Below are 143548 nucleotides of genomic sequence, written 5' to 3'. Positions count from 1 at the left end.
GCAAAACATGGCCCCGTCAGTGTCCAGGCTCACTCGTCCTGCTCACACTCCTCCCCAAACCAGCACCTGCCCTTTTGGCTCCCAAAATGTTTTCCTCCCCAGGACAAATCCCACCCATACGGGACAAGAGGAGATGAACTTGACTCTGCTGTAAATCCCCACTCTGAATTTCTCAGAAGCCTTCAGCTGCGCTGGAGGAAGGCATGTGCTGCTCTCAGCTCACTTGACTTCAGCACAAACCCATTGCGTCTGTGAAGCCCCAGCTACTGCAGGCAGGGGATTAGTGCTCCACATCCAGTCCATTTTCAGCCCTCCTGTCTGCAGGAGCCCACTCTTTCCTTATCCCAACTAATAGAGCTGGGAAAAGCGGGCAAGCTGTCAGGTGCACACTGCCTTCCCCAGATCTGCGTGTGCGTATGTGTGTGATAGAGATGTATGTGTGCGACACAGATGTAGAGCTATACCATGTGTATGTGCCATAGACACAGAGAGGTGCCGCTCTGGCAGGGCTGGGAAAGGCAGGACGCTCTCACCAACCCCTTGAAGAGGGACAGAGCACCCCGATACGCTGCACAAACACACCGCTGGGTCTGCAGCTCCTCTCCCTGGCCCGGCAGGTTTGGGGGCTTTGGAGAGTTTGGCACCTCACCGGCACTAAGGAAGGAGGCTGCAAAGCCTGTTTCGGGCAGTTGAGGTACAGAGAGCACCTGCAACACCTGCTCTGTGTTGCCAAACTTACAGTGAAGAGCTGTTCCTCCACCTCATCACGGACCAGGTCGATGCCCATCCTCTTCTCCCGCTGGCGCAGGCACTCCTGAGCGACCTGTTGGGGACATGCCATCAGTGCTGGCTGCAGGGGCAGGGTTCTCTCGAGGGACGCTCCCCATCACAAGTAACGGAAGAAGAAAAGACATTCTAGGTGGGCACAGAGATGGCAGCAGGGGAAAAAAAACTGCCCGGGGCAGCTGCTTTAGCTGAGAACGAGCAGCCGAGCTGCCACATCAGCATCGCATCGACACGAGGGAGCACACGCGTCCCTGGTGCAACCACAGCCGAAATCAGGGACCTGTGTCAGCCTTGATGCTGACCTCGCCAGAGCTGCGCAGTGACACACGGGGCTTTTGTCTCCCAAACCGGGATTTTGCACGGAGCGCCTCTGAAAATAGTTAACAAACGCTGCTCTGATGGGCTCAGCACGTGCTGGTAGGGGATGCAGCAGATGACAAGGGGTTGGTTTATTACTCACTTAACTCACGGGCCCTTCATAAAACCTTTCTAGACGTTACGGAGCTGCAGGGAAACTTAATTAGAGCTTTGAACGGCTGCAGATGTTTCAGCAGCGGCTGCAGCTTGCAGCCCACTGGATGGGGTCCTTACCTGGAGAGGGGCCTCCGTCTCCGCCAAGGCTCTCTCCAGCCTGTTCTTCACGTCGCTGAGCACGTTGGTCTCCCCAATCATCTTGTCTAGCTCGTGGAAGAGCTCAGACTTCCAAAACGCGATATCATTAGCCCGTACACCCAGGTCTTTGGTGCTTTCCTGTTGCGTGTTCTTGGTCTTCTGATAGTTATCCTCAACCGTCAGGGAGTTATCGACTCTCAAGCGCTCCGCATTTTGTCGGGCTGTCTCTGACTCCTTATAGTTGGTGTGGTTGGACCTGTACCAGTCTTCGGGGGTGTAGCGGTGGAAGACGGTTGTCCTGCTGGAAATAGATGGAAGCCTCTTGCTGTCGGGGATGCCCTGGGCACTCTGGGAAAAGGCAGCCAAAGTTGGTTTGAGGGCAGCTGTTCTGTAGTAGCTGTTGGGCATCCAGGGGCGGCTGAAGCTCTGGGATGACGGGCGCTCAGGAAATCCATTCTTGTAGCTGGAAGCCACGGGGCTGATGGGAGGGAGAAAGGTGGTGGGGATGGATCTTGGATGGGCAAACTTTGCCCTTAAGGGAGAGCCGACAGGCTGCATTCTGCAACAGCGCTCTTCGGTCCGTGTCCTGCACAGAGGAGGAGAGAGAAGACAACCCCGCTCAGTAAGCTCCTCGCCTTACCCCTTACAGCCACACATGCAACTTCTAACACCACCAGCGATGCACACAGCACCCACGCATCCCCAGTCGAGGCCTAAAGCTCTTGAGAGCAAATCCCCTCTGACACCATCCCAAGCATTTGTGTAGGGAAAAGGATTTGACTCTGCTGTCAGCATCGAGCATCAGGTCCCGAAATGCAGAGAAAAACAAACCCCTCTCTCGTCACTTGCATCGAATGGTCCAGTGAGGAGTCTGCGGGTGAGCTGAGCTTTTAGGACTATAGCCACATTAGAACCACCCCCCCAAACCCCCTTTCAGCCTCAGCAGAACAGCCATCTCTTGCCTTGTAAAGGAAGAAGAATGTCTGTGGCTCACCTGGTGTCAAATCACTGCGCTTCAGAAGGAGATCTCTCAGAAAAGCTTTTCGGAATCGTTTGTCAACACCAGCCTTGGAGCAGTCCTAGGAGGAACGGCCACACGTGAAGATTTGTCTCCCAAGAACTGCTTACGGCACTGCGGGTGCTATTGCTCTATTACTGCCCTTCAGCTCCTGACAGGCACACACTTAAGGAAGGGAGGAAAATCCCTCGGGAACGGACCGGGATTACTTTTCCCTGCATTTCCAGCCGAAACAAACACCCCTGCATCCCCCTCGGTAAAGCCACCCCAGGGTGACACTTTCTGCCAGCCCTCAACAGGACGCACGCCGGGAGCCCCCGATCCCCGGCTCCGGGTCCATCTGGAGGACAGAGGAGCTGTTGGGGGCAGTAGGAGAAATCCCTGCTTTTTCACTCCTCCCCTCCCAGGTAAGGTACGTACCCTGTCCCTGCAGAGGCTTGGGGGTGCCCGGGGGGGCTGCTGCTCGCTGCTGTGCCGTCCGGTCAGGTCGAAGCTCTGCCAGACACTGGAGCATCCCCAGTGCGCTCTGTGTCACAGAACCAGGGCAGCGTTGCCACTGGCGCAGGGTGCTGAGTAACCGGGTTCCATCCCGCCTACTCCCTGCAGCCACTGTGGCAACCTGATGCAGCCATTGGGCAAGCCAGGGCTCTCCGTGGGCAACGCGGGGCCACCCCTGGGCAACTCAGCGCATGTTGTGTGCTACCTCATGCCTTTGCTGGGCAACTTGAGCCTGTCCATGGACAATCCCCGGTGCCACCAATGGGCAACGCAGTACAGCCCTTGGGCAACCAAGTGCCAGCCATAGGCAAAGCAGAGCTCCTGATGGGCAAACCAGTGCCCTCATAATACTCAGGCCATTCCGTCCGTCTTCCCACAGCCTTTTTCAGTTGCCTCTCATTTTCCCCGTTATTGCAGATGAGGGCTGAGACGGTACCAAAATGGTTTACAGCTTCTCGTGAGTGCAGTGACACCCTGTCCCACCGCTCCTGCTTTCTGCGCACAGGCACGCGGAGCTGGCCTCCGTGAGAAAGCCGTGCCTCTGCTGCCAGAGGTCTGACACAAGAGAGAACTCACACTGGTTTGTGTACGCAAAGCCTCGCACACTTTGGATTCACTCTAAACACGCGTCTCGCTCCAGCCGGGTGAAGAACCAACTCCATCCAACAGAAGTAAAAAGCTGCTTGCCCATAGCTAAACCCGAGACAATCGTGCCAGTTAAAGCAAGCCGACCTCTGCCCCTCGCAGGACGCGCGCACACCCTGGGACCAGCCCTGCTCTCTGCTTAGCATTGGCACGGGCAAAACAGTCAAATTCACGAGCTCAGTGACTCTCACGCAAGAAGTTATCAACTGCACCCAGTAAGTGGTCCCCAAATCCCTCCTGCTCTGGGTACCACACCGAATTAAGTAGACTACTCACATCATCTCCATTTAATCAAGCAATTAAACTGGGGTCCTTAATTGTGACTGCATCTCCAGCAGCAGCAAAGTCACTAAAATGACTAAACTACCGCTCCCAGTTCTGGTGGGGCATATCCAGTTTTGAAAGATATCTTTGTCCCAAAGCCTCGACCGTTGTAGCTCAGAATCAAAAAACCCAACACCAAACCCAGGGTGAAAAGAGGAGGCTGATGTTACGCAGGGGTGCCCATTCTCGGCACGGCAGCCCCGGTTTGCCGAGTTGACTGAACTGGAATTTCCAGGGATCCATTCAGATACCAAAGCACAAAATCTCAGCCAAAAGCTCTCAGTCTTTCTGTCGCAGCTCTACATTCTCACTGTCTATTAATATAGCACTACGCTGGATCATAAGCTGCCCTTCTCAAAATACCCAGACCCAGATCTTTTATACCGTCCGTCGTGGGTCTACACGTACCCATAACATTGTCCAGTCGCAGTTTTACGCCTCTTTTGACTATTCCTCTCTCCTGTAAACACTGTACCTGCCTGAAAGGGATCAATTGTCTATCCAATAGCAGAATAACGCTCAAAAGTCACATTAATTGATGGAGGATGAATACAAAGTTAAACTCTGTGTGGCGCAGCCTGTGCCGTCACGCCGAAGGACAGGGATGCTCTCAGGCAGCGCACGCTCCCAACTGCCCCAGGGCACTTGAGGGATCAGGACAGGCTTCAAGATTTTATGTCCCTACGAAACCAAGGCTGGCGCCGAGGGACGAGCTGCACGAGTTACACGCAGTGCTGCAGCAGGCTCCATCTGGCCGGGAAACACAGCAGACTTCCCAGGGTTTTCCTGGGTTTCCCATCTTCCGGTGAAAATGATGAGTGGATCATAAAAGGTGGATGGCCAAGGACTCTCGGGGTGAGGCCTGGGCTGCTGTGATCTCTGCACGTGGCCAGTGGAAAAAGGTGGTTATGGCCATCTCTGAGACACTCACCGCCACGGCAGAGGCTGGGAGCGGCAGGAGGAGGAGGGCTGGAGGGTTGGACACTGACCATGGAGGAGAGGGAGAGGAGGCTGAGCAGGCTGGTGAGGAGAAAGAGCCAGCTTTGGACCTGGGCAGCCCCTGGAGATCCTCTGGGGCTCTCCCTTCCTCTGCCAACAGCCCCTCAAAGACCTTGTGTCCTTATCCCATGGTGGGAGACGCTCAAGTGTTTGCGCTGCAGGAGGTGGTGGACCCCTTCATGTCATGGCAGGTGGTGGGTAAGGTGGTGAGGCAGCTGCCGAGGAGGAGCCATGTAGCGTGGTGGTGGCATGGGGGGGGCTTGGTAGGGGTCTGCTGGGACCCACCTGGCTGGTCGTGCTGTAACGTGGGGGAGCCCCTCGCTGTCCCCCAAATCATAGAATCATAAAATTATATAGGTTGGAAAGGAACTTCAAGATGATGGAGTTCCAACCCCCCTGCCATGCGCAGGGACACCTCCCACCACACCAGGTTATTCAAGGTCCCGTCCAACCTGGCCTTCAACCCCTCCAGGGATGGGGCAGACACAGCTTCTCTGAGCAACCTGCGCCTCGGCCTAACCACCCTTAAAGTGAATAATTTCTTCCTAACATTTAATCTAAATCTCCCCTCTTCCAGTTTGAAGCCATTCCCCCTCATCCTATCACTACACGCCCTTGTCAAAAGTCCCTCCCCAGCTCTCCTGTAGGCCCTTGAGGTACTGGAAGGCCGCAAGAAGGTCTCATTGGAGCCTTCTCTTCTCCAGGCTGAACAATCCCTACTCTCTCAGCCTCTCCTCAGAGGAGAGGTGCTCCAGCCCTCGGAGCATCTTCGTGGCCCTCCTTGGTGAAATACCCCACTGAAACACCCCAAAGGCATCGAGGGGAGTTCTTCTGGGAATTAACCCCCGGGGGTGGATTTACTCTTCATTGAGGATATTTCCCGTTACTTTCAGGCACGCTGGGAAAGAGCAGCGGAAGCAAAAAAAACAAAGGAATAAAAAATCCTGGTAGACCGTCTAACACACAAAGTGATAACTTATTTAATTACTACTAAGGGTTCATCAGAAAAGGGAAGTCTAATCACGGGGTTTCAAACAACATAAGCAAAACTAGAAATCACTCGACAACACGTAAACAACTAAGAGGGACCCAGGAGCCGCGCAGTGCTGGGGAAGGTCTTGCGCATCCCCATGCATTTCTCCTGGTCGATGAATAGAGAGTTGGCTTTGATGGCCAGGTCGTGCTGCAGGAGAGCCTTGGCATGAACCAGAGTTTGCAGCGCGTCCTCGGTGTGGCTCAGGCGCTGCTGAAGGCTCTGGAGGGTCTCGTTGATGTTGTGGACCTCGTTGACAAGGCTGGAAAAGAGCAAGAAGCCCTGGTTAACGGTCCCGTGCCGGAGGTGGTTTCTAGCCCGGCATTGCAGATGGGCCCCTTGGGCACAGGCTTTCCCCCTTCAGCGTGCTCAGACTCACGCGGACCCCCACTCCGTTTCTGGCAGGAGCCGAGCACACCCGGCCGCTGGGAAGCAGGCGGGAGAGAAGATGAGGTTTCCCCAAGTGGGAAAAATCCAGCCCCTCACGGGGGGCCATCAGGCGGTACCCGGCCGCGGGGGCAGAGCTCTCCCAGCACCCAAAGGCTGGGATACCTGCTGGGTGCTTGGGAGTCTATCAGTGAACTCGTGCAAGGACTCATTAGGAAACAAACACCCCGCATTAATTTTGCCACCCAGTGATGCTCCTGGGAGCGACCACCCGGGACTCCTCAAGGACCCCGCCGGCCCCGCGCTCCCGCCGTACCGCAGCTGGGCAGTGTCCCGGCACAGCTCCACGTTTGGCCTCCGCGTGCGCGCATCCAGCCGCGTCTGAGCCACTTTTAACGGAGGCCCTTGGTCCCTGATCGCCTTTTGGATGGCTTTGATGTTCCTCTCCAGGTGGTATATTTCCCGCAGGGTCTGGCGTAAAAAAGAAACGCATGCATAAATGAAAAAAGATATTCTCAAGCGACAACGTCGTTTCCCTTTTCTCCCCTCCACCAGCAGGCTGTCAGCTGGGATGCACTGTCCCTGGGATGAAATCACAGTGCCAACTCATCCTGCTGCAAGAAGAAAGGCCCCAGCACTCTGAGTCTTTGAGTTTCAAAGAGAAAATGATACTAGAAGCAGCTCCTGGTGCTGCCCGTTCCTCTGCTTGGGCCAGGGCTGCGTGGAGGGTCCCGCTTCAGAGGTGTCACTGGGAAGTGACAGTGCCCCAGGGAAAGGGAGGGCTTCCAGCTACCTTGGCCAGGTGGGTCTGGATCCTGCCCTTGGCATCAGCCGTCTCAGCGATGCGGTTGGTGAAGGCGACGTTGGTCTTGTTGAAATGACTCCACATCTCCTCAGCCGTCACCACCAGCAGGCTCTCGGTCTCATGGCGCAGCTTGGCGGAGGCGGCCCGCACGCTCTGGGAGCGGAGGATGTTCTCATCCGTGAACTTGGCCCATGAGGCTGGCACCGAGATCCTGGGGAGGTAAGGAGAGGTCCCCGCTAAGCCCGTGCTGCTGAAGCTGGACGTGGGCAGGCACGCACCCTGCCAGGGAGCAGCGGGGATTCAATGTAGCTTCAATCTACGCTTTTAAATTGACTGTATGTCATGGCTTAAGGCCAGCCAGCAGCTAGGACCACGCAGCATCTTGAACAGAAGTGTGGCAGAAGAGGGAGAAAATAGGCGGAAAGGGGGAAAACGCCTGGGTGGAGATAAAGCCAGTTTACTAGAGCAATAAGCGCAAAGGAAGATGCACTCACGTGGCATCGACGCGCTCCACCCCTCGGTAGTAGTGGATGCCCTGGGAGTAGTTCCTCAGGTGATGGCATCTGTCATCGATGCGGTGGGCCACCTGCTTGTTGGCCAGGTCCTTCTCCAGAAGGTGCTGGGCCGCCCTGTTGGAGCTGCAAGACGCAAACAAGAGCCGTGGGGGGGGATGTAGGGGCACAGCGGCTTCCTCCCCGTTCCACGTCCCCGCAGCTCTCGCCCCCCGGGCAGCTCTGTCCCCCCATCAGCATCACTGCCCGCGTCCCATGGAGCCTGCGGGGGCGTTCCACCTGCGGGCTGTGGGGAGAGCTCGGGGTCTGCTGGGGGTTCACATCACAACTGCAAAGGCACCTCAGCCCTGGGGCAGGAGAGAAGGAGCTCCTCCTTACCCGAGCTGGGCTTTTGCCTTCTCCAGGTGCTGCTGCATCCTCTCTTGGCACGACCGGATGACATCCACTTCCTGGGCAAAGGCAAAACATGGCCCCGTCAGTGTCCAGACTCACTCGTCCTGCTCACACTCCTCCCCAAACCAGCACCTGCCCGTTTGGCTCCCAAAATGTTTTCCTCCCCGGGACAAATCCCACCCATACAGGACAAGAGGAGATGGACTTGACTCTGCTGTAAATCCCCACTCTGAATTTCTAAGAAGCGTTCAGCTGCGCTGGAGGAAGGCATGTGCTGCTCTCAGCTCACTTGACTTCAGCACAAACCCATTGCGTCTGTGAAGCCCCAGCTACTGCAGGCAGGGGATTAGTGCTCCACATCCAGTCCATTTTCAGCCCTCCTGTCTGCAGGAGCCCACTCTTTCCTTATCCCGACTAACGGAGCTGGGAAAAGCGGGCAAGGTCTCAGGCGCACACCGCCTTCCCCAGATCTGTGTGTGCGTATGTGTGTGATAGAGATGTATGTGTGCGACACAGATGTAGAGCTATACCATGTGTATGTGCCATGGACAGAGATAGGTGCCGCTCTGGCAGGGCTGGGAAAGGCAGGACGCTCTCACCAACCCCTTGAAGAGGGACAGAGCACCCCGATACGCTACACAAACACACCGCTGGGTCTGCAGCTCCTCTCCCTGGCCCGGCAGGTTTGGGGGCTTTGGAGAGTTTGGCACCTCACCGGCACTAAGGAAGGGGCTGCAAAGCCTGTTTCGGGCAGTTGAGGTACAGAGAGCACCTGCAACACCTGCTCTGTGTTGCCAAACTTACAGTGAAGAGCTGTTCCTCCACCTCATCACGGACCAGGTCGATGCCCATCCTCTTCTCCCGCTGGCGCAGGCACTCCTCAGCGACCTGTTGGGGACATGCCATCAGTGCAGGCTGCAGGGGCAGGGTTCTCTCGAGGGACGCTCCCCATCACTGGATGGGGTCCTTACCTGGAGAGGGGCCTCCGTCTCCGCCAAGGCTCTCTCCAGTCTGTTCTTCACGTCGCTGAGCGCGTTGGTCTCCCCAATCATCTTGTCTAGCTCATGGAAGAGCTCAGACTTCCAAAACTCGATATCATTAGCCCGTACACCCAGGTCTTTGGTGCTTTCCTGTTGTGTGTTCTTGGTCTTCTGATAGTTATCCTCAACCGTCAGGGAGTTAGCAACTCTCAAGCGCTCCGCGTTTTGTTGGGCTGTCTCTGACTCCTTATAGTTGGTGTGGTTGGACCTGTACCAGTCTTCGGGGGTGTAGCGGTGGAAGACGGTTGTCCTGCTGGAAATAGATGGAAGCCTCTTGCTGTCGGGGATGCCCTGGGCACTCTGGGAAAAGGCAGCCAAAGTTGGTTTGAGGGCAGCTGTTCTGTAGTAGCTGTTGGGCATCCAGGGGCGGCTGAAGCTCTGGGATGACGGGCGCTCAGGAAATCCATTCTTGTAGCTGGAAGCCACGGGGCTGATGGGAGGGAGAAAGGTGGTGGGGATGGATCTTGGATGGGCAAACTTTGCCCTTAAGGGAGAGCCGACAGGCTGCATTCTGCAACAGCGCTCTTCGGTCCGTGTCCTGCACAGAGGAGGAGAGAGAAGACAACCCCACTCAGTAAGCTCCTCGCCTTACCCCTTACAGCCACACATGCAACTTCTAACACCACCAGCGATGCACACAGCACCCACGCATCCCCAGTCGAGGCCTAAAGCTCTTGAGAGCAAATCCCCTCTGACACCATCCCAAGCATTTGTGTAGGGAAAAGGATTTGACTCTGCTGTCAGCATCGAGCGTCAGGTCCCGAAATGCAGAGACAAACAAACCCCTCTCTCGTCACTTGCATCGAATGCTCCAGTGAGGAGTGTGCGGGCGAGCTGAGCTTTTCGGACTATAGCCACATTAGAACCACCCCCCCAAACCCCCTTTCAGCCTCAGCAGAACAGCCGTCTCTTGCCTTGTAAAGGAAGAAGAATGTCTGTGGCTCACCTGATGTCAAATCACTGCGCTTCAGAAGAAGATCTCTCAGAAAAGCTTTTCGGAGTCCTTTGCAGACACCAGCCTTGGAGCAGTCCTAGGAGGAACGGCCACACGTGAAGATTTGTCTCCCAAGAACTGCTTACGGCACTGCGGGTGCTATTGCTCTATTACTGCCCTTCAGCTCCTGACAGGCACACACTTAAGGAAGGGAGGAAAATCCCTCGGGAACGGACCGGGATTACTTTTCCCTGCATTTCCAGCCGAAACAAACACCCCTGCATCCCCCTCGGTAAAGCCACCCCAGGGTGACACTTTCTGCCAGCCCTCAACAGGACACACGCCGGGAGCCCCCGATCCCCGGCTCCGGGTCCATCTGGAGGACAGAGGAGCTGTTGGGGGCAGTAGGAGAAATCCCTGCTTTTTCACTCCTCCCCTCCCAGGTAAGGTACGTACCCTGTCCCTGCAGAGGCTTGGGGGTGCCCGGGGGGGCTGCTGCTCGCTGCTGTGCCGTCCGGTCAGGTCGAAGCTCTGCCAGACACTGGAGCATCCCCAGTGCGCTCTGTGTCACAGAACCAGGGCAGCGTTGCCACTGGCGCAGGGTGCTGAGTAACCGGGTTCCGTCCCGCCTACTCCCTGCAGCCACTGTGGCAACCTGATGCAGCCATTGGGCAAGCCAGGGCTCTCCGTGGGCAACGCGGGGCCACCCCTGGGCAACTCAGCGCATGCTGTGTGCTACCTCATGCCTTTGCTGGGCAACTTGAGCCTGTCCATGGACAATCCCCGGTGCCACCAATGGGCAACGCAGTACAGCCCTTGGGCAACCAAGTGCCAGCCATAGGCAAAGCAGAGCTCCTGATGGGCAAACCAGTGCCCTCATAATACTCAGGCCATTCCGTCCGTCTTCCCACAGCCTTTTTCAGTTGCCTCTCATTTTCCCCGTTATTGCAGATGAGGGCTGAGACGGTACCAAAATGGTTTACAGCTTCTCGTGAGTGCAGTGACACCCTGTCCCACCGCTCCTGCTTTCTGCGCACAGGCACGCGGAGCTGGCCTCCGTGAGAAAGCCGTGCCTCTGCTGCCAGAGGTCTGACACAAGAGAGAACTCACACTGGTTTGTGTACGCAAAGCCTCGCACACTTTGGATTCACTCTAAACACGCGTCTCGCTCCAGCCGGGTGAAGAACCAACTCCATCCAACAGAAGTAAAAAGCTGCTTGCCCATAGCTAAACCCGAGACAATCGTGCCAGTTAAAGCAAGCCGACCTCTGCCCCTCGCAGGACGCGCGCACACCCTGGGACCAGCCCTGCTCTCTGCTTAGCATTGGCACGGGCAAAACAGTCAAATTCACGAGCTCAGTGACTCTCACGCAAGAAGTTATCAACTGCACCCAGTAAGTGGTCCCCAAATCCCTCCTGCTCTGGGTACCACACCGAATTAAGTAGACTACTCACATCATCTCCATTTAATCAAGCAATTAAACTGGGGTCCTTAATTGTGACTGCATCTCCAGCAGCAGCAAAGTCACTAAAATGACTAAACTACCGCTCCCAGTTCTGGTGGGGCATATCCAGTTTTGAAAGATATCTTTGTCCCAAAGCCTCGACCGTTGTAGCTCAGAATCAAAAAACCCAACACCAAACCCAGGGTGAAAAGAGGAGGCTGATGTTACGCAGGGGTGCCCATTCTCGGCACGGCAGCCCCGGTTTGCCGAGTTGACTGAACTGGAATTTCCAGGGATCCATTCAGATACCAAAGCACAAAATCTCAGCCAAAAGCTCTCAGTCTTTCTGTCGCAGCTCTACATTCTCACTGTCTATTAATATAGCACTACGCTGGATCATAAGCTGCCCTTCTCAAAATACCCAGACCCAGATCTTTTATACCGTCCGTTGTGGGTCTACACGTACCCATAACATTGCCCAGTCGCAGTTTTACGCCTCTTTTGACTATTCCTCTCTCCTGTAAACACTGTACCTGCCTGAAAGGGATCAATTGTCTATCCAATAGCAGAATAACGCTCAAAAGTCACATTAATTGATGGAGGATGAATACAAAGTTAAACTCTGTGTGGCACAGCCTCTGCTGTCACGCCGAAGGACAAGGATGTTCTCAGGCAGCGCACGCTCCCAACTGCCCCAGGGCACTCTAAGGATCCAAACAGGCTTCAAGATTTTATGTCCCTACGAAACCAAGGCTGGCGCCGAGGGACGAGCTGCACGAGTTACACGCAGTGCTGCAGCAGGCTCCATCTGGCCGGGAAACACAGCAGACTTCCCAGGGTTTTCCTGGGTTTCCCATCTTCCGGTGAAAATGATGAGTGGATCATAAAAGGTGGATGGCCAAGGACTCTCGGGGTGAGGCCTGGGCTGCTGTGATCTCTGCACATGGCCAGTGGAAAAAGGTGGTTATGGCCATCTCTGAGACACTCACCGCCACGGCAGAGGCTGGGAGCGGCAGGAGGAGGAGGGCTGGGGGGTTGGACACTGACCATGGAGGAGAGGGAGAGGAGGCTGAGCAGGTTGGCGAGGAGAAAGAGCCAGCTTTGGACCTGGGCAGCCCCTGGAGATCCTCTGGGGCTCTCCCTTCCTCTGCCAACAGCCCCTCAAAGACCTTGTGTCCTTATCCCATGGTAGGAGACGCTCAAGTGTTTGCGCTGCAGGAGGTGGTGGACCCCTTCATGTCATGGCAGGTGGTGGGTAAGGTGGTGAGGCAGCTGCCGAGGAGGAGCCATGTAGCGTGGTGGTGGCATGGGGGGGGCTTGGTAGGGGTCTGCTGGGACCCACCTGGCTGGTTGTGCTGTAACGTGGGGGAGCCCCTCGCTGTCCCCCAAATCATAGAATCATAAAATTATATAGGTTGGAAAGGAACTTCAAGAAGATGGAGTTCCAACCCCCCTGCCATGCGCAGGGACACCTCCCACCACACCAGGTTATTCAAGGTCCCGTCCAACCTGGCCTTCAACCCCTCCAGGGATGGGGCAGACACAGCTTCTCTGAGCAGCCTGCGCCTCGGCCTAACCACCCTTAAAGTGAATAATTTCTTCCTAACATTTAATCTAAATCTCCCCTCTTCCAGTTTGAAGCCATTCCCCCTCATCCTATCACTACACGCCCTTGTCAAAAGTCCCTCCCCAGCTCTCCTGTAGGCCCTTGAGGTACTGGAAGGCCGCAAGAAGGTCTCATTGGAGCCTTCTCTTCTCCAGGCTGAACAATCCCAACTCTCTCTGCCTCTCCTCAGAGGAGAGGTGCTCCAGCCCTCGGAGCATCTTCGTGGCCCTCCTCGGTGAAATACCCCACTGAAACACCCCAAAGGCATCGAGGGGAGTTCTTCTGGGAATTAACCCCCGGGGGTGGATTTACTCTTCATTGAGGATATTTCCCGTTACTTTCAGGCACGCTGGGAAAGAGCAGCGGAAGCAAAAAGAACAAAGGAATAAAAAATCCTTGTAGACCGTCTAACACACAAAGTGATAACTTATTTAATTACTACTAAGGGTTCATCAGAAAAGGGAAGTCTAATCACGGGGTTTCAAACAACATAAGCAAAACTAGAAATCACTCGACAACACGTAAACAACTAAGAGGGACCCAGGAGCCGCGCAGTGCTGGGGAAGGTCTTGCGCATCCCCATGCATTTCTCCTGGTCGATGAATAGAGAGTTGGCTTTGATGGCCAGGTCGTGCTGCAGGAGAGCCTTGGCATGAACCAGAGTTTGCAGCGCGTCCTCGGTGTGGCTCAGGCGCTGCTGAAGGCTCTGGAGGGTCTCGTTGATGTTGTGGACCTCGTTGACAAGGCTGGAAAAGAGCAAGAAGCCCTGGTTAACGGTCCCGTGCCGGGGGTGGTTTCTAGCCCGGCATTGCAGATGGGCCCCTTGGGCACAGGCTTTCCCCCTTCAGCGTGCTCAGACTCACGCGGACCCCCACCCCGTTTCTGGCAGGAGCTGAGCACAGCCGGCCGCCGGGAAGCAGGCGGGAGAGAAGATGAGGTTTCCCCAAGTGGGAAAAATCCAGCCCCTCACGGGGGGCCATCAGGCGGTACCCGGCCGCGGGGGCAGAGCTCTCCCAGCACCCAAAGGCTGGGATACCTGCTGGGTGCTTGGGAGTCTATCAGTGCACTCGTGCAAGGACTCATTAGGAAACAAACACCCCGCATTAATTTTGCCACCCAGTGATGCTCCTGGGAGCGACCACCCGGGACTCCTCAAGGACCCCGCCGGCCCCGCGCTCCCGCCGTACCGCAGCTGGGCAGTGTCCCGGCACAGCTCCACGTTTGGCCTCCGCGTGCGCGCATCCAGCCGCGTCTGAGCCACTTTTAACGGAGGCCCTTGGTCCCTGATCGCCTTTTGGACGGCTTCGATGTTCCTCTCCAGGTGGTATATTTCCCGCAGGGTCTGCCGTAACAAAGAAACGCATGCATAAATGAAAAAAGATATTCTCAAGCGACAACGTCATTTCCCTTTTCTCCCCTCCACCAGCAGGCTGTCAGCTGGGATGCACTGTCCCTGGGATGAAATCACAGTGCCAACTCATCCTGCTGCAAGAAGAAAGGCCCCAGCACTCTGAGTTTCAAAGACAAAACGATACTAGAAGCAGCTCCTGGGGGTGTGCGTTCCTCTGCTTGGGCCAGGGCTGCGTGGAGGGTCCCGCTTCAGAGGTGTCACTGGGAAGTGACAGTGCCCCAGGGAAAGGGAGGGCTTCCAGCTACCTTGGCCAGGTGGGTCTGGATCCTGCCCTTGGCATCAGCCGTCTCAGCGATGCGGTTGGTGAAGGCGACGTTGGTCTTGTTGAACTGCGCCCACATCTCCTCAGCCGTCACCACCAGCAGGCTCTCGGTCTCATGGCGCAGCTTGGCGGAGGCGGCCCGCACGCTCTGGGAGCGGAGGATGTTCTCATCCGTGAACTTGGCCCATGACGCTGGCACCGAGATCCTGGGGAGGTAAGGAGAGGTCCCCGCTAAGCCCGTGCTGCTGAAGCTGGACGTGGGCAGGCACGCACCCTGCCAGGGAGCAGCTGGGATTCAATGTAGCTTCAATCTACGCTTTTAAATTGACTCTATGTCATGGTTTAAGGCCAGCCAGGACCTAGGACCACGCAGCATCTTGATCAGAAGTGTGGCAGAAGAGGGAGAAAATAGGCGGAAAGGGGAAAACTCCTGGGTGGAGATAAAGCCGGTTTACTAGAGCAATGAGCGCAAAGGATGATGCACTCACGTGGCATCGACGCGCTCCACCCCTCGGTGGTAGTGGATGCCCTGGGAGTAGTTCCTCAGGTGATGGCATCTGTCATCGATGCGGTGGGCCACCTGCTTGTTGGCCAGGTCTTTCTCCAGCTGGTGCTGGGCCGCCCTGTTGGAGCTGCAAGATGCAAACAAGAGCTGTGGGTGGGGATGTAGTGCCGCAGCAGCTTCCTCCCCGTTCCACGTCCCCGCAGATCTCGCCACACGGGCAGCTCTGTCCCCCCATCAGCATCACTGTCCGCGTCCCACGGAGCCTGCGGGGGCTTTACACCTGCGGGCTGTGGGGAGAGCTCGGGGTCTGCTGGGGGTTCACATCACAACTGCAAAGGCACCTCAGCCCTGGGGCAGGAGAGAAGGAGCTCCTCCTTACCCGAGCTGGGCTTTTGCCTTCTCCAGGTGCTGCTGCATCCTCTCTTGGCACGACCGGATGACATCCACTTCCTGGGCAAAGGCAAAACATGGCCCCGTCAGTGTCCAGGCTCACTCGTCCTGCTCACACTCCTCCCCAAACCAGCACCTGCCCTTTTGGCTCCCAAAATGTTTTCCTCCCCAGGACAAATCCCACCCATACGGGACAAGAGGAGATGGACTTGACTCTGCTGTAAATCCCCACTCTGAATTTCTCAGAAGCCTTCAGCTGCGCTGGAGGAAGGCATGTGCTGCTCTCAGCTCACTTGACTTCAGCACAAACCCATTGCGTCTGTGAAGCCCCAGCTACTGCAGGCAGGGGATTAGTGCTCCACATCCAGTCCATTTTCAGCCCTCCTGTCTGCAGGAGCCCACTCTTTCCTTATCCCAACTAACGGAGCTGGGAAAAGCGGGCAAGCTCTCAGGCGCACACCGCCTTCTCCAGATCTGTGTGTGCGTATGTGTGTGACACAGATGTAGAGCTATACCATGTGTATGTGCCATAGACACAGAGAGGTGCCGCTCTGGCAGGGCTGGGAAAGGCAGGACGCTCTCACCAACCCCTTGAAGAGGGACAGAGCACCCCGATACGCTACACAAACACACCGCTGGGTCTGCAGCTCCTCTCCCTGGCCCGGCAGGTTTGGGGGCTTTGGAGAGTTTGGCACCTCACCGGCACTAAGGAAGGAGGCTGCAAAGCCTGTTTCGGGCAGTTGAGGTACAGAGAGCACCTGCAACACCTGCTCTGTGTTGCCAAACTTACAGTGAAGAGCTGTTCTTCCACCTCATCACGGACCAGGTCGATGCCCATCCTCTTCTCCCGCTGGCGCAGGCACTCCTGAGCGACCTGTTGGGGACATGCCATCAGTGCTGGCTGCAGGGGCAGGGTTCTCTCGAGGGACGCTCCCCATCACAAGTAACGGAAGAAGAAAAGACATTCTAGGTGGGCACAGAGATGGCAGCAGGGGAAAAAAACTGCCCGGGGCAGCTGCTTTAGCTGAGAACGAGCAGCCGAGCTGCCACATCAGCATCGCATCGACACGAGGGAGCACACGCGTCCCTGGTGCAACCACAGCCGAAATCAGGGACCTGTGTCAGCCTTGATGCTGACCTCGCCAGAGCCGCGCAGTGACACACGGGGCTTTTGTCTCCCAAACCGGGATTTTGCATGGAGCGCCTCTGAAAATAGGTGGTTAACAAGCGCTGCTCTGATGGGCTCAGCACGTGCTGGTAGGGGATGCAGCAGATGACAAGGGGTAGGTTTATTACTAACTTAACTCACGGGCCCTTCATAAAACCTTTCTAGACGTTACGGAGCTGCAGGGAAACTTAATTAGAGCTTTGAACGGCTGCAGATGTTTCAGGAGCGGCTGCAGCTTGCAGCCCACTGGATGGGGTCCTTACCTGGAGAGGGGCCTCCGTCTCCGCCAAGGCTCTCTCCAGCCTGTTCTTCACGTCGCTGAGCACGTTGGTCTCCCCAATCATCTTGTCTAGCTCATGGAAGAGCTCAGACTTCCAAAACTCGATATCACTAGCCCGTACACCCAGGTCTTTGGTGCTTTCCTGTTGCGTGTTCTTGGTCTTCTGATAGTTATCCTCAACCGTCAGGGAGTTATCGACTCTCAAGCGCTCCGCATTTTGTCGGGCTGTCTCTGACTCCTTATAGTTGGTGTGGTTGGACCTGTACCAGTCTTCGGGGGTGTAGCGGTGGAAGACGGTTGTCCTGCTGGAAATAGATGGAAGCCTCTTGCTGTCGGGGATGCCCTGGGCACTCTGGGAAAAGGCAGCCAAAGTTGGTTTGAGGGCAGCTGTTCTGTAGTAGCTGTTGGGCATCCAGGGGCGGCTGAAGCTCTGGGATGACGGGCGCTCAGGAAATCCATTCTTGTAGCTGGAAGCCACGGGGCTGATGGGAGGGAGAAAGGTGGTGGGGATGGATCTTGGATGGGCAAACTTTGCCCTTAAGGGAGAGCTGACAGGCTGCATTCTGCAACAGCGCTCTTCGGTCCGTGTCCTGCACAGAGGAGGAGAGAGAAGACAACCCCGCTCAATAAGCTCCTCGCCTTACCCCTTACAGCCACACATGCAACTTCTAACACCACCAGCGATGCACACAGCACCCACGCATCCCCAGTCGAGGCCTAAAGCTCTTGAGAGCAAATCCCCTCTGACACCATCCCAAGCATTTGTGTAGGGAAAAGGATTTGACTCTGCTGTCAGCATCGAGCGTCAGGTCCCGAAATGCAGAGACAAACAAACCCCTCTCTCGTCACTTGCATCGAATGGTCCAGTGAGGAGTCTGCGGGTGAGCTGAGCTTTTAGGACTATAGCCACATTAGAACCCCCCCGCCAAACCCCCTTTCAGCCTCAGCAGAACAGCCATCTCTTGCCTTGTAAAGGAAAAAGAATGTCTGTGGCTCACCTGATGTCAAATCACTGCGCTTCAGAAGGAGATCTCTCAGAAAAGCTTTTCGGAATCGTTTGTCAACACCAGCCTTGGAGCAGTCCTAGGAGGAACGGCCACACGTGAAGATTTGGCTCCCAAGAACTGCTTACAGCACTGCGGGTGCTATTGCTCTATTACTGCCCTTCAGCTCCTGACAGGCACACACTTAAGGAAGGGAGGAAAATCCCTCGGGAACGGACCGGGCTTACTTTTCCCTGCATTTCCAGCCGAAACAAACACCCCTGCATCCCCCTCGGTAAAGCCACCCCAGGGTGACACTTTCTGCCAGCCCTCAACAGGACGCACGCCGGGAGCCCCCGATCCCCGGCTCCGGGTCCATCTGGAGGACAGAGGAGCTGTTGGGGGCAGTAGGAGAAATCCCTGCTTTTTCAGTCCTCCCCTCCCAGGTAAGGTACGTACCCTCCACCTGCAGAGGTTTGGGGGTGCCCGGGGGGGCTGCTGCTCGCTGCTGTGCCGTCCGGTCAGGTCGAAGCTCTGCCAGACACTGGAGCATCCCCAGTGCGCTCTGTGTCACAGAACCAGGGCAGCGTTGCCACTGGCGCAGGGTGCTGAGTAACCGGGTTCCGTCCCGCCTACTCCCTGCAGCCACTGTGGCAACCTGATGCAGCCATTGGGCAAGCCAGGGCTCTCCATGGGCAACGCGGGGCCACCCCTGGGCAACTCAGCGCATGCTGTGTGCTACCTCATGCCTTTGCTGGGCAACTTGAGCCTGTCCATGGACAATCCCCGGTGCCACCAATGGGCAACGCAGTACAGCCCTTGGGCAACCAAGTGCCAGCCATAGGCAAAGCAGAGCTCCTGATGGGCAAACCAGTGCCCTCATAATACTCAGGCCATTCCGTCCGTCTTCCCACAGCCTTTTTCAGTTGCCTCTCATTTTCCCCGTTATTGCAGATGAGGGCTGAGACGGTACCAAAATGGTTTACAGCTTCTCGTGAGTGCAGTGACACCCTGTCCCACCGCTCCTGCTTTCTGCGCACAGGCACGCGGAGCTGGCCTCCGTGAGAAAGCCGTGCCTCTGCTGCCAGAGGTCTGACACAAGAGAGAACTCACACTGGTTTGTGTACGCAAAGCCTCGCACACTTTGGATTCACTCTAAACACGCGTCTCGCTCCAGCCGGGTGAAGAACCAACTCCATCCAACAGAAGTAAAAAGCTGCTTGCCCATAGCTAAACCCGAGACAATCGTGCCAGTTAAAGCAAGCCGACCTCTGCCCCTCGCAGGACGCGCGCACACCCTGGGACCAGCCCTGCTCTCTGCTTAGCATTGGCACGGGCAAAACAGTCAAATTCACGAGCTCAGTGACTCTCACGCAAGAAGTTATCAACTGCACCCAGTAAGTGGTCCCCAAATCCCTCCTGCTCTGGGTACCACACCGAATTAAGTAGACTACTCACATCATCTCCATTTAATCAAGCAATTAAACTGGGGTCCTTAATTGTGACTGCATCTCCAGCAGCAGCAAAGTCACTAAAATGACTAAACTACCGCTCCCAGTTCTGGTGGGGCATATCCAGTTTTGAAAGATATCTTTGTCCCAAAGCCTCGACCGTTGTAGCTCAGAATCAAAAAACCCAACACCAAACCCAGGGTGAAAAGAGGAGGCTGATGTTACGCAGGGGTGCCCATTCTCGGCACGGCAGCCCCGGTTTGCCGAGTTGACTGAACTGGAATTTCCAGGGATCCATTCAGATACCAAAGCACAAAATCTCAGCCAAAAGCTCTCAGTCTTTCTGTCGCAGCTCTACATTCTCGCTGTCTATTAATATAGCACTACGCTGGACCATAAGCTGCCCTTCTCAAAATACCCAGACCCAGATCTTTTATACCGTCCGTTGTGGGTCTACACGTACCCATAACATTGCCCAGTCGCAGTTTTACGCCTCTTTTGACTATTCCTCTCTCCTGTAAACACTGTACCTGCCTGAAAGGGATCAATTGTCTATCCAATAGCAGAATAACGCTCAAAAGTCACATTAATTGATGGAGGATGAATACAAAGTTAAACTCTGTGTGGCACAGCCTCTGCTGTCACGCCGAAGGACAAGGATGTTCTCAGGCAGCGCACGCTCCCAACTGCCCCAGGGCACTCTAAGGATCCAAACAGGCTTCAAGATTTTATGTCCCTACGAAACCAAGGCTGGCGCCGAGGGACGAGCTGCACGAGTTACACGCAGTGCTGCAGCAGGCTCCATCTGGCCGGGAAACACAGCAGGCTTTTGGGGTTTTCCTGGGTTTCCCATCTTCCGGTGAAAATGATGAGTGGATCATAAAAGGTGGATGGCCAATGACTCTCGGGGTGAGGCCTGGGCTGCTGTGATCTCTGCACATGGCCAGTGGAAAAAGGTGGTTATGGCCATCTCTGAGACACTCACCGCCACGGCAGAGGCTGGGAGCGGCAGGAGGAGGAGGGCTGGGGGGTTGGACACTGACCATGGAGGAGAGGGAGAGGAGGCTGAGCAGGTTGGCGAGGAGAAAGAGCCAGCTTTGGACCTGGGCAGCCCCTGGAGATCCTCTGGGGCTCTCCCTTCCTCTGCCAACAGCCCCTCAAAGACCTTGTGTCCTTATCCCATGGTAGGAGACGCTCAAGTGTTTGCGCTGCAGGAGGTGGTGGACCCCTTCATGTCATGGCAGGTGGTGGGTAAGGTGGTGAGGCAGCTGCCGAGGAGGAGCCATGTAGCGTGGTGGTGGCATGGGGGGGGCTTGGTAGGGGTCTGCTGGGACCCACCTGGCTGGTTGTGCTGTAACGTGGGGGAGCCCCTCGCTGTCCCCCAAATCATAGAATCATAAAATTATATAGGTTGGAAAGGAACTTCAAGAAGATGGAGTTCCAACCCCCCTGCCATGCGCAGGGACACCTCCCACCACACCAGGTTATTCAAGGTCCCGTCCAACCTGGCCTTCAACCCCTCCAGGGATGGGGCAGACACAGCTTCTCTGAGCAGCCTGCGCCTTGGCCTAACCACCCTTAAAGTGAATAATTTCTTCCTAACATTTAATCTAAATCTCCCCTCTTCCAGTTTGAAGCCATTCCCCCTCATCCTATCACTACACGCCCTTGTCAAAAGTCCCTCCCCAGCTCTCCTGTAGGCCCTTGAGGTACTGGAAGGCCGCAAGAAGGTCTCATTGGAGCCTTCTCTTCTCCAGGCTGAACAATCCCAACTCTCTCTGCCTCTCCTCAGAGGAGAGGTGCTCCAGCCCTCGGAGCATCTTCGTGGCCCTCCTCGGTGAAATACCCCACTGAAACACCCCAAAGGCATCGAGGGGAGTTCTTCTGGGAATTAACCCCCGGGGGTGGATTTACTCTTCATTGAGGATATTTCCCGTTACTTTCAGGCACGCTGGGAAAGAGCAGCGGAAGCAAAAAGAACAAAGGAATAAAAAATCCTTGTAGACCGTCTAACACACAAAGTGATAACTTATTTAATTTCTACTAAGGGTTCATCAGAAAAGGGAAGTCTAATCACGGGGTTTCAAACAACATAAGCAAAACTAGAAATCACTCAACAACACGTAAACAACTAAGAGGGACCCAGGAGCCGCGCAGTGCTGGGGAAGGTCTTGCGCATCCCCATGCATTTCTCCTGGTCGATGAATAGAGAGTTGGCTTTGATGGCCAGGTCGTGCTGCAGGAGAGCCTTGGCACGAACCAGAGTTTGCAGCGCGTCCTCGGTGTGGCTCAGGCGCTGCTGAAGGCTCTGGAGGGTCTCGTTGATGTTGTGGACCTCGTTGACAAGGCTGGAAAAGAGCAAGAAGCCCTGGTTAACGGTCCCGTGCCGGGGGTGGTTTCTAGCCCGGCATTGCAGATGGGCCCCTTGGGCACAGGCTTTCCCCCTTCAGCGTGCTCAGACTCACGCGGACCCCCACCCCGTTTCTGGCAGGAGCCGAGCACACCCGGCCGCCGGGAAGCAGGCGGGAGAGAAGATGAGGTTTCCCCAAGTGGGAAAAATCCAGCCCCTCACGGGGTGGCATCAGGCGGTACCCGGCCGCGGGGGCAGAGCTCTCCCAGCACCCAAAGGCTGGGATACCTGCTGGGTGCTTGGGAGTCTATCAGTGCACTCGTGCAAGGACTCATTAGGAAACAAACACCCCGCATTAATTTTGCCACCCAGTGATGCTCCTGGGAGCGACCACCCGGGACTCCTCAAGGACCCCGCCGGCCCCGCGCTCCCGCCGTACCGCAGCTGGGCAGTGTCCCGGCACAGCTCCACGTTTGGCCTCCGCGTGCGCGCATCCAGCCGCGTCTGAGCCACTTTTAACGGAGGCCCTTGGTCCCTGATCGCCTTTTGGACGGCTTCGATGTTCCTCTCCAGGTGGTATATTTCCCGCAGGGTCTGCCGTAACAAAGAAACGCATGCATAAATGAAAAAAGATGTTCTCAAGCGACAAAGTCATTTCCCTTTTCTCCCCTCCACCAGCAGGCTGTCAGCTGGGATGCACTGTCCCTGGGATGAAATCACAGTGCCAACTCATCCTGCTGCAAGAAGAAAGGCCCCAGCACTCTGAGTTTCAAAGACAAAACGATACTAGAAGCAGCTCCTGGGGGTGCCCGTTCCTCTGCTTGGGCCAGGGCTGTGTGGAGGGTCCCGCTTCAGAGGTGTCACTGGGAAGTGACAGTGCCCCAGGGAAAGGGAGGGCTTCCAGCTACCTTGGCCAGGTGGGTCTGGATCCTGCCCTTGGCATCAGCCGTCTCAGCGATGCGGTTGGTGAAGGCGACGTTGGTCTTGTTGAACTGCGCCCACATCTCATCAGCCGTCACCACCAGCAGGCTCTCGGTCTCATGGCGCAGCTTGGCGGAGGCGGCCCGCACGCTCTGGGAGCGGAGGATGTTCTCATCCGTGAACTTGGCCCATGACGCTGGCACCGAGATCCTGGGGAGGTAAGGAGAGGTCCCCGCTAAGCCCGTGCTGCTGAAGCTGCACGTGGGCAGGCACGCACCCTGCCAGGGAGCAGCGGGGATTCAATGTAGCTTCAATCTTTGCTTTTAAATTGACTCTATGTCATGGTTTAAGGCCAGCCAGGACCTAGGACCACGCAGCATCTTGATCAGAAGTGTGGCAGAAGAGGGAGAAAATAGGCGGAAAGGGGAAAACTCCTGGGTGGAGATAAAGCCGGTTTACTAGAGCAATGAGCGCAAAGGATGATGCACTCACGTGGCATCGACGCGCTCCACCCCTCGGTGGTAGTGGATGCCCTGGGAGTAGTTCCTCAGGTGATGGCATCTGTCATCGATGCGGTGGGCCACCTGCTTGTTGGCCAGGTCTTTCTCCAGCTGGTGCTGGGCCGCCCTGTTGGAGCTGCAAGATGCAAACAAGAGCTGTGGGTGGGGATGTAGTGCCGCAGCAGCTTCCTCCCCGTTCCACGTCCCCGCAGATCTCGCCACACGGGCAGCTCTGTCCCCCCATCAGCATCACTGCCCGCGTCCCACGGAGCCTGCGGGGGCTTTACACCTGCGGGCTGTGGGGAGAGCTCGGGGTCTGCTGGGGGTTCACATCACAACTGCAAAGGCACCTCAGCCTTGGGGCAGGAGAGAAGGAGCTCCTCCTTACCCGAGCTGGGCTTTTGCCTTCTCCAGGTGCTGCTGCATCCTCTCTTGGCATGACCGGATGACATCCACTTCCTGGGCAAAGGCAAAACATGGCCCCGTCAGTGTCCAGGCTCACTCGTCCTGCTCACACTCCTCCCCAAACCAGCACCTGCCCGTTTGGCTCCCAAAATGTTTTCCTCCCCAGGACAAATCCCACCCATACGGGACAAGAGGAGATGGACTTGACTCTGCTGTAAATCCCCACTCTGAATTTCTCAGAAGCCTTCAGCTGCGCTGGAGGAAGGCATGTGCTGCTCTCAGCTCACTTGACTTCAGCACAAACCCATTGCGTCTGTGAAGCCCCAGCTACTGCAGGCAGGGGATTAGTGCTCCACATCCAGTCCATTTTCAGCCCTCCTGTCTGCAGGAGCCCACTCTTTCCCTATCCCGACTAACGGAGCTGGGAAAAGCGGGCAAGCTCTCAGGCGCACACTGCCTTCTCCAGATCTGTGTGTGCGTATGTGTGTGACACAGATGTAGAGCTATACCATGTGTATGTGCCATAGACACAGAGAGGTGCCGCTCTGGCAGGGCTGGGAAAGGCAGGACGCTCTCACCAACCCCTTGAAGAGGGACAGAGCACCCCGATACGCTACACAAACACACCGCTGGGTCTGCAGCTCCTCTCCCTGGCCCGGCAGGTTTGGGGGCTTTGGAGAGTTTGGCACCTCACCGGCACTAAGGAAGGGGCTGCAAAGCCTCTTTCGGGCAGTTGAGGTACAGAGAGCACCTGCAACACCTGCTCTATGTTGCCAAACTTACAGTGAAGAGCTGTTCCTCCACCTCATCACGGACCAGGTCAATGCCCATCCTCTTCTCCCGCTGGCGCAGGCACTCCTCAGCGACCTGTTGGGGACATGCCATCAGTGCTGGCTGCAGGGGCAGGGTTCTCTCGAGGGACGCTCCCCATCACAAGTAACGGAAGAAGAAAAGACATTCTAGGTGGGCACAGAGATGGCAGCAGGGGAAAAAAAACTGCCCGGGGCAGCTGCTTTAGCTGAGAACGAGCAGCCGAGCTGCCACATCAGCATCGCATCGACACGAGGGAGCACACGCGTCCCTGGTGCAACCACAGCCGAAATCAGGGACCTGTGTCAGCCTTGATGCTGACCTCGCCAGAGCTGCGCAGTGACACACGGGGCTTTTGTCTCCCAAACCGGGATTTTGCACGGAGCGCCTCTGAAAATAGGTGGTTAACAAGCGCTGCTCTGATGGGCTCAGCACGTGCTGGTAGGGGATGCAGCAGATGACAAGGGGTAGGTTTATTACTAACTTAACTCACGGGCCCTTCATAAAACCTTTCTAGACGTTACGGAGCTGCAGGGAAACTTAATTAGAGCTTTGAACGGCTGCAGATGTTTCAGGAGCGGCTGCAGCTTGCAGCCCACTGGATGGGGTCCTTACCTGGAGAGGGGCCTCCGTCTCCGCCAAGGCTCTCTCCAGCCTGTTCTTCACGTCGCTGAGCACGTTGGTCTCCCCAATCATCTTGTCTAGCTCGTGGAAGAGCTCAGACTTCCAAAACGCGATATCATTAGCCCGTACACCCAGGTCTTTGGTGCTTTCCTGTTGCGTGTTCTTGGTCTTCTGATAGTTATCCTCAACCGTCAGGGAGTTATCGACTCTCAAGCGCTCCGCATTTTGTCGGGCTGTCTCTGACTCCTTATAGTTGGTGTGGTTGGACCTGTACCAGTCTTCGGGGGTGTAGCGGTGGAAGACGGTTGTCCTGCTGGAAATAGATGGAAGCCTCTTGCTGTCGGGGATGCCCTGGGCACTCTGGGAAAAGGCAGCCAAAGTTGGTTTGAGGGCAGCTGTTCTGTAGTAGCTGTTGGGCATCCAGGGGCGGCTGAAGCTCTGGGATGACGGGCGCTCAGGAAATCCATTCTTGTAGCTGGAAGCCACGGGGCTGATGGGAGGGAGAAAGGTGGTGGGGATGGATCTTGGATGGGCAAACTTTGCCCTTAAGGGAGAGCCGACAGGCTGCATTCTGCAACAGCGCTCTTCGGTCCGTGTCCTGCACAGAGGAGGAGAGAGAAGACAACCCCGCTCAATAAGCTCCTCGCCTTACCCCTTACAGCCACACATGCAACTTCTAACACCACCAGCGATGCACACAGCACCCACGCATCCCCAGTCGAGGCCTAAAGCTCTTGAGAGCAAATCCCCTCTGACACCATCCCAAGCATTTGTGTAGGGAAAAGGATTTGACTCTGCTGTCAGCATCGAGCATCAGGTCCCGAAATGCAGAGACAAACAAACCCCTCTCTCGTCACTTGCATCGAATGCTCCAGTGAGGAGTCTGCGGGTGAGCTGAGCTTTTCGGACTATAGCCACATTAGAACCACCCCCCCAAACCCCCTTTCAGCCTCAGCAGAACAGCCGTCTCTTGCCTTGTAAAGGAAGAAGAATGTCTGTGGCTCACCTGATGTCAAATCACTGCGCTTCAGAAGGAGATCTCTCAGAAAAGCTTTTCGGAGTCCTTTGCAGACACCAGCCTTGGAGCAGTCCTAGGAGGAACGGCCACACGTGAAGATTTGTCTCCCAAGAACTGCTTACGGCACTGCGGGTGCTATTGCTCTATTACTGCCCTTCAGCTCCTGACAGACACACACTTAAGGAAGGGAGGAAAATCCCTCGGGAACGGACCGGGATTACTTTTCCCTGCATTTCCAGCCGAAACAAACACCCCTGCATCCCCCTCGGTAACGCCACCCCAGGGTGACACTTTCTGCCAGCCCTCAACAGGACGCACGACGGGAGCCCCCGATCCCCGGCTCCGGGTCCATCTGGAGGACAGAGGAGCTGTTGGGGGCAGTAGGAGAAATCCCTGCTTTTTCACTCCTCCCCTCCCAGGTAAGGTACGTACCCTGTCCCTGCAGAGGCTTGGGGGTGCCCGGGGGGGCTGCTGCTCGCTGCTGTGCCGTCCGGTCAGGTCGAAGCTCTGCCAGACACTGGAGCATCCCCAGTGCGCTCTGTGTCACAGAACCAGGGCAGCGTTGCCACTGGCGCAGGGTGCTGAGTAACCGGGTTCCGTCCCGCCTACTCCCTGCAGCCACTGTGGCAACCTGATGCAGCCATTGGGCAAGCCAGGGCTCTCCATGGGCAACGCGGGGCCACCCCTGGGCAACTCAGCGCATGCTGTGTGCTACCTCATGCCTTTGCTGGGCAACTTGAGCCTGTCCATGGACAATCCCCGGTGCCACCAATGGGCAACGCAGTACAGCCCTTGGGCAACCAAGTGCTAGCCATAGGCAAAGCAGAGCTCCTGATGGGCAAACCAGTGCCCTCATAATACTCAGGCCATTCCGTCCGTCTTCCCACAGCCTTTTTCAGTTGCCTCTCATTTTCCCCGTTATTGCAGATGAGGGCTGAGACGGTACCAAAATGGTTTACAGCTTCTCGTGAGTGCAGTGACACCCTGTCCCACCGCTCCTGCTTTCTGCGCACAGGCACGCGGAGCTGGCCTCCGTGAGAAAGCCGTGCCTCTGCTGCCAGAGGTCTGACACAAGAGAGAACTCACACTGGTTTGTGTACGCAAAGCCTCGCACACTTTGGATTCACTCTAAACACGCGTCTCGCTCCAGCCGGGTGAAGAACCAACTCCATCCAACAGAAGTAAAAAGCTGCTTGCCCATAGCTAAACCCGAGACAATCGTGCCAGTTAAAGCAAGCCGACCTCTGCCCCTCGCAGGACGCGCGCACACCCTGGGACCAGCCCTGCTCTCTGCTTAGCATTGGCACGGGCAAAACAGACAAATTCACGAGCTAGGTGACCTTCACGCAAAAAGTTATCAACTGCACCCAGTAAGTGGTCCCCAAATCCCTCCTGCTCTGGGTACCACACCAAATTAAGTAGACTACTCACATCATCTCTATTTAGTCAAGCAATTAAACTGGGGTCCTTAATTGTGACTGCATCTCCAGCAGCAGCAAAGTCACTAAAATGACTAAACTACCGCTCCCAGTTCTGGTGGGGCATATCCAGTTTTGATAGATATGTTTGTTCCGAAGCCTCGACTGTTGTAGCTCAGAATCAGAAAAAACACCACCAAAACCAGGGTTAAAACAGGAGGCTGATGTTACGCGGGGGTGCCCATTCTCGGCACGGCAGCCCCGGTTTGCCGAGTTGACTGAACTGGAATTTCCAGGGATCCATTCAGATACCAAAGCACAAAATCTCAGCCAAAAGCTCTCAGTCTTTCTGTCGCAGCTCTACATTCTCGCTGTCTATTAATATAGCACTACGCTGGACCATAAGCTGCCCTTCTCAAAATACCCAGACCCAGATCTTTTATACCGTCCGTTGTGGGTCTACACGTACCCATAACATTGCCCAGTCGCAGTTTTACGCCTCTTTTGACTATTCCTCTCTCCTGTAAACACTGTACCTGCCTGAAAGGGATCAATTGTCTATCCAATAGCAGAATAACGCTCAAAAGTCACATTAATTGATGGAGGATGAATACAAAGTTAAACTCTGTGTGGCACAGCCTCTGCTGTCACGCCGAAGGACAAGGATGTTCTCAGGCAGCGCACGCTCCCAACTGCCCCAGGGCACTCTAAGGATCCAAACAGGCTTCAAGATTTTATGTCCCTACGAAACCAAGGCTGGCGCCGAGGGACGAGCTGCACGAGTTACACGCAGTGCTGCAGCAGGCTCCATCTGGCCGGGAAACACAGCAGGCTTTTGGGGTTTTCCTGGGTTTCCCATCTTCCGGTGAAAATGATGAGTGGATCATAAAAGGTGGATGGCCAAGGACTCTCGGGGTGAGGCCTGGGCTGCTGTGATCTCTGCACGTGGCCAGTGGAGAAAGGTGGTTATGGCCATCTCTGAGACACTCACCGCCACGGCAGAGGCTGGGAGCGGCAGGAGGAGGAGGGCTGGGGGGTTGGACACTGACCATGGGGGAGAGGGAGAGGAGGCTGAGCAGGCTGGTGAAGAGAAAGAGCCAGCTTTGGACCTGGGCAGCCCCTGGAGATCCTCTGGGGCTCTCCCTTCCTCTGCCAACAGCCCCTCAAAGACCTTGTATCCTTATCCCATGGTGGGAGACGCTCAAGTGTTTGCGCTGCAGGAGGTGGTGGACCCCTTCATGTCATGGCAGGTGGTGGGTAAGGTGGTGAGGCAGCTGCCGAGGAGGAGCCATGTAGCGTGGTGGTGGCATGGGGGGGGCTTGGTAGGGGTCTGCTGGGACCCACCTGGCTGGTCGTGCTGTAACGTGGGGGAGCCCCTCGCTGTCCCCCAAATCATAGAATCATAAAATTATATAGGTTGGAAAGGAACTTCAAGATGATGGAGTTCCAACCCCCCTGCCATGCGCAGGGACACCTCCCACCACACCAGGTTATTCAAGGTCCCGTCCAACCTGGCCTTCAACCCCTCCAGGGATGGGGCAGACACAGCTTCTCTGAGCAGCCTGTGCCTGGGCCTCACCACCCTTAAAGTGAATAATTTCTTCCTAACATTTAATCTAAATCTCCCCTCTTCCAGTTTGAAGCCATTCCCCCTCATCCTATCACTACACGCCCTTGTCAAAAGTCCCTCCCCAGCTCTCCTGTAGGCCCTTGAGGTACTGGAAGGCCGCAAGAAGGTCTCATCGGAGCCTTCTCTTCTCCAGGCTGAACAATCCCAACTCTCTCTGCCTCTCCTCAGAGGAGAGGTGCTCCAGCCCTCGGAGCATCTTCGTGGCCCTCCTTGGTGAAATACCCCACTGAAACACCCCAAAGGCATCGAGGGGAGTTCTTCTGGGAATTAACCCCCGGGGGTGGATTTACTCTTCATTGAGGATATTTCCCGTTACTTTCAGGCACGCTGGGAAAGAACAGCGGAAGCAAAAAAAACAAAGGAATAAAAAATCCTGGTAGACCGTCTAACACACAAAGTGATAACTTATTTAATTTCTACTAAGGGTTCATCAGAAAAGGGAAGTCTAATCACGGGGTTTCAAACAACATAAGCAAAACTAGAAATCACTCAACAACACGTAAACAACTAAGAGGGACCCAGGAGCCGCGCAGTGCTGGGGAAGGTCTTGCGCATCCCCATGCATTTCTCCTGGTCGATGAATAGAGAGTTGGCTTTGATGGCCAGGTCGTGCTGCAGGAGAGCCTTGGCACGAACCAGAGTTTGCAGCGCGTCCTCGGTGTGGCTCAGGCGCTGCTGAAGGCTCTGGAGGGTCTCGTTGATGTTGTGGACCTCGTTGACAAGGCTGGAAAAGAGCAAGAAGCCCTGGTTAACGGTCCCGTGCCGGGGGTGGTTTCTAGCCCGGCATTGCAGATGGGCCCCTTGGGCACAGGCTTTCCCCCTTCAGCGTGCTCAGACTCACGCGGACCCCCACTCTGTTTCTGGCAGGAGCCGAGCACACCCGGCCGCCGGGAAGCAGGCAGGAGAGAAGATGAGGTTTCCCCAAGTGGGAAAAATCCAGCCCCTCACGGGGGGGCATCAGGCGGTACCCGGCCGAGGGGGCAGAGCTCTCCCAGCACCCAAAGGCTGGGATACCTGCTGGGTGCTTGGGAGTCTATCAGTGCACTCGTGCAAGGACTCATTAGGAAACAAACACCCCGCATTAATTTTGCCACCCAGTGATGCTCCTGGGAGCGACCACCCGGGACTCCTCAAGGACCCCGCCGGCCCCGCGCTCCCGCCGTACCGCAGCTGGGCAGTGTCCCGGCACAGCTCCACGTTTGGCCTCCGCGTGCGCGCATCCAGCCGCGTCTGAGCCACTTTTAACGGAGGCCCTTGGTCCCTGATCGCCTTTTGGACGGCTTCGATGTTCCTCTCCAGGTGGTATATTTCCCGCAGGGTCTGCCGTAACAAAGAAACGCATGCATAAATGAAAAAAGATATTCTCAAGCGACAAAGTCATTTCCCTTTTCTCCCCTCCACCAGCAGGCTGTCAGCTGGGATGCACTGTCCCTGGGATGAAATCACAGTGCCAACTCATCCTGCTGCAAGAAGAAAGGCCCCAGCACTCTGAGTTTCAAAGACAAAATGATACTAGAAGCAGCTTCTGGGGGTGCCCGTTCCTCTGCTTGGGCCAGGGCTGCGTGGAGGGTCCCGCTTCAGAGGTGTCACTGGGAAGTGACAGTGCCCCAGCGAAAGGGAGGGCTTCCGGCTACCTTGGCCAGGTGGGTCTGGATCCTGCCCTTGGCATCAGCCGTCTCAGCGATGCGGTTGGTGAAGGCGACGTTGGTCTTGTTGAAATGACTCCACATCTCCTCAGCCGTCACCACCAGCAGGCTCTCGGTCTCATGGCGCAGCTTGGCGGAGGCGGCCCGCACGCTCTGGGAGCGGAGGATGTTCTCATCCGTGAACTTGGCCCATGAGGCTGGCACCGAGATCCTGGGGAGGTAAGGAGAGGTCCCCGCTAAGCCCGTGCTGCTGAAGCTGCACGTGGGCAGGCACGCACCCTGCCAGGGAGCAGCGGGGATTCAATGTAGCTTCAATCTACGCTTTTAAATTGACTGTATGTCATGGCTTAAGGCCAGCCAGCAGCTAGGACCACGCAGCATCTTGAACAGAAGTGTGGCAGAAGAGGGAGAAAATAGGCGGAAAGGGGGAAAACGCCTGGGTGGAGATAAAGCCGGTTTACTAGAGCAATAAGCGCAAAGGAAGATGCACTCACGTGGCATCGACGCGCTCCACCCCTCGGTAGTAGTGGATGCCCTGGGAGTAGTTCCTCAGGTGACGGCACCTGTCGTCGATGCGGTGGGCCACCTGCTTGTTGGCCAGGTCCTTCTCCAGAAGGTGCTGGGCTGCCCTGTTGGAGCTGCAAGATGCAAACAAGAGCCGTCAGTGGGGATGTAGGGGCGCAGCGGCTTCCTCCCCGTTCCACGTCCCCGCAGCTCTCGCCCCACGGGCAGCTCTGTCCCCCCATCAGCATCACTGCCCGCGTCCAATGGAGCCTGCGGGGGCGTTCCACCTGCGGGCTGTGGGGAGAGCTCGGGGTCTGCTGGGGGTTCACATCACAACTGCAAAGGCACCTCAGCCCTGGGGCAGGAGAGAAGGAGCTCCTCCTTACCCGAGCTGGGCTTTTGCCTTCTCCAGGTGCTGCTGCATCCTCTCTTGGCACGACCGGATGACATCCACTTCCTGGGCAAAGGCAAAACATGGCCCCGTCAGTGTCCAGACTCACTCGTCCTGCTCACACTCATCCCCAAACCAGCACCTGCCCGTTTGGCTCCCAAAATGTTTTCCTCCCCGGGACAAATCCCACCCATACGGGACAAGAGGAGATGGACTGGACTCTGGTGTAAATCCCCGCTCTGAATTTCTCAGAAGCCTTCAGCTGCGCTGGAGGAAGGCATGTGCTGCTCTCAGCTCACTTGACTTCAGCACAAACCCATTGCGTCTGTGAAGCCCCAGCTACTGCAGGCAGGGGATTAGTGCTCCACATCCAGTCCATTTTCAGCCCTCCTGTCTGCAGGAGCCCACTCTTTCCTTATCCCGACTAACGGAGCTGGGAAAAGCGGGCAAGCTCTCAGGCGCACACCGCCTTCTCCAGATCTGTGTGTGCGTATGTGTGTGATAGAGATGTATGTGTGTGACACAGATGTAGAGCTATACCATGTGTATGTGCCATAGACACAGAGAGGTGCCGCTCTGGCAGGGCTGGGAAAGGCAGGACGCTCTCACCAACCCCTTGAAGAGGGACAGAGCACCCCGATACGCTACACAAACACACCGCTGGGTCTGCAGCTCCTCTCCCTGGCCCGGCAGGTTTGGGGGCTTTGGAGAGTTTGGCACCTCACCGGCACTAAGGAAGGGGCTGCAAAGCCTCTTTCGGGCAGTTGAGGTACAGAGAGCACCTGCAACACCTGCTCTGTGTTGCCAAACTTACAGTGAAGAGCTGTTCCTCCACCTCATCACGGACCAGGTCGATGCCCATCCTCTTCTCCCGCTGGCGCAGGCACTCCTCAGCGACCTGTTGGGGACATGCCATCAGTGCTGGCTGCAGGGGCAGGGTTCTCTCGAGGGACGCTCCCCATCACTGGATGGGGTCCTTACCTGGAGAGGGGCCTCCGTCTCCGCCAAGGCTCTCTCCAGCCTGTTCTTCACGTCGCTGAGCGCGTTGGTCTCCCCAATCATCTTGTCTAGCTCATGGAAGAGCTCAGACTTCCAAAACTCGATATCACTAGCCCGTACACCCAGGTCTTTGGTGCTTTCCTGTTGTGTGTTCTTGGTCTTCTGATAGTTATCCTCAACCGTCAGGGAGTTATCGACTCTCAAGCGCTCCGCATTTTGTCGGGCTGTCTCTGACTCCTTATAGTTGGTGTGGTTGGACCTGTACCAGTCTTCGGGGGTGTAGCGGTGGAAGACGGTTGTCCTGCTGGAAATAGATGGAAGCCTCTTGCTGTCGGGGATGCCCTGGGCACTCTGGGAAAAGGCAGCCAAAGTTGGTTTGAGGGCAGCTGTTCTGTAGTAGCTGTTGGGCACCCAGGGGCGGCTGAAGCTCTGGGATGACGGGCGCTCAGGAAATCCATTCTTGTAGCTGGAAGCCACGGGGCTGATGGGAGGGAGAAAGGTGGTGGGGATGGATCTTGGATGGGCAAACTTTGCCCTTAAGGGAGAGCCGACAGGCTGCATTCTGCAACAGCGCTCTTCGGTCCGTGTCCTGCACAGAGGAGGAGAGAGAAGACAACCCCGCTCAGTAAGCTCCTCGCCTTACCCCTTACAGCCACACATGCAACTTCTAACACCACCAGCGATGCACACAGCACCCACGCATCCCCAGTCGAGGCCTAAAGCTCTTGAGAGCAAATCCCCTCTGACACCATCCCAAGCATTTGTGTAGGGAAAAGGATTTGACTCTGCTGTCAGCATAGAGCGTCAGGTCCCGAAATGCAGAGACAAACAAACCCCTCTCTCGTCACTTGCATCGAATGCTCCAGTGAGGAGTCTGCGGGTGAGCTGAGCTTTTCGGACTATAGCCACATTAGAACCACCCCCCCAAACCCCCTTTCAGCCTCAGCAGAACAGCCGTCTCTTGCCTTGTAAAGGAAGAAGAATGTCTGTGGCTCACCTGATGTCAAATCACTGCGCTTCAGAAGGAGATCTCTCAGAAAAGCTTTCCGGAATCGTTTGTCAACACCAGCCTTGGAGCAGTCCTAGGAGGAACGGCCACACGTGAAGATTTGTCTCCCAAGAACTGCTTACGGCACTGCGGGTGCTATTGCTCTATTACTGCCCTTCAGCTCCTGACAGGCACACACTTAAGGAAGGGAGGAAAATCCCTCGGGAATGGACCGGGCTTACTTTTCCCTGCATTTCCAGCCGAAACAAACACCCCTGCATCCCCCTCGGTAAAGCCACCCCAGGGTGACACTTTCTGCCAGCCCTCAACAGGACGCACGACGGGAGCCCCCGATCCCCGGCTCCGGGTCCATCTGGAGGACAGAGGAGCTGTTGGGGGCAGTAGGAGAAATCCCTGCTTTTTCACTCCTCCCCTCCCAGGTAAGGTACGTACCCTGTCCCTGCAGAGGCTTGGGGGTGCCGGGGGGGCTGCTGCTCGCTGCTGTGCCGTCCGGTCAGGTCGAAGCTCTGCCAGACACTGGAGCATCCCCAGTGCGCTCTGTGTCACAGAACCAGGGCAGCGTTGCCACTGGCGCAGGGTGCTGAGTAACCGGGTTCCTTCCCGCCTACTCCCTGCAGCCACTGTGGCAACCTGATGCAGCCATTGGGCAAGCCAGGGCTCTCCGTGGGCAACGCGGAGCCACCCCTGGGCAACTCAGCGCATGCTGTGTGCTACCTCATGCCTTTGCTGGGCAACTTGAGCCTGTCCATGGACAATCCCCGGTGCCACCAATGGGCAACGCAGTACAGCCCTTGGGCAACCAAGTGCCAGCCACAGGCAAAGCAGAGCTCCTGATGGGCAAACCAGTGCCCTCATAATACTCAGGCCATTCCGTCCGTCTTCCCACAGCCTTTTTCAGTTGCCTCTCATTTTCCCCGTTATTGCAGATGAGGGCTGAGACGGTACCAAAATGGTTTACAGCTTCTCGTGAGTGCAGTGACACCCTGTCCCACCGCTCCTGCTTTCTGCGCACAGGCACGCGGAGCTGGCCTCCGTGAGAAAGCCGTGCCTCTGCTGCCAGAGGTCTGACACAAGAGAGAACTCACACTGGTTTGTGTACGCAAAGCCTCACACACTTTGGATTCACTCTAAACACGCGTCTCGCTCCAGCCGGGTGAAGAACCAACTCCATCCAACAGAAGTAAAAAGCTGCTTGCCCATAGCTAAACCCGAGACAATCGTGCCAGTTAAAGCAAGCCGACCTCTGCCCCTCGCAGGACGCGCGCACACCCTGGGACCAGCCCTGCTCTCTGCTTAGCATTGGCACGGGCAAAACAGTCAAATTCACGAGCTAGGTGACCTTCACGCAAAAAGTTATCAACTGCACCCAGTAAGTGGTCCCAAATCCCTCCTGCTCTGGGTACCACACCGAATTAAGTAGACTACTCACATCATCTCTATTTAGTCAAGCAATTAAACTGGGGTCCTTAATTGTGACTGCATCTCCAGCAGCAGCAAAGTCACTAAAATGACTAAACTACCGCTCCCAGTTCTGGTGGGGCATATCCAGTTTTGATAGATATGTTTGTTCCGAAGCCTCGACTGTTGTAGCTCAGAATCAGAAAAAACACCACCAAAACCAGGGTTAAAACAGGAGGCTGATGTTAAGCGGGGGTGCCCATTCTCGGCACGGCAGCCCCGGTTTGCCGAGTTGACTGAACTGGAATTTCCAGGGATCCATTCAGATACCAAAGCACAAAATCTCAGCCAAAAGCTCTCAGTCTTTCTGTCGCAGCTCTACATTCTCACTGTCTATTAATATAGCACTACGCTGGACCATAAGCTGCCCTTCTCAAAATACCCAGATCCAGATCTTTTATACCGTCCGTCGTGGGTCTACACGTACCCATAACATTGTCCAGTCGCAGTTTTACGCCTCTTTTGACTATTCCTCTCTCCTGTAAACACTGTACCTGCCTGAAAGGGATCAATTGTCTATCCAATAGCAGAATAACGCTCAAAAGTCACATTAATTGATGGAGGATGAATACAAAGTTAAACTCTGTGTGGCACAGCCTCTGCTGTCACGCCGAAGGACAAGGATGTTCTCAGGCAGCGCACGCTCCCAACTGCCCCAGGGCACTCTAAGGATCCAAACAGGCTTCAAGATTTTATGTCCCTACGAAACCAAGGCTGGCGCCGAGGGACGAGCTGCACGAGTTACACGCAGTGCTGCAGCAGGCTCCATCTGGCCGGGAAACACAGCAGGCTTTTGGGGTTTTCCTGGGTTTCCCACGTTCCAGTGAAAATGATGAGTGGATCATAAAAGGTGGATGGCCAAGGACTCTCGGGGTGAGGCCTGGGCTGCTGTGATCTCTGCACATGGCCAGTGGAAAAAGGTGGTTATGGCCATCTCTGAGACACTCACCGCCACGGCAGAGGCTGGGAGCGGCAGGAGGAGGAGGGCTGGGGGGTTGGACACTGACCATGGAGGAGAGGGAGAGGAGGCTGAGCAGGTTGGCGAGGAGAAAGAGCCAGCTTTGGACCTGGGCAGCCCCTGGAGATCATCTGGGGCTCTCCCTTCCTCTGCCAACAGCCCCTCAAAGACCTTGTGTCCTTATCCCATGGTGGGAGACGCTCAAGTGTTTGCGCTGCAGGAGGTGGTGGACCCCTTCATGTCATGGCAGGTGGTGGGTAAGGTGGTGAGGCAGCTGCCGAGGAGGAGCCATGTAGCGTGGTGGTGGCATGGGGGGGGCTTGGTAGGGGTCTGCTGGGACCCACCTGGCTGGTTGTGCTGTAACGTGGGGGAGCCCCTCGCTGTCCCCCAAATCATAGAATCATAAAATTATATAGGTTGGAAAGGAACTTCAAGAAGATGGAGTTCCAACCCCCCTGCCATGCGCAGGGACACCTCCCACCACACCAGGTTATTCAAGGTCCCGTCCAACCTGGCCTTCAACCCCTCCAGGGATGGGGCAGACACAGCTTCTCTGAGCAACCTGCGCCTGGGCCTCACCACCCTTAAAGTGAATAATTTCTTCCTAACATTTAATCTAAATCTCCCCTCTTCCAGTTTGAAGCCATTCCCCCTCATCCTATCACTACACGCCCTTGTCAAAAGTCCCTCCCCAGCTCTCCTGTAGGCCCTTGAGGTACTGGAAGGCCGCAAGAAGGTCTCATTGGAGCCTTCTCTTCTCCAGGCTGAACAATCCCAACTCTCTCTGCCTCTCCTCAGAGGAGAGGTGCTCCAGCCCTCGGAGCATCTTCGTGGCCCTCCTCGGTGAAATACCCCACTGAAACACCCCAAAGGCATCGAGGGGAGTTCTTCTGGGAATTAACCCCCGGGGGTGGATTTACTCTTCATTGAGGATATTTCCCGTTACTTTCAGGCACGCTGGGAAAGAGCAGCGGAAGCAAAAAGAACAAAGGAATAAAAAATCCTTGTAGACCGTCTAACACACAAAGTGATAACTTATTTAATTACTACTAAGGGTTCATCAGAAAAGGGAAGTCTAATCACGGGGTTTCAAACAACCTAAGCAAAACTAGAAATCACTCCACAACACGTAAACAACTAAGAGGGACCCAGGAGCCGCGCAGTGCTGGGGAAGGTCTTGCGCATCCCCATGCATTTCTCCTGGTCGATGAATAGAGAGTTGGCTTTGATGGCCAGGTCGTGCTGCAGGAGAGCCTTGGCATGAACCAGAGTTTGCAGCGCGTCCTCGGTGTGGCTCAGGCGCTGCTGAAGGCTCTGGAGGGTCTCGTTGATGTTGTGGACCTCGTTGACAAGGCTGGAAAAGAGCAAGAAGCCCTGGTTAACGGTCCCGTGCCGGGGGTGGTTTCTAGCCCAGCATTGCAGATGGGCCCCTTGGGCACAGGCTTTCCCCCTTCAGCGTGCTCAGACTCACGCAGACCCCCACCCCGTTTCTGGCAGGAGCTGAGCACACCCGGCCGCCGGGAAGCAGGCGGGAGAGAAGATGAGGTTTCCCCAAGTGGGAAAAATCCAGCCCCTCACGGGGTGGCATCAGGCGGTACCCGGCCGCGGGGGCAGAGCTCTCCCAGCACCCAAAGGCTGGGATACCTGCTGGGTGCTTGGGAGTCTATCAGTGCACTCGTGCAAGGACTCATTAGGAAACAAACACCCCGCATTAATTTTGCCACCCAGTGATGCTCCTGGGAGCGACCACCCGGGACTCCTCAAGGACCCCGCCGGCCCCGCGCTCCCGCCGTACCGCAGCTGGGCAGTGTCCCGGCACAGCTCCACGTTTGGCCTCCGCGTGCGCGCATCCAGCCGCGTCTGAGCCACTTTTAACGGAGGCCCTTGGTCCCTGATCGCCTTTTGGACGGCTTCGATGTTCCTCTCCAGGTGGTATATTTCCCGCAGGGTCTGCCGTAACAAAGAAACGCATGCATAAATGAAAAAAGATATTCTCAAGCGACAACGTCATTTCCCTTTTCTCCCCTCCACCAGCAGGCTGTCAGCTGGGATGCACTGTCCCTGCGATGAAATCACAGTGCCAACTCATCCTGCTGCAAGAAGAAAGGCCCCAGCACTCTGAGTTTCAAAGACAAAATGATACTAGAAGCAGCTCCTGGGGGTGCCCGTTCCTCTGCTTGGGCCAGGGCTGCGTGGAGGGTCCCGCTTCAGAGGTGTCACTGGGAAGTGACAGTGCCCCAGCGAAAGGGAGGGCTTCCGGCTACCTTGGCCAGGTGGGTCTGAATCCTGCCCTTGGCATCAGCCGTCTCAGCGATGCGGTTGGTGAAGGCGACGTTGGTCTTGTTGAACTGCGCCCACATCTCCTCAGCCGTCACCACCAGCAGGCTCTCGATCTCTTGGCGCAGCTTGGCGGAGGCGGCCCGCACGCTCTGGGAGCGGAGGATGTTCTCATCCGTGAACTTGGCCCATGAGGCTGGCACCGAGATCCTGGGGAGGTAAGGAGAGGTCCCCGCTAAGCCCGTGCTGCTGAAGCTGGAGGTGGGCAGGCACGCACCCTGCCAGGGAGCAGCGGGGATTCAATGTAGCTTCAATCTACGCTTTTAAATTGACTGTATGTCATGGCTTAAGGCCAGCCAGCAGCTAGGACCACGCAGCATCTTGATCAGAAGTGTGGGAGAAGAGGGAGAAAATAGGGGGAAAGGGGGAAAACTCCTGGGTGGAGATAAAGCCGGTTTACTAGAGCAATAAGCGCAAAGGAAGATGCACTCACGTGGCATCGACGCGCTCCACCCCTCGGTAGTAGTGGATGCCCTGGGAGTAGTTCCTCAGGTGATGGCATCTGTCGTCGATGCGGTGGGCCACCTGCTTGTTGGCCAGGTCCTTCTCCAGATGGTGCTGGGCCGCCCTGTTGGAGCTGCAAGATGCAAACAAGAGCCGTCAGTGGGGATGTAGGGGCGCAGCGGCTTCCTCCCCGTTCCACGTCCCCGCAGCTCTCGCCCCACGGGCAGCTCTGTCCCCCCATCAGCATCACTGCCCGCGTCCCATGGAGCCTGCGGGGGCTTTACACCTGCGGGCTGTGGGGAGAGCTCGGGGTCTGCTGGGGGTTCACATCACAACTGCAAAGGCACCTCAGCCCTGGGGCAGGAGAGAAGGAGCTCCTCCTTACCCGAGCTGGGCTTTTGCCTTCTCCAGGTGCTGCTGCATCCTCTCTTGGCACGACCGGATGACATCCACTTCCTGGGCAAAGGCAAAACATGGCCCCGTCAGTGTCCAGGCTCACTCGTCCTGCTCACACTCATCCCCAAACCAGCACCTGCCCGTTTGGCTCCCAAAATGTTTTCCTCCCCGGGACAAATCCCACCCATACGGGACAAGAGGAGATGGACTTGACTCTGCTGTAAATCCCCGCTCTGAATTTCTCAGAAGCCTTCAGCTGCGCTGGAGGAAGGCATGTGCTGCTCTCAGCTCACTTGACTTCAGCACAAACCCATTGCGTCTGTGAAGCCCCAGCTACTGCAGGCAGGGGATTAGTGCTCCACATCCAGTCCATTTTCAGCCCTCCTGTCTGCAGGAGCCCACTCTTTCCTTATCCCAACTAATAGAGCTGGGAAAAGCGGGCAAGCTCTCAGGCGCACACCGCCTTCTCCAGATCTGTGTGTGCGTATGTGTGTGATAGAGATGTATGTGTGCGACACAGATGTAGAGCTATACCATAGGTATGTGCCATAGACACAGAGAGGTGCCGCTCTGGCAGGGCTGGGAAAGGCAGGACGCTCTCACCAACCCCTTGAAGAGGGACAGAGCACCCCGATACGCTACACAAACACACCGCTGGGTCTGCAGCTCCTCTCCCTGGCCCGGCAGGTTTGGGGGCTTTGGAGAGTTTGGCACCTCACCGGCACTAAGGAAGGGGCTGCAAAGCCTCTTTCGGGCAGTTGAGGTACAGAGAGCACCTGCAACACCTGCTCTGTGTTGCCAAACTTACAGTGAAGAGCTGTTCCTCCACCTCATCACGGACCAGGTCGATGCCCATCCTCTTCTCCCGCTGGCGCAGGCACTCCTGAGCGACCTGTTGGGGACATGCCATCAGTGCTGGCTGCAGGGGCAGGGTTCTCTCGAGGGACGCTCCCCATCACTGGATGGGGTCCTTACCTGGAGAGGGGCCTCCGTCTCCGCCAAGGCTCTCTCCAGCCTGTTCTTCACGTCGCTGAGCGCGTTGGTCTCCCCAATCATCTTGTCTAGCTCATGGAAGAGCTCAGACTTCCAAAACTCGATATCACTAGCCCGTACACCCAGGTCTTTGGTGCTTTCCTGTTGTGTGTTCTTGGTCTTCTCATAGTTATCCTCAACCGTCAGGGAGTTAGCAACTCTCAAGCGCTCCGCGTTTTGTCGGGCTGTCTCTGACTCCTTATAGTTGGTGTGGTTGGACCTGTACCAGTCTTCGGGGGTGTAGCGGTGGAAGACGGTTGTCCTGCTGGAAATAGATGGAAGCCTCTTGCTGTCAGGGATGCCCTGGGCACTCTGGGAAAAGGCAGCCAAAGTTGGTTTGAGGGCAGCTGTTCTGTAGTAGCTGTTGGGCATCCAGGGGCGGCTGAAGCTCTGGGATGACGGGCGCTCAGGAAATCCATTCTTGTACCTGGAAGCCACGGGGCTGATTGGAGGGAGAAAGGTGGTGGGGATGGATCTTGGATGGGCAAACTTTGCCCTTAAGGGAGAGCCGACAGGCTGCATTCTGCAACAGCGCTCTTCGGTCCGTGTCCTGCACAGAGGAGGAGAGAGAAGACAACCCCGCTCAGTAAGCTCCTCGCCTTACCCCTTACAGCCACACATGCAACTTCTAACACCACCAGCGATGCACACAGCACCCACGCATCCCCAGTCGAGGCCTAAAGCTCTTGAGAGCAAATCCCCTCTGACACCATCCCAAGCATTTGTGTAGGGAAAAGGATTTGACTCTGCTGTCAGCATCGAGCTTCAGGTCCCGAAACGCAGAGAAAAACAAACCCCTCTCTCGTCACTTGCATCGAATGCTCCAGTGAGGAGTCTGCGGGTGAGCTGAGCTTTTCGGACTATAGCCACATTAGAACCACCCCCCCAAACCCCCCTTTCACCCTCAGCAGAACAGCCGTCTCTTGCCTTGTAAAGGAAAAAGAATGTCTGTGGCTCACCTGATGTCAAATCACTGCGCTTCAGAAGGAGATCTCTCAGAAAAGCTTTTCGGAGTCCTTTGCAGACACCAGCCTTGGAGCAGTCCTAGGAGGAACGGCCACACGTGAAGATTTGGCTCCCAAGAACTGCTTACGGCACTGCGGGTGCTATTGCTCTATTACTGCCCTTCAGCTCCTGACAGGCACACACTTAAGGAAGGGAGGAAAATCCCTCGGGAATGGACCGGGCTTACTTTTCCCTGCATTTCCCGCCGAAACAAACACCCCTGCACCCCCCTCGGTAAAGCCACCCCAGGGTGACACTTTCTGCCAGCCCTCAACAGGACGCACGCCGGGAGCCCCCGATCCCCGGCTCCGGGTCCATCTGGAGGACAGAGGAGCTGTTGGGGGCAGTAGGAGAAATCCCTGCTTTTTCACTCCTCCCCTCCCAGGTAAGGTTCGTACCCTGTCCCTGCAGAGGCTTGGGGGTGCCCGGGGGGGCTGCTGCTCGCTGCTGTGCCGTCTGGTCAGGTCGAAGCTCTGCCAGACACTGGAGCATCCCCAGTGCGCTCTGTGTCACAGAACCAGGGCAGTGTTGCCACTGGCGCAGGGTGCTGAGTAACCGGGTTCCGTCCCGCCTACTCCCTGCAGCCACTGTGGCAACCTGATGCAGCCATTGGGCAAGCCAGGGCTCTCCATGGGCAACGCGGGGCCACCCCTGGGCAACTCAGCGCATGCTGTGTGCTACCTCATGCCTTTGCTGGGCAACTTGAGCCTGTCCATGGACAATCCCCGGTGCCACCAATGGGCAACGCAGTACAGCCCTTGGGCAACCAAGTGCCAGCCATAGGCAAAGCAGAGCTCCTGATGGGCAAACCAGTGCCCTCATAATACTCAGGCCATTCCGTCCGTCTTCCCACAGCCTTTTTCAGTTGCCTCTCATTTTCCCCATTATTGCAGATGAGGGCTGAGACGGTACCAAAATGGTTTACAGCTTCTCGTGAGTGCAGTGACACCCTGTCCCACCGCTCCTGCTTTCTGCGCACAGGCACGCGGAGCTGGCCTCCGTGAGAAAGCCGTGCCTCTGCTGCCAGAGGTCTGACACAAGAGAGAACTCACACTGGTTTGTGTACGCAAAGCCTCGCACACTTTGGATTCACTCTAAACACGCGTCTCGCTCCAGCCGGGTGAAGAACCAACTCCATCCAACAGAAGTAAAAAGCTGCTTGCCCATAGCTAAACCCGAGACAATCGTGCCAGTTAAAGCAAGCCGACCTCTGCCCCTCGCAGGACGCGCGCACACCCTGGGACCAGCCCTGCTCTCTGCTTAGCATTGGCACGGGCAAAACAGACAAATTCACGAGCTAGGTGACCTTCACGCAAAAAGTTATCAACTGCACCCAGTAAGTGGTCCCCAAATCCCTCCTGCTCTGGGTACCACACCGAATTAAGTAGACTACTCACATCATCTCTATTTAGTCAAGCAATTAAACTGGGGTCCTTAATTGTGACTGCATCTCCAGCAGCAGCAAAGTCACTAAAATGACTAAACTACCGCTCCCAGTTCTGGTGGGGCATATCCAGTTTTGATAGATATGTTTGTTCCGAAGCCTCGACTGTTGTAGCTCAGAATCAGAAAAAACACCACCAAAACCAGGGTTAAAACAGGAGGCTGATGTTACGCGGGGGTGCCCATTCTCGGCACGGCAGCCCCGGTTTGCCGAGTTGACTGAACTGGAATTTCCAGGGATCCATTCAGATACCAAAGCACAAAATCTCAGCCAAAAGCTCTCAGTCTTTCTGTCGCAGCTCTACATTCTCGCTGTCTATTAATATAGCACTACGCTGGACCATAAGCTGCCCTTCTCAAAATACCCAGACCCAGATCTTTTATACCGTCCGTTGTGGGTCTACACGTACCCATAACATTGCCCAGTCGCAGTTTTACGCCTCTTTTGACTATTCCTCTCTCCTGTAAACACTGTACCTGCCTGAAAGGGATCAATTGTCTATCCAATAGCAGAATAACGCTCAAAAGTCACATTAATTGATGGAGGATGAATACAAAGTTAAACTCTGTGTGGCACAGCCTCTGCTGTCACGCCGAAGGACAAGGATGTTCTCAGGCAGCGCACGCTCCCAACTGCCCCAGGGCACTCTAAGGATCCAAACAGGCTTCAAGATTTTATGTCCCTACGAAACCAAGGCTGGCGCCGAGGGACGAGCTGCACGAGTTACACGCAGTGCTGCAGCAGGCTCCATCTGGCCGGGAAACACAGCAGGCTTTTGGGGTTTTCCTGGGTTTCCCATCTTCCGGTGAAAATGATGAGTGGATCATAAAAGGTGGATGGCCAAGGACTCTCGGGGTGAGGCCTGGGCTGCTGTGATCTCTGCACGTGGCCAGTGGAGAAAGGTGGTTATGGCCATCTCTGAGACACTCACCGCCACGGCAGAGGCTGGGAGCGGCAGGAGGAGGAGGGCTGGGGGGTTGGACACTGACCATGGAGGAGAGGGAGAGGAGGCTGAGCAGGTTGGCGAGGAGAAAGAGCCAGCTTTGGACCTGGGCAGCCCCTGGAGATCCTCTGGGGCTCTCCCTTCCTCTGCCAACAGCCCCTCAAAGACCTTGTGTCCTTATCCCATGGTAGGAGACGCTCAAGTGTTTGCGCTGCAGGAGGTGGTGGACCCCTTCATGTCATGGCAGGTGGTGGGTAAGGTGGTGAGGCAGCTGCCGAGGAGGAGCCATGTAGCGTGGTGGTGGCATGGGGGGGGCGTGGTAGGGGTCTGCTGGGACCCACCTGGCTGGTTGTGCTGTAACGTGGGGGAGCCCCTCGCTGTCCCCCAAATCATAGAATCATAAAATTATATAGGTTGGAAAGGAACTTCAAGAAGATGGAGTTCCAACCCCCCTGCCATGCGCAGGGACACCTCCCACCACACCAGGTTATTCAAGGTCCCGTCCAACCTGGCCTTCAACCCCTCCAGGGATGGGGCAGACACAGCTTCTCTGAGCAGCCTGCGCCTCGGCCTAACCACCCTTAAAGTGAATAATTTCTTCCTAACATTTAATCTAAATCTCCCCTCTTCCAGTTTGAAGCCATTCCCCCTCATCCTATCACTACACGCCCTTGTCAAAAGTCCCTCCCCAGCTCTCCTGTAGGCCCTTGAGGTACTGGAAGGCCGCAAGAAGGTCTCATTGGAGCCTTCTCTTCTCCAGGCTGAACAATCCCAACTCTCTCTGCCTCTCCTCAGAGGAGAGGTGCTCCAGCCCTCGGAGCATCTTCGTGGCCCTCCTCGGTGAAATACCCCACTGAAACACCCCAAAGGCATCGAGGGGAGTTCTTCTGGGAATTAACCCCCGGGGGTGGATTTACTCTTCATTGAGGATATTTCCCGTTACTTTCAGGCACGCTGGGAAAGAGCAGCGGAAGCAAAAAGAACAAAGGAATAAAAAATCCTTGTAGACCGTCTAACACACAAAGTGATAACTTATTTAATTACTACTAAGGGTTCATCAGAAAAGGGAAGTCTAATCACGGGGTTTCAAACAACATAAGCAAAACTAGAAATCACTCGACAACACGTAAACAACTAAGAGGGACCCAGGAGCCGCGCAGTGCTGGGGAAGGTCTTGCGCATCCCCATGCATTTCTCCTGGTCGATGAATAGAGAGTTGGCTTTGATGGCCAGGTCGTGCTGCAGGAGAGCCTTGGCATGAACCAGAGTTTGCAGCGCGTCCTCGGTGTGGCTCAGGCGCTGCTGAAGGCTCTGGAGGGTCTCGTTGATGTTGTGGACCTCGTTGACAAGGCTGGAAAAGAGCAAGAAGCCCTGGTTAACGGTCCCGTGCCGGGGGTGGTTTCTAGCCCGGCATTGCAGATGGGCCCCTTGGGCACAGGCTTTCCCCCTTCAGCGTGCTCAGACTCACGCAGACCCCCACCCCGTTTCTGGCAGGAGCTGAGCACATCCGGCCGCCGGGAAGCAGGCGGGAGAGAAGATGAGGTTTCCCCAAGTGGGAAAAATCCAGCCCCTCACGGGGTGGCATCAGGCGGTACCCGGCCGCGGGGGCAGAGCTCTCCCAGCACCCAAAGGCTGGGATACCTGCTGGGTGCTTGGGAGTCTATCAGTGCACTCGTGCAAGGACTCATTAGGAAACAAACACCCCGCATTAATTTTGCCACCCAGTGATGCTCCTGGGAGCGACCACCCGGGACTCCTCAAGGACCCCGCCGGCCCCGCGCTCCCGCCGTACCGCAGCTGGGCAGTGTCCCGGCACAGCTCCACGTTTGGCCTCCGCGTGCGCGCATCCAGCCGCGTCTGAGCCACTTTTAACGGAGGCCCTTGGTCCCTGATCGCCTTTTGGATGGCTTTGATGTTCCTCTCCAGGTGGTATATTTCCCGCAGGGTCTGCCGTAAAAAAGAAACGCATGCATAAATGAAAAAAGATGTTCTCAAGCGACAAAGTCATTTCCCTTTTCTCCCCTCCACCAGCAGGCTGTCAGCTGGGATGCACTGTCCCTGCGATGAAATCACAGTGCCAACTCATCCTGCTGCAAGAAGAAAGGCCCCAGCACTCTGAGTTTCAAAGACAAAACGATACTAGAAGCAGCTCCTGGGGGTGCCCGTTCCTCTGCTTGGGCCAGGGCTGCGTGGAGGGTCCCGCTTCAGAGGTGTCACTGGGAAGTGACAGTGCCCCAGCGAAAGGGAGGGCTTCCGGCTACCTTGGCCAGGTGGGTCTGGATCTTGCCCTTGGCATCAGCCGTCTCAGCGATGCGGTTGGTGAAGGCGACGTTGGTCTTGTTGAACTGCGCCCACATCTCCTCAGCCGTCACCACCAGCAGGCTCTCGGTCTCATGGCGCAGCTTGGCGGAGGCGGCCCGCACGCTCTGGGAGCGGAGGATGTTCTCATCCGTGAACTTGGCCCATGACGCTGGCACCGAGATCCTGGGGAGGTAAGGAGAGGTCCCCGCTAAGCCCGTGCTGCTGAAGCTGGACGTGGGCAGGCACGCACCCTGCCAGGGAGCAGCGGGGATTCAATGTAGCTTCAATCTTTGCTTTTAAATTGACTCTATGTCATGGTTTAAGGCCAGCCAGGACCTAGGACCACGCAGCATCTTGATCAGAAGTGTGGCAGAAGAGGGAGAAAATAGGCGGAAAGGGGAAAACTCCTGGGTGGAGATAAAGCCGGTTTACTAGAGCAATGAGCGCAAAGGATGATGCACTCACGTGGCATCGACGCGCTCCACCCCTCGGTGGTAGTGGATGCCCTGGGAGTAGTTCCTCAGGTGATGGCATCTGTCGTCGATGCGGTGGGCCACCTGCTTGTTGGCCAGGTCTTTCTCCAGCTGGTGCTGGGCCGCCCTGTTGGAGCTGCAAGATGCAAACAAGAGCTGTGGGTGGGGATGTAGTGCCGCAGCAGCTTCCTCCCCGTTCCACGTCCCCGCAGATCTCGCCACACGGGCAGCTCTGTCCCCCCATCAGCATCACTGTCCGCGTCCCACGGAGCCTGCGGGGGCTTTACACCTGCGGGCTGTGGGGAGAGCTCGGGGTCTGCTGGGGGTTCACATCACAACTGCAAAGGCACCTCAGCCCTGGGGCAGGAGAGAAGGAGCTCCTCCTTACCCGAGCTGGGCTTTTGCCTTCTCCAGGTGCTGCTGCATCCTCTCTTGGCACGACCGGATGACATCCACTTCCTGGGCAAAGGCAAAACATGGCCCCGTCAGTGTCCAGGCTCACTCGTCCTGCTCACACTCCTCCCCAAACCAGCACCTGCCCTTTTGGCTCCCAAAATGTTTTCCTCCCCAGGACAAATCCCACCCATACGGGACAAGAGGAGATGGACTTGACTCTGCTGTAAATCCCCGCTCTGAATTTCTCAGAAGCCTTCAGCTGCGCTGGAGGAAGGCATGTGCTGCTCTCAGCTCACTTGACTTCAGCACAAACCCATTGCGTCTGTGAAGCCCCAGCTACTGCAGGCAGGGGATTAGTGCTCCACATCCAGTCCATTTTCAGCCCTCCTGTCTGCAGGAGCCCACTCTTTTATTATCCCGACTAACGGAGCTGGGAAAAGCGGGCAAGCTCTCAGGCGCACACCGCCTTCTCCAGATCTGTGTGTGCGTATGTGTGTGACACAGATGTAGAGCTATACCATGTGTATGTGCCATAGACACAGAGAGGTGCCGCTCTGGCAGGGCTGGGAAAGGCAGGACGCTCTCACCAACCCCTTGAAGAGGGACAGAGCACCCCGATACGCTACACAAACACACCGCTGGGTCTGCAGCTCCTCTCCCTGGCCCGGCAGGTTTGGGGGCTTTGGAGAGTTTGGCACCTCACCGGCACTAAGGAAGGGGCTGCAAAGCCTGTTTCGGGCAGTTGAGGTACAGAGAGCACCTGCAACACCTGCTCTGTGTTGCCAAACTTACAGTGAAGAGCTGTTCCTCCACCTCATCACGGACCAGGTCGATGCCCATCCTCTTCTCCCGCTGGTGCAGGCACTCCTCAGCGACCTGTTGGGGACATGCCATCAGTGCTGGCTGCAGGGGCAGGGTTCTCTCGAGGGACGCTCCCCATCACAAGTAACGGAAGAAGAAAAGACATTCTAGGTGGGCACAGAGATGGCAGCAGGGGAAAAAAAACTGCCCGGGGCAGCTGCTTTAGCTGAGAACGAGCAGCCGAGCTGCCACATCAGCATCGCATCGACACGAGGGAGCACACGCGTCCCTGGTGCAACCACAGCCGAAATCAGGGACCTGTGTCAGCCTTGATGCTGACCTCGCCAGAGCTGCGCAGTGACACACGGGGCTTTTGTCTCCCAAACCGGGATTTTGCACGGAGCGCCTCTGAAAATAGGTGGTTAACAAGCGCTGCTCTGATGGGCTCAGCACGTGCTGGTAGGGGATGCAGCAGATGACAAGGGGTAGGTTTATTACTAACTTAACTCACGGGCCCTTCATAAAACCTTTCTAGACGTTACGGAGCTGCAGGGAAACTTAATTAGAGCTTTGAACGGCTGCAGATGTTTCAGCAGCGGCTGCAGCTTGCAGCCCACTGGATGGGGTCCTTACCTGGAGAGGGGCCTCCGTCTCCGCCAAGGCTCTCTCCAGCCTGTTCCTCACGTCGCTGAGCACGTTGGTCTCCCCAATCATCTTGTCTAGCTCGTGGAAGAGCTCAGACTTCCAAAACGCGATATCATTAGCCCGTACACCCAGGTCTTTGGTGCTTTCCTGTTGCGTGTTCTTGGTCTTCTGATAGTTATCCTCAACCGTCAGGGAGTTATCGACTCTCAAGCGCTCCGCATTTTGTCGGGCTGTCTCTGACTCCTTATAGTTGGTGTGGTTGGACCTGTACCAGTCTTCGGGGGTGTAGCGGTGGAAGACGGTTGTCCTGCTGGAAATAGATGGAAGCCTCTTGCTGTCGGGGATGCCCTGGGCACTCTGGGAAAAGGCAGCCAAAGTTGGTTTGAGGGCAGCTGTTCTGTAGTAGCTGTTGGGCATCCAGGGGCGGCTGAAGCTCTGGGATGACGGGCGCTCAGGAAATCCATTCTTGTAGCTGGAAGCCACGGGGCTGATGGGAGGGAGAAAGGTGGTGGGGATGGATCTTGGATGGGCAAACTTTGCCCTTAAGGGAGAGCCGACAGGCTGCATTCTGCAACAGCGCTCTTCGGTCCGTGTCCTGCACAGAGGAGGAGAGAGAAGACAACCCCGCTCAGTAAGCTCCTCGCCTTACCCCTTACAGCCACACATGCAACTTCTAACACCACCAGCGATGCACACAGCACCCACGCATCCCCAGTCGAGGCCTAAAGCTCTTGAGAGCAAATCCCCTCTGACACCATCCCAAGCATTTGTGTAGGGAAAAGGATTTGACTCTGCTGTCAGCATCGAGCATCAGGTCCCGAAATGCAGAGACAAACAAACCCCTCTCTCGTCACTTGCATCGAATGCTCCAGTGAGGAGTCTGCGGGTGAGCTGAGCTTTTAGGACTATAGCCACATTAGAACCACCCCCCCAAACCCCCTTTCACCCTCAGCAGAACAGCCGTCTCTTGCCTTGTAAAGGAAGAAGAATGTCTGTGGCTCACCTGATGTCAAATCACTGCGCTTCAGAAGAAGATCTCTCAGAAAAGCTTTTCGGAGTCCTTTGCAGACACCAGCCTTGGAGCAGTCCTAGGAGGAACGGCCACACGTGAAGATTTGTCTCCCAAGAACTGCTTACGGCACTGCGGGTGCTATTGCTCTATTACTGCCCTTCAGCTCCTGACAGACACACACTTAAGGAAGGGAGGAAAATCCCTCGGGAATGGACCGGGATTACTTTTCCCTGCATTTCCCGCCGAAACAAACACCCCTGCACCCCCCTCGGTAAAGCCACCCCAGGGTGACACTTTCTGCCAGCCCTCAACAGGACGCACGACGGGAGCCCCCGATCCCCGGCTCCGGGTCCATCTGGAGGACAGAGGAGCTGTTGGGGGCAGTAGGAGAAATCCCTGCTTTTTCACTCCTCCCCTCCCAGGTAAGGTACGTACCCTGTCCCTGCAGAGGCTTGGGGGTGCCGGGGGGGCTGCTGCTCACTGCTGTGCCGTCCGGTCAGGTCGAAGCTCTGCCAGACACTGGAGCATCCCCAGTGCGCTCTGTGTCACAGAACCAGGGCAGCGTTGCCACTGGCGCAGGGTGCTGAGTAACCGGGTTCCGTCCCGCCTACTCCCTGCAGCCACTGTGGCAACCTGATGCAGCCATTGGGCAAGCCAGGGCTCTCCATGGGCAACGCGGGGCCACCCCTGGGCAACTCAGCGCATGCTGTGTGCTACCTCATGCCTTTGCTGGGCAACTTGAGCCTGTCCATGGACAATCCCCGGTGCCACCAATGGGCAACGCAGTACAGCCCTTGGGCAACCAAGTGCTAGCCATAGGCAAAGCAGAGCTCCTGATGGGCAAACCAGTGCCCTCATAATACTCAGGCCATTCCGTCCGTCTTCCCACAGCCTTTTTCAGTTGCCTCTCATTTTCCCCGTTATTGCAGATGAGGGCTGAGACGGTACCAAAATGGTTTACAGCTGCTCGTGAGTGCAGTGACACCCTGTGCCACCGCTCCTGCTTTCTGCGCACAGGCACGCGGAGCTGGCCTCCGTGAGAAAGCCGTGCCTCTGCTGCCAGAGGTCTGACACAAGAGAGAACTCACACTCGTTTGTGTACGCAAAGGCTCGCACACTTTGGTTTCACTCTAAACACGCGTCTCGCTCCAGCCGGGTGAAGAACCAACTCCATCCAACAGAAGTAAAAAGCTGCTTGCCCATAGCTAAACCCGAGACAATCGTGCCAGTTAAAGCAAGCCGACCTCTGCCCCTCGCAGGACGCGCGCACACCCTGGGACCAGCCCTGCTCTCTGCTTAGCATTGGCACGGGCAAAACAGTCAAATTCACGAGCTAGGTGACCTTCACGCAAAAAGTTATCAACTGCACCCAGTAAGTGGTCCCCAAATCCCTCCTGCTCTGGGTACCACACCGAATTAAGTAGACTACTCACATCATCTCTATTTAGTCAAGCAATTAAACTGGGGTCCTTAATTGTGACTGCATCTCCAGCAGCAGCAAAGTCACTAAAATGACTAAACTACCGCTCCCAGTTCTGGTGGGGCATATCCAGTTTTGATAGATATGTTTGTTCCGAAGCCTCGACTGTTGTAGCTCAGAATCAGAAAAAACACCACCAAACCCAAGGTGAAAAGAGGAGGCTGATGTTACGCGGGGGTGCCCATTCTCGGCACGGCAGCCCCGGTTTGCCGAGTTGACTGAACTGGAATTTCCAGGGATCCATTCAGATACCAAAGCACAAAATCTCAGCCAAAAGCTCTCAGTCTTTCTGTCGCAGCTCTACATTCTCGCTGTCTATTAATATAGCACTACGCTGGACCATAAGCTGCCCTTCTCAAAATACCCAGACCCAGATCTTTTATACCGTCCGTCGTGGGTCTACACGTACCCATAACATTGCCCAGTCGCAGTTTTACGCCTCTTTTGACTATTCCTCTCTCCTGTAAACACTGTACCTGCCTGAAAGGGATCAATTGTCTATCCAATAGCAGAATAACGCTCAAAAGTCACATTAATTGATGGAGGATGAATACAAAGTTAAACTCTGTGTGGCACAGCCTCTGCTGTCACGCCGAAGGACAAGGATGTTCTCAGGCAGCGCACGCTCCCAACTGCCCCAGGGCACTCTAAGGATCCAAACAGGCTTCAAGATTTTATGTCCCTACGAAACCAAGGCTGGCGCCGAGGGACGAGCTGCACGAGTTACACGCAGTGCTGCAGCAGGCTCCATCTGGCCGGGAAACACAGCAGGCTTTTGGGGTTTTCCTGGGTTTCCCATCTTCCGGTGAAAATGATGAGTGGATCATAAAAGGTGGATGGCCAAGGACTCTCGGGGTGAGGCCTGGGCTGCTGTGATCTCTGCACATGGCCAGTGGAAAAAGGTGGTTATGGCCATCTCTGAGACACTCACCGCCACGGCAGAGGCTGGGAACGGCAGGAGGAGGAGGGCTGGGGGGTTGGACACTGACCATGGAGGAGAGGGAGAGGAGGCTGAGCAGGTTGGCGAGGAGAAAGAGCCAGCTTTGGACCTGGGCAGCCCCTGGAGATCATCTGGGGCTCTCCCTTCCTCTGCCAACAGCCCCTCAAAGACCTTGTGTCCTTATCCCATGGTGGGAGACGCTCAAGTGTTTGCGCTGCAGGAGGTGGTGGACCCCTTCATGTCATGGCAGGTGGTGGGTAAGGTGGTGAGGCAGCTGTCGAGGAGGAGCCATGTAGCGTGGTGGTGGCATGGGGGGGGCTTGGTAGGGGTCTGCTGGGACCCACCTGGCTGGTTGTGCTGTAACGTGGGGGAGCCCCTCGCTGTCCCCCAAATCATAGAATCATAAAATTATATAGGTTGGAAAGGAACTTCAAGAAGATGGAGTTCCAAACCCCTGCCATGCGCAGGGACACCTCCCACCACACCAGGTTATTCAAGGTCCCGTCCAACCTGGCCTTCAACCCCTCCAGGGATGGGGCAGACACAGCTTCTCTGAGCAGCCTGCGCCTCGGCCTAACCACCCTTAAAGTGAATAATTTCTTCCTAACATTTAATCTAAATCTCCCCTCTTCCAGTTTGAAGCCATTCCCCCTCATCCTATCACTACACGCCCTTGTCAAAAGTCCCTCCCCAGCTCTCCTGTAGGCCCTTGAGGTACTGGAAGGCCGCAAGAAGGTCTCATTGGAGCCTTCTCTTCTCCAGGCTGAACAATCCCAACTCTCTCTGCCTCTCCTCAGAGGAGAGGTGCTCCAGCCCTCGGAGCATCTTCGTGGCCCTCCTCGGTGAAATACCCCACTGAAACACCCCAAAGGCATCGAGGGGAGTTCTTCTGGGAATTAACCCCCGGGGGTGGATTTACTCTTCATTGAGGATATTTCCCGTTACTTTCAGGCACGCTGGGAAAGAGCAGCGGAAGCAAAAAGAACAAAGGAATAAAAAATCCTTGTAGACCGTCTAACACACAAAGTGATAACTTATTTAATTTCTACTAAGGGTTCATCAGAAAAGGGAAGTCTAATCACGGGGTTTCAAACAACATAAGCAAAACTAGAAATCACTCGACAACACGTAAACAACTAAGAGGGACCCAGGAGCCGCGCAGTGCTGGGGAAGGTCTTGCGCATCCCCATGCATTTCTCCTGGTCGATGAATAGAGAGTTGGCTTTGATGGCCAGGTCGTGCTGCAGGAGAGCCTTGGCATGAACCAGAGTTTGCAGCGCGTCCTCGGTGTGGCTCAGGCGCTGCTGAAGGCTCTGGAGGGTCTCGTTGATGTTGTGGACCTCGTTGACAAGGCTGGAAAAGAGCAAGAAGCCCTGGTTAACGGTCCCGTGCCGGGGGTGGTTTCTAGCCCGGCATTGCAGATGGGCCCCTTGGGCACAGGCTTTCCCCCTTCAGCGTGCTCAGACTCACGCGGACCCCCACCCCGTTTCTGGCAGGAGCTGAGCACACCCGGCCGCCGGGAAGCAGGCGGGAGAGAAGATGAGGTTTCCCCAAGTGGGAAAAATCCAGCCCCTCACGGGGTGGCATCAGGCGGTACCCGGCCGCGGGGGCAGAGCTCTCCCAGCACCCAAAGGCTGGGATACCTGCTGGGTGCTTGGGAGTCTATCAGTGCACTCGTGCAAGGACTCATTAGGAAACAAACACCCCGCATTAATTTTGCCACCCAGTGATGCTCCTGGGAGCGACCACCCGGGACTCCTCAAGGACCCCGCCGGCCCCGCGCTCCCGCCGTACCGCAGCTGGGCAGTGTCCCGGCACAGCTCCACGTTTGGCCTCCGCGTGCGCGCATCCAGCCGCGTCTGAGCCACTTTTAACGGAGGCCCTTGGTCCCTGATCGCCTTTTGGATGGCTTTGATGTTCCTCTCCAGGTGGTATATTTCCCGCAGGGTCTGCCGTAACAAAGAAACGCATGCATAAATGAAAAAAGATGTTCTCAAGCGACAAAGTCATTTCCCTTTTCCCCCCTCCACCAGCAGGCTGTCAGCTGGGATGCACTGTCCCTGGGATGAAATCACAGTGCCAACTCATCCTGCTGCAAGAAGAAAGGCCCCAGCACTCTGAGTTTCAAAGACAAAATGATACTAGAAGCAGCTCCTGGGGGTGCCCGTTCCTCTGCTTGGGCCAGGGCTGCGTGGAGGGTCCCGCTTCAGAGGTGTCACTGGGAAGTGACAGTGCCCCAGCGAAAGGGAGGGCTTCCAGCTACCTTGGCCAGGTGGGTCTGGATCCTGCCCTTGGCATCAGCCGTCTCAGCGATGCGGTTGGTGAAGGCGACGTTGGTCTTGTTGAACTGCGCCCACATCTCCTCAGCCGTCACCACCAGCAGGCTCTCGGTCTCATGGCGCAGCTTGGCGGAGGCGGCCCGCACGCTCTGGGAGCGGAGGATGTTCTCATCCGTGAACTTGGCCCATGACGCTGGCACCGAGATCCTGGGGAGGTAAGGAGAGGTCCCCGCTAAGCCCGTGCTGCTGAAGCTGGACGTGGGCAGGCACGCACCCTGCCAGGGAGCAGCGGGGATTCAATGTAGCTTCAATCTTTGCTTTTAAATTGACTCTATGTCATGGTTTAAGGCCAGCCAGGACCTAGGACCACGCAGCATCTTGATCAGAAGTGTGGCAGAAGAGGGAGAAAATAGGCGGAAAGGGGAAAACTCCTGGGTGGAGATAAAGCCGGTTTACTAGAGCAATGAGCGCAAAGGATGATGCACTCACGTGGCATCGACGCGCTCCACCCCTCGGTGGTAGTGGATGCCCTGGGAGTAGTTCCTCAGGTGATGGCATCTGTCATCGATGCGGTGGGCCACCTGCTTGTTGGCCAGGTCCTTCTCCAGCTGGTGCTGGGCCGCCCTGTTGGAGCTGCAAGATGCAAACAAGAGCTGTGGGTGGGGATGTAGTGCCGCAGCAGCTTCCTCCCCGTTCCACGTCCCCGCAGATCTCGCCACACGGGCAGCTCTGTCCCCCCATCAGCATCACTGTCCGCGTCCCACGGAGCCTGCGGGGGCTTTACACCTGCGGGCTGTGGGGAGAGCTCGGGGTCTGCTGGGGGTTCACATCACAACTGCAAAGGCACCTCAGCCTTGGGGCAGGAGAGAAGGAGCTCCTCCTTACCCGAGCTGGGCTTTTGCCTTCTCCAGGTGCTGCTGCATCCTCTCTTGGCACGACCGGATGACATCCACTTCCTGGGCAAAGGCAAAACATGGCCCCGTCAGTGTCCAGGCTCACTCGTCCTGCTCACACTCCTCCCCAAACCAGCACCTGCCCTTTTGGCTCCCAAAATGTTTTCCTCCCCAGGACAAATCCCACCCATACGGGACAAGAGGAGATGGACTTGACTCTGCTGTAAATCCCCACTCTGAATTTCTCAGAAGCCTTCAGCTGCGCTGGAGGAAGGCATGTGCTGCTCTCAGCTCACTTGACTTCAGCACAAACCCATTGCGTCTGTGAAGCCCCAGCTACTGCAGGCAGGGGATTAGTGCTCCACATCCAGTCCATTTTCAGCCCTCCTGTCTGCAGGAGCCCACTCTTTCCCTATCCCAACTAACGGAGCTGGGAAAAGCGGGCAAGCTCTCAGGCGCACACCGCCTTCTCCAGATCTGTGTGTGCGTATGTGTGTGACACAGATGTAGAGCTATACCATAGGTATGTGCCATAGACACAGAGAGGTGCCGCTCTGGCAGGGCTGGGAAAGGCAGGACGCTCTCACCAACCCCTTGAAGAGGGACAGAGCACCCCGATACGCTACACAAACACACCGCTGGGTCTGCAGCTCCTCTCCCTGGCCCGGCAGGTTTGGGGGCTTTGGAGAGTTTGGCACCTCACCGGCACTAAGGAAGGGGCTGCAAAGCCTCTTTCGGGCAGTTGAGGTACAGAGAGCACCTGCAACACCTGCTCTATGTTGCCAAACTTACAGTGAAGAGCTGTTCCTCCACCTCATCACGGACCAGGTCGATGCCCATCCTCTTCTCCCGCTGGCGCAGGCACTCCTCAGCGACCTGTTGGGGACATGCCATCAGTGCTGGCTGCAGGGGCAGGGTTCTCTCGAGGGACGCTCCCCATCACAAGTAACGGAAGAAGAAAAGACATTCTAGGTGGGCACAGAGATGGCAGCAGGGGAAAAAAAACTGCCCGGGGCAGCTGCTTTAGCTGAGAACGAGCAGCCGAGCTGCCACATCAGCATCGCATCGACACGAGGGAGCACACGCGTCCCTGGTGCAACCACAGCCGAAATCAGGGACCTGTGTCAGCCTTGATGCTGACCTCGCCAGAGCTGCGCAGTGACACACGGGGCTTTTGTCTCCCAAACCGGGATTTTGCACGGAGCGCCTCTGAAAATAGGTGGTTAACAAGCGCTGCTCTGATGGGCTCAGCACGTGCTGGTAGGGGATGCAGCAGATGACAAGGGGTAGGTTTATTACTAACTTAACTCACGGGCCCTTCATAAAACCTTTCTAGACGTTACGGAGCTGCAGGGAAACTTAATTAGAGCTTTGAACGGCTGCAGATGTTTCAGCAGCGGCTGCAGCTTGCAGCCCACTGGATGGGGTCCTTACCTGGAGAGGGGCCTCCGTCTCCGCCAAGGCTCTCTCCAGCCTGTTCTTCACGTCGCTGAGCACGTTGGTCTCCCCAATCATCTTGTCTAGCTCGTGGAAGAGCTCAGACTTCCAAAACGCGATATCATTAGCCCGTACACCCAGGTCTTTGGTGCTTTCCTGTTGCGTGTTCTTGGTCTTCTGATAGTTATCCTCAACCGTCAGGGAGTTATCGACTCTCAAGCGCTCCGCATTTTGTCGGGCTGTCTCTGACTCCTTATAGTTGGTGTGGTTGGACCTGTACCAGTCTTCGGGGGTGTAGCGGTGGAAGACGGTTGTCCTGCTGGAAATAGATGGAAGCCTCTTGCTGTCGGGGATGCCCTGGGCACTCTGGGAAAAGGCAGCCAAAGTTGGTTTGAGGGCAGCTGTTCTGTAGTAGCTGTTGGGCATCCAGGGGCGGCTGAAGCTCTGGGATGACGGGCGCTCAGGAAATCCATTCTTGTAGCTGGAAGCCACGGGGCTGATGGGAGGGAGAAAGGTGGTGGGGATGGATCTTGGATGGGCAAACTTTGCCCTTAAGGGAGAGCTGACAGGCTGCATTCTGCAACAGCGCTCTTCGGTCCGTGTCCTGAACAGAGGAGGAGAGAGAAGACAACCCCGCTCAGTAAGCTCCTCGCCTTACCCCTTACAGCCACACATGCAACTTCTAACACCACCAGCGATGCACACAGCACCCACGCATCCCCAGTCGAGGCCTAAAGCTCTTGAGAGCAAATCCCCTCTGACACCATCCCAAGCATTTGTGTAGGGAAAAGGATTTGACTCTGCTGTCAGCATCGAGCATCAGGTCCCGAAATGCAGAGAAAAACAAACCCCTCTCTCGTCACTTGCATCGAATGCTCCAGTGAGGAGTCTGCGGGTGAGCTGAGCTTTGCAGGACTATAGCCACATTAGAACCACCCCCCCAAACCACCTTTCAGCCTCAGCAGAACAGCCATCTCTTGCCTTGTAAAGGAAAAAGAATGTCTGTGGCTCACCTGATGTCAAATCACTGCGCTTCAGAAGGAGATCTCTCAGAAAAGCTTTTCGGACTCCTTTGCAGACACCAGCCTTGGAGCAGTCCTAGGAGGAACAGCCACATGTGAAGATTTGGCTCCCAAGAACTGCTTACGGCACTGCGGGTGCTATTGCTCTATTACTGCCCTTCAGCTCCTGACAGGCACACACTTAAGGAAGGGAGGAAAATCCCTCGGGAATGGACCGGGATTACTTTTCCCTGCATTTCCCGCCGAAACAAACACCCCTGCACCCCCCTCGGTAAAGCCACCCCAGGGTGACACTTTCTGCCAGCCCTCAACAGGACGCACGACGGGAGCCCCCGATCCCCGGCTCCGGGTCCATCTGGAGGACAGAGGAGCTGTTGGGGGCAGTAGGAGAAATCCCTGCTTTTTCACTCCTCCCCTCCCAGGTAAGGTACGTACCCTCCGCCTGCAGAGGCTTGGGGGTGTCCGGGGGGGCTGCTGCTCGCTGCTGTGCCGTCCGGTCAGGTCGAAGCTCTGCCAGACACTGGAGCATCCCCAGTGCGCTCTGTGTCACAGAACCAGGGCAGCGTTGCCACTGGCGCAGGGTGCTGAGTAACCGGGTTCTGTCCCGCCTACTCCCTGCAGCCACTGTGGCAACCTGATGCAGCCATTGGGCAAGCCAGGGCTCTCCATGGGCAACGCGGGGCCACCCCTGGGCAACTCAGTGCATGCTGTGTGCTACCTCATGCCTTTGCTGGGCAACTTGAGCCTGTCCATGGACAATCCCCGGTGCCACCAATGGGCAACGCAGTACAGCCCTTGGGCAACCAAGTGCCAGCCATAGGCAAAGCAGAGCTCCTGACGGGCAAACCACCGCCCTCATAATACTTTGGCCAATATGTCCATCTTCTCACAGTCTTTTTCAGTTGTCTCTTTTTTTCCCTTTTATTGCAGCTGAGGAAACAGCCAATACCCAGTCTCGATGTCTAACTGCCCCAGGGCAGATTATGCCCGACTCTCTTCAAACCCCCTTAGTCATTCAGCAAGACCACTCCTACAGAAAATCCAACCCCAGAGTTTTGGTTTCCAAAGATATCAAGCTTGGAATATTGTCTCTACACGTAGGCGATCTTCACCTCCAAACATGAGGCTCTTAACGAAGGGAGAAACCAATAAAGAAATCAGAAAGAGAACTGGTAGCTGAATTATTGAGTCGAACCACAGTGGCGTTTGATTGAGCTTTCCAAACAATAAATGGGGTATGAATAATTCGTTACAAATCCCTCCTTGAGCTCTCGTGATGAGTCACAACCACCAAACCACAGGCGCTCAGCGCAAGCTATGCTGCACATCCACGAGGTTAAGACACAGATAACAGATGTAATCACAGTCATCGGGATCTCAGAAAATGTAATAATTTACCAGTGATGCTCTCAGCGGCGCCCAAGGAACTATGAGAAATGCAAAACAGTGATTTTGGAAATAGTGTCCCTGTGGCTGCTTTGACACACCACAGGCTCGCAGCGGCGATCTGGGTTTGCTCTCTGCAAAACCCAAGGCTGTAGGAAAGGAGCGAGTTGAATTTCTTCCAACAAGCAAAGGGGTTGCTCCCACCAGTGCGAAACTGCCATCAAATTTAAAGAGCTGCACGAGGCAACAGGCCTACAAGCACTTAGGAGACAGCCCTACGCACTCTCGCTGATTCAGTCATATTAAAAACCTACACATCAGTGTGAGAAACGATGGGCATGAGCCCAGATTAGAGGGTGCAGAGCATCACACCACATCTCTGCCTCACAGGGTCCTCCCTGGGACCTGCCAGGAGCCTCACAGGGAGTTTTGTTCTTCCAACCAAGTTAGCGCAAGTCACGTTTTGGGGTCACCTCCTCAGCCACCCTCAGCACACACAAAAAGGCCTTATGAAACCGTCCCCAGGCAAGTTTTCCATTGTGCATCCCATTTTGATGCATAGCCCTTGATTTATCAAAGGCACGACCTTCCCACCGCTTCTTTCCAAGGAGGAGACCAGGCAAAATCTGCTCAGAACCCACGGCACTGCGGCCCCATAACTGACAGAGGGGGGGGGGAAAAGGGAAATGAAACCAATTTCTGTATATTCACCTTCAAATATCCCACCCATGAAAGCCTTTAACCATGTGCTGTTTATTAACATCACAACCAGCCCCATTATTTCAGTGCCATTTAATCACAAGCTTAAAATTGAGCCCCAGCATCTGAGATCTGCTGAGCAGAAATAGACGTCTCGCATGATTGATGCTACGCACATGCTTTTGTGCTTAGCTGGAGTGAGTTATTGGTGGCCTCTCCATGCTCGTATACACTCCTCATTTCTGAGCCAGATGTGAAAGCAATTAGCACAATGAGACGACTATCTTTAAGTCTGCGGGGCTTTTTATAGGTTAGTGTTTATTTTTGGACCTACTTTCTTGAGGTGAATTTTGGCAGGCCGCTCAAGGGCTGGTTTATGTCATGACTGGTTATTGTTTAAAAGTTTTTTATTGCTTTGGCAAGGGCTTGGGTTGGAAAGGGGAGGGGAGAGTTATTGTATTATTTTTTTTTTCCCTCCGTCATCGTACTCGCGCTGCTATTTCACAGACAGCAAAAGGATCACAGAGTCTGCAGAGCCGAGAGGAAGGACCTCAGCTTCTGTCTCCTCAGGAAATAGCAAGGGCTGAAGGCAGTCCCGTTGTGGAAATGCCCAGAAAGCTCGTCTGGGGGGGAAAAGCTTTCATCGAAATTGCTTTTAAAAAGAATGAAAAAAAAAATAAAAATAGAAATCTCTCTCCTCACTTTTCAGCTCCCCTTGCAGCCCTGCCAGGTGCTCTTTCCGTGGTCATATAAATACTCTTTCCCCGTGGCAGTAAACTTTTGCAAAGGAGGGATGCGCCTCTGCACCGTCCCTGGCACGAGCCCTCGCTTGCTTTTTGCTGCCGCTCAGAAGGACACGACCAGAGAGGAGCCTTTGCTCCCCACTCCCCTTGTGCTGGGTGGAAAAGCCCCTGACTCCTGGGCTGTAGGGCTTGCCCACATGGGGGAATAACACCAATAATCCCAACAGACCAGCTGCTACTCACCCTGCTGGAGCTCCAAAAGAGAAAGGTCCATGCAGCACTTCCATCGGTGCTGGCGAGGCTCTGGAGAGCTCTGTGGTACCCTTCCTTCCCCACTGCGATCGCACCCGTCCAGCTCAGGGCGGGGAGAAAGGGCCATGAAGATGCTGGGAGGGCTGGAGCCCCTCTGCTGGGAGGAGAGGCTGGGAGAGTTGGGGGGGTTCAGCCTGGAGAAGAGAAGGCTCCAGGGAGACCTTAGAGCCCCTTCCAGTCCCTAAAGGGGCTACAGGAGAGCTGGGGAGGGACTTTTTCCAAGGGCATGGAGTGATAGGATGAGGGGGAATGGCTTCAAATTGGAAGAGGGCAGGTTTAGATTAAATTATTTCCTGTGAGGGCGGTGAGCCCCTGGCGCAGGGTGCCCCGAGAAGCTGTGGCTGCCCCATCCCTGGAGGTGTTCAAGGCCAGGTTGGACGGGGCTTGGAGCAACCTGGGCTGGGGGGAGGTGTCCCTGCCCAGGGCAGGGGGGTGGGACTGGATGATCTTCAAGGTCCCTTCCAACCTAAACCATTCTATGATTCTATGAAAAACCTCTCCCGGTACACAGTTACCTCAGTAAATACTCAGCAAATATGCAACAAATGAAGCTGGCCGGTGCTCACCCCGGCCTTTCTCCCATAACCTCTCCATCTTCGGGCTTAGGATGCAACCAGCTACTGGGGCTTGAGTACACAGATAAGAAAAAGCAGAGGGAACGCCTGCGCTGCTCCATCTCCATACATCTGCCCAGGGGATCTCAAAGGGCTGCAGCCAAAACACAACGATTTAGATACCAGCTGCTCTACAGGACAGACACTGAGGGGCTGGAGTGTGTCCAGAGAAGGGCAACAGAGCTGGTGAGGGGTCTGGAGAACAAGACTCATGAGGAGCAGCTAAGGAAACTGGGGAAAAGGAGGCTGAGGGGAGACCTTCTCACCCTCTACAGCTCCCTGAAAGGAGGGTGTAGCGAGGGGGGATCGGTCAACAGTCCCAAGGAACAGGCGATGGGACAAGAGGAAACGGCCTCAAGTTGCACCAGGGGAGGTTTAGATTGAATATTAGGGAAAATTTCTTCACTGAAAGGGTCATCAAGCATTGGAAGAGGCTGCCCAGGGACATGGTGGAGTCACCATCCCTGGAGGCGTTTAAAAGACAGGCAGGCTTGGTGCTGAGGGACATGGGTTTGTGGTGGACTTTGGCAGTGTTGGGTTAACGGTTGGACTCGAAGATCTTAAAAGTCTCTTCCAATCAAAATGGTTCTATGATTCTAAATACAGACAGCCTTGGCTGGCCTGTCCCTCACATACACACAAAACACGCTAAGCGCTTGGGACTACAATTTGTTATAAAACACGACCCAGACTGTGCTTGACTGATTTTAACACATGTGCAAAGAGATCACCGACGGAGTTACTTCTGCTAAAAATGAAGCAATAATTCCACATTTCAGTGTCACTACTTATTCAGGTCACCCAAGGGATTGTCTAACTCCAGCCAAAATTTCCTTTTATCAGATTTGGCCACCGAGAGCTCTAATAAGCAGAAAGTGTGTGTATTTAAGAGCCATTTTGATACGCGACATGAAAAACTCCAGCTACATTAAGTTGCTGGGTAAGGAACTACAAAGCAGCCTACCTCGTTTGGCCGACTATTAGGCTGGAATCAGAGCCTGAATCTGAATCGTCTTGTCCTTTCAGAAAATGTGGCTACCTTATCAGATTTGTGACTGGCCCTTATAGCCATGCCAGCCTAAGCCAGGATGCCAGAGATGGATCCGCCGGCAAAGTATGGGATGAATTTGGACCCGCTCCCAGCCGCCGCCTGTGACGCTCCGGGCGCTCGGTGGTTTAGGTCAGCATCGCTCTCTGGTTTCCACACATCAGCACCCGCCAGGGTCTGAGGATTACAGGACGACGTTTACTCCTTCAAAACAAAGGGAAACCATTTCCATGTAAGGCTGGCAAATGATTAAGACAGCTGCGATCAGATTAGAGCCTGTGAATTACTTGATATCGTTTGGTAGATGTTTTTTTTTTCCTTTTTTTGCTAGAAAGGGCAGATCAAATTTCCTAATAATCCCCCCCTTTTTTCCTACCCCTACGAGTGTCTTTCGTTGTGCATCTGTCCCCCCTGTGACAAGCCAGCAAGAGGAGGGTTTCTTTTCTGCCATGCCCCGCCGCAGACCTTCGGAACTATCATTAAGATTTCATTATGTAAATATTTTGCCTGATACTTTATCTCATATTACATGTCATTTTTATCCTTGGAACACTGTGGTCCACTTAGCCAGATGGAGTACGCAGCGACTGCTAAAGAAAATGGAAAAGCAGGGTGGAATCGATGGGTTTCTTCCCCTGCAAGGGGCACATTTTTCAAGCAGTTTAAGCAATCAGTGCTTTAAGCAATCAGTGTTTTCTGATTGTATCCTGAGCCGCCTTCAGAAAAAGGTTAATTCTGGCGTTTTTCGGAGGGATGAATGGTGCCCAGACTAATAGGCAGGAGGATGAAAGCTGTTGGGGTCTCTGCATACAGAACACTCTCATAAATGTTTGCTGCAAAAGGCACCTACGGGCCATTTCGGTTTGGGGTTTGAGTCGACAGCTGGGATTTTCACCCGCATCCCCCAAAGTGATGTGCTATCCTCTCGGTTTTCTTATAAATCCCGTCGCTTCTTCCTAAATCTTGCTTTACACAATTGTAACACAAGGCACAAATGCTTTGCATCTGGGATGCAATTCTGGGAGATGGAGGGGGGTGAAGAGCAGTCGGGGAATGAGCAGCCTCCCCAGAGACGTGGTCCACCTGCTTCACACACAGGTACCGCCAACTCGAGGACAGGACCCCTTATTGCCACAAATTCCCCAAAGCCACCCCTCTGTTGGCCTGTGGGCACGCAGCAGGATTGGTTCAGCTGCAGAGTTCTGCAAAACCCATCCCCAGGGGTAAATCCCTCTGGACCACTGGTGCATGGTAAAGTCTACAATGAGCCTGAAGCCCCTTCCGCCAGGTACCGCCCCCAGGCAGATGGGAGAAGCTGTGCCAGGTGCCTGCACACACCATGGGGGGATGAGGAGGGTATCCTCATGGAGACAGGCTCCAACGCTGGAGCCTCAACTACATAGTGATTTGCAAGCCGGGACTCATCCCCTACACGACGCAGAGTGGCTGTAGGGTAGACATCATCTATTCTATTCTTCAAACATTTTTATTTCCCCTAATCGGAGAATCCCAGACTGGTGAGGGCTGGAAGGGCCTTCTGGAGATCCCCCAGTCCCACCCCCCGCCAGAGCAGGGGCACCTCCAGCAGTGGCACAGGACACCTCCAGGTGGGTTTGGAATGGCTCCGGACTGGGAGACTCCCCCCCTCTCTGGGCAGCTGTGCCAGTGCTCTGCCGCCCGCACAGGAGAGAAGTCCCTCCTCAGGTTGAGATGGAACTTCCTATGCTCCAGTTTGTGCCCGTTCCCTCTTGTCCTGTCACTGGGCACCACTCAACAAAGCCTGTTCCCATCCCCCGGCACCCTCCCTATAAGGATTTATAAGCATTGATAAGATCCCCCCTCAGTCTTCTCCAGACAAAAAGCCCCAATTCCCTCAGCCTTTCCTCATCAGAAACATGCTCCAGTCCCCTCATCATCTCTGTAGCCCTTTGCTGGACCCTCTCCAGCAGATCCCTGTCCTTCTGGAACCGGGGAGCCCAGAACGGGACACAGTGCTCCAGATGTGGCCTCCCCAGGGCAGAGCAGAGGGGGAGGATGACCTCCCTTGACTTACTGGGCACACTCTGCTTGATGCCCCCCAGGATGCCATTGGCCTTCTTGGCCACCAGGGCACATTGCTGCCTCATGGGCATCCCGTCGTCCCCCAGGACTCCCAGGTCCCGTTCCACAGAGCTGCTCTCCAGCAGGTCAGCCCCCAACCTGTACTGGTGCATGGAGTTATTCCTCCCCAGGTGCAGGACCCTACACTTGCCCTTTTGAACTTCATTAGGTTCCTCTCCGCCCAACTCTCCAGCCTAACCTGTATTAAAAAAAACGCGCAGAAATGCTTTGTGCCCAATACCACGCAGCACTAACAGAGATACAAGTCTCTCCGAGTAGCAAGATGCAGATAACTGGTATTGACAAGGACATCCTGCAACCTCTTACTTGCTGGTTTGCACCCACTCCGCGGCAGCTTTTCCTGTGACCTGAAAGCCAGGCTGGGCTTTCCCAGTGTCACCAACAGTCCTCGGAAAGAGGGAGTTGGACAGAGATGTCCCGCACCCAGAAACTCATCACACAAATGAAGCTGAGGGTGGGCAGGAGGGACCCAGGTGCTGGCGAGCCCCAGCCAGAACACAACCTGCCTTCACCCACCGGCTGTATGAAGCAAAACAGGCCACCCTGATTTCACTTTAGAACAAGGAAAGTAGGTAAAACCAGGTAATGAATCAAATAATAACCGGAGGAGGTTTGCAATAAATCATGAAAGCTGAAAATTGGCATTTTCCCACCTTTTGCTGAAAAATGACTTTGACGTGCTCACCCTGAGCGTCTGTGGTCACCAACAACTCTAGGAGCTGGAGTACCTACAGAGACCAGTAACACTCGAGAAACCAGTAACAAAACTCAGGGTTTTCAGCAGGGCCACTGCTCGTCAGAGCGCAGCAAGACCTGCAGGAGGTTTCTCACCGATGATGGCTTAGCAGGACCTTCTGCCAGGGCTGGAGCTATGGGCAGCGACTCCTAAAAAAGAGAGTTCCAGGCTAGAGTGGAAAACGTGTTTATGCTGAGCTGAGCAGCTATAAAAACCCAGCGTGGGAGCACGGAGCCACGAGCTTTGTTGTGGAGAAAGTCCTTCGCACCCACTTTCAGGGCCAAAATATATGGAAAGAGAGGCGCAAATATTGGGAAATGAATAATTTATCTGTTGTTTTCCGGGGTACAGCTCTGCCTGCAGATGGGCTTGTGTGAGGCTGGAGACCGTGAGCACCGCGTTATCCCACCTGGGGGGGCGAGGAGGGATGTTTTTCAGGAGCTCAGGAGAGCAGAGAGGTTCCCGAGTACAACAGAGGCGTTGGTGAATAAAACCCGGGCTCAGAGCAGGGGAAAAATAAGGGGTGGGTGACTTGGTGACAGCGAGAGATGGCTGTACATGTCATGACAGCCCCACTGCCATACCGGCTCTACTCTCTCTGACCACATGCATTGGCCCTGAGGCTTTTATTCTATCCCCTGGGAGGTCTGTAAGGGAGAGGTATGGAGGTAAAACTGACTGATCTCCTGGAAATGATTAAAAAAAAAAAATAAAAAAAAAAAAAAAACAAAACAAAACAACAACAAAAAAAAAAAACAGAAAAGAAGGGAGGAAAAAAATTTAAAGGAGGTAACCCAGCACATTCTTGTCCTGTTTTCCCAAACACTTCAGCAGCAGGGTCTGAAAACAAGGGCAGGAGCATCGCGTGGGTCAAAACCCTTTAACCACTTGAAGAACAGTGCTTATTCCCTTGGCACAGCGAACTCCGGCTGGTGTCACCCTCGCCACCAGCACCCCGAACGCAGTTGTCCCAAAAAGCCACGTATGTCACTAAAAAGAGAGCTTTGCATCCCCATGGAGCAGAGAGCTCCACCAGTGAGGGTGGACCTCCTCCACTGACTGGGACTGGCAGAGGCACGTTTGAAGCCCCGTCTCTGGGGGAAATGTTTTTTCCTCTTATCTCTGCGGAGGGTTTATTCCTCGGTGTGTGCGAGCAGCAGGAAGGAGGCAGCTCGGGCTGGACCAGCCCTTCCCGCAGCGGAAAGTTTGGCAGGAGCTTGGATCCTTGGCTTGATTTTTTTTTTTTTTAATTTTTTTTTTTTTTTTTGCAAAGGGTTTCAGGTTTGCAGCCTGGTGGAGTTCACATTTTTCCACCTTATTATTTTTTTCCCCTCTTTCCGGAGCATGAGACTCAGCTCCTGGGGGCTTTTCAGGGTTTTGTGCAAGCTATCTTTCAGATTTGGGGTTTTTGTGGTTACGTTACACCCACCTTGAGTTTTATTTGAGAAGGGCCCAAAATACAAAGCGAGTCATTGGCCAAACCCAGCGGGTTTTGCCTGGTTTTAGGCCAACATTTCTCAAACCCACCTGAATACATAAATCATCTCGGTTGTAAAGCTGAGCTATAAAAGCAGAGGCAGTTCATTCGCTTTCTTATACATTTAATACCATCACAGCAGGGAGTGATTCTGCCCCAAAATCGCTTGGTTTTGTCCACTGAGTGCCAAAGGGGTCTGTACAACCAGCTCACACGGAGACGCTCACCCTGTAGACACCAACTAGGACAAATGACAGCCTCCACCAGGCACGTGGAAGCCCCCAAAATATTGCTTTTCAACTAAAAATGCAATCTGTAAAGCTGATATCCTGCCATTTAAGGTCTGACACGTGCTCCTAAAAAACTTGGGATTACACTATTTGGTGTTGAGCATCACCCAGGTCCAGTTATTGACTTCTGGGGAAAAGCTCAATTCAAATGTGACACAGGAGAAAAGCTTCAAGCAGAGCTCCTGGAGGGTTGTACCAGGAACGGGGACGATATATAGGGATGGGGAAGATGCAGCTTGCACCTCCAGATGTTAAGCTCTCAGCATCTGAGGGTGTTTATAACTTGTGAGATTTAAATTCCGCTGCCAGCATTGAAAGAAAGGAAACGAGGGCGGAAGGACCTGCCTGCGCTGTCAGTTTTTATTGTTTCATTAGGACTACCACAAAAATCAGTACTTTTCTTAAAGCCGCAATTCTCACAGTTGTGAGGTTGTATCAGAAACTCATCTCTCACTCCCAAGATTCCTCCCTAAAACTCATATTTGCATAGAAAATATGACCCCCAAAGGGGAATATTAAAATCAAAATTTCAAATGATGCAAACCTCTATTTTCTAGGGAAAAGGGGGTGGGACTAGAGCCTCCATCCACCCAATCTCGTGTTGAACTTGACAGGACCTAGGGTACTCCAGCATTGCACTTTTTAAACCAAAAGAGACGGGAACAAGATTCCTCCCTACCCCAAACACATACAGCCGCGCACAAAAGCCTTCTAGCTCGGTCGCACCTGATGACAGGATAACTCACGGTGGATGAGACTTCAGTAGGTGACGCTGCCCAACCTCCTTTTTTCCATGGGACACCTTCGCTTCTCTCTGCCGGGACACACCGAGCACAGCTGGGGCATCCTCATCCTCACTCTGTGGGTGCGCGATGGGCTCCGTCGGCAGCGGGGTGGAGGATGCCAATGCACGTCCCTCGCAGGGTGGCCAGCAGGTCTCTAAGGAACAGCTCCATCAACCCAAGGAGGTGGCAAGCCTCTCTGGTCCTCGGTCCAAGGGGCCATCAGCAGCTCCAAGCCACCTCACAGGGTTGGGTGCTCCGGGGGTGATCACCTGCGGTCAGAGTTGAAATCCATCACTTTGCAATTCCAGCCTGGCTATTTAGGGAAAGCACTTCTTGTTTCCCCCCCCCCCGACCCTTTTTCCTCCTGACGGCATCCTGCCCAGTGGCAGGGAAGGGCTATTCTTAGAGACGTCTATTTTGGGTTGGAATGCTGGAATTAGATCCTTCCTTCCTTTAAAGAAAACATTCTGAACGATATTTAGAAAGCTTCACCCCAGTTTGAAAGCTATATTCTGGCTGCCGAGTGAAGCAGATTTATTTGTTAGCTCAACATTTACCGGGGGCTGTGATGTGCCCGGCCCCACTGCTCCAGCACTGGGACAACCCAACCACCCTCCTGAGCCTCTGGGAAGTCGGGTGATATTTCCTTTAACGTGCCGAGTAGCTGCCACGGGGTTTACTCGTTCCCTTTTTCTTGGCAACGCTTTGTATTGGCTTCAAATAGATTTAATAAAATATTTTCCATCAAAACCTTTTTTGTTAGAAAATGGTCTTTGGACACAATGGAAACTTTTGTGGAGAAGAAAAAATTAAAATAAAACCTGCTCAGCTGACATTAGAGAGCTTCATTAGAAACCCAAAGTTGTTTTCCTCCTTGAAATGTTTTTGGGAAGGTGCTGCTGATGTAAAAGACACTATTTTTTCAAGGTGAATACAAGTTTGTTGTGGAATCATCAGGAGAGTTCTCATACAATTATCACTCCCGGACCAGGAATCACTTGCGAGCAGGTGAATGGGACAGCAGCAGCTCCCAGGCAGAGCTGGGAGAGGACCCTGGGGACATCTCTCAGCTTTACGGCAGTGTTTGCTGCCCCAGCGCGGGTCCCCTGTCCCCTGCAGAGATGAGGCAGGAGGGAACGGTCCCACCAACCGCTTTGGCCTCCAGGCTGGAGAGACCCGGGGTGGGACGCGTGCATCGAGGCCGTTGGTGCCTCCTGCGCTCTCCCCATCGCTGAAGAGATTTAAGAAAATATAGGTATCAAAACCAGACAAATACGCCTCTAACCATCCGTTACATTTTCTTTTAAAAAAATAGCACCAATTTAAGCATCTGAATTCATAGAAAAGCTAGCGACACACTTGGTTTTCCAAAAAATGTCTTTTCCCCATTAGAAGAAAATACAATAGCATAAGCTCACGGGTATTAAATTAGCTTTGCTATCAGTAACAAATACAACTACTGTTTCAGGTAGTGAACATAAAACGTTGTTGTTACCCCATTACTTCCTCTCTGCTTTTGTTATCCTAAGAAACTACGGAGTGCTGAGCTACAGACCCAGCCTGGGAAACACAGAGCCATGTATTCGCTTAAGCGCACCGGGGGAAGTCGCAGGGTTTCAGGTTCGGGTTTTAGGGCAGGGACAGTGTCTTCCTGTGCTATTCACAGAGCATCTATTGCAGTGGAGTCCCAACCTTCAGCCGAGGTGAGCACCCACGGCTTTCCTGGGAGTCCCCCCAGCGCAAACCAGCACGGGCTGCTGCGACCTCGCTCGCACGCATGCACGCACTGTAAGGATTTCAGTATTTCGCTCAAACAAAGCAAACGAGAGCTGATTCTGGCTCCCGGCAGCAACAACAGCCCCGTTATTGCTTTAGCAGCCGCAGGCTGAAGCCTTGCAAGGCAGAGCCAAGAGCCACGACGAGCTGTGGGGCTCTTCAGGGTTTTGTAGCTCTCAAACAGGGTCTCCATGGACATCCATGGAGCTACGGCGTCCTCCAGCCCCTCAGGGTGGCAGACGGAGGAGAGCCTGTCCGTCCCCAGGCACCGGGAGCTGGGCATAGAATGGTTTGGGTTGGAAGGAACCTTGATGATCATCCAGTGACACCCCCTGCCCTGGGCAGGGACAACTCCCCCCAGCCCAGGTTGCTCCCAGCCCCATCCAACCCGGCCTTGAACACCTCCAGGGATGGGGCAGCCACAGCTTCTCGGGGCAACCTGGCACCCTCCTTCGCTGCCCATCCCTGGCCAGCCTGGGGATGTGACGTGGCTTTACAGCAGTGGTGTTATCCCAGGTTTCCTCTGCCTACGTTATCTCCTATTATATCTGACTCCGATGAATAATTAACCCAGACTCACATCCTGAGCAAAGCTGGCCGGGAGCTGCATTTTCCATTACTTGGGAAATCCTGACATTAAGGGAGAGATTGATTCCGATTCTGCATCAAAAAGCTAGAATTGTCGTGTTTGCCAAGAAACAACATTTCCTCCCAGCAATCAATTTAGGGCCATTACAGTGTTCCACTTCAGTGACTCTTTTCATTATTCCTCTCATTCCTCCGTATTTCTTAAATTATGCACTACATGCGTGTGGAATTATACAATCTATAAAGACAATATAATATTAAAATTTACAGCCTACATTATGTGAAATTAATTCAAGTGACAGAACAGAAACATTCTGCTTCTGCTGGAGTTTTGATACTGTCCAAACAAAATATTTCAACTTCTTTTTTGCTGCTGGAAAATATTGTTGGAATCAGCATATTTCTACTACGTGGCTCCAGTTCAATTAACCTGCTTTTTAATATGGAAAGTTCTACCGAGAATAATTTTTCAGTGGCTTTAGTAACTGAGATACTCCCACCCTATTCATCCCCAAAACACTCTCACCCGTCTTTTATTTCTTGACGTTGGAATGCTGTGCCAACAGATAAGCACCGAAGACAGAAACTGAGACCGTGTTTTCCTAACCTCATACCCCAATCCTGAAAGTTGGCACAACAAAGGCTACTGAGCGGCTCAGAGCAATTTCATCCCCATTCACTTCTCCAAGGGCTACTCTGGATTAAATAACTATCTCCTGCTAGGTTTGACGGGCAAATTTTCTACTACTCTATACCAATAAAATATGCAATAGGCATTTTACGTGACCTGACTGTGCTGGATCCAATGTGACGAGAAATATGTATATATAGATAGATATACACGCCCATAAGGTCATTGGAACGCTTTGATTTCGCAAGGAGACATGGAAAAAACAGGGAGTGCAGAAAGAGCGCAGGCAGTGAGGGGGATTTGCTGCACGTTGGAATCCTGAGGATGCAAAAGGTGACGAAAGCCACCTCTGAAGGGAGCAGGACCGCAGAATAATTAAGTGGGGTTTTCGGTCATTGCAGCTGTAGATTTTGTTTGCTCTACAGCACCCAGTGCTCTCTCTGCCCTCAAAGGGTTTCCAATAGCAAATGACACGTTGTTGGGAACACCCCACAGCCAAGAGGGAAGGGCAAATCTTTCAAGGGTGCCGGGGGTATCTCAGCATCTCTTTCGGGGTTCAGGTGGGCCCAGAGGCATCACATGCCCTCGGGGCTTGATTCGGCAGGGCAGCACGGGTCCTCCTGCCCCTGCCCTGGGAGGGCCCCAAACATCCCCCGCTGAGCTATGCATTACAGACCACTTTGCAACAATAAAAATGCTCTTTTCTTCCATCAACTATTAATACTTGGTGCTCCAGGAGAGCTACTTTTTTTCACCGCCTCCGAAACATGCGACCTTTCCATGGATTTCACCCCTGGCAGCCCATTGCCCTTGACCCCGACGTGGGTCTCACCTGCAACAAGAACGTCAACTTCCCAGAAAAAACAACGAGCAAGTTTCCAAAAAGCACCAGTACAACAGCCAGTGCATGGGATGGGGTTTCGATGGAGGATGCTGGACCCAGGAGCCCTGCGCCGAGCATCACCGAACCAGCCAGGCGGCGACGGTGCAGAGCTCGGCAGAGACATTGTGTTGGGACCTACAGTGTTAACCGGCTGTAGATGACCCTGCTCTGGCAGGGAGGTTGGACTAGATGATCTCCAGAGGTCCCTTCCAACCCTGAACAGTCTGGGATTCTGTGACACTCGCACCAGCTAACGTGCTACGTGCTCTGCCCTGGACTGGAGGGCTCAACAGTGACCTGTGCATCTGTCAGCCTCAGCCATTTTTAAAGCTCCTTAATAGCAAGACCCAGACATCACTCTTTAAAACAAATTAAAATAAATTACATCAGGCTGTATTTGTCAGGGTCAGGTTGAGTGAAGCCAGGCCAGGCTGGTGCTTTCCAGGAACAGCCCAGCCATACAACCCATCCATCCATCCATCCATCCCACCAACGTGTCCACTCTATCCCTTCCTCAGCCATGGGAGATCTTCCTTCTCAGCCTGCGGCTAATTCTTTGGCAGGAAACTCAGCGTGGGTTTGGTTTTCTGCAGCTTATTCCAGCCGCTAACAGACATTCCTGCGTTAATCCTCGGCAAAGGAGAACCGGGAGCCCCTATCCAAGGTTGGGTTGATTTGGGTGCAGCCCAAGCGCCGCAGGGCTATGCCAGCTCAGAGGGACACGTTGCCTGCATAGGTTAGCTCGGTGAGCAGCCAGCCCAAAAATGGAGACGAGGATGGTGAACAAGGCAGGGCCCAATCCCACAAAGCCACTGGGAAAAACGCAGTTTGCAGCAAAGGCAGGATTCCCCACGCAGAAAGATGCCAACGTCCCCCAAAGCAGCCAAGACCCCAAGCGGGGCTGCAATGCCAAAGGGGCGGCACCGAGAACTCTTAACCAACGTCCAAAGGGGTTTTAGACACAATCTATGAAAATAGAAATATTGGCGCAGAATTTCAGCCAGGGCCGCACGCTGTGGTGCCGGGGAGGTTGCTGAAAGGCAAGGCGGTGGGACGTACGAGGGGCAGCGCCCCAGCTTGGCTCCTTCCCAACGGGCTAAACCCTGCCCTGGAAAGCTTCCAAAAAGAGAAAAGGGACCTGACACACAACATGAAAAAATGTAAAAAAACTAATGGCCGCGCTTCAGCAAGATTATAATCAAATAAAAACACGATGGACGTTGTTAGGCAAACACAGCCAGAGACGTTGCTATGAGCCCCACCTGCAATAAAGGCTTATCTCAGGACTGGAGACAGCTTCTTTTGAGGGCTCGTAAAGCACCAGCGTATGTACGAAATGCACCGTAAGGGCTTGGGAGCAATAACAGAGCCAATGTCACTGCTGCACTCTTGCGCAGAGAGAAGTTTCGCCCCGTCTGAGCGCCCTGCTCCTCTCTATCAGCTTTTTGGGAACGACACACAGACGTTTCCAGCAGAGCTCTCCCCACGCCACTGCTGCCTGGTCCCTGCCGCGGCTCGATGGATTTTTCGACATAGAAACAAAAGAGTGCATCACCCCATCCGTCCCTCCCTCCTCCCCGCCACGAGGACACGCGTCCTGGGCAAAGGGGGCCACGGCCAGAGATTTACTCCGGACTTTCGCATCCAAACCTCAGCAGCGCAGCGCTGCGCCGAGGTGGGTTTTAAGAGCTGAAGTAGTAACTGGGGGGCTCTGGGAGCCCCAGGGCGGTGTGGCTGGCACAGAGAGGGCTCGTCCACATCAAGACGTTTTCTCCCAGCCACCTCCCCGGCAACCCCTCTGCCTGCACAACACGGCCACCCCTTACCCGTCCCCTCGCTGTAGCCCTACACCCATAGACCAGCTCTCCAGTTCCCCCACACACTCACTTTATTTCCATATACGTGGCTTTCTGCAACTAACACCTTCTACTTGTTGAACCACGATGCAAAAATCTGAGTGTTTGGGAAGGGAGCCACAGCCAACGTGCTCAACGCAAACTTCCCAGGGTGACCTAAGTTGTGCTTTTTGCCACAACCTGCACAAAATTTTGCTCCTTTTCCCTGGGTAAACACGACTGCGTTGCCCTAAACATCTCTTTGCATCCTTGAATTTCTAGAAAGCTGCCCCTAAATTGCTCCTCGCTGCCCCGAGCAGTGCTGTTGGAGGGATTAAAACTCCAGCTGCTGAGACGAAGAAATCCCTGCAAGGAGAAATGCCGGCAGGAGGCCGCGGGATGCTTGTGCCGTTACGCACGGTGCCCACGGCTGTACCCACCACGGCTCATCTCCACCCGGGCGACGGAGCAGGGAGAAGAGGCACAGCGACCCGCCCCGACGTGCGGAGATAAGGGGAATAATGCTGCCTCAGCAAAAAAACACCGGTGAAAAAAATAAATAATAATAAAATATCAAAGAGCAGAGGAGTGTTGCTGAGTCACCAGGGAGGCGGGTAAACATGACAGCAGTAAATAGCTGGGGAGCAGGGGGGGTACTTTTTTCTTAAGAAAACCTCCTAAAATTGCAAGTAGGATTATTCCAGGGGGGTTTGAGTGAACAGCTCTCTGTATTTGAAAAGAAGAGGAGGAAATGTTTTTTTTCCAGGCGAGCTCTTGGCACGCCCCGAATACACCTTTTAAGCAGAAGAGCAGGAGAAAAGATAAAGTTAAGTCCTCTGCAAACACGCCAGGAGTGTGTGCGGAGCGCACGGCACAAACCGCTGGGAGCGTTCGCGCGGGGCCTGGGAAGGATCAGCACAGCTCTGCGTCCCACCGCACAGAAGCGGCTTTTGTTCCAGCAGCAATTAGTGCATTCCTGCAGAGCCCCGGGGCCCGGCGAAGAGGCAGCCCTTGTCCCAGCACACAGCCCCACGCTCCCAACCCAGACAGGCAGGCCAGCGCGGGGGGTGGGATGATGGACGGCATCCCAAAAGCAAGGCTCGAAAAAAACTCTGGGAATGCAAGGAGGACACGGGCAGAAAAGCATGGGGAGAATCCATGGCGGTGCTGGGGAGGGAGGGATGGCACGGGGCTCCCTCAGTGGGAGAGTGGGGCTCCTCTCTCCTACCTTGGGCCACCTGCAGTGAAGCCTCACGCATCAGCTGGTGGCCCAGTTCCCAACCTCTCCCATGCGGTAGTGCCCACCAGAAGACACCTGGCAGGTGTCTAAGAAATGGGTAGAGGTACCAGTCACCTTCCAGTGACTATAAAGCGAGTCCAGAAGGGTAGTGAGGATGACACATCCAGCTCTGAGGTGCTTAACTCATAGAATCATAGAATGGTTTGGGTTGGAGGGGACCTTGAAGATCATCCAGTCCCATCCCCTGCCCTGGGCAGGGACAACACCCCCAGCCCAGGTTGCTCCAAGCCCCGTCCAACCTGGCCTTGAACACCTCCAGGGATGGGGCAGCCACAGCTTCTCAGGGCAACCTGCGCCAGGGGCTCACCACCCTCACAGGGAAAAATTTCTTCGTAATATCTCATCTAAATCTCCCCTCTTCCAGTTTGAAGCCATTCCCCCTCATCCTATCACTACATGCCCTTGTAAAGAGTGTCTCCCCAGCTCTCCTGGAGCCCCTTTAGGGACTGGAAGGCTGCAAGAAGGTCTCCTAGGAGCCTTCTCTTCTCCAGGCTGAACACCCCCAGCTCTCTCAGCCTCTCCTCCCAGCAGAGGGGCTCCAGCCCTCGGAGCATCTTCATGGCCTCCTCTGGCCCCACTCCAACAGGTCCATGTCTTTCCTATGTTGGGGGCCCCAGAGCTGGAGGCAGTACTCCAGGTGGGATCTCACCAGAGCAGTGTAGAGGGGCAGAATCCTCCCCCTTGCCCTGCTGGCCACACTTCTGATGCAGCCCAGGATACGGTTGGCCTTCTGGGCCAATAATTCTTCCATCTGTGCATTTAATGTCATCATATAAGGCAGAATCTTCCCATGAGCACAGCACACTGCTCTATCTGATGGGTGTAGGAGGTCCTGCCCCTTTGATGACACTCCCACTCACCACATCCCTTAGACGACGAACACAGAGGGACTCCCACTGTGCCCAGCAGAACCAGGCACTGGTGGAAGCAGAGCTGCTTGCAGAGATGAGATGGGGCGAAGGGCTGGGGGGGTTCTGAGCTGCGCACGCAGTGCCCTACCTCCAGAGGCTGGAGAGAGGACGTCTGCAGAGCAGTTCGGAATCCCCAATGGAAAGCACGTAGAAATACACTTCAGAGTGGAAATTATAAAGCCCAAACTCCTAATAGAACTGAAGAGGCTCTGGTTAAAACAACACATATTTGGCTTCTGCATATTTACAATCTTACTGACCAAAGGTTTTTTTCTACCCCTGTGGGGTGCAAACCCTGTGCTGCTCTCCCCTCTGATGCATGCACAGCCAAGTGCCCATCACACAGCCACCCCCTCGGCCCACCCAAAAACACGGCCACTGGAAAACTCTGTGTCACTCTTTGCCTGTGCTTCTCAGCGGCAACACCATTCCTGCTTTCCACAGGGAGAGGTCTACGTCTCCAGAACAAAAGCAGACACATTTTACGTTGAAACAGCTTATTCAAGGTACTCAGGTGTACCGTGTCAGCAGGGTCAGGGATCACAGCTCCACCCCAGCAGACCCATGCAGCACCCAACGTCACCTTGGCTTCCAGCCACCACCTTCTCCAGGGAAGACTCATCTGTCACAGGCAGAATAAGAGAAAGCCTAAGGGCGTCAGCAAGGGCAGGGTCCTCAATAATGCTTGCGGAGATGCACCCTGGCTGTCCCTCCATGATTCACACGTCCCTCCATTGCCACAGAGATAAGCTGAAAGGTCTCTGCCAACCCAAGGTGGCACTGAGGCCAACCTGGATGTGTGAGAGCATCACCTGGGCTGTGCCAAGAGGTCCCCAACACTGGTCTTCCCTAGGAAGAATGAAAGCAGCCCCTGCCCAGCACACGTCAGCCACAGGGAAAGCCTTCTCCTGCAGGCACAGCTGCAGCCCTGAAACCTCACCTGCATTTCGACCAGCTGCGTGGGAGCATCACTGTAACACCATGGTATCTAACCTGCCTTTAAAGCCTTTGCTGCACCAAAGCTTCACAACCACCATCACCACCAAAGCTTAATATCCACCTTCACCACTACAGCTTCCCAACCACCATCACCACCAGGAAGCTGAAGGTTATCTCAAAGGGGTTTGGACCTTCCCACACTTTGGGACCTTTACAGGTTCTGTGCAGCCACTGCTGCCTGGGGACGTGGCCATCACTCGTGCTGAATCCTACGTGTGGCATAAGCAACACATTGACCTTAAAATGGTTGTCAAGGAGGGAAGTTTGTCTAACACTGATGTATGGGGAGCAGAATAATGACGCTGTCCCCATAGGTATGTCTCAGGTGTTGGCACAATGGGTGACATCTGGAAGGTAAGGTTGGGGACCCACACATGGAGATATTCAGTCATGTAACAACATGATTTCCCTATTTAGAGAAAAAAAATTAAATCACCCTTATAGGGCAGTGGTCTTTAATAGCCATAGCACACACATGCACACCCCTTTTTGCCCCTTCATTTTTCAGGCAGGTTCTTGTGTGCCCCCAAAAAGGGGCTCAGCACCCAACATACAACCTTGGCATGCAGGCTGGCAGCCAGAACGCCATTCATCAACATCCGATCTATTTGGGCCATTGATTTTATTTGATTACGTTCTTGCTTTCCCTAATTCCCTTACCCTCCGCTTTGCCATCCGTCACAGGGCTGCAGCGGCAGCAGGCAGCACCCTGGCAGGCAGCAGCCTGCCTGCAATTAGCGTCCGAATCGATGCTATTCGAACCTGCCCGCGGGCGTTGTGCTGCCAGCAAGCAGGTTTTCTGTGCCAGCCCTTTCCAGCTGACCGAAACACAAACAGGGGCAGAGACAAGTCCAGAAGAAAGAGGAACCCCATCCCAAAAGCCGCTGTAGATTCAGGAGCGGTTTGCTGAGCTCTGTGGCTTTTGCACCAAGGGTTTTTCTGTCAAAATTGGGTTTAGTTCCAAGATTTTCAATGAGGACCAGTCTGTGTCTCACGGAGGGGAAAAGTCTTGAATAAGAATTGGCAGAGTCACCTTGGGACCAACCTCACACCAGCAGAGTCGATATTAGGGTTTTCCAGCCAACTGCACCAGGGCTCTCTGCAGCGGCCTTTATGCAACAAGGTGAAAACACCTCTCCAGAGAAACAAGCAGGGAAAAAACAAGGAGAAAGAAGAAAGAAATCACAGAGTGGTCAGGGTTGGAAGGGACCTCTGGAGCTCCCCCAGTCCCACCCCCCGCCAGAGCAGGGGCACCTCCAGCAGTGGCACAGGACACGTCCAGGTGGGTTTGGAATGGCTCCAGAGTCAGAAAATGAAATAGTGAGCTTTCTTCTGACTTAAACCTTACATCTTTTCACTCACCCCTCCCCTCCCCCCAAATAATTTTTGATGAAAACATTTTCTAACGGAATAATAATCACACATAAGGAGCTCTGATTTTTCTGTAGCTAGTAACATTATTTTGAATGGCCAAATCAAATTATTTTCCTCTCTGTACGAAAGCAGCACAATAACAGCACACATGCCATCTGTGGGATCAGTACCCCAAACCCAACAGACACCTCCCGGGTAGAACGCTTTGCGTGGGGGACTAATTGCAATCTTATCTATTGGCATCAGCCTCACAAAGTCATTTATTGGGCTAACCAGAGACAAAGCCCAAAGATAAATCCCAGCCCCTCCTGTCTGTCCCCAGGACAGTGCCGCTGGTGACGCTCCCGGCACACCGAGGGAAGGGCGCGGGTGGCACCGAAGGCGTTGGCACTCCCTGGGGACCTGTCCTGCATTCCGATGGGTGACACCAACCCTGACGCTCGTAGCGAGGATCAGCCCACACACAGCCACCCATTCACCTTGGCTGGTCCCTCCGGGCACCCTGCCTGGGAGGGAAGCGTCTAAATATTTTTACCTTTAGTTCATTAGCCCTAAAACGCTGTCCTGGGGTGTGGGCAGCACTATAGAAGCCTTAGTCACGCAGCGTCTTGGGGACACTCCCAGCTCGTACTGACACATCTCTGCATCTGAGTTGTCCCCGTTACCTCCCCATCCCCAGCACTGCAGGGGAGGAGCATGAGAGTTGTCGCATCCACCCCACAAAGGGCTGCAGGAAGTTTAGGGATGGGAACTTGGAATACATTTCTTAAAGTTTTGGTGTAGTATTTTTGCCACACTCACATGGTGTGGAATACTTGTGTCCCCTGCCGGATCCTTGGGGAAATCAACCCTAGCCCTGCTGAAGATCATCTCATTCCAACCCCCTGCCCTGGGCAGGGACACCTCCCCCCAGCCCAGGTTGCTCCAAGCCCCGTCCAACCTGGCCTTGAACACCTCCAGGGATGGGGCAGCCACAGCTTCTCGGGGCAACCTGCGCCAGGGGCTCACTACGCTCACAGGGAAAAATTTCTTCCTAATATCTGATCTAAATCTCCCCTCTTCCAGTGTGAAGCCATTCCCCCTCATCCTATCATTACATGCCCTTGGAAAAAGTCCCTCCCCAGCTCTCCTGGAGCCCTAAGGTCTCCCCGGAGCCTTCTCTTCTCCAGGCTGAACAATCCCAACTCTCCCAGCCTGTCCTCCAGCAGAGGGGCTCCAGCCCTCGCAGCACCTTCGTGGCCTCCCCTGGCCCCACTCCAACAGTTCTGTGTCCTTCTGCTGTTGGGACCCTCTGAGCTGGAGACAGCACTGGAGGGGGTGTCCTCACAGCGGAGCAGAGGGGCAGAATCCCCACCTCGCCCTGCTGGCCATGCTGCTGCGGATGCAGCCCGGGATGCCGGTGGCTTTCTGAGCTGCAGGGAATACTTTCCTCTCACAGCTCATTGTGCTCGCGCATCCCAAAGTCCCAGGGCAGCCTGGCACAACGACCGGGGTTGGGGAAAGGACCCTGTTAAAGGCTTCTGCTGCCTGATACTGTGCTAACAGGGCTCAGAGTAATACTGACAACAACTGTTGACAACAGGATTTGATCCTGTCCACACAGGCAGGACCCAGCTGCGTTAGGAACCAGGGGACATGAGAAATGATGGCGTTTTCTTTGTTTGCTACCAAGAAACGCTCAGCATGGCTTTGTAGCTATCACAAAGTGCTGCAGGCAGCCCACAGGCAAAGGCTCCCATCTGAGCAGAAGCCAAACACCACGTCCCAGCTGTGGGACGAGGCAGCGGTGGACCTCAAGACATGAGGAACCCTACCTTTGGAGACAAGATCTCCCTTGGAAGTGGCAGCTTGGTGCTGGCCCCTGTCTGCATTTCAGAGCTGGCAGAGCACAGCAAACACCGGTGAGCTGGTGGTTCCTTTGCCTATTGCTATTTCGACTAGCTTTTTATTAAGGTTAAAGATCAAGGTCCTGCCGACCCCTCGGGCTGAGCAGTTCACATCTGAGCACACATTCAGGAAGGCCGGAGGGCCAGCACCCGCAGGCAACTGCCAAAACAAATGGTTGTATTATCCAACAGTTTCCTCTCCCGAGACCTGGTTCATGAAAGAGAAAAATCAAAGCCAAGAAGCCTTAGGTGTGGAGCAGCAGCCCTACAAAAAAACAAAGGGCCCGTGAATTGGGCTGTAAGACGTAACACCTCTGGTTGTTTGCTTCATCACCTGCATGTGATTAAAAACACACATTGTGAAATGCAGGTTTCTGGAGGAAAAGGTCTTTTACCAGGAGAAAGAAGAAACAACAATGAAAATACATCAGGGCAGGGGAGTCCCAAGGTGACTGCAGATTGAGTCCTGGTCTCCGGGGCTGCCCTCCCGGCTCAGCCAAGCATGCTGTGGCCACCTCTCCCATCACGCCCACTTAGAGTGGTTCCCCCCGGCATCGATGCTCCAGCCCAGTGCATGCCACATGGGAGCTCGTGGTCCATTTCCCACCACCTGCACACTCGAGTGCCTTCCTCACATAGAATCATCTAGGTTGGAAGGAACCTTTAAGATCATCGAGTCCAACCATTAACCCGGCACTTCCAAAGCCACCACCAAACCATGTCCCTCAGCACCAAGTCTGCCAGTATTTTAAATCCCTCCAGGGATGGTGACTCCACCACTGCCCTGGGCAGCCTCTTCCAATGCCTGAAAACCCTTTCGGTGGAGAAATATTCCCTAATATCCAATCTAAACCTCCCCTGGTGCAACTTCAGGTCATTTCCTCTTGTCCTGTCGCCTGTTACCTGGGAGAAGAGACCAACCTCCCCCTTGCTACCCCCTCCTTTCAGGGAGCTGTAGAGAGCGATGAGGTCTCCCCTCCATCCCCGTGCTTGCAATGAAACCCCCCAAATCAAAACCAGCTGTCTGCAAGAGCAGGGTGGGGAGACAGGCTGGGGTTCAAACATTAGGACACCAGTACACCACCAGTTGGGAGATGCTTTCATTTTGACAGAGGGATGATGAGACTGATGTATTAAGCAATGGTTCTCCTACAGTTCATGGTGATATCTTCTAAATGCTTCATGCTAATGGCTTTAATCACTTGAAATGAAACTGCACTGAGGCAAAAACTAAAGATTTTGCATTTCTGGAGGGAATCATGGACTCACAGCATGCTTTGGGCCAAGAAAATCATCTCGCTTCTGCATCTACTTGTCCTTATCTGCTCGGAGGGCCACAAGAGGATTGGGAGGAGTTGCCTACAGGCAGCACTGGCCACCACAACGTGCCTTCCCTGCCTGCCAGCCTGGCCAGGCATGGAGCACAGCACCCGGTACAGCCTCTCCATCCTGCACCACTGTGGGAGCTCCCCACAAGATGGATTATTTTTTTTTCAAACCTCTTTGCTGTCAGACCAACCCTTTCACTTGACATGAGGAAGCCAGGGCAGGAATCAGAGCAGCACGTGTGGGCGATACAGACGGGAACTCCTCAGTGAATCACTTGCTCCTGTCCATGAAAACCACTGTCATTTGCAGAATTAACGCCTCTTGTCCCCGAGGTCCCCGAATTGCTTGAAAGATACTGAATATAGTATTTTGCCTGCAACAACCACACAAGGCTAAAGAAAGCACAGAAATCTCTGGGGAAGAAGTAGCAGATGTTAAAATACTACAGGACACCGACAGCTTGGACCAAAATCACAAGGAAAGCGTATAAACATTTGGCCATAAAAATAGTCTTCAGCTCCTCTCTGCCCATCTGCACACCCCTTCCCCAGATCACCCAGGTCCCACGCAAAAACAGAGCCCAAAAGCGATGGGATGGAAAGTAAAAGCAGGGTTCAGAGAAGGCTGGATTTCTCCAGCTTCAAGAATGGCCCCAGAAGCACAACCTGCCCACTGGAAATTCCACAACACTGGAGACAACAGTGTCCTTACCTTCAGACTCCTGAAAAGAGAGACCCTTTCCAAAATTTAAATTGCAATTGAAAAGCAGCGATATTTAATTAAAAAAAAAAAAAAAACATGTATCTTTCACTTCTAACTAAGACTTTACCGAGGGCTGTGCCCACACACATCTTCCCTTACGAAGAAGACCCACACATTTGCATTCACGTTGTGTCTTCCAGTCTCTCCAACCTCACCAAGTGACAAGAGCTTTCATAGTGCTTCTTATTCACTTCTCCCCTTCTTTAGAAGAATCAAATACATGAGCATGAGTGCAGGTAGACTGTATTTAATAACAGCCGGAACACTGCTGTTACTGCACACCAGGGGCTCAGCTTGTGCGGAACCAGCCTTTGGCTTCAAGAGCAGATCCAGGAACAAGGGGCTACCTGCAAGCTGATGAGGGCACAGCCTGGACCAATTCAGGCTCTCAAAGAGAAAAGGAGTAAAAGGCTGGAGAGCATCCACCTTGTTCCCTGTGTATGTCTTGAAGGACCAGTATTTATTGCCTATATAAATGATCGTGTCCCAGGTTTTCCAGCTGGAAGCCCCATGCTTTGCGTTGCTGTATGACCCAGCTGTACCAAGTGATACCCATATTTCTTGAGCATTTAGTTGCTCTCTTTTCCATTTGATTGCCACCTGAATTTTCGACATCCCCTCTGGTTTAGGGACCGATTTTAGACCACTGGCCTCCAGCCCATGGTGGGATTCGCTAATGGAGGGGACAGGCATGAAGGCAGGTTCCCACAGGAGCAGGCAATGGCACTATGCGGGCCAGGCTACTGCTGGTGATGCTCAGAGGATGTGACCAAGGCCACAGCGGGAGACAAATTACCGTCACAAGGTCTCTGCTGCTGACTTCTAGCTTTCTATTATTTAGAAAAATAGAAAAATTATGAAATTATTATATTTAGAAAAATAGAAAAATTATTTCATTATTTTTGAGGGAAAAGCCCATGCAGAAACACACAAGGTGCACCGCACTCTGTATTTCCCAGCAGTGGCACCGTAATCTCTCACCCCAGCTGGCCCTGGCCCCGTGCAGGATGCACAGATCAATCCTGCGTTGCCAGACGTGAGGTTTCCCTCTGCCACGCTTGCGGCAACAGGAACGGAGAGGTCAGGAGCAGCAAGAGTTCCTGGAGGTGGCCGGGGGTTTGAAGCCAGAAGGCACAGCACTCGCCGGAGCGCCAGCAGGGCATGCCATTCCCCGCAGGGCATTGCTACCCACCCACAAAGCCTCCTCAAAGGTCACGTCTCCCTGCGATGGATGGCGACAGTTAAAATTCATTCCATGCAACGGGCCGGGTGGTGATTCATGAAGCTGCGCCTCGGGTTGTGCTGGCAGGACACAGCTGGAACAACAGCTGCAAGCAAAGTACAGAGTGCTCCGGGGAGCGGGTGAGCAGAGGGAGACATGCCACCACCGAGAGGTCACAGCTGGATAAAGGAGGTAGTCAAGAGGGTCTGCAAAGGAGAAGTGAGAAAATCTGCTACTATAGCACCTCCCTGTCCTGCCAGCCCAGGGAGAAACAAGAACTGAGATGACAAGAAGATGAGAGGACGCTGCAGCATCCCGTGGGGCAGGGCATTACCCCTGAAGCAGCCAGGCTGCTCCAGGACACTCTCCTACTTGGGCAATCCCCGTCTTTCCCCAGCGCTGTGGGTCAGGGGGATCTACAGTCCTTCCCTCCTGAACCTGGTCTTCTCATGGTGTTGCAGCTCTGACAGCTTGAGAAATGGTAATTTGTGAGAACAAAATGAAGTTTCCAGGCTTGGGTTTGTTCCAGGACTTTTTTTTTTTTTTTTTTCTTTTTTTTGATGAAATCTGAGACTTCTTTCACCCTTTTCAGGCCTTCTCGCCATCCCTCCCAGGAACACCTAAGGGCAATGTGGACATGTAACAAAGGTGGGCATGGTGGACCTCAGCTCAAAGGACACAGAACCAGGTATGCCTGGGCACAGCTCCTGTCCCAGAGCCAGTCTGGCCAGTGGGCGTCCACTTTTCCCTCTCTGACAGTCTACTCTGAAACTCAGAAACCTTCTGGACAAAAATGTTTCCAGGTCAGAGAGATTTCAAGAAACAGACATTTTCCAAAGGGTAAAAAAAGAAACTCCACAACCTAGTAAACTTTTTCAACTGTTCAACTTTTTTTTTTTTTTTTTTGGCTTATTTCCAAGAGACACCACTAATTTAAATACATGGGAATTCATGGGACTCAGCAAGGTATCCCACCACTCTTGGAAGACATGACACATATTCCTATATTCTCCATTGCTATTTCCACCGATGGCCCTCACACCGCGTCCTCCCTCTTCCTTACACGTTCTGCCTTGTTAATAACACGCCCGCTGTCCCTGCTCCAGCTCGCCGAGGCCATCTCGAGATGGCAGGGAGCTCTCACAGTCAGTGCACTGGGGAGTCCCAAGGGCTGTGCTTTGCCTTTCCGGAGCTGGTCCACGACATGAAGATGTGCATCTGCAACATACCTCTGTGATGGACAAACCTCAGCGATGGACAAACCTCAGCAGGGGAGAAGGGAAAGACAGAGGCATCAGAAGCTACGCAGAAGTTGTGACAAACCATCCCATGCAGGCAGGGGCCCTTTTTGCCCATAAATATCCTGCAGATGCTGTAAAATCTGGACCAGCAGTGCTGCGTGGCTGGAGAACATCCCCCTAGGAGTACCTCTGAGGGTCTCTGCTTACACGACACTTGAAGTTTGATCTTAAAATGACTCAGGGGTCCAGATTTGTCTTGCCTAACTTTAAGCACTTCGCTAAGTAAGGAGACGTGGTTCCCTGGGGAGCGGGTAGCGAGACAGCAGGAGTCAAACATGGAAGGACGGACGCAGCGCCAACAGCCTTCATTCCCCCTGATGCACACGCACAGACTCCTTGCACTGCCACGCACACCTTCCCACCCTCCGCTCCATTTAGAAAGGAAAAGAAACATCCCTCCAGCAAAGTCAGGAGCTGCACTGCGGTTTTCATTTCACTACAGGCTTTTTATAGCTTCCAGTGAAAAAAGAAAAAAAGCCCTGTAACGGGAGAAGGTCGGGGTAATGTGACCACACTGGTGGGGCCAGAGGCAAACGCCGCCGAGAGCAGCCAAGCACAGAAAGGCGAACCCGCCTTCGGCAAACCACACTGACACAGCCCCGAGCAGCCCTCAGCACGACGCAGAGCCCACCACCTCCAGGGGAAGGAGCTCCATTTCTCATGCTCTACTTTTGCGTCAGCCTCACTCAGCTGATGAGTGCAATTAATTACACAGGGAGCCCCCACGACCTATCCTGACACTGGGCTGGTGCTCAGTAGCTTCGGGATGACGCACTCGAGTAGCTGCTCACAAGTACCGGGGCAGGACGCAGGGTCTAGTCCTTCACTTTGACACTGCAAAGCACTTTGAAGGAGCTGTTGGCTCCGCAGGTCTTTATGTTGGATTGCAGAGAGCATATTTGCGCTTAAGTCAATACGAAACTCGTTGTTTGGAAAAGTGAAGAATTCAGACCCCAGATTCTGTTCCGTTAAAGTTTGGGGGAAAAAAAAAAGAAAAAGTATCCAAGTTGGTTGGAATCTGAAAGCAAAACTGTGGAGGCACGAAGTCAAAGCCCAAAGTGAGAAACACACTGGAGGACCCCCCCCGGGGCATCAGAAGAGCAGCTCGGGAACAGGCTGGGATGGGAACGGGGGGGGGGGGCTGCGGCAGTGGCGGCATGACCCCTGCCCGCACAGCGTGTGCCCTCCCGTTCCTTCCCAAAGGGCTCATTCACAAACCCTGCAGCAGCAAGCACGTAGGGAAGTCTAAAAGGGTAACAGGAAAAACAGCACGGGCCGCACTGAGCCGCCCTCGGCAGCTACGCACCCCCAGAGCCGCCCTCCAGCTTCCTCCCTCGCCCTCTCGGGTGTTTACGTAGTGTCATGAAATCCTATATAACCCAACGGGGCTTTGCCGGTTTCTGAAACATTTGTGTCGTAACAGAGCCTCATTCATCAGACACATTGCTAATGAGTTTTCCACGGAGCAAAAGCGGGGATGCTCTTGGGGACAGCTGCTGAACACAGCTGCCTGTGTTCGGATGCAATCGCTGCCCAAAATTGTGTTCCTTGTTTCAGATGAGGTTAACACCACCAATGTCCAACTGGGGCTTTCATCCCCAGATTCAACCGCTTCCGAAGACAAGTCATTTTTACCTGTCTCGGAGCAGAGGGACCCACTCTCCCTCTCTGCAAAGCCACCCGAGACTCACAGACAGCCAAAGGGAAGGAATAAAAGTCACCCCACCAGTGACAGAAGAACCCCAAACTCAACCTTCAGAAGTCATTCAGGCACTAAGCCTGGTTTTGAGATGTAGACACACCTTTTTCTTTCTCTCTTGTGACCCCAACTGGAGTACTGCCCCCAGCTCTGGGGCCCCCAACATAGGAAAGATATGGACCTGTTGGAGTAGGGCCAGAGGAGGCCACAGAGATGCTGCGAGGGCTGGAGCACCTCTGCTGGGAGGACAGGCTGAGAGAGTTGGGGTGGTTCAGCCTGGAGAAGAGAAGGCTCCTAGGAGACCTTCTTGCGGCCTTCCAGTCCCTAAAGGGGCTCCAGGAGAGCTGGGGAGGCACTTTTTACAAGGGCATGGAGTGATAGGATGAGGAGGAATGGCTTTAAACTGGAAGAGGGGAGATTTAGATGAGATATTAGGAAGAATTTTTTCCCTGTGAGGGCAGTGAGCCCCTGGCGCAGGTTGTCCAGAGAAGCTGTGGCTGCCCCATCCCCGGAGGTGTTCAAGGCCGGGTTGGACAGGGCTTGGAGCAACCTGGGCTGGGGGGAGGTGTCCCTGCCCAGGGCAGGGGGGTTAAACTGGGTGATCTTCAAGGTCCCCTCCAACCCAAACCATTCTATGATTCTATGAAATTAATACAAAAGGAGAGTCCAGAGCGTTTGGTGCAGAAATCTCTTCACCAAAGCAGGACCTCAGCCAGGGCAAGGACAGAGGAGACACTTTGTCAATCCATGCCATTTGCCCCTTCTCCTCTGCTCCCCAGCCCACTGCATATATCCAACCCTGCCATTTAGCAGGTCACAGCAGGAAAACCAATCCCCCCATTGCACAAAAGAAGACTGCATTTCAGAGAGAAAACCTCTGGAGCGTTTGGCTCCATCACCCTACAGTGTAGGAACCATGAGGGCTGGGCGCTGGTAGACCCCCCTCCAGCCCAGCAGAGAGGAACATATCCCCGCACGCAGCCCGGCGGCCTCACTGCTGCTCCCCGCGGGAAGGCAGCTCAGTGGGACTTGCAAATATTTTGTGTTCAAGAAAAGCGAGCACTTGCCAGGAGTTCTCATGCAGGCTACGACACGCTGGGATCGGTTCCCAGTTCTCGGTCCAAAATATCCCTCAACATTAATGCTCAAGGCATGCTGAAAAAAAAAAAAAAAAAAACAACCCAAAAAAAACCCAACACACCACCACAATTATCTGCTGGGACTTGTGGCAGGGACTGACTCCCTGGGAGTGTTTTCCTGCCCATTTTTAGCCTCTGTACGATTAGAGCTATATTGCTCTATGGATATTCTGCTTTACCCCGCCCCTTAATGCAATGCCCGTTACATCTTTTAGGGGAAGCTGCACGTAGCTGTTTAATGACTGCTGTTTCTAAAGGCCTGGATGATGTCCTGGCAAGGTGTCCTCGGCTGGGAGTCACCTTTTTAGACTACAGATGCAAAAAAAAAAAAAAAAAAAACCACCAACACACCAACATAAAAAATGAAGAGGCAAAAGAGAAAGAGAAGGGAGGAAGGGCAGAGAACTGGAGCCCGACAAGCCCAGGAAACACCAACCCCCCTACAAACCAACCAGCCCGAACAAAGTTTCTACAGGTACATTGTTGTCATGGCTGGACAACAGCAGAGTGGGACACTGCGAATGGGAGGCAGAGAGTCTCTTGTGAAACACCTCCTTAATGGCCAGAGGTTGCACGCTGGGGAGTTATTCAGTCATCCAGAGGGTGAGGGAAAAACCCTGGGCAGGAGATGTTGGCCCTGGTGCTGTTGGGATACCCACACCCTCACCCACATCAAGAGGAGACATCTGGTTTACCACAAAGGAAAGGAGCGGGCGATGTGAACCCACCTAAGGCGACCTCTGTCAAATTATAACAGAAACTGCACTCAGCATGACCCCAAGCTTGTCACCAGCCACAATACCAGAGGTGCCACCCACCCCACCAAGAGAAACGTCAGAAAACATGCCGTGGCTTTGGCTGGGACCTTGCAGAGGGCCCTTCTGGCCAGCGTGAGGTGCCCACAGGCCCCCCCAAGGAGACCTCTGTCCCCAAGACAAGCTGCATCAGCCCTGGGCAATGGTGCACCAAAGGGATGGGGAGGGAAGGCGAGGTGGCTCGCCTGGAATTCGGACAATGCAGCCATTAGTCTTGGAGGACCATGCTGCTACAGGGAGGGGGAGGAAGAGTTTTCCAAGGCGAAAGTGCTTATTCATCACCAGAACTCATTTGGAAACCATCCAAAACCCAGCTGTTTGAAGAACTGAAACTTCTCCTCAGCACGTCCCCCATCTGACATAACTTTAAAGAAAGGTTTTCTTCTCCCTCCAGGAGGTGGGATCAGGGGCAGAAGTTCACAGCAGGTCTGTCCCTCCCCAGGCAGGGCTCCCTCTCTACATCTTAGCTCTGCTTCTTCATCAAAAAAATTCGTACCAGTCTCAGTCCGTACTGCTGTAGGGAAAGAAACCGAGATGTCGGGGAATACAAGAGCTGGGAAAAATCTCTTCCTATGTAGCCCTAGTCCCCATCCTGGGGTGCGGTGCCTGGGGAGGACGACACATTGGGCATCTTAGCACTCACAATTGTCACCATGTTGCTCCCAGGAGTGCCACCAGGACCTCCAGAGCTGGGGGAGCACAGGCTTGGGCAAGCCTCAGCTTCATTTGTGTGATGAGTTTCTGGGGGACAACAGGATGCCCATGAGGCAGCAATGCACCCTGGTGGCCAAGAAGGCCAATAGCATCCTGGGGGGCATCAAGCAGAGTGTGGCCAGTAAGTCAAGGGAGGTCATCCTCCCCCTCTGCTCTGCCCTGGGGAGGCCACATCTGGAGCACTGTGTCCAGTTCTGGGCTCCCCGGTTCCAGAAGGACAGGGAACTGCTGGAGAGGGTCCAGCAAAGGGCTACAAAGATGATGAGGGGACTGAAGCATCTCTCTTATGAGGAAAGGCTGAGGGAATTGGGGCTTTTCAGTCTGGAGAAGACTGAAGGGGGATCTTATCAACGCTTCTAAATTCTTAAAGGGAAGGTGCCAGGGGGATGGGAACAGGCTTTTTCCAGTGGTGCCCAGTGACAGGACAAGAGGGAACGGGCACAAGCTTGGTCATAGGAAGTTCCATCTCAACCTGAGGAGGGACTCCTCTCCTGTGCGGGCGGCAGAGCACTGGCACAGCTGCCCAGAGAGGGGGGGGGGAGTCTCCCACTCTGGAGCCATTCCAAACCCGCCTGGACATGTCCTGTGCCACTGCTGGAGGTGCCCCTGCTCTGGCGGGGGGTGGCACTGGGAGAGCTCCAGAAGGCCCTTCCAATCCTGACCAGTCTAGGATTCTGTGAAAGACAGGCTGGGAGAGCAGCAGGAAACTGCAGGAGAGAAAGAGACTCAGGGACACATCCAGGCAGGAGTGGGACCATAGCACAGTGTCAGGGGCTGTCCCGGAGACCCCCTTGCCATAGTCCTGCCTGTAGCAAGAAGGGCACATGTGGGAGAAACCGAGGCTTATAGAAGCAGCTGAGCTGTTGTGATGAATGTAATACCAGCTCTATGTATCACAAATCTTCACAAGTATTGTTCTGAAGTGGTACAAGATCGCACCCCCAGGTGCTCCTCACATCACAACCCTCACACCAGTGTTGCACTGCTGCGCAGTGCTGGAAGGAGCAGGCAGAGAGTGCGGTGACAGCCCCTGCTCTGCACCATCCATCATCCCACCACCCATCATCCTGCAGGACATGGGCTTCTTTCCGCAGCTCAGGAAAAAAAAAAATCCCCACAGCTACAAACGCAGTAAATGTTGGCAGATACACAGATGGGAGAGAGGCACCAAGAGCTGCTGCGGCCATCAGAAATGCATTAACTTGGCGCATCCTGGGGCACGAAGAGGAAACTTTGCATAGCTGCGAGGTGTCTCTTCGCTAGCACAGCCTGCACAGCTTGACCTTTAAGACAGATCAAATAAAGTGGGTTTCTCTGGAGGGAAGAAAGTAATAAAAGACAATAGACACCTTAAATTGCACCGGTTGCCTGCCCCCCTGTAGATCCCACATGGGCAGAGGCTGATCGCCAAGCTGGCCCGGGGCTTAGCCCCATACACGTACCTCCATCGCGTGCGTCGCTACCCAGATCACTCCAGGACATGAGGCCGTGACAGCCCAGTGCTGCGAGTGCCTCCCCCAGTCCCCAGGCTCCGAAGAGCCGAGCCCCAAGCGCAGGAGCTCACCCTCCTGCCCAGCCCTCACCTGTGGCTGCTCTGAGCCCCGAGAGATGCTGGCTGCCTTGAGAAATCGAGGGATTTCCTTTTTGGAGACACAGTTTGTCTCTGTTCTTTCATCTTTTATGAGCTACCCCTCAGCCCTCATTATCCCTTCACTTTCTTTAACAAGGGTAATTTATGCCAGCCCAACCCAGGGAGGAACCAAGCTGCTTTCACACACCAAATGCAGCCAAGGAAGGGTTAAACAGTTCTTCCTATTCTGTCCTCTCCTTAACCACAGGCTTTGGTTCTTCCTCCACCCACCTCTGTCTTTTTCTCAGTTTTGCAGGGCTACAGCGGGGGTTTACTGACTCTACAGCCAACATCTCAACAGTGTTAACCTGCAGCAACCTGGATGTCCCCAACCTGGGACATCCCTAGTTCTCCACAGGAACCAATGAGACCAGGCTGACCTGTGGGGCTGGGGGAGCTCAGCCTTAGCATGAGCCTGGCCGAAGGGTCCGGCCCGAGGGGGTTTCTCTCGGTGTCAAACCATCAGGCACAGTCCCCTTGCTCCAGGCTGCCACAGCGGGAGGCCTTTAATCCTTGAGAGTCCACAGCGCGGAGCACATCAGCTGCAGCACAAACCGAGAGGCTGGAACCAACCCAGGCGAGCTATCTTCAAAGGACCAAACTCATGATTTTTACTTTCTCTTTCAGAATAATTGATCTGCCTTATTTGCAGTGCTGAAAGCGAAGTATCTGGCCACGATTTGGAGCAAAGCTCACTCCTGCATGAAAACTCACTCATCACCTACTCCAAACCTCCCTCTCAACCCTTGGCTGGAGAAGCTGCTGCTGTGTCTGCTTTGGTGGAGACCTGCCTGCCGCAGGCTGCCGGCTCTGCCCGCCAAGCCAAACCGACCACGGAGCCCTGGGCCAGCCCAACAGCAGAGCAGGACACTGCGTGGGATCCTGGAGGGTCCTCAGCAGCTCAGGAAACGGAGCTGTTTAACCTTAAAGTCAGCACAAAGGCAAGTAAGACTGACAGCTGTTCCGCATGGCCAAGCTGAGCGTGACCACACCAGGAACATCACTAGAGGGGTAACAGCCATCTGCAGCGGAGAGTATCCCGCTGAGCTTTGGCTTTAATTAAAACTGCTTTCGTTTTCCCCGAAAAAACGGTTATTTAGGTCAAAAATTGCATTCTTTTGGATGTTATGTCCTTGTACCAATATGACTCCAAATGCCCTAGAAATGAGGACAGGTTGGAAATGACACCCAGGATGTGTCTCAAACCTTGGGGAACCTCATGGTTTCACACCCAGCCCCAACTGATGGCCCTTCCCCCACTTTGGGCCTGACCATTTTCCCACCCAGGAAGCACCAAAGCATCGCGATTGCTCATGTTCCAGCAAAGACTCTTGCACCAGGGACAGGCAAAATGCCACCGACATCCACGAAGTCTGGGTTCCCCTCAGCCCGGCTACACTCGTGCCAGATGAAGGAACTGATGTTGTTGCAGGGGCTGGAACAGATGTGGGTTCCTCAATGGACTGCCTTCACCACAAAACATCTTTCACAGGCAGAAATTGGTTTTAAAAGACAGGGAAAGCAGGAATCTTCATCCACCCTACCGCATCGTTATGGGGAAAGTAGACTTTGAATGGCTACAAGCACCAAACTCCCTACGAAATCTCCCTGTCCTACTGACTAGAGGCTCTTGAGGGGTCTGCTCGGACAAGCCTGCCCAAGCACGATGCATTCTTCCATGTTAAGCTTCAGCCAAAGCCCTATGCAAAGTAGGGCATCGTATGCTGGATTCCGCAAGCCTTTCCCATAACAGTCAAGGCAAGCAATAACCTGCGCTCCCCAGGGAGAAACGCAGCCTCTGCTCACTCCTGCTCGTCCAGCAAACAGAATCACAGAACCTCCTAGATTGGAGAAGACCTATAAGATCATCTAGTCCAATCATCATCTAGTCCAAACAGCTCTCTCCAGTCGCACCGTTGCACAGCCAGGCAAAACACCACGACAACTGTGGCCCGGTTTCAAGGTCACCATTACAAGTCTCCCCCAACCCCTGCATCACCCAAAGTCTGAGATGCTCACCCTACTGTTTCTGTGGCATTACACTAAGAGGTCCTCCAGGGAGAAGAGTTTTTAGTGGAAGTGCTGACACATGGCCACCGGAGCCCCACTGCAAACTGCCCGGCTTTTTGCTGCAGCGCCTTTCCCCCTGCGCCCCATATCGTCTAGACACCCAAGCGTAGACAGAGCATCCCTGTTTATCCATTAGAGAGTGAATCAGCAAGTCTAGAGCCCCGCTTCACCGTGGATTAGCTCTTCATTGGAAAGGATAGCTCTCGTTATCGTCATCCGTACTTTGCCATTAATCTGTGCGAAGGAGTCTGGCCAGCAGCCCAGACTGGCTGGGGCGGCCACAGAGAGTTTCTGTTCCCCGAGCATATTTTCATCCCCACCACGCTGAGCTCCCCCCGGCCCTGCTAACGGCCTCGACTAATAGCGGAACCCGCTTCCAGCTCAGGGAGATCAATAGTAATTTAATTGCTAGAGCATCTTCCAGGAAATGTGCTGTTGGATCCACGTGTGGTTAGAAGGCAGAGAGGAGTGGCATGGTGAGCATCAGAGCGGGGTTGGCCTTGGCTGTCACCCTGCTGTAAAGCACCCCAAATTCAGGTACAGCCCCTGTGAGAGAAGTTCTCGGTCCAGGTGATTGCTAGCTGTGGTCGCTGCTGCCCCTGGCAGACCCACGCAGGTCACCACCTTGGTGTGGGGATGCAAAGAGATCCTGGTGCACACAGGGTCTGCTAGATAAAGTGGGCTGGCAGCTCCCCAGCAGGGTTTAAACCACTTTTTGATGCGTTTACCAAGCTTGTAGGGCAGGGCCGTAGATTGAGAGAGGCAGGACCTGTTCCCTTTAACCCCTCTGCCATGCCTTCGGACAGCAACTTCTAAGGTGCCTTGCTACCTCCGCTGAATTTTGCAAGCGAGATCAGCAGCATTTTCTCTTTTTAAAGCATTTCATAAACTCTCGGAGGTTCAACGCAGTCAAAGAAGAAAGAAAGAGCAGCCTTAGGGGAAGACCACAAAGGGACAAAGCATCTCGCACAGGCAGAACGGATGACGAGCTCTTTTCTGCCCCGCAGCACCCAGTGTAGGATGCAACGGCAGACGGGCACATGACTGACTTACAAACTCCCTGTTTTTCTGGCTGCCTTTAGCTGACATGATTTCTGTGGGTGGCTGGAATGCCATCTATCTCCTGAGGCTGCTAAAAGGGAGCCCAGGGTGCCAGCACCGAGGGGGGAAATCTTTTTGACCACAGAGGAGCTGCAGCAGAGTGGCCTTTCACCCACCCTGGCAAGAGGCTGACAGGTCTTCATAGAATCTCCTAGATTGGAAAAGACTTGTAAGATCATCTAGTCCAATCGTGAACCTAACACTGACGAGCCCACCACTAAATCATGTCTCTGAGCACTATGTCTACATGACCCTTAAATGCCTCCAGGGATGGGGACTCCACCACTGCCCTGGATAATGTGTTCCAATGCCTGACAACCCTTTCAGTAAAGAAAATCTTCCTAATATCCAATCTAAACTGCCCTTGGTGCAACTTGAAGCCATTTCCTCTTGTTCTATCACCTGTTACTTGACACAACAGGTCAACTCCCACCTCTCTGCAACCTCCTTTCAGGGAGCTGTAGAGAGAGATAAAGTCTCCCCTCAGCCTCCTTTTCTCCAGGCTGAACACCCCCAGTTCCCTCAGCCGCTCCTCAGAAGACACGTGCTCCAGACCCCTCACCAGTTTCGTTGCCCTTCTCTGGACATGCTCCAGCTCCTTCTTTGAGGCCCAAAACTGAACACAGTACTCAAGATGCAGCCTCACCAGTGCTGAGTGCAGGGGTAAAATCACCTCCCTGGTCCTTCTGGCTATGCTATTCCTGATACAGGCCAGGATGGTCCTCATGTGAGGTCTGGGCACAACCACCCCTCCCTGAAGTAGGAATCCTGCAAGAATTGTCAACCCCAATTGCAAGTCAAAAGACTTTTCCCAGCTGCTGCCTTTTGTGCCATCCTCCATCACTGCTTTGGCATCTCACTGGCATTTAAGGAGTTATGTTTGGAGAGCAACAGATCTGATTCCAGCTCCTGGTGACTGTAAAGAGCAATCTGTCATATACAGAGAGGACCATGGGCTAAAATGGAACTGCCATCACTCTTCTCCCTGCATGTCCAGCCCTTGCTAGCCCTTGGCATACAGTCAAGCAAAGAGCATCAAGGAGGATAGGGAGAGGTGTAACTGCAGTTCCCCGCAAGGGCAGTTGGTTCCACCTCTGTAGACAAGGACCAAGCGATCTGCTGGCCTCCTCTCTCTTGCTGCTGGTGTTTTAAGCTCCAAACCCCATCTGCATTTTAAGCTCCAGCCCACCCTGTAGCAGTTCCCCACTTCTACATGTGGAGAAAGCGACGGGTACCTCTGCAGCCCGTGGTACCTCCTCAGCCCATGGCAGTCCCACCAGCACACCCCATCTCAGAGGATGCTACCGCACTGTACCAAATCCCTCTGCTCAGCTCTAGCTTTGCCACTATGGCAGAACCCATCTTCCTCCTCCCAGCTGAGCAGATGTTACAGCTGCCATGAGAGGAAAAGACCATGGGGTAGGCAAACCCTTCTGCAGCCCTGCCACGGTCAGTACACTGTCCCAAATAAGGCTTGCCACAGACCTTCGGCTGAACCTGTTCACACGTTACCCCGATCATCGCTATCTGAAAAAAAGCAATAGTCTTGGAGTGGGAGATTTCTCCCAAGCAAGGACTGCAGTCCTGGAATGGGCTCACAGCCTGTGCTCCTTCAGCTCAACAGATGATCTGCATTTTCTGGAGGAGGCATTACTTAATTTTCAATGCTGTTCTTCCTAAACAGATATTGCAGAGTGTCATACCAGCACAGCTAAGGATCCAGGAGAAAGTGTAGCTCTCCCTTCACCAGGCTCATTGGGAAGAGATCTTTAGAGTTATTTAAAAACTGAAAATCTGTGGTCAAAACCAAACCAAAATCAGTTTGTGGTTTTCAGATTTCTAAGAAGAAACTGTAACACCTTTAAGAAAGCATCTACTGTGCAGTAAGAAAACTTTTAAAAAAAAAAAAAAAGCATCTAACAGTTTAGTTTAACCAGGAAGAAATTTCCATTATGAGAAACGTGGAAATCCTTTGTTCAACCCAGACTGCACACTCAAAATTCCCACTGCAGGACTAAGGTTGGACTCGAAGAAGCAGATGCCACCCACCGAAGACAGGGACTAAAGGCAGCTATCCTTGGAGTTTTGTGAGGAGGTGGTGTAGGGATTCACCCTTACGTTTGAGCCAGGGAAATCTCATCCAGCCTTTAAGCTTTGCTCCCGTCCTCGCTGTGCTAACAAGCAGCTCAGCTGAAAGATGGAGATAGGGAGGACAGGAAGAGAGAAGAAACAGAAGCATGATGAGCCTAGAAAGACTGAAATTACAGTGTTTGAGCTCTTCTTCCCATGATCCCCATCCAGACTACGATATCCAGATGAGCCTTGAGCCCAAATAAAAGCAGGAATACAGTAAAATCGCGTTGGTTTCACTGGAGCAAATGGGGTTTTGGGGATCGAACTGCATTTCCAAGCTACTCCTTGGTACCCACAGACCGCAACAGCATCTGTGACCCAGCCAGACGGTTTTGCTGCACCCAGAGCCCACGGCTCTGTGCAGAGCTCAGGCCTGAGCAGGTCAGGGAATCCCAACACGGCTGGTGTGCTAAACCTTTCCAGACTTTGCCATGTGCAGGGGAGGAATCAAAATGCCACTGCTGATACAGTGGAGGCACTGGCTGCTCAAGCAGGGCAAGGATCACAGAATCATTATGGCTGAAAAAGACTTAAGATCATCAAGTCCAACTGTTACCTAACTCTACCAGGCCCACTTCTAAACCGTATCCCTGAGCACCATATCTAGATGGCTTTTAGATACATTCAAGCATGGCGATTCAACCCCTTCCCTGGGCAGCCTGTGCCAGTCTTTGATAACCTTTTCAATGTAGAAGTATTTCTTAATGTCTATCCTAAACCTCTCCTGGCACAACTTGATGCCATTTCCTCTTGTCCTATCGGTTGTAACTTCTGAGAATAGACCAACACCCCTCTCCACACCCTCTCTTCAGGTAGTTGTAGAGAGAGGAGGTCTCCCCTCAGCCTCCTTTTCTTCAGACTAGACAAACCCAAGTCCCTCAGCCACTCCTCATAAGACTTATTCTCAAGACCCTTCACCAGCTTCGTTGCCCTTCTCTGGACACGCTCCAGCACCTCAATGTCCTTCTTATATGGCAGTGCCCAAAACTGAACACAGTACTCAAGGTGTGGCCTCACCACTGCCAAGTACAGTGGACAATCACTTCCCTAGTCCTGTTGGCCACACTATTCCTGATACAGGCCAGGATGCTGTTGGCCTTCTTGGCCACCTGGGCACACTGCTGGCTCGTGTTCAGCCAGCTGTCAACCAACACCCCCAGGTCCTTCTCTGCCACGCAGCTTTCCAGCCACTCTGCCCCAAGCCTGTAGTGTCCGTGGGGTTGTTGTGATCCAAGCGCAGGACTCGGCACTTGGCTCTGTTGAAGCCCACACCATTGGCCTTGGCCCATCAATCCAGCCTATCCAGGTCCCTCTGAAGACCCCTCCTACCCTCCAGCAGATCAACACTCCCACCCAACTTGGTGTTGCCTGCAAACTTACTGAGGTTGCTCTCAATCTCCTTGTCAATATCATTAATGAAGATGTTAAACAGGAGTGGCCCCAATACTGATGCGCGAGCGCGGAAGGCAGCGCCAACCTGCAAGCTTGCAGCAAGCCGGCAGGCCCCACGTGGAGAATCTGGTGAGCTGGCACGTAGCTAAGGCAGCGTGAGACATGGCATACGGATGGAGTTTATTGTTGCACTCCAGCAGCTGGGAGAGCAGGCCAGAGATCAGAGCGAGGTTTAGGGAAAAATAGGCGAGATGGAGATCTCTGGCAGCGCTTTGGAGGCACACCCTCGGAGCCACATGTCACGGCAAGCACAGAGTCTGCCAGGCTTTCAGCCCGTTGCTCGTCAGGATTATTTTTCCTGCCTTTAAGGCTCTAAGGTGCAAAAGTTGAATCCCCCTGGATCCTCAGAGACTGATCCTGCGAGGCACTGAACACCATCCACCTGCAGAGACTCTCACAACATCCAGACCTTACCAGCCCCACCTTTCTGCCCACGCTTCTTTTTCATCTCACAAAGACCTGGGAATTTTACTCTCACACAAAGCAGTGTCAACCCTCCACCAAGCTGCTATTTGAAGTATCACAGCAGATCCATAAATACAAACATAAACCTCAGCCACTCTGGCGAGCTTCACACCATGAAGCCCTTCAGGCACCATCTCTCTGCAGCAGAGTGCAGACTGCAATGAAAAGCGTCACCACAAATAACCAGCATTTCTTGACGAGTGGCAGCAGCAGAGTCTTCTCAAAAAACACAGTTCACATAGTTTTTGAAGAGCCAGTGCTGGCCTGAATACCTCATCACCTGCCACCCACATCTGACCTCCCGTTCCTGCTGAAACAGTGGAGAAAACGGTAGCTAGAAAGCTTTAACAACATGTGATGGCCCAAAACCCGCTGAGACAAACATAGAATCATAGAATTGCTGAGGTTGGAAGGGACCTTTAAGATCATCAAGTCCAACCATTAACCTCTGCTGACAAAACCACTTCTAAACCACATCCCCAAGCACCACATCTACCCTTTTTTTAAACACCTCCAGGGATGGCAAATCTACCACCTCCCTGGGCAGCCTGTTCCGATGTTTAATAGCCCTTTCAGTGAAAAGATGTTTCCTAATACCCAGTCTAAACCTCCCCTGGCATAACTTGAACCCATTTCCACTTGTCCTATCACTTGTCACCAGGGAGAAGAGGTCAGCCCCCACCTCTCTACAACCTCCTTTCAGGTAGTTGTAGAGGGTGATAAGGTCTCCCCTCAGCCTCCTCTTCTCCAGGCTAAACACCCCCAGTTCCTTCAGTTGTTCCTCATAGGACTTGTCCTCTAGAACCCTCACCAGCTTTGTAGCCCTTCTCTGGACACGCTCCAACACATCAATGTCCTTCTTGTAGTGAGGGGCCCAAAACTGAACTGAACAGCTCTGGTGCAGGCACATCTACAGCAGAGCCGGCCTACCTCAGTGAAAAAGGGGCTTTTTCCAAGCTTTTTGAGCCAGGGAAGCACCAAGGCAGCACAGAGACACGCAAGGCACTGGCAGTTCAAGTGAGGGGCATGAAGGGGCAGGAACAACAGCAATGGTGGCTCCCCCACTCCCGTAAGGGGCAGCCTGAGGGAGCATGGCAAGCAGGAGCACTACGACCACAGCGGGCAGTCAGAGCACGGCATGCTAGAGAGAATGAGTCTCTGTTGGTGTCACAGCCACAATTTGGGGTTTTTCAACAATGGAATAGCCTATGTGCCACCAGGCCTGCTGGCAGCAGACGGTGGTTGGCTCACTCAAAGGGGGAAGAAGGGTTTTTGCCCCAAAATTAGCAGGGCTCGTTAACAGGTCTTTAACCTAAACTCGATGGGGGAAGGGGGTATTATCAGGTTTGCCTGTAACCAGCCAAGGGATGTCGTACCAAGGATAGAGGAACGGGGTGCTGGTGAGGGCCTGCAGCCATTTGCTCCAAAATGTGCTGGCTACACTGCAGCATGCTCAGTCTACCTAGATGAGCCAGGAGCTCCTGGACCAACAGGAGACATTGGGGAGGCACCGTTAATACGCAGCAAAGGAATGCTGCCTGGAGAGCAGCGTCAAGTAATTACAACTGCTCCAGCCATCAGCCTCAATGAAGACACAGCTGAAGTGCCTCTATGCAAATGCACACAGTATGGGGAACAAACAGGAGGAGCTAGAGATGTGTGCACACCTCCAAGTCTACGATCTCATTGGCATCATAGAAACATGGTGGGATGACTCCTATGGCTGGAGTGTTAGCATGGAAGGCTACAGGCTCTTCAGGAGAGACAGGCATGGGAAACAAGGAGGCAGTGTTGTCTTATATGTCAAGGAGCAGCTGGAATGCATGAAGGTCAGCCTAGGGATGGATAAAGAGCCAACTGAGAGCCTATGGGTCAGGATTAAAGAGAAACCGAGAGCAGGGGACATTACAGTGGGGGTCTGCTACAGGCTACCCGATCAAGAAGACTAAGTGGATGAATCCCTCTATAGACAGATAGGGGTGGCATCATGTCCACAGACCCTGGTTCTCATGGGCAACTTCAACCACCCCGACATCTGTTGGAAGGGTAACACAGTCAGGCATAAGCAATCCAGGAGGTTCTTGGATTGCATTGATGACAACTTCCTTCTCCAAGTGGTTGAAGAGCCAACGAGGAGAGGAGCTATGCTGGACCTTGTTCTTACCAACAAGGAGGGGCTGGTAGACAGCGTCAAACTTAAGGGTAGCCTGGGCTGTAGTGACCATGAAATGGTCAAGTTTGAGATCTGCAAGGAAGGTGTGCAGCAGGCTGACCACCCTGGACTTTGGCCTCTTTAAGAACCTGCTTGGTATGGTGCCATGGGATAAAGCGCTGGAGGGAAGAGAGGCCCAAGAAAGTTGGTTAATATTCAAGGACCACCTCCTCCAAGCTCAGGAACGATGCACCCCTACTAAGTGGAAGGCAGGCAGAAAAGCCAGGAGACCTGTATGGATGAACAAGGAACTCCTGGACATGATCAAAAGGAAAAAGGAGGCCTATAGGGAGTGGAAACAGGGGCGGGTAGCTTGGGAGGAATTGTTTGAGCAGCCAGGGATCAGGTTAAACAAGATAAAGCCCAGATAGAACTAAACCTGGCCAGGGACATTAAGACAAACAAACAAAAAAAAAATCATAGAATCATATAATGGTTAGAGTTGGAAGGAACCTTAAAGATCATCTAGTTCCAACCCCCCTGACATGGGCAGGGACATCTTCGACTAGACCAGGTTGCTCAAAGCCTCATCCAGCCTGGGTTTGAACACCTCCAGGGATGGGGCCTCAACAACTTCTCTGTGCAAGCAGTTCCAGTGTCTCACCACCATCAGAGTAAAGAATCTCTTCCTAATGTATAATCTAAATCTACCCTCTTTCAGTTTAAAACCATTACCCCTTGTCCTATTGCTACACTCCCCAATAAAGAGTGCCTCCCCAGATTTCCTGGAAGGCTGGTAGAAGGTCTCCCCAGAGCCTTCTCTTCTCCAGGCTGAACAACCCCAACTCTCTCAGACTGTCCACATAGCACAGGTGCTCCAGCCCTCTGATCATCTTCATGGCCCTCCACTGGACTTGCTCCAACAGATCCACATCCTTCTTATGTTGAGGGGCTCCAGAGCTGGATGCAGTACTCCAGGTGGGGTCTCACCAGAATGGACTTGAGGGGCAGAATCCCCTCCCTCAACCTGCTGGCCACGCTTCTTTTGATGCGGGCCAGGATGTGGTTGGCTTTCTGGGTTGTGAGCACACATTGCTGGGTCATGTTCAGCTTGTCATCAACCAACACCCCCAAGTCCTTCTCCTCAGGGCTGTTCTCAATCCATTCTCTGCCCAGCCTGTATTTGTGCTTGCGATTGCCCTGGCCCACGTGCAGGACCTTGCAGTTGGCTCTGTTGAATTTCATGAGGTTCACACAGGCCCACCTCTCCAGCCTGTCCACGTCCCTCTGGATGGCATCCTGTCCCTTGGGTGTGTTGACTGCACCACACAGCTTGGCATCATCGGCAAACTTGACGACAGTGCACTCAGTCCCACTGTCCATGTCACTGACAAAGATGTTAAACAGCACTGGTCCCAATATTGACTCCTGAGGAATGCCACTTGTCACTATTTGCCAGTTAGAGATCAAGCCATTTACCATCCCCACCCTGGAGGTGAGCTTGCTGCAAGGGATCCAGCGCCCGAGCACCCTGACATCTTGGCAGGGGCTTCACACCTGGCTTGGAAAACCCTTTCCCGCACTGTGGTGTGTTATGGGGAGACAGAGGCTTCCACTGCGAGAAGGTCAAAGCCACCTAGACCCGTCCTGAGGCTGCGAGCACAAGGGTCCGAAGGGGGTAATGTGCTGCGTTGCAATTGGTAGCGGACTCACAAAGAGAGCTTGTGTTTATGCATCCAGCTATAAATATTCCCTTTTGAAAAGGCACAACTGGAAAAATGTCTAAATGTCTATTTTTGCCTCCTCTGCTTCACCCACTCGAAACATTGACATCATACCAAGCTCCTACTGAGACAGAGTCCTTCCCGAGATCCTGAGCGGCACAACTGCACCCAGTGTAAACGCCAGGGAAAGGGGAGGAAGAAAAAAAAAAAAAAAAAAAAAAGCATCTTTGTAGCCTGGGAGGAAAGAACTTGGGGAGGGGGAATTCTTGCATGAAAATGGCAGTTTTTCCACCGCTCTGATTCCAGTAAAGATGACTGAGCGAAGCCCAAGTCCAGGCTGTCGCGGCTTTGCCCTCAGCTCACCCGAAGTCTGATACTACTCCAAGAGGGTTCCCACTATCCAGGGTCAGCCTGACCAGCCAGAGAGCAAACACTTCTCTCCTGTCTCCCCCTCAATTCCATATAACCCCACAGAACGCACCCTGAGCTGCCTCTAAGGAAAGAAATCCACATCTCTGTGAGAATAAGGTGGTTTGCAACAGGCTGTGAGCCTTGGGGCTTCATGAAAAGCTGCAAAAGATCAGAGAACAGCAGCAGCTCCATCGCCTCGGCATCTGCAGCATCTCCCCTCTGCCTGCGTGGGACAGCGAGGACAGGTTGAGTGTTGCTGTCAAGGTTTGGCATGAGCCAGGAACTGCTAATTGCAATTGCTGGCAGCAGCCCAGGTCCTCCAGGGCTCAAACACAAGCACTTGCAGAGGGTAAGGGCAGCGATTGCTTCCCTGCCTGGAGCTGCTGCTGGCACCAGCAGCTGCATTACAACAGGTGAGTCAATTAGTGAACAAAGACACAAAATTGTTGAGAAAAGCTATTTTGGAAACACTTTGGGGTTAGCCAGGCAACTCTTAGCTCTGTTCACGACCAACTCCAACTTCTTCCCGCTGCGGTTATGATCATGGTAGAGCACTCTGAGATAAAAGGTTCTCAGTGACAAATCCTCCAACAAAAGGCTCCGCTTGGGAGGTTAAAATACTGCACTGGAGGCACAGAGACACCTCACAGACCCAATCTAGGGCCTGGACCAGAGCATCCTCCCAGAATCAGCATTCTGCTGAGGGTTTGTCACCTCTGTGCCCCACCGTCAGATCCACACAGGTCTCATTCACATAGCAGCACGTTGGAGACATGATCAGAGCATCACAGAAGTGTAAGACCAGCAAAATATGTCCCAAACATCAGGTTTAATGCTGTCACAAGCAGGCAGAACGGTAAAATTTAACAGGGATCTTACACTACAAACACTTCAGCAGACATTAATTCTTACAGGTTCAGGATGTCAGTTGGGAACTAACACTTCACAGTGTGCACTAAATCTGCTTTTCTCCAGACCCGAGAGCAGACAAGCACAAAATACAAGGCCACCACCTTTTGTGCTTGTCTGCTTTCATTCAAAGGGGGCTTTTAGGAAAAGAGTCAGAGTTAGATGCTATTACATACATTTAATGCATTCCAAACACCTGAGAGCACCTTTTTTTTTTTTTTTTATTTCCAGCTGTGGACAGATTATTTCTTCTTGCTGGAACATGCCACAGAACTACATGGTAGCACACACAAGGGAGGTTTTCTTGCAAGAATAACCCTATTGCAAACACTTGGTGATGGCAAACTGCCCCTGTCAAAAAGCAAAGCTCATTTGGTTTATAGCAGTGGGAGGGAGATCCACAAAGCGATGCTAAATCTTATTCCTTAGATGCTTTATGGACCGTTTCATACGTGAAGAAGCAGAGGCAAATAAACACTCGTCCCCTCCATAGCCCTGATCACCAGATGTCCCTGCAGGGCACAGCAGCCCTTGGTACCCCTCCCCAAAGTCAGGAGCACAGAGAAGGTTGGAGGCAAGCTGCTTCAGGTGGGGTCTACAAACCTGCCCACACACACACACACACACACTTCGTGTTCAGAAATCAGTCAGGTAGAGGTGGAAAGCCTGGTCCTTACCTCTCAGTGTGCACTATTTTCTTTTTCAAACAGGGAATAATTCTGCCTCTTCTCCCCTCCTTCCTGACCCTGCAGAGGGTCAGTTCTCTGTGACCAAGCTACCATGCACATCAGGGTGTGATACACTACACCATGTGTACTAAACCTCAGCTTACAATGACGACTCCAAATGCACAAACCACCCGTTCAAAGGCAAGGACATCCCCTGGGAAGTTACTTTGGGAAATATCTCAACCCAAAGGGAGGGCTTCCAATGACAGACCCCCTGCTCTCAGGAGAACCACTCCAAGGGGGTCTTCTGCCCATTTTAGTCTGGTCAAATATGACCTGTGGTCACATACTGGTCACAGTCACATAGCTTCCATTGGCCGAGGAGTCCCGATGTGGGCTCACTGGCTGAGGTGGTCACAGAGACATGTGGCCAGGGTTTGTTTGTGTAAGTGACCAGCAGCTCATGAGCTTCCCATCAAACAAGCCACCACACTCCTGTACCGTGCCATTAGAGCTGCAGGAGGAATGGGGGGGTGCTCCTGCTGCACTAGAGCACAGTAACTACCCCCAAACCCTCAGCAGCTTTGCATCCATCAGCCAAGTCCCAAAGCAATACTAAAAGCCTCACCAGGGGTCCCCAGGCCACAATGGCCACCATTCTCCTCAGCCTTCTCACCCCACTCTTGGGTGCTGGCATATATATGACCACACTCAATCCTGCAGGAAATCAATTCCTATTTTGCTTAAATAAGGCAGTCAGCACCTGGCTTATATCTATTTAATGACCTGAGCATCTGGTTTCAATACAGCAGGCAAGGAGCAACCACAGCATAATAAAAGTCATTTAGAGCTGCAATTAGCTCTGGGCCTCCAGTTGTGTATTATAATAACAAAGTAGGTGCTGCTACATCTGTTGACAGATTGGGGGGGGGGGGGGGAGGGGCAATCAATTCCACCCCACCCATAAGAGACACCCTACATCTCCTCCCATCCACAGATCCCTGATGTTCCCCTGGTGCCACATTCCACCTTGTGCTGCTGCCCTGCTCTACCACCTTGTGTGTGGGCAGGGATCCCTGTGCCCGCACCACACAGCAAACTCATTCCTACCCAGCTCTCCATCACCAGACCATGGACCAAGGGCAGGGCTCAGGACACCGCTGCTTTATGGGTTTCAGCCTCACAGACTCCCAGACTGGTCAGGGCTGGAAGGGCCCTCTGGAGATCCCCCAGTCCCACCCCCCGCCAGAGCAGGGGCACCTCCAGCAGTGGCACAGGACACGTCCAGGCGGGTTTGGAATGGCTCCAGAGTGGGAGACTCCCCCCCCTCTCTGGGCAGCTGTGCCAGTGCTCTGCCGCCCGCACAGGAGAGAAGTCCCTCCTCAGGTTGAGATGGAACTTCCTATGGTCAAGTTTGTGCTCGTTCCCTCTTGTCCTGTCACTGGGCACCACTGGAAAAAAAAAAAACAAAACAAAACAAAACAACAACCTGTTCCCATCCCCCTGGCACCCTCCCTTTAAGGATTTATAAGCATTGACAAGATCCCCCTTCAGTTGTCTTTTCTCCAGACTAAAAAGATCCAAAAAAGTCTAAAAAGTCCAGCAAATGCAACTCAAACAGACCTCACGCCCTAAGGACAGACAGGCCAGGGGAAAAGAGGAACACAAGTACAAGCAAATGCTCACTTGTAAAATCCTCTCCCTTCCAGTCCGTGCTCCATCAGCAACATACAGCTTCAAGGAGAGGGGACACCAGTTCTCAGTGCACTTTTCCTCCAGTCACCCGACATCTCAAGCAGATGCCGAGGCACAGATCATCCCCAGAGGCCGTTCCCCTCAGCCAAATCCCCGTGACAGCTGCTGGCCCTCAGCACCGATGCCAGCGGGGTCACGAGAGGCAGAAGAGCGGAGAACTGGGCCCTGTGTGTGTGCCAGGCTGCGTGGGCGTGCAGGCATCCGCATCCCCATGCCGTGCCTCTGCACCGCTCCCACTGTGGGGCATTTCCAAGGAGCCAGGCAGCACCCAGCTAGCGACGCAAGCAAAGCCAGTTAAGTAGGAAGAGGTTCTGGTTTTCTCCAGACCCAAAAGCAGACAAGCACCGCCACCACCTTTTGTGCTCGTCTGCTGTCATTCGAACAGGGATTTTTAAGAAAAGAGTCAGAAAGTTGAATGCTATTTGTGTTTGTAGTTTAATGCACTCTGGAAAACACCTGAGAGCATCTTTTTCTTTTCTTTGTTTGCAGCTGCGGACAGATCATTTCTTCTTGCTGGAACGTGCCAGGGAACTACACGGTAGCACACGCAAGGGAGGTTTTCTTGCAAAAATAACCCTATTGCAACCACTCAGTGATGGCAAACTGATCTCAGCAGCAGATGTTCCTCCAGAGTCCTTCCCAGTCCCGGGGGTGCTGCTACCTCTGCTCAGCTTTGACAGCACTTGGGTTTCCTCCTCAAAACCAGCTTCTTGAGGCTCTCTGTTTGGCTGTGTCTCTGCCAGGAGGTTGGATGCAGCCTTTCTCTGCTCATCCTGCTCAACAAGCCTCTTGACCACGGGGGCTGTGTGAGTGATGTAGGCAGGCCATGGGCGGTGGCACTGGGTGAGGTGGTCAGGCAGACCTACACTGGCTGAGGGCAGGTTGCACTCTGGAAACCAAGAAACAGACACCATGAGAGCACAGTCAGTTACCTGCTGGCTTCTTCCTCTCTGGAAGGGTTAGAAAGAAGGATGCCTTTGGTGATGCCAAGGATGTGATTTGGAGCCAAGACCACAGCTAGGATCAGTGATGGCTTTGCTATGGCCATGGAGGGCCAGGCAGCACTAAGGGACAGCAGTGCCATACCAGGTAGCTACGCTGCATCAAAATTCAAATAACCCATGCAAGAAATACAGATGATGTCCATCATTTTTAGCCTCTGTACCTTTATTTTGATACTTGAGCAGAGGATGTGATTGCACTGACCAAGGCGGAGCTGCAGAAGGTCACTATTACACTGAGAAGCACAGAGGGAAAGAAAAAAAAGGGATAAAAATAATCAGCAGTTCTCATTTCTGCAGCACTGACCAATAGCCAAGATAGCACACAGCAGGACAAGACCACACTGAAGATCTTTCCAGTCTCAACTTTCTGCCCAAAGACCATTAATCACTCAAGTCTTGCATTTCAAACACAAAGCTGCAGGGTTAGAAGAAGTGGCTGGAAGGATTAGACTGAACCTGCTGGGGAAGATGTCTGTCCAAGGGAAACTTCCAAGCATAAAATCCAAGAAAAAAAAAAAAAACATGCAGAAAAGGAAGATGCATTCAAATAGATTCTGGAAAAATCAGATAATCAGTAGTGTTTTTTAGATACGCTTTTCATAAAACCAGCTTGCTTTCACTTAGATGTCATTAGTCCTTTCAAAGCTATAGAGCACAAAAACAGTTTTCTTACTCAAATATTTTACTTTTCACTAACTTTGCCTAGCACAGCAGTTACTGTAATTGTGACTAGACAGTCAGAGTGGTAAAACACCGTCTTGCTCAGGGTAAGATGGTAGGAAAGTCCTTCTGACACAGGCTCCCCTGAAGGTCCATCGCTGTCAAAGGGACAAGCTTCCATGCTATGGCAGATTTAAAACTGGTCCACAGCAAGCTCTGAAGAGCAGCCCGCAGGCAAGAAGGGAAGGAAGAACAAAGAGATGGAGCAACCGTGTTCTTGCTTAAGACATCCATACTTAAGAGTTTGAGAGGCTCCCAGGCATGGTGGGCACAGCAGTCCGGAGAAGAGGAGATGGGGTAAACTCAGTTTCCCTCAAAACAGGCAAGGACAAGAAGTTGCTGCTGCGGGAGGGGGGGGGCAGCAGAGGCAGAACACAGTCCTATTAAAGAGCAATACTCATTTGGTTTACAGCAGTGGGAGGGAGATCCACAAAGTGATGCTAAATCTTATTCCTTAGATGCTTTATGGACCGTTTCATAAGTGAAGAAGCAGAGGCAAATAAACACTCGTCCCCTCCATAGCCCTGGTCACCAGATGTCCCTGCAGGGCACAGCAGCCCTTGGTACCCCTCCCCAAAGTCAGGAGCACAGAGGAGGTTGGAGGCAAGCTGCTTCAGGTGGGGTCTACAAACCCGCCCACACCACACACACTTCGTGTTCAGAAATCAGTCAGGTAGAGGTGGAAAGCCTGGTCCTTACCTCTCAGTGTGCACTATTTTGTTTTCTTTTTCAAACTGAGAATAATTCATAGAATCATTGAATGGTTTGGGTTGGAAGGGACCTTGAAGATAGAGTTCCAACCCCCCTGCCATGGGCAGGGACACGTCCCACTAAACCAAATTCTGCCTCTTTTCCCCTCCTCTCTCCTGCAGAGGGTCAGCTCTCTGTGACCAAGCTATGATGCACATCAGGGAAACACCCAGAACAAAAACACACTGGGGCTTGTTCAGGCTCTAACATTCAGCTGTGATACTCCTGGTCCTCATCAGAAAAGCGTGCCAACTTTGGGTGTTCAGAGATTGGGAAGCACAGGGACAGAGCCACATGTATTTCCACCCCTGGAGGTGTTTAAAAAAAAAAAAAAAAAAAAAGGGGGTAGACATGGTACTTGGGGACATGGTATAGAAGTGGTTTTGTCAGGTTAGGTTAATGATGATCTTAAAAGTCCCTTCCAACCTCAACAATTCTATGATTCTATGATTTCTCCCAAGGTCCTGCCACGAACTCCTGGTAGAAATTAAAAACAAAAAGCTTGGAGCTCGGAGTTAAGAGTTCTAGGGGAACGAGAGCATTTAAAGAAACATGCTGCTTCAGATTATCTTCTCCTAAAGCTGTAGGGACAGAAGAAGAGAGGAAAAGTGTCTTTTCAGTGGCTTCTACAACCAAGCCGCATCCTGCAGGCTCTCAAGCCCAGGAACCCACACCACCACCGCCGCCTCTGGCCGTGCCGCAGCTGGTGCCAGATGGGCTCCGGGTGTGCAAAGCATCAGGAATTTGCTTTTACGTAAGCTGGGCTCCCGCTCAGCGCAGCAGGAACGCGGCCGAGCACGGAGCTCTGCCTTCCCCGCGCTCCCCCTGCCCGGCCCCTCCACGCTGCCGGCTACAACCCAGCACTCCTGCTAATTCTCACCACCAAGAGCCAGCGTTCATTGCATCCCAAAGGCGGGTGTCGGAGCTTCACCGGCTTCCCCTGCGCGAGCTGCGCTCTCCTGAAACTGCCAGCCCTCCTCCCTGCCAGGGAGACCTCCGCAGATCCAGCCAGGATGACCCCATGGAGTGCTAGCCAACAGCAGGGTAGTGGCGTATGGGGAGGATCAGGCCCATGGGCTCTTCCCGAAGTTTATAAATAGAAACAGCCTGACATGTTTTCAGAGAGGGGGGAAAAAAAAAAAAAAAGTTTCCATACCAAAAAAGTTTCACTGCAATGATATTGCTGTAGAGTTAACGCTGTTCTGTACCTACGCTATACGCACTTGGCTTTACAATCAGGGGAAAAGTCAGAGCAAAAAAAAGTCTTGGTTTTAAATTATGAGCTTTCAGACAGTGGCACACTCTGTGCTGACACAAAACGTTTATTTTGACAAGCTGAGGCAGTCTGGGTCTCTTCAAATGCCTGTTCTGACTCACCATTTGGAGTTTTTAACCACTGCTACGGAACTGTTTTACAATTCAGCTCAACAGGCTAATGCGCAGCAAAAACCACTACAAAAGGGTTAAAAAAAGAGTTTGTTGCAGGACAATTCAACTATTCTCCAAGTGTTTCTGATGACCAGGGAATTCTGGCTCAGCCCATCCCAAAGGAAGCAGCACATCAGGAGCTGCTCTGAGCAGCACATATGTGAGCATATATATGTGTGCAAGCTAAAGGACCGCAGCCCAGTGGGCAAACCAGCAGGATCAGGCACCAAACACTAACAAGGCATCAAAAGAGCTGATCTGGAGCCCTTTCCCCCCGACACACACAATTTTATAGGCTGCAGCTCAGGTCTTTGTAAAAAGAATAAACACCCCGAGTGGAACCCGGGCACGCAGCCACCGTGTGGGGCTGAGCTGCAAATTTAATTCCGCAGTAACAAAGCCTGTGGAAAGAACGCTGGAGGCACAGTGCAACCTCGCCGCCTGTTCCCGGGCCGGACCCAAACAACTGCAAGATGGTGCCAGGGGCTCGGGGAGGGTGACAGCGACGGCCACAGCCAAACCAGCAGCACCAGCTCCTAACAAAGCAAACCTAAGCTTAACAGGGGCGAGGACCCCTCCATAAGGAGATGGCAAGATGTTTCTGCGTATAGCCCCAAAACAAAACGTGCTGCATGTTTTGCAGAGCAAACAAAAAGATCCAGCAGATTCCCTCACTCAAGCCATCGATTGTGTAATGAGAAGGGCACGGAGTGAGCACAACGAGGTGGCGGAATCAGGAAGGACAAGGGTTACGGTGCCGAGACATGGCTCCAGCCCGCACCTCTTGCTTGCGCGCCTGCTGTTTTCCTTGGAACAGTCACCTTTGCTGCACCAAGCCAGACGTTCCCACCCCAAAGGGTTTCTGATGCACAGAGGCCAGCTAAGCGCACACATTCAGGGCAGGAGGACATGTGCACACACCAGGCGTGTCTCCTCATAGCTCACTGTTTGTGCAGTATTATTTTGATCCTGGATAAATACTGCTGCTTATGTGATATTTGTGTAGGCCAGGGTTTCAAAAGGGACTTGGGCTCAGCTGTGTTGCTCAATTGCTACAGCATCATCTCACAGGGCAATAGATAAGAGTTTTTGAATTTCCTAAAGGCAGGGGGGGGGAAGCAGTGTGATGGGCAGCAACCCCAGTGTGGCTATTTGATGAGGGGGGAACATTTGGTGACAGGACAAAGTTTGGATACCCACCAGGTGAATTGTCCTGTGTAGTTGTGGGTGCCTGGGGGCACAGAACCTCAGATAAGGCCACAAGATTCCAAGTTGCCCATGTTGGAATGCTGAGACAGAGGCTGACGCAAATCCAAGATGTTTCTCCTCTGACCTTATCTCCAGCCCTTCCCAAACCAGCAATGACTAGAGAAGCCCCAGGGAGAGGAGACACAAACATCACCCTGACCACAGAGCCTGGATCCATCAGCTTTTTCTGCAATACATCCCTGTGGAGGCCACTAGAGAAGCGACTCCTGCACACTAAGTTCACACCAACAACGTGACAAGAGACCGCCAGATGCCACAGCGGCACTGGGAGCTGAAGATGGGAATGCAAAGCACTGGAGAGAAGATGCCAAGGGAAAGCCCGGAGCTGACAACATCTCAGAGCAAAATGAGATCAGATCAGCAGCCACCATTTGTTATTTACAGCTTGTGCTTGGCTACTGGCCTGGAAGTGATTTCAGAGCCCAGGGAGAAAAGGCTCCACAGCATCCCTGGGAATCCTCTAAGCATATCAGCTCCTTTACTTCATAAGCACCTGCGAGTGAGACTGGTCTCCAGGATTGTCCTGGTAAAGGCTTTCCAGAGCAGAACTGGCTCAACTTGCCTCCCACTGCAGTGACAGGATGATTGCCTGCCATTGCCTCCAAACCCCCTCCCCTGCCTGGGGGTTATCTGAAGCTGTCCACACTGAGATATCTGCTCACAAACTGCTCCAATGGGAAGCACTCCAACACACTCCTCTCCTATCCCGATGCCAGCTCGGGATCTCACCAGCATGCCTTGGGGAACACCATGTGGGGATTTTCACATTTCCTCCAGGCCGCGCTTCCCAGTGACAAACCCGACCCTAACACAGCGTACCCTGACAACACAGAGACCAGCTCAGCATCAGGTCTGGCCTCAGCACCACCCGATGCAGCTGAGACAAGGCACACATCTTCCTGGCCCCTTGTCACAGGCCATCAGCCCAGCTGGACGGCCACCTGCAGACTAACCACTGGAAAACACAGCTCCTCACAGAAAGTACAACCACCAACCTGCCTGCACCCTGCGGCCACAAGTGCCAGGGCTCCCCCCCATCAAAACCACAAGTTCCCCTCCCATTTCTGCTTCCACCTCATCTTCTTCACCATCTGCTCCTGCTGCCCACCCCTGGCAGGAGGGGCCCTGGGAGAAGAGGCTATCAGGTTGTGTGAGTCTCTCCATCCACAACCCACCCCATGCTTTTGTTGGGTCTCAAACCCAGTACATGCCTGAATTTACTTATTCCCTTCCCTGGGATAAGGGGCCAATGTCAAATATAAAGACAGAACCTGACTGAAGTAGCAAGATCAGACAATAGCTAAAACCAACAACAGCTAAAACCAACAACTATGGGACCAAGGGCATCAGGGCACCTCATCTGCTCAGGTGCAACTATACAACTGACTTAGCATTGCCTTTCAGTTAGGACAGCTGAGAGCCAGGCCTCCACAGCAAACCATTTCTGAGAAAATCAGTTTTGCAGCATTGAACTTCATATGCCTTTGCTGAGAAGTGCCAGCCCTGGAATATAAGACAAAAAAAAAAAAAAAAAAACCAATCTCCCACCTGGAAGCTTTCCAAAGAGGGCCTTGAAGGATGTAATACCTAGAATGGGACTGTAAGAACACCCTGTGTTAACTTTTTCCTCCTGAAATAAAACTCATCCAACCCAAAAATTCCTCAGCGACTTCAGCAGGAGGAAGCACTTTTGGAACCCCTATCCACAAAAGCAGCATTGATCAAATTTGATTTTTTATTATTTTAGGTTTTTTAATGTCATCAATGGAAGGTTCTCTAGAGGGAAGAGTTCCGGAGACTGACCTCACTCTGCTGAGCAATGGGCCACCTCCAGCAGTGCCCACCCAGCCTGGCTGGCGGCAGCAGCCCATGGCCAGCTGAGCCGTACTGGAGACTCCATCATGTTGTGGGGTAGACTGTGCCAAGCAGCTCCCTCTAGGACAGGGAGCTAGTACCACATTACTATGGGAGGTGACTACACACACCCCTCTATAACAGGTAAGGTTAACTCATCTGGGCTTGCAACACAAGTGCCATTTCAGATCACACTCCAGCTTCCCAACTTCATACCTGACCAAACTTTCATCTTCATGTCAAGTGGAGTTTATCTGAGGACAGCCTTAGGTTCAAGACACATGTATATACAGCGCGTTTTAAAAGGACGCTGATTTTATACCTCTGACCATTCTTCATGGAAATTTATTGCCTGGCAGACCTCCACAAACCCCTCTCCAACCTGCTCTGGAGAGTCAGCCAGGCCACTTCACAGGGGCACTCCGCTCCTAATCTTTGGAAAGTCTCTTAAACTCTACCAGCATCTGGGATTTTAAGATCAAGAGATCAGTTTTCATTCTTCTCCCCAACACAAAGCCCCAGCCCTTGGGTTTCCACATACGTAGGGCCACACCTGGAGCTATTCTTTATGTCCTTCAAGTCACTGCAGAGGGAACTCACTGCACAGTGTCCTCCAGACCCTCTGGGTCAACAAGTGTGAAAGCCAAGAGCCCTCTCCGGGCTCAGGTCTGGGTGGGAGCTGCAGTAGTCCTCAATACCAGAACACAGGTTGGCAGAGGAGGACATTGCCTCGTACCTCTCCCACAGCTCTTCACCCACCACAAGCTCACCACTGCCAAGGGCTCACCACCTTCACCCACAAGCACTGCAGAGAAACAGCCTTTGAGATGCATCCTAGCATTTGCAAATACATTCAAGTCCAGAAGTCTAATTAAAGAGGCCTCCTTCATACACAATAAGTGGCTACTTCTATCCAGCTTGGTTGGATCAGCCAGACCAGAGCCACAGACCAAACCAAGTCCCTTCCTGCTGGGTGGGCAGCACAAGCCTCCAGCCAGCTCAGTCTGACCAGGCTATTCCATCAGGTGCAGGTAGTTTGGGTACCAGAGGAGCACCCTTCAGAGAGCGGAGTTTGAAAAACTCTGCAAACAATGAACCTTTTGAGCTGCTGAATGAAGACGGGCAATACCAGAACTGTAACGTAGAAGTCACCAACAAGAATTACAAATTCCTGTGAAAATGGGGGGACACATGGCCAACTTTAACTCCAAGTCAAATGCTTCTGAGCTTCAAGACATTGACAGTCAAAAGTCCAAATTCCTCTCTAACTGCATCCAAAAAAGCAGCACCAAAGCCAGGCGCTTCCACAGGCAAAACAGGAGATTGTGTTTGCCAACCGACAGATGCACAGAAGTCGCATCACACAGCAAACACAGCTTTTCTTTATTGTCCACAATGTTAAAGCACATGCTAGGTTTTGCTCAGGCTGTCAAGTAAGGCTTTCCCCAATTTTCAGACATTACTATCCATCCACTTAAAATTCGCAGGCTGTGCTGTACAGCTGCTCTGTTATGCTTCATTTTGCCGATTTTCTTTTTATACCTCTTCAGGTTGGGAAGCAAACTTTAGACAAAGCTCTCTTGTTTATTGACCAAGGGTTTTAGCATCTCCCTTGTGATCTACAACTCTCTACTGATGGTGCACAAGGGAGCCAGTAGCAGGGAAACAGTAAGGTAACAGCCATCGCTTGTTTCACCTTATTTTCTCCAACTACAGCTGGAGATATTCTGTGTAATAAAAGGAAAAAAAGTATCCCAAGAGAAAGAAGGGAACATTGCTTTTTATGAAAGACATTTAAGTCGTAAAGCACCCAGCTCTTTCCTTCATGCGACAACTCAGAGTTTTAATTCTAAGAGAGTTGCTGGCAGCGGGACAGTTTTCACACACTTATATTTAGAGAGACTCGCCTGAAAAATAGCCAAAGCTGTCACTTATAAATCAGGTTGTTCTGACAGTGCCCAGAGCAAGTAGTAAAAGCAAATGGGGGGGAAATGAAATTACATGCTGCAAAGGGAACTCCACAAAATAATAAGCTTTTATTTTGTGTTTTTTAAAAGCTCACAATAATTAGAACTACTTTTCCCCCCCCCTCTGTTCTTGCATTTGTTTTTAAGCCAGCCCCTGCCGATGGGCTCTGGGCCCCCAACCTCTGGTTCCCATTCATTTGGCTTTGGCCATGTGGTTCCCATATTCTGGGCTGGGGTATGCTGGCCTGCAGGAGCCAACATCTCCAAAGGCTTGGCTGGAGAAGGGAGAAGACGCAACGTTCGGTTCGCTCTTGACACAGGAACCCATGCAGCACATCCCTTCCGAGCATCTTACAGACACACACATTCCTGAAGCACAGGGCCAGTCCACAGCGCAGCCAAGTGGGTGGAAAGGGTCTCAGCCTGCAGTGGACTCGGGATGGAGATCATGTCATCTCCCACTGATGTGGCATTCTCCAGCTGAACTGGAGCACCTATTTTTCTACAACCAAATATAAGTATAGCACTTAAAACTGCCAACCTCAGTTGGGAAGGCATCAGCAGCTGATGCCCCTTCCTTGACCCCACGTCCTGGGGATGACCACATCCATCCCTCCAAGGAAGCTGACGAACACCAATAAGGCATATCTTAATGCTGTATTTTACAATCTCAGCTTAGCCTGCCTTGCTGGGGCATCCTCAGGACAGGAATTTCCTGCCTCCAAGGTTCCTGTCCAAAAATTTTTCAACTCCTTAGTTTAAGCAACATGCAGAGAAATGAGTGCTACTCTGCCAGAAGTCAACTTCAGACCTTACTAGTCCTATACAACTCAACAGCAGTTTGTTCTGATCTTCAGCAGGATTTTAATTTGACCCTCAGCAAGAAGCCAGATAGAGCAGCAACTGCAAAATGAGCTGCTGGGAAGCAAATAAAGCTGATGAAAGGATAAGCGCAATAAAACTACCCTTTATTCATTCATTCGTCTGATTTTACTGTTTGAAATTCTCCATGAACTGCTTCCAACCCAAACTCCTCCCCATACATGTGAACTGGGAAGCTGTGCAATAAAGATGGAAAGAGCTGATCACAGGCTCCGAAAGGGCTGGAGGAGGAAGAGAACAACAGAAGAGGCAGAGAGGGGAACCTGGGAAGGGGAGGAACCCCGCTTGGGTCCTATGGTCACAGAGGAAAAAGCCAACAGAAGAAACCAATAGCTCGCCAAGTGTTTTATTTCTGTTTATTTCAGGATGGCCTTGATCTGACATCAGATAGAGTTGCCAGGTGCCCATCTGTTGCCTCCAAAAGGCTTTGAATCCACTGGAGATTGAACCACAGAGTAAACTATGACAGCTCAAGAGCAGCAAGTTGAGATCCCACCCCAGGCCAGCAGGTACTGTCACATACACTAAATACTTCAGAAGGGCACTGAGATGAGGAGGCAAGGCATGAACCCATGCGGACCACATCCCTCCACCACTTCACCTCTCTCCAAAGAGCCCCCTTAGCTAGCACTGCTGTAACCACTAGGATCCACCTTTGGTTACCAGCACCAGCTTCCCCCCCCCCAACAGACCCAAGTTTGGAGGAACTGACAGTGGGACATAAGCAAAAAAAAAATTTGGGTTTCCACAGCAGCAGCTGTTCTTAGGCACCGCATCCTCTGGCTTTCACAGGGCACGATTTGCAATACGCCGAGTGATATATCAGGTTGCACAGCTGAGAACAGGAACACGGAGCAGCACACGCATTCAGTGCGGCGGAATGACCAATAACCACGGGAACACTGCTGGCACTCACACATGTTAGCCTAATTCATTTTTACTTTGCAGACACAACATTATAGTTTCTTTTTTCCCCCCACTTCTAATGTTTCTTCTTAGAAAGGGGAAGAGGATATGACAGGAGAGAAAAAAAAAAGGAAGGTGGACTCCAAGATAGAAGTTTTTGGTATTACACCCAAGACGCTCCAGTGTGTATATGCAAACAGCAACTAAAATAGAAGGGGCGGTTTCTCAGCTGCTGCACTCTGTGTAGTGCTATTAATTTGACAGTCACTTAAACCAGGGGAACATCTGACCCCAAAGCAGGACGGGTGATGTTCTGGCAAGAGGAGAAGGAGCTACTGGGCTGGTGGAAACAAGGACAGTTCACCATCCTCCCCATGGTTGTGCTCAGATCTTTAAGCAAGACCTTAGCCCCTGCTATCAAACAGTCATGCTTTGAATTAAAAGCTGTTCAAACTGTTCATTCCTTTCAAAATCCAGTGTTAGCCACCTTTCTGGCTACTCTCTGGCCCTCATGTCCCTCCCCCCCCAGTCCTGCATCTCTCCACTCACACAAGCCTGGCCAGGAGGTGGACGAGGGGGTCAGGTTGTCCACCCTGCCAGCACCACCATGCAGGGGGGAATAACCAAGCCGGCGGAGCAGCCAGAGCCCAGATATTCAGAAAGCGCTTGTTTGTGTGAAAACACAAGGAGGCAAATAGTTGACATTAAGATTTCGGGGAGGCTGTGGGACTGGGCTGTTTCTTTCAGCCCTCACACAAAGGGACCTTTTTTTGTTTCCACTGTGAAACAGAAACGATATTGAAGGGTCTGTGGAATTTCTGGGCATTTTTTTCCCCTTGGAGACGCAACGGCCTGCACTCCAAAGCGCCAGATGAAGTAGGACGCAGAGGACAAGATGTTCATATGTGGCTCTTCATCCACCTCCTGCCACAGCCCTCACCCAAAAAAAAAAAGAAAAAAAAAAAAAAAAAAAGAAAACCACACCACCCTTTGCCCCTGAACAGCTCTTACCACTTGGAGCAGCCAGAGGGGCAGAGCCCCACGTGCCCCACAGGGGACCGTGGCTCATGTGGCTGCACCCGCGCCCAGAGGCACTTCAAATACTGCAGAAAACCATCTGCTGAACGCGGCCCCTTTTTGCAGAGGGGACTGCAGCTCCTACACTTGCTCTGCTGAGCATCCCCAGTCTGGCATCCAGCTGATAAACTGCATTTCAGGCCACAGCCTGGGAGCCAGGACAGGTTACCTTGGATTCACCATCCCACATGAGTCTCCAGCTTCAGGCATGGAGCCCACACCAGCTCCCAGGCCAGCCCAGTGCCCAAGCTCCCATCCCAGCGAGGACCAGGACACACATGCTACTGCTCCCAACAGGGCTGAGGACACCTCTCAGCACTTCCTTTGTGGAAGTGTTACACAACACAGTTTTGCCCCAAAATGTTTCCCGCAACCAGTGCCTCCAGGGCTTGGACCAGCCCAGAAACAACCAAACACATGGGCAGCTGTGGGGAGCACATCTGTACTATACCACAGAGCTCTTCACCTCCTCTTGGCAAAAGCACAGAGATTTCTCCAAGTTCATAAAAGCACATGGATGTACCCGCTACGTGACCCTCCGTGAACCCCTGCCACCTCGCAGACTGTAAGGGTTTGGCACAGACCCCACCGTGCCGCTCATCCTGAAGCTCCTCACGCCTTCCCAGGGCGCTCTCCGCCCAGGAATGGTAGGAAGAGCTTGTCCTCTGCAGGCAGCCAAGAGGCCTCAGGTGCTACGGGAGAGCAGTCAGGGAAGGAAGCCAACATCCATCATCAGCCAGAGAGCAACGCCTCCCTGCAAGCGAAACACCACCTCAGACCAACCCTAACGCAGCAGCCGCCATTTCTAGGATGAAAATCCCAGCAACACCAGGACACAGTGCCACTCCTGCTGTTTGTAGGCATTTCCCCACCTCACCCACTCAGCACAGCAAGGGGAGAAACAGAGACCTTCCAAGCTCATTTGGACACCCACCACGTTTTCCTCTTCTTGAACACAGCACATGGCCAGCGCAGTAAGGTTTTTTTAGGACAGTCCTGGTACAAAAGGCTGGAGACACATGGGAAATAAAAAACCCCATTCTCCTGCAGCAAGTGTCAAGTGTGACCCTCAGTGCCAGCGGAGGGTACGCAATCCCACTGAGCACGGGGCCGGCACATCCCGGGAACAGCGCGGCATTGTGCTGACGGGTGAGCAGCTCGGCCCTGTGCTGGCCAGAGGGCACACAAACCTCCATCAGAGGAGCTGGGAGAATATTTTCCCAGATAACTGTGGGACTGAGGGAGGGAAGCAAAGATACAGAGTGCATCTGGAGACACATCTGATAGAGGCATTTTATAGAGGCAACCAGTCCCAGCCACACTGGGACCAAGCATCAGCTCCTGTTTCCTTAAGTGTCCCGGGTTGAGCGACACAGGACTAATTTCTAATGCTTGGGAAAAATGCACTTTTAGAAGACTCTGGTGTCTGAATTTGTGTAAATACTCGCTTTCCAGCCAGCTGTGGTGTGTGGGTTTCAAGGCCTCGGTGATTTCGAGCTCACCAGGTATGGGGATGAGGAGGAGCGAGACCCGGGCACTTGACCCACGCTGCCCAACAGGGTTAGTTCATACCATCAATGGCACAGCCAATATAAATTAGAAAGTTCCCTGCAAAGTTCGCTCCCTCCCCTGATGGCTGCCATCCTGAGAATTCCTTGCCCCGGAGCCCTGAGCACTTCCCTTCCTCCCGAAGCCTCAGCACTCGCGGTGTCCCACATTTACTGTCACTGCTGGGAGCGCACAGCTTCTTACCAATAGAATGGGCTGAGGAAAATCTTTGCATATTCTATATTGGTATTGGTATCAATATTGGTTCTTTAGTGCTATTAATTATCTAATCTTACTCTATTAAATCTGTTTATACTTCAACTCCTATGTTTCCTTGTTCCCCCCCCAATTCCCTTTCCCAGGTGGGGAGGGGTCATCAGGTGACAGAATAATTGTCTAAACAACAATAAATTGTTACGGGTTTTTCAAACCATAACACCAACCCAGCTCTATCCAGCCTCCTGCTCCAGTTCCGTGTGCTTTATTTCTCCCAGCTCACAGGCTTTTTTTTTCCTCCAGGGACACCCATTCCCGTGTAAGTCTTGATCACCTCTGAGAAGCCACCCAGATGCAAAGAAAAGCCACCTCCTCTGGGAAGCGACGGAGCCCTTTCTGGTCCCCACCAGCTGGCCAGCAGCCATCCCCTCCAGCGTGTTTTACACCTCTGATCCCTTTGGGGCACTGTATATCCTCAGGGAGGACTTCACCTCCGTGTCCACCGGGAACAAGAACGGGCTCAGGCAGCAGCTGCCTTCTCCACTGGGTGCGGAGGAGGAAGCGATGCCGGGTCGAACAATGGGCACTTTGTCAGCCCAGGGAAGGGAAACACAACAGAGCAATAAAAGTTACATGCTAAGCTGGTGGGACGGTTCAAACAGATCAGCCAGTTCATCCTTCACTTCCCCAGAGGCCCCTGCAAGAAATTCTGGCCTTGCCACTTCAAATCAGTGCTTTGCCTGAAGGAAACTCACTTCAGACCTCTGAGAAAGCTTTCCTACTGGTTGGAGCTCTCAACTCCCAGTTTGAGTTCCCCTAATAAATCCCAGATTTCTCAACTTTCATAGCACTGCTCTATGAGCTCAGGCAGCAGTTAACCCTTTACAGCCCCAAACAAGGAGTGGGGCAGATACAGAAGGGGGGGTATGTACCCCCATCCAAAACCCAATACCTCTGCAATAGGGCACACAGCAATTTCTTGCTCGTGCAGACAACCACACAAAGCACAGGGCTGCGAGAAGTGAGCGCGAGGAATTCAGATTCACCTTTTCGCCCGCTGTAATACCAGGCTGCCACGCAGCAGCATCCACAGCCCATTAGACCAACTCACAACCTACCTAATTAACACAACGCAAACAGATGGAAGAGTGAGCTCTACCAAGTTTCATGAGTATGCCCAGGACCTATATGGGAAAGTTGCTATCATACAGTGAACCTCAGTGACCAGAGAGGAAAGCCAGGCAATATTTTTCTTCCATCCACAAAAAACTTCTGCCAGAAATGGCCTTTCAGAAGAACTGGCAGTGTTATGACCATTGTCTGTGTGTATGAAATATTCAGGAGCACATTTACAAATATGTTTGTGCGATCAAGTCTGATGTTTGTTTTTTTTTTTTGCTTCCCAAAAACATCTTCCAAAGAAAAACCTATGAAATTCATTTTCAAAAACGAAAACACGATACAGATTTCCACTAAGAAGTAGAACAAATCAGAAGCACATCAACAACCCAGCCAGCGCCCAACATCAAGGCACACCTGTTTGCAGCAGGGAAGGGACACAACCAGCACCACATCCCCACATCTCTGACCTCCCAACTGCACCTTCCAGAAGAACCACCTGGAACAGCTTTTGGCTCGAGAAGCTTAACTGACCACTGCAGAGACAGCTACTGCTGAGATAGCAGCAAGTGCTGCTCCAGAGCTCTCAATGGCCATAAGTGTCTTCAAAACCTCTAAAGAAACAGCAGTTCCTCAGTGTTTTTCTCTCCAGTCACACATGCCCTTTCCACTGATGGCTGGACCAATGCAGTGAGCTCCACCTGGCAGGAGTCTCTGGCTGGCAACTCAGCACCGAGGGGATCTGCCTGGATGAAGGCTCCTTACCCTCCCCACATCATCCCACTCTGCCTGGGAAGAGCTGCCACCACCACCCCTCACCTGGCTGACCCCAACCCCAGCAGGATTTCCACTTAAGTTCTGATAAAAGCACCCCAGTGTCACCCTATACATCAGTCTCTCATACCCCCCCCCCACACACACTTGAATGCTGATGTTTGTAAACATCCTGGTAATAAAAATGCAAAAATAAAAATACTCACTGCAGTAGTCATATGCCTCCAGTCACAGCTAGAGCAACCCCCCTGGAAGCCCTAGAGGATGCCCTCCTCTAGAGATTGAGCAAGGACCAGGTTACCTCACGTGTTTATGGATAAATACATTTGTAAAGACCATATAGTTTGAGCCACACTTTGTGACTCAGCGGGATTTTGCTGGGAAATGAGCTGGCCCGGGGAGTTATTTTAGTGCAGATTCTGTTTTAATGACTCCTGTAGGCCTCCTGCAGCTCACACTGACTAAGCAGTGAGCAACCTTGTTGTGAGCTGGATCTTCCAAAAAGCTTAATCACACATGTAATTTCACCCATATAAACCTTCCCAGAGATGCTATCCCCTGTGTATGGAACAACATCCACCACAATTGGGGCTTTCCTAATTCTCCTGCACTGCTTTCCTCCTCCAATGTGTTATAGCACTTGCATGGGACACTCCTGTGGTAGGTTTGCTGGAAACCCCACCATAAATCCTGGTGTTTGTGGCTTTCAAGTCATGTTGTCTCCAAATTAACCCCCCAGGAATGCCATAGCAGCTTCCCAAGGGCTCTGGCTGGTAACCCAGAGGTGCCAGCAGGAGGAGAGCACCAGGACACATTGTGGCAAGACACACACCAAAGAGTAAGGCCACCCTGTGACCACTCTTAAGGTGTGCCTTATTTCTGATATCCAAAGCCCATGTTTTGGAAGCTCCCAAACCCCAAAGTCCAGTCTTGCTTAAGCAGCAAACTGACAGAAGTCATTACAATCTTTCTTGGTCCAACATCACCCTGTTGTTTCTAGTTCAGGTGTCTGACAACAGGGAATATCAGAGCTAAATTAAGTCTTAGTGCTACCAAAGGAGAAGTAATGACTGTGGTTTTCATAGTAATTCCTAAGACATTAACCAATATGTCCCTGAAAGGATGGTGCGGCCACACAACCCCACCACCACCTTTTGGCCACTCAGTACTTGGCCCAGTTTCCTCCCCACCCGGGCCACTCAACAACACAATGGACCAGAACATAACAGTGGTCCAACATGAAAGATTGAGAGCAACGGACCAGAACACAGTCATGTGCCTGACACTCCCTATTTGAAGATAATAACTATAATCAATCATTCCTGACAAAATATGGATTGTGGCCACAGAGGCAAGGGTTATGAGGACCCCAAGAGCTAGCAAGTTCTGGGCTTGCGGAACAAGTGGAAAGTACCAGAATATTCCATTGTTCTAGCTGGGGCGGAGTGGAAAAGTATCTGAAAGTCAATTATCTCAGATCCTATAAGCAGCGATTCTAGCAAAGACCCTTTGATCTCTTCTGGATCACTGCGGGCTGTGGCCAGGACCTCCCCTGAGTCAGGACACCGCTTGGGCAGACACCTCAAGAACTAGAAGACTAGAGTGAGACAACCCCTCTCAAGCCTCAACTACTGCCTGTTGAGGAAGGCTGATGCATCATGAGTATTTACCCTAAACTCGGGAAAAGGGAAATTTTGACTCTAGGCTCACCTCTCTTCCATCCACCTCTCCACCCGTGTTTGTGCTGGCCACATTAGCTTTATGGATTCTTCCATTTGTCTACGCCTGTGTAGGAGTTAAAAGCAGTACCTGTCAGCTCATTAGAGTTGCCTGCTATTAAGAAATTCCTGATTCCAGCAGAGACCAGTGTGTGTGCACACATATATATGCTTTGCTTATGTGTATATGTATTAGTTTGAGAGGTGTGGTTTTGCCCATATGTGTATGTATTGATTTGGGATACCTTCTAGTAAGTCAGTGTGAATCTTGCCATCTTCAAATCTGTAATTAAGTCACCATTCAATTACCTCGTTAAATCGCTTTGTAAACCTCTAAACCCATTAGTGATTAAGCACTGCTAAAATTCAACCTCTTAATCTACTTTAAATCCCTAATAAATTCTGAATCACTGTTAAATCATAACCATGTCAAGTATTTCCATCCACAAGATGGTCATTTTTCACTGCAAGCTGGCCAGTTCAATGCAATATTTTCCACCCAGATTTCTCCCACCCGCAGGGCTTACGTGCACCTCAGTGGTGATGCTCCAAGTCTTGCACCCAGAGCAAAGCACAGACAGACATGGACCCTGTCCCTCCAAAGGTCCCTGCCCCAAACACAGCTTGTGTACAAGACCCCAGCAGCCCTGAGCTAGCACTGCAGATGCCTTCAAACCTCAAAGTAATCGGGTCGATATTTAGGTAGCAAACAGAGAGCTGCCTGCTGTCGCAGCCACATCTCAGGACTCCTCTTGTACCGGGAGCACAAATACACGGAGTGAGTTTGCACTGGGGAGGTTGCGCCATGCCTTCACCTGCAATGCCCTCCCAGGCATGCTGCCACAGCTCCAACACCTCTGGTTCTCAAACAAACAAACAGTGGAAAAAAAAAAAAACAACAACAACAACCCAGTGCTGGTGGTTAAAACACACTGTGGTCACTCTGCACACAGCGGGACGTTGGGATGGGATGAAATCATGAAAATGCAGGGAGAGAACCCAGGCTGGCAGCACAGGCAGGGAGGGAGAGTGGCTGAAGTATTAGTCAGAAAGAGTCAAAAGTTCACATTATTCCCACAACAGGAAAGTGCTGTGAAGGCACTGTGCTCAGGTTAAGGACTTAAACACAAGGAAAAGAGGATTTTCTCAGACAGGGCTTCCCCCCCTCACAACACCCACTTGCTCCCTTCTCCACAGCTGCAGAGGCCCAAGCAAAACTTGACACAAGGGGAGCCAAACCCCAAAATCCAGGTAGAGATCAGCACCTCCCAGGTGCCTCTCCAGGCCAGGATCTCAACCACCATGGCCAAAATACTCTGGCAGCAGCCCAGTTCATTTCATCATCCAAGAACACAAGAATGGGGTCATGCAGCGAGCCCACATCGCACCAAGCCCTTTGCTGCCTCCAGAAAAGCTACACCAGATGTACTACACATAGCTGAGCTGAGGTCCACCATGTGCCAATGGGGATGAGACCACCTCAGGACTGATGCTCCGAACCCAGAGGCTGAGCATAGAGCTGAGACGGGGTTGAAGACTGGGATGTTCCCCTGAAGTCCACTCATCCAGAGAAATGAGTCAGAAGGATGCTTGCAAACCTCAGGCTTGCTGGTGGTCTTGTGAAGGTGGGCTCTGCCAAAGCTGAAGAGGCCAACACGCACACAGACAGACTGCGGGGGGAGAATCTCGGCATAACTGGAGCCAACATCAGTCTGTGTTTCTCAGGTAGCAAATAGGAGCAATGAAATTGCTGCTTTGGAGGAGAGCAGCGAGCCCCAGGGCATGCACTGCTGCTGCCAGAGGTCCTGTCTGCCTCCTTCCCTGGGAGCTGCCCACCCAGAATCATAGAATGGTGGGGGTTGGAAGGGCCCTCTGGAGCTCCCCCAGTCCCACCCCCCGCCAGAGCAGGGGCACCTCCAGCAGTGGCACAGGACACGTCCAGGCGGGTTTGGAATGGCTCCAGAGGGGGAGACTCCCCCCCTCTCTGGGCAGCTGTGCCAGTGCTCTGCCGCCCGCACAGGAGAGAAGTCCCTCCTCAGGTTGAGATGGAACTTCCTATGCTCCAGTTTGTGCCCGTTCTCTCTTGTCCTGTCACTGGGCACCACTGGAAACAGACTGTTCCCATCCCCCTGGCACCCTCCCTATAAGGATTTATAAGCATTGATAAGATCCCCCCTCAGTCTTCTCTTCTCCAGACTAAAACGCCCCAATTGCCTCAGCCTTTCCTCATAAGAGAGATGCTTCAGTCCCCTGAGCACTTTTCTAGCCCTCTGCTGGACCCTCTCCAGCAGTTCCCTGTCCTTCTGGAACCGGGGAGCCCAGAACTGGACACAGCGCTCCAGATGTGGCCTCCCCAGGGCAGAGCAGAGGGGGAGGATGACCTCCCTCCACCTGATGGCCACACTCTTCTTGATGCCCCCCAGGATGCCATTGGCCCTCTTGGCCACCAGGGCACATTGCTGGCTCATGGGCACCCTGTTGTCCCCCAGGACTCCCAGGTCCCTCTCCACAGAGCTGCTCTCCAGCAGGTCAGTCCCTTACCAGTACATGGGATTATTCCTCCCCAGATGCAGTATCCTACACTTGCCCTTGGTGAACTTCATTAGGTTCCTCTCTGCCCAGCTCTCCAGCCTGTCCACCCAAAGCATCTCTGCATCTGCATCCTATACGACAACCCAGTACGTTTTGGGTCCGGTGAAGGCAGGCATTTTCTCCCACATTTAACACCGATCCAGGTATGGGCAGATGCTGAAGCACAACAAAAACTCAAATCCAGGCACAGATCTGGCCTCATTTACATACAGGCCTGTCTGTAACAGAAAAAAACCACTGACCCACAGGAAGGAAACAGTATTTTCTCCCTCCTCACAGCCTCCTTACTATTTGGTTGCCCTCAGACAGCACCCCAGCAAGTGCCTGGACAACACAGGTTGTAGCAACACCACACAGATACTTGGCCGAGGTCCTCACCCAGCACAAATCAGCGCAGCATTAGTGGAGTCAGAGCGCCATGACAGCAGAAGATCTGGCTCACGCTCAGCCCACAAAACCAGCTACCATCGGACTAATGCAACACAAATTAAACACAAGGTTTTCCAATCAAACTATGCATCAAAAGTAGAGCTAGGCGAGTCATTAGAGGCACAGCTTCAAGCTAATATTTGTTTTACCTTAATTACTGTGCTATTAGCCTCTGCAGTAAACTTAACTCAATAGGCAAGATCCCGCTGGCAGCCAACACTAACTGCTGAGGAGTCATTTCTACCAACGCTCACTCGGGTATCTAATGCCACAACCACAGTTAGCTCTATCTGGCCGATTAAATTCGGACCATACCTTCCTGCGAAAAAAACCACACTCCTGGGATTGTGTGTATTCCATATGTGTGAAGCACACTACAAAAGTGCCTAGCAATGCCAAGGGGTCCACCCCGCTATTTAGCCGTGCCTTTTTATCACGTGAAACAGCCATAATGTTAACTTGAGCGTTGCTGGGCTTGGGACTGTTCCTGCACCCCAGAGGAACAAGAAGGATGCTCTGGGCTCCCTCTTTCTCCCCCTCCCTGTGCCTTCCTCCCTGTTTTGCTATCTGCAGTCCCAACGGTTTCACAGAGAGGAAGCAGATTACTCAGGGAAGCCACATATTTCCCCTTTACCAAGACATACTATAATGTGAGTAAGCAAAACATAAGAGTAAAAGGCAGCACGTATGTGTAGCAATCTGGAAAAGATGGTGACAGCACATGCGCGTGTAGGATAGTGCAGGATTGCCAGGGTGGCTTGTGCCCAGACTCTAAGTTCAGCTCGATAACCCCCGTGGAGCTCCCTGCGCTGGGTGGAGCAATCGGGGCTCAATGAGGAGAGCTCCAATCGCTCACGCTGAATGGTTCAGCAGCAACTCAGACATTGCCCCAGCATGTCCCCACTAACAGCTTGCAAGCAGCTGCTGGAGAAACCCTCTCCGATATTCCTTTGAATGGACATCCCCATTTCTGACTGCACATGGTTTCTCACTTGCAAACTGAACAGAGATGATCAGATCAAAAGTTGACACAAGAAAATACCTCCTTTCTCACCTGGCAGCCTGGTCCGAGAGCCAGGGTGGTACCCGCTCACCCCCAGAGGGGCTGTGGGAGAGGTCACCTTTCCCTTAAGGGACCATGCCCATCCATATCAGCCAGCCACAACCCTTCAACAGCGGTGGCTGCTCTTATCACAGTCAGGACACAGCACTGAAGGTGGCAGCATGAAGTGCTTCTGTGGTCCTACACCAACAGGACCAGCCTGGTACCCAGCTGCAGCCAGCCTACCTGCTGGTCAAGGCACTGGGGTAGAAATTCATCTCAAAGAGGAAGAAACTTCATGCAGCTGTGCTGTTTCCAGCAGGTGAGGACCAAGGGATGGAGCTACTCTTCCATGGTTTTCCTGGAAGACAGAGGGAGCCACGAAAAGCAGCTCCTCCACACCTTGGCAGCTAGAAGGAGGAGGCAAAGCTTTCAACCAGGCTTCCTCCTCTCTTCCCTGCTTACCCAGCCTGGAAGCAATTTGGAGCAAGGACTGCGTTTAGCTAACACATCCCAACCTCTGCAGCACATCTGGCCTTGCCACATGACAGTCCCACTTTCGACAGACTGTTTTGGAAGCACCATGAAGGAGCTGTGCTTGCGAGCCACTATCTCTAGCAGCGGCCAGAAGGAATTTCACTCAGCAAGAGGTCAAGCCTCTGCGGTTTCCAGTACTTCCCCTTCACAGGGCAGCCCTTACTAAGCCTTGCAGCACACTGCTTTATTTAGAGTGGTTCACAGAACCGCTGAGGCTGGAGGCACCTCTGGAGATCATCTACTCCAACCTGTCTCCTCGCTGCAGGGTCAGCAGCGGGAAGTTGCTCAGGGCTGTCTGGTCAGATTTTTAATAACTCCAAGGAACTCTAGAACAAGAGGAAATGGCTTTAGAACAAGAGGAAACGGCTTCAAGTTGCACCAAGGACAGTTTAGATTGGATATTAGGAAGAATTTCTTTACTGTAAGGGTCATCAGGCATTGGAACACATTACCGAGGGCAGTGGTGGAGTCCCCATCCCTGGAGGTATTTAAAGGTCATGTAGATACAGTGCTCGGGGAGATGGTTTAGTGGTGGGCTCGTCAGTGTCAGGTTAGTGATTGGATTAGACAATCTTACAGGTCTTTTCCAATCTAGGAGATTCTGAGATTCTGAGTATGGAGACTCCTCTGCTTTATGTTTTTTTCTGCTTTAGGTGACATCCCACTCTAATCACAGAAAAAAGATTTTCATACAAAGGCATTCGGATCAAGGCAACATCCAATCTCAACAGCAATAATGAGTTGGGCTGGCTAGAAACTATTTTGCTGGAAGAAATCTGCTTTTCAGAGTTAATGACTTTTTGACAAGATGAAAAAAAAACCCACCAACTCCTCCACCTGGCAAACAGCCACTTTGCATCAAAAACCTGATCAGGCAAGAGAACAGAAGACTTCGCCATTCGGTTCAAACACTGTCTCAAAATGGAAAGTTTGCACTGTTTGTTTTCATTTTGTCATGAAATTCTCCTCAGCGCAGGGAAACATTTCCCAGCCAGCTCCACCGATGAGCAGCAGGGCTGCTCTGCCAGCCCGAGGAGTGACACAGTGCCTCAAGCACGGCATTCCTGCCACAGGGCACTCTCTTGGCCCACGCTTGCCCCAACATGCCGCCACTCCCAGCTGGGCTTTCACATGGCCCCAGACTGCCTCCCACCGAGCAGCACTCCGCTCCAGCTGGAGACCCACAGCACATGTCATTACCCAAATATCTCCACAGCTCCGAGCCAGCAGTATTGCTTTGTACGCAGAAATAAAATCATGAAAAATCCTCGCTCCAGTCATGTCCAAGCCCCGCTTTGGGCTTCGCTGGACCCAGGGTTGTGCACCCCAGCCCTTCACGAGCAACGTGGTGCTTCGGAAGGGAGCAGGAGCAGATGGCCAAGCTCATCTCGCCACCCAGCTACCTTAAACACAGGCTATGAAAGGCGGGCTAGCATCTACAGTGCGCCCCGCGTTCCCCGGAGATGCCACTGAGGAGGAGCGGAGGGCGCACGTGCCTTTCTGTCCACACGCTGCTTCTGCAACATGAGCCAGGGGCTGAAACAGCATCTGTTTTTAGCAGGAAGATGCTGCGAGGCCGTGACACCCACCGGCCACGCTAAGAATGCGAGGTGGGAATGTTCAGTATCCAGCCAAATTAGCCCCGAGAACAGGAATACCGCCTTTGTACAATTAATCTTCCAGGAGAAGAGAACATCCCGCCCGGCCCGCCCTTAGGAAACCCAGGATGACCCCAAAGGGAGGTCCCCGTCCCTCGCTCCTAAACAGCAAACAAGAGCGGAACAAAGGCGAAGGCATAAAAGGAAACCCCGCACGGACCTGCCACCAAATACAACTCCGTACCATCGGCAAAACCTCTCTTGCACGAGGTTGCTTCATTTATCCACATGGATTGTCACATTTATTTACTCAAATGACTTTCTGAAGTGGTTTAGCTACAGCAGATTCTAGCTTCTGTTTTTGTTACCCCACACCCACACCCCCCCACCCCAGCGGCTACAGTGCTTCTGCTGGAGGCTGAGCAGGAGGATAAAGGTTTTCCAAGTGCAGGAAAGAAAATCCCTCAAGTAATGGTTTCTGAGTTACAGTGGATTGTGTGTCTTTTGGGGAGCCTCCTGGAACAAACCAAGTGATCGAGGTCACCTGAAGCAGCCTCTTGAGGACTTAGTTTTCCTACTTGTTGGGAAGCCCCCAGCCTGAACAGAGCTGATGGATGCTGCACACCACAGAACAATTTACCTTAAAAGGGAAAAGACAGTCCCATATATCCATCAAGAATGTCACAGGAGCAGAGGGACCCTCCCAAGAGAACTGGCTTTTGTGCATGAGCAATCCTTCCCTAACCAAACCTTTCCTTCACGATCCAGACCTGGGAAACCCGTTTTAACAACTGACACCGTGAACAGTTTCAACAAGGAGAGTCACAGCACTAACATCATCACTTGTGTGACCCTCTCCATATCTGCCATAACTGTCAACCAACAGTTCCACTCCACCCAGGAAATTCTCCCCATTTTCAGACCACATCTCAAAGTCCTACAAACAAGCCATGAAAAGCCAACCCAAATGCTATCTCAGGTCTCCTTGTGCTTCTTAACTTTCTCTTGCCTTTGGCTTGGTAACTATGTGCACAACACAATAGAAATCTGATTATTTTCCACAAATACAGACTTTCCTGTTATCAGTGCTCTCCTACGGAGACCAGTTTTGATTTTAACTGAGACTCACTTGGAGCCCAGCACTGAGGACCATCCTTCACAGCTCCAATCCCCATGAACAAACCCAAAGCACACTTGATCTTGGTGTTCTGCAAAGCCAATAACTAAACCCCCCAATCACTTTAGTGACACACGGTCAAGCTTTTAGGCAGTTGGTTACTAATTCAAAGCCACTCAGCATGGCTTTTAACCACCAGCCAGAGATTAGGCACAGGTTTTGCTCAGAAGAACACAAAGAACATACCTAATCCCAAAGAGACCTTCACAGGTGCCTGTGAACCAGGACACCCTGACTCAGTGCACATCACCTCCACAGTTTTGTGGCTCTAGAGCAACAGTTTTGTGCCCTTTAGATGGCAGCAACTTTCTGAAAGCTGTGGAAATACGTGGATAAGGAAGAAAAAAAAATTAAGTCTGAAGGTCATGAGATTAATCTAGGTGAGAAGGTCAGGGCTAGAGCTAAGTCTACGCACACACTCCCCAGACATACACACAGAGTTGGAGGATGTGCTGCCAGAGCTGGCCAAAAAAATATAAGGAGCACCTCCGAAATTATCTGAAGAGCTTTGTGGTGATTTCTGGAGCAACTGCCAGGGAAACTGTTAATCCTTTCCTGCAGGTGAGTTGCTGCACACAGGCTGCTCCATCAGCAGGACTCAGCCCTGGACCCCTCCGGCATGACAGGGGCCACCAGGCAGCTACTCAGTGGGGACAGAGGTCCCAGCAGGACACACATGCTCTCACATTGACGCCTTTGCATCAGTCATCCACAGTTAAAAACTGCTTTTCTACAAGAATCCCCAAGGTATTCGCTTGCAAGTTGCCTGCATTCCTCACACATTCCTGCAAGAGAGCTTTGGATATGATTTGCAAGGGAAACCAACACCAAAGAATCCATGACACCGGTAACACAAGTTTCTTCAGAAATGAGAGTGCTCGTCACCAAATTAATCACTTACAGCATTCTTTTTCCCCAAGCTGCGATCAAGAAAAATATGACTTTGAATTTCTGCAATGCTGTCCCCAGACAACAGCTCAGCCCTCCACGGGGCTCCGTTCAGCCTTACACCACCCTCTGCTTGCTTCTGCCATTATCTCCATCTCACAGGAAATTAAAGTGAGAATCGGAACACAATCTCCCCAGGGCTGCAAAGTAAGAGGGTAAAAGCCAAAAACAAAAGCAAGGGGATGCTATGGCAAGTGCCCCACAAGGCTGCCCTTTCCCCATGCTGCTGGAAAGGGATGTTTCAGATAAACACTCCATAAAGCTGCTTGATTCCAACAAACAAGAGGAACCCTCAAATGAAAGTACAGACCACTGTTTCCAAAAGCATCCCGAGGTTTGTGTTGCCAACCATGACATACCCTGGGCTGGAGTTTCCTTAGCAAAAGGTTAAACCCCCTCTGAGATGTTGGGCTTCCAGAGTCCAGTCCCTTCTGGACCATCAGCCACATCCAGTCCATCACCTGTGGGAATCAACCCTATACAGGAGGCATTTAGCTCCCCAAATCACCTATTGGGCTTCAGACACTGTATATTCAAAGAGGCCAAATCAGGGCATTTGGATCCAATTAGTTTTCCTAATCTGCCCTGAAAGTCAGCCAGGGCTGAAGCTGTTCCAGCTTCACATATGGCTCAGAGCAGGAAAGGCACAAGTCCCTCAAAACATCCTCTCCAGCATGTATTTCACAATAGCACCGTTCCTCACTCCAAAAGGGGCAAAAAAAAAAAGTCACTCCAGTACTATGAAGTTTTCCTTCTCAGCAAAACTGATCATGCCTCCCCTGCAGCAATTTTTTTGCCTCCTCCCTCCAGCCACACATGATCAAACCTCTCTGTAAATTTAACAGGGAGCAGAGCCTACGGGTAAGTGAGACCAAAATTAATTCCTTGGGGTTTATTTTATTTTTTTTTTTTTTAGGAGCAAAGAAACCTCGGGCTGCAGAAAGCCAGCAGGCTCACACAGACACCTCCCTATTCTGCAGCTAACCCATTCCTTTGCCACATCCGAGCCGCAGCCAGGAGCCAGCGCTGGGCGGAATGTCACAGCACGCTGAAGCAGACACAGGCAGCAGTGTTCGCAGCCAGCGCTGTGACCCCCACCACTCCACATCAGCATCAACTCAGCTGGGTTGCAAACACACCTGAGGTCCCAGCACACTTGAAATCACTAGATCTCACATTTTGGGGAGGGAAAGGTTTCTTTGCCCAGTTTTCTGAGCTCCTCTTCCTGTTATATTCACACCCTGAGGTTAGTAAGCAAAGGCAGCCCAGACCCAGAAGCCCCACGCAATGGGCAGCACCACCGCCGTGCCCTGGCACAAAGCACACCTGGGATGCTCGGGGCTGTCCCGCCTGCAAAGCTGCCCCTACACACCTCACACAGGCCCAGAGGCACTGCCAGCACCCTCAGGGGATGCAGCAGTCCAGAGTACAGTTTAATTAGGAGCCTCTTCCATAGTCTGGAGCAAGATACTGCCCTCACTGCTCAGCTACCATGGTCTGGTGAGCCAGTGTTAAGAGACACAGCAAAGGAGAATACAAAAGAAAAAAAATAAAGTCAGATATCTGCTGCTTCTTTGCTAGCAGTGGAAGTCAGGAATTTTGTGGAGCCCAGCCAAGGCTCTTACCCGCTTGCATCTTTTCTTTGGGTCTGAAGTTTTGGCCCAAACCCGCATCTTTTCTCCAACTCCGTGGGTAGATGGAGAAGTACCAGAGGTTAGTTCCTAAATCCAGACAACCAATGCTGGCTCCAAGTGGTGTCTAATGAGTGAGTGGGGATGGGTAAGACAGACTATCAACCCAACACCCCAGCTACCTCCAGCTGGCCCATGGTCACCCCAGGATAACCAAGAGCAGCCTCCAGGTACCTTAAGAATGGGGAAAAAAAAAAAAAAAAGAGCATCTCAATTTCTCGATCATGCTTCAACTCCTATTTAACACAACTTTTGGATCGGTTTTTCTGCTATAGGAACTTTAAAATGAGCAGACATCCCTTTCAGCCAAACCAGCCAGGGCTGTGCTGATCTCGCCAGAGCCTGTGCAGAGTTCCTAACTCCAGCTCTGTCCAAGCCAGACCACAGAGGCACAGGAGGAAGCAAGGGCCCATGGCTTATCTAGCAGGTCACCGATCCAACATCTGCTTTCCATGTTCCCCTGGGCAGGGTTCCAAGCGCATAACATATACATCTGTCTGTCTCCATACAGCACATGCCATTGGTCTCCTCCAACACCACTGACCAGTGACCCCAGCAAAACTTGTGGAGTGGAGTAAAAAGCAGCTCCCCAAGAAACACACCTCATCCCTTGGGACAAAGCAAACCTGCAAAATAAAAGCTGTCAGCAGAGCAGCCGCAATCCCTGCCCACAAAGCAGGGCTGGGAAGCTGCTCAGCCTCACCCAGTACAAACCAGCAGAGCCATGACGACCATCCTCCTTCCCCCACAACAGCATGGCTGCAATCCGCAGCCTGAGCACAGCAGATGGTGCCATTATAACCCTTCCACCTGGGTGGCAACAGAAACATCTGCAGGCTGATACAGTGGACAGGGCTGCAGGAACCAGGGGAAATAAGCAGTCAACAGGGTCCCACCCACCTCAAGATGCCCAAAGCAGGACCACACCTCAGCAAGCTCTTTGGCTTCAGGACAGCCTGAACCCTCCCCAAGCCCCAGCCTGGGGGATCCCATGGGGTTGTCAAGGTCCCACACTTGAGGAATGATTGAGCCCATCAGGATGGCAAGGTTCTCGCCACCCAAGGCCCAGTGGAGCAAGGTAGGGATGCCCAAACCACTGGGTAGGGACCATGCGATCAGCATGTTGCAGTGACCTCAGCCTCAGCATCCCTGGGGCTTCCTGCACCATCACTGGTGGCCTGGACTGCTGCAAGGACCACAGCAGCATCCCAGAGGTGACAGCCCGTGCCAGCTGGCAATGGGGGGGATCTCAGCACAGCACACCACTCGGGGAAACATCACCTGCAGCCCACCTAAGCCATCAACGGGTACTTGAAAGCTGACTACTGCTCCTTGAGCAATTTGCCTTCAGTGTGTCTCTCCACACAAAGCACAGGTGCAGGAACACCACTGCACCCACTTCAGAGGTGGCATGGGAAAGCTCACTGTCCCCACCCAGACACACAGGCATCAAGCCAGCTCCCAGTCCTACACCAAGACAACAATCATGAGCCATCTAAGCACCCTTATCCAGCTATTTCATACTTTTTTTTGTTTGTTTGTATTTCATACTTTGTTTGGGGGTTTTTGAAGCTTTATTTGAAATATTTTATTTGACCCCCACAAAAAAAAAAATACCTTATTTGTGAATTAATGAGTACAGTTATATAGAGTTATTACATACCCATTAGCCAGCAGGCAGAGAAAATAGTACCTAGCTTTTTAACTTAAAATATCAATCTGTTGCTGGAAATGCCCTTGTGCTGTAACCCCCAGCTCAGAAACCAAGCAGGACAGCGGTCCTGCTTTTGCATGTGGGATGGGGGGGTGCACACACACACTGGGAGGTCATACACACGGGATCCACTACCCAAGAGACAGCAGAAATCATTATGGCAGAGAGTAGTTCTATCTGAAATCACACTACAAGGCTGTGGCACAGCAAAGGGTCACCTGCAGCATCAGGTACCCTCTTCACTACACCAGCAGCTCTCCCCTACTTCCACATTAAAACCTACAGCCCGGCTGCTCTAACAGGCTGTGCTGAGGCACATTCTCACCCCCAGGTAAAAGTCACAAGAGCAGGAAGTGATGTGCCAGGTACATGTAAATACCTACTTGCAAGAAGGTAGAAAAAAAAAAAAAAACAGGGAAATGCAAAATATAAATAATTATCCTATAAACTCCAATATCACTTAAATTGTTGCTCGCTTCCTGCCTGCAAGCATGCACATTACACACCCACAGGTATGCTCCTGTGCCTCTGCAGAGGCCAGGTAAAACAGACAAAAATCAAATTTAATGCTCATCATATTCATGTGATTCGTACCACACCAAGCTACACAGAGGGGGGAATGGCTTCAAACTGGAAGGGGGGGGTTTAGATCAGATATTAGGAAGAAATTATTCACTTTAAGGGCGGTGAGCCCCTGGCCCAGGTTGCCCAGAGAAGCTGTGGCTGCCCCATCCCTGGAGGTGTTCAAGGCCGGGTTGGACGGGGCTTGGAGCAACCTGGGCTGGTGGGAGGTGTCCCTGCCCAGGGCAGGGGGTGGGACTGGATGATCTTCAAGGTCCCTTCCAACCCAAACCATCTGTGATAATATTTTTTTATGTTACCTGCTGCAAATACATACTCCCTGTCCCCCTCCTACACCAGCTTGAGGTCACATAGACAGTGAAGCCTGAAACAAGCCACTAATGGCTGTAATTAGCCACTAATCACACTCAATTGCTGGAGATCAGCGAGGAGGGAATTTACACCTGGGGAAGCAACACACCACAAGCAAATTAAATGAGCCTCACTGTTTTCTACTGAGCTGCCCATAACAAAATCCTAGTGTTTTCCCATATCCCAGGGAATAGATTACACATTTCCTAAGGAGGCAGCTTCACACTGGGCTGCAGAGATCTGGGGTGAACTGCGGGTCCCCCCCAGTCCTGGAGGGGACATACCACAAGCACTGACCCCAGAGCACCCAGCAGAACCAAACAAGTTCCACCATAACATTAAAACCTTCAAACACAGCACAAAAAAACAGCCCCAAGTTGCCAGCACATGGCAATCTCCAGACCCTGAGGTGTAGCTTCACTTGGACTCCTGCAGTCAAGCTTCAATTCCAACCCAGTGGATATTTAAGCTGAGAAATAAGAAACCCCAAACTTTTTAAGCAGGAAACCAGCCTGAGGGAAATTCCTAAACTGGAGGTGCATACAGAGAGCATCCTCCATCCATCCCTGCCCTGTCATCAGCCAGAGGGACCTGCCCGTCACCCCAGATCACAGCACCCCCTGAGCATCCATTACCTGCACACGGGCTCCTGAAGGTGTTGAGAGAAGATGGTTCCATCCGTGTCAAGTGGTCAAACATGTCTTGCTCTGAAGGCTCCAGGATTGCCTTTAAAAAAGCATCCATTTTTCACACTGAGTATATGGTATGGGTATAGAACAAACCAGAAAAACTACATATTTTCACAGGATGTTAAGTCACCAAACCAGGGTTTTTTTTCTGTTTTTCTGAGGGACACTCAGGCCAGGAGCAGACCACGGGAAGCTGCTGCGCTGCCAAACACTGTGTTACTATAGAGATGTGGCAGTACAGCCACTCCATGGCCTCGCACACCGTCCCCTTCGCATTGCTCCAAATGCCCCCAAAGGCAGCGACAGACTGATTTGAACCTGCCTTTGGGCATTAAGACACTTCCCACAAAGCCCACTGCTTTGGAACAGCACTAGGCAGACTGTGAAGTTATACATTTCAAAGAACACATCAGAATTAGAAGCACTGAGATAAGTTCAAGCCCCCTTTCTCCCAGTGGTGTGCACACGCAGAGTGGCTGAGCTCCAGCTCCTGCTGCACAGGTTTTTCCACAACCCTCTGCTGTACCCAGTGCACTTGGGTTTGCTTCACCAAAAAAACCCAACCCCAATCCTACAGAGCATGGAATTCTTTTGCAAAAGCCCAGTCTGAACCATTGCAAGAGCTGGGAGGGGCACAGGCAGCGTTTGCAGACAGTCTTTGCTTTTCCCTTTCAATACCTGCTCTCTCCCCCTGTGCTACCAGTACCCCCAGTCCCAACTCAGCATTGCCCAGGACTGCTTCCCTGTTCCCTGCATTCGCCCCCCCGGGCCCGGGCCCGGGCCCTCCTTGCAGGCCCGGGCCCGGGCCCTCCTTGCAGGCCCGGGCCCGGGCCCTCCTTGCAGGCCCGGGCCCGGGCCCTCCTTGCAGGCCCGGGCCCGGGCCCTCCTTGCAGGCCCGGGCCCGGGCCCTCCTTGCAGGCCCGGGCCCGGGCCCTCCTTGCAGGCCCGGGCCCGGGCCCTCCTTGCAGGCCCGGGCCCGGGCCCTCCTTGCAGGCCCGGGCCCGGGCCCTCCTTGCAGGCCCGGGCCCGGGCCCTCCTTGCAGGCCCGGGCCCGGGCCCTCCTTGCAGGCCCGGGCCCGGGCCCTCCTTGCAGGCCCCCCCAGGCCCGGGCCCGGGCCCTCCTTGCAGGCCCCCCCAGGCCCGGGCCCGGGCCCTCCTTGCAGGCCCCCCCAGGCCCACCACCACCTTTCCCAGCCCAGTACCTGCATGCAGCAGCCAAGGGAGGAGGGGAGCAGCTCCTGCAGCCCCAGCACAGGCTCAGGAACGGAGCTGGTCGTTGCTGGGTGCTCCTTACAGCACAAAACACCTCGAGCACCCATTGCAGCGAGAGAGGGAAAATTCAAGTCAGGTGCTGGAAGTGCTTTTAAACCCCCAAAGCCACCACCCCCCTCAATCAGTGCCACCAGCTGAGCCTGTCTCAGCCACCGCACCACACTGCACACCCTGGGAGGGGCTTTTAGAGGTCATGGGGAATTTCCCCTTCTTTGATGAGTTTTAGCTGCATCAGCCAACTGGTTTAAAAGTTTACTGGGGGGAGAGGCGGGCACTCAGTGCACTTAGAGGTCGTTTCCTTAGGAAACACACTTAAAATCAGCCTCAGGCGTCTCCAGTCGTTCTTGTTGTCCTGTGCATGGCCCTTGTGCAGGCTCATCTGTCTCTCCAAATCTTTCTTTGTCCCCCTGCTACCTACCCACAAGGACATGCGCTTTTCTGGGCAGCTAAGTCCTACATGCACTCCTGTGACAGCAGTGGTACCACTTCCCCATCCTTCTCTCACACCAACTCTCCAGAAACAACATATCTTGGTTAGAAAAAGTCCTCCTGGTCACTTCGGTGCTACTCCATCCCTGCAGCCTACGTTGCACACGCAATTCTGTTGGTATCATCCCATCATCCTTTCCCCAGTGCAAACAAAATCCCCGCATCTGAAAGGAACAACAATCAAATAAATGCCCAAAACAACAGCTGGCCCCGTGCCCGTCGCCAGGTATCTGTTGCCCCATGGGTAATGCAGATGGGTCTGTCCAGTGGTTATCGCACCCACCTGGGTGTCCACCGAGCTGGAATGAATCCCTCGCTCCATCCAACGAGCATGCTATTTTGCTGGCAGATTGGGAAGTTTAATTAATAGCAGGAACATATGTTAAGCCGCTCAGACCAAACCGGCTTGGTTCATCAGATACGATACAGCCAGAAATACCCCTGAGATTTGAAAGAAAAAAAAAAAAAGAAACCCTAAAAAACCCCAAACATTCTCGTTTTCTGAGCCCGTGCCCAGGGATTGATGCTGCTCCATGCGGCGCTGACCCAGCTCATTCCTTTGGCTCACAGAGACGTGGGATTCCCGTGAAACCCAGCATTAACTGGAACCTGCTCATTAGACACCAGAATGAAAAGCAAATTTTGGCTCAGATATTTCATGAATCCTAGGTGCTTTGGCTGGCAGTCGACTTCGTGACCTTTAATAAAAAATATATATATATATAATAAAATAGAGAGAGAGAAAGGGGAGACATCTATTTTACAGGAAGAAAACCACTTTAAACACCTTCTTGTCCTCCCAGTGGCTCTTGGTTACCGGCAGCGCCAAAGCCTGCCTTTAGCTGGGGAGAGATTGCTGCTGGGAAATGCCACTACAGTTGCTGAGATCTCCCGAGTTGTCTTTGGTCGTGTCCTGTGCCAGGAGGAGAGACCGTGACTCCCAGCATAGAATCCCTTCAGGAGCAGGCGGTGAAGCCACTGGTATATGCTTGGTTTGGTTGGCGTGCTGCCGCGCTGCTGGGCATCACCACTGTCCCCGGGATGAGCGTGCTGCTGAGCATCCCTTGCTGCAGGTGAAAGCCAGGACCTGCACTGAGCAGGGAAGGGAGGGAATCTTGCTAGTTTTATTTATTTTTTTTTTTTTTTTAAGATTCAGCCTCATTTGGGGAAGCCGCATCCTACGCAGAGATACATTCGGAAGCGGCACCAGGTGCCCAGCTGGGCATTTCTGCCGCTGTCAGAGTCAGAAGTGCTGGTGAGAGCTCACCAGGCTCCGGCTGAGCCTCCTCCACACCCTCTGCCCCACCAGAGAAAGCATCTTTAATTCCCTCTTGCAACGGTGCAGCGGCTGGGTACACCACAGCATGACGGTGACAGACGTGGCGGGGATTGCAGGAGCAGCTGCCAGTGGTGGCAGGCAGGGCGATGCTGCTGGGCGCCCGCTTTGCGGTACCCTACAACGGCCGAGGAGTCGGGGATGGGGGTACGGGGACGTGGAGGGGGGCTGCCTGCGGCTTTCGTATTCACACATCATTTTTATCAAATTAACCACACGCAGTTAGGCAGTTCCCGTGCAGGAAATTCATAATCTGAGTACAAGTACCAAGCAGCAAGTGAGAGATGGGGGTATTATTCTTATTTTACTGACAGCCAAATGTAGCAGAAGAAGGTGAAAGGATTGGGTACACAAGGGAGTTTGGGGCTGCTGGTGTAGGAAAACCACTATAACCAGGAGCACATCCACAGAGGAGCAAAGTTGAGACACTTCCCCGCTACATTTCGACCCTGGGCTAACACTTCAACGCTGTAGGCACAGGGACCTGGTTGCAGGTCCTTTAAAAGTCGAGTATTGGTCTTAACCATTAAATAACAGCTCAGCTGGTGCTTTTAACATGTCTTTGCAGCCCCAAGAAAAACTGGGCACTGGTGCGTGCACCCCTGCACAACCACAGAGCATCACCTGTGTACACGGCCCTTAGATCTTCTAAATAATCTGCTTTTACCTCTGTATATGTTAAAAATGTCCCGCAGGGCACCGGGAGCTCCGGCCTGCTGAAGCAGGAGGTGGATTATATGACAGATTTCTGCATCTGTGCGTTATGCTGAAGAGCCACAGAGGAAAAAGTTTTGCAATAGCAGAAAGAAGAACGGGCTGACCTCATAGATATTATCTCCACAAAGCTTTGGGGAGCTTGTGGTTTCTCCCAGAGCTTCCAGTTTGCTTCTTATGATAAACTGCAGGAGTAGAAGAGAGTGTCTGTGGGAGGAGGCTGGGCAAAGCCCATCACCAGGGAGTTACGGGAGTTTCAGCCCGTCCCTAATCCTCCTTCCCCACTGCAGTGCCACGAATTTGTGTGTGAGCCCGTGAGGCCAGAGCTGCTGTGCTTCCCCTGCCCTGGTCCCTGTGTGGGGGACTGGGAGGGGATGGGGAGAGGTTGGGGAGGGGATGGAGAGAGGACGGGGAGAGGATGGGGAGGGGATGGGGAGGGAATGGGGATGGGGAGAGGATGGGGAAACGATGGGGAGGGGATGGGGAGAGGATGGGGAGGGGATGGGGAGGGAATGGGGATGGGGAGAGGATGGGGAAACGATGGGGAGGGGATGGGAAGGGGATGAGGACGGGGTGGGGAGAAGATGGGGAGGGGATGGCGAGGGGATGGGGAGAGGACCCCTTCCCCCTGCAGCCCCACACACTGTCTGTGATGTCCCACCAGGTCAGTCCCCGCTGCAGATGCCTTTAGGCCCAAAACAGATGTATTCCAACTGAAACGCTGATCTCGCATGGAAAGGGGTTGGTTTCCACCTGCAGCAGGTGGGGGAGGACTCCCTGCTGGAAGCCGGGTGTAATTCCTTACCCGGTTGCACATGGGAAAGGGATTCGGACGCTTATGGTATGTGTGGGTTGAGTAATACCTCTGGCAAGAAGCAGATGAATTTGGAAGTGTGTAATGGTGCATCTCATGGCACGAAGAGCCTCAGAGGGCCGCCTGTGCACGACAGGGAGGGGTGGATCACCCACCCACGCAGGCAGAGCTGTGCAGGCATCTCCCAGTCCCCCCTCCACGGGGCTTTCCCGTGGGGCAGGAGCCGGTGATGCTGGGGTTCATCCTGAGCCGAAATGAGCAGATCCTGCCACCTCCCTGCCGGCCTCCCCAGCCTCAGGGGTCACCCCTGGGCTCCCTCTGCGTCCTCAAATGAAGGGTGAAGGCTCAGCCGGCTGAGAGGAGGGAGAGCACATCTTCATCTTATTTAGTGCCAGATTTTAATAATCATAATCTTGAGGACTGCAGTCGGATAGCAGGAGGGGAACGCCCATGGCGGAGGCAGAGGGCGGGAGCTGGAAGGCACTGAATTAGGAGATGGGACGAGATGGAGAGGATGAGCCCAAAAAGACAGCAGATTCAACCAAGCCCAGCAATTCCACCCAAAACAACCCCGGGAGCGAGGAGTGGGGCAGATTGCCACCCCAGATGAGTAGTGTTTTGGGGCTAAGCATGCCATCCCCATCCTTGGTGGCTGCACCTGGGCATGTTCTGACCCCTCCATCCCTCTCTCCGGCCAGCAGCAGGGAACCCGGGTGCTCCCGCAACCCGGCCGCTTTGGTACAGATGGTAACGGTTGTCACGGAGCATCGTAAATAAAGAGAGGTTTGGAGAACACACACAGAGCCAGGAGTTTCAGCGCTGAGGTCACTTCTTCTGCCGTCCCAGCCCCAACGTGTCCCAGCCCTGTGCTGGGAGGAGTGGGGATGGAGGGAAGGAGGACTGGTGGGTGCACCCAGCTCCCCCCCAAAACCAGGGGAGAAAGGGAGAGGGAAGGAAAAAGGGATGCCAGCTGAGGACGATGTTATTCCACCTGAAAAAGGCACGAGTCACCTACGCTGTGGATACTGGTCCCCCATGCCAGGGAGGGGATAGCAGAGGGGTGGCTGAAGGAAAAGGCTCCCGTCAGGAGCAGCCAACGGAGCCCATGGAGGGGAGACGTGGTGGGAGACAAACCTGGGTCTCAGTCCTGCAAGGCTGTCTTAATGAAAGTAGGAGGATGCAGGTTCAGAATAAATAAAAGGAGAGGATTTTTTCAGCATGTAAACCGTGACACACCTCGGCACAGGTACTGCGGCCGCTGAGAGTTCGTGCAGGTGTACGGGGGAGCAGAAGAGTTGAGGGAAGAGGTGTCCATCAAAGATATTCATCCACAATCCTGGAAACTGTCCCTGGCTCGAGCAGTCCCTGCCCTGGGAGAGCCCACCCTTGTGGAGGACGCGTCACGCAGCACCAGCGTGCCTCTGGCCAGTTTTGGAGAGTGACTTTATCCCATGCTATTCCAGGGACCAGCCCAGCCTGGAGCCGCCCAGGCAGCCCCGCTGGCACCGGGCAGCGAAGCAGAAGGGCCCCTTCCGACATGGAAGTGACAGTACCGAGGAAACACATTGACATCAAGCACTAGGAAGGCTTCCAGGAGTTTTCTCTGGTTCAAACGTTCCTGGAAATGAATAATCGCTTCCTCTGGGAGTCCCCCTGCCCTGGGAAGAGGCGCTTCCAGCCTTGGTCTGAAAAAAGCAGCAAGACGACAGCTCGCCGTTTTACAGCTCCGGGCTGGGCTCCGGCAGGGTGGGAAGCCAAAGCCATCGCTGGTGTGACACAGATCCGGCCTGGCCTGGCCAAACTCTGCTGCATCATTTACGCCAGAGCCCTGTCCCCCCAAAAAGCCGGATCCATGGCGCAGCCTGACCCTGTCTCACCTGGGCTGCAGTCCTCCCCAGATGCCTTTGCCATGCGCAAGGGGAGGTGTAACGATTTCCAGGATTTATTATTTATAGCCAGAGGTGCTAATTCTGTGCAGGGCAGGAGGGATCCAGCAAGGAAACGCCTGCAGAGGCGCCTCCGAGTCCTTCATCGCACAGGCTGAGTCCCTGCTCGCTTCTCAGGCTCAGCATCGTGTCCGAGCGGTCTCACCCCAGGCGAGGAAAATGGGTGTGCTGGGGATGCTGGTGTGGTCCAGACTTAGCGAACAGAGGGAAAGCAGGGTGGCAACGCGTACAGCATGACACTGTCCTTGTGAAAACATTTATGCCAGGTAGATACACCGATAGCCCAGTTTGGGGAAACTGAGGCAGGGAGCTGAGGCAGCCTAGTTCCTTAGAAAGGGTCGATACTGAAGCTATGGTTGAAGCCTGGAGATCTTGGCTGATGATTAGAGAAAGCTGCGAGTCAAAGGAGCCCAGCTGATAATATCCAGAGTCCTAAAAATTGCCTTTCCATCCAGCCATCACCCATCTTCCTCCTCCTCCGTCTGGTTGAAAGGCCCCTCTGGGTTGTGCTGACTAAAAGCAGGTGACAGGGAAGGGCTGGAACCCCACGTTTGAAGGTGTCCCCAGCACAGACACACAGGAACATGCACACATGGCGTCAGAGTCACCGAAGCAGTGACGCTGCCAGGTCAAGATGAATTTTTGTATGTGTCTGAGGGTTGGGGTTTTTTTCCCTAAATTTGTGCATTTTACTCATTTCTCACACACCTTGCCATGCCTGGGTGGTGCTTCTCTCCAATGTGAGTATTTGGAGCAACATGGCGGATGATTTCCTGATGTCCTCGTGACTGGTGGGAAACCATCACCCCTTCCCAAGCAGGAGCGCAGTGGTGAATGAACTTTGCAGAGCAGCACGTAGACGTGGGTGTGAGAGCGATACCGAAGTGAGAATAGAGCGACAGGAGAAAACACGACATTTGGAGGTTGGAAGAAGAAGGTGAGGGATTTGGACCTATCGCAGAGGCCAAGAAGCCCATCAGCTGTGTGATGCAGAGAGCTGAGACTGCATCGAGATTCCCAGTGCATTTCAGGTAAGAAAGGACTTTCAAATGCTGCCAAGTAGTACTGGAGACCTGAATTTGTTCTTCCACGTCCAGCCTCCCATCAACCACCTGAACTGCCTAATTCCCCTCCTGTGCCTC

This window comes from Vanellus vanellus (genome assembly GCF_965231255.1).
Source record: "Vanellus vanellus genome assembly, chromosome: 17".
NCBI classification, from domain to species: Eukaryota; Metazoa; Chordata; class Aves; order Charadriiformes; family Charadriidae; genus Vanellus; species Vanellus vanellus.
This window is presented reverse-complemented; position numbering follows the sequence as displayed.